Here is a 116505-nt window from a genome sequence, read left to right as displayed (position 1 = left end):
TATCCCTGGGTGACTGAAGGCACACGTGTGACTTCCACTCACTCCAGAGGTTCTGAAGACCTTTTTGCCCCACTGTGTCTGAGCAGGTATTTATGGGTGCACTAAGGCAGCCTAGCCCAGCAAAGCAAACCAGTTGATTCGGGGTGTCCAAAACCTTTTCTCAGAACACCTACACAGCTTGCCCAAACCCTGTCTGTAAGCTGAAAACCTCCTGTACAGAAGCAACACATTGGATTTTATTGTGACATCTGAACACTGAGCGTGCTTCACCTAAAGTTCCCACACCTTTCTGGAGTGAGGGACATGCCTTCAGGGAAAACATCTGATCTGGAGATGACAGTGCCTCACCACTCAGAGCTGTAAGAGCCCCAGGCCTATTATAATAACCATGAAGTGTGGAAAAGTGAGAGAAGTCCTAACTTCCTGCCAGTGACTGTTCTTCGTGCCCATTAAAGTAAGTATTAATAGGCCAACTGAATTCTGGGGCAGAACTTAAATAACCACTGAGTGCTTAATTTTCTTGATATTGTGTCTGCAATTTTCTTTAATCAGTTTATGAGAGGAAAACATGGAAAACAGCAAGCAGCATTTAACTGGTCAGACACAAATGCCTGAATCTAGACCTTCTGTGCCACAAAAAACACATGTAACAACACCATGCCCCTAGGCACAGAACAGCATTTTTAGCACTAACCAAATGAGCACAGTGGTTTCAATTCCTAATTTTTCTCCTGGATAGACTTCCCTAAATTCATTTCCTAATTTTATCTTGTCTATTACCAGAGCTGACCCCATTGAATCTCCTGCTAAACATGTATTTTTACTTGGATTGTCTAGCTGAAAACAAAGTAAAGGGATAGAATATCTAATTCTCTACAGAAAATGTGATTCTGTAACCTAGATATGTATGTTAAAATTTAAGACATTATTAGAAATCATAGGAAACCAGAAACAGCTCTTAAGAAGTTTGTAACTCCAAGAATACTGAGATTTTCCAAAGTACAAGCAAATCGCTTAACTGACATTTAGAGATTTCAAAACCAATCAACTTTACTGTTTGGTATTTTCTTCCAATGATACCCAGTCAGCTGCATGGCCTCAGGACAAAGATAACACTTCACATGATCTTTTGGAAAAGATTGTTCTTGCTTTTGCTAGCCTGTAATTTCTCAAATCTCTTTGTAAATACATTTTTCCTCCTCTCAAAGATGTATGACTATAATTAAAAAGGAGACTGGAGTAAAAATGAGTTGTAAAGTGCCCTCTTCCCTAAGAATTCCAACTTCAGTTTTGCATCCAGTGAAAACAAAATACACAGTTCATCTAATTAAAAAAGAAAAAAGAAGAATGTTCCTTTTATACAGCACTTACCTTTGAGTCTTGAAAAGTGCTTACAAGAACTGCAGCAAAAAATACATGTAAGACTTCATTCTTATAACACAAACCCCACACCGACGTACCCATTATAGCTTTTGTTGTTGATCCTGATGGTAGCAAGACAGGGATGACTGGTATCCAAACTACTATTTCTAGCTGACTGTTTAAAAATAACCTAAACTCTGTCATACCCTTAACGCCTTGCAAATACTGCGCAGAGGCAGGAGTCACATGTCAGTGCTGCAATTTTGCCTGTGCTCCTGCAGCTTAGGGTTGTAGAGAGAAACTGGGAAACTTGCTTGTCTGTACTTACAAAGGGTTAACATTTCCAGCTGCAGTAAGGTTCAGCCTAAAATTATTAACCAGTATTCTTCTGAGTGGCTTCCACTTTGGAATCAGTCATAGATAAGATATTAGAGAAATAATGTCAACTTACTTCCAATACAAACCTACAAACTCTAGGCAGGTAAACAAGGCAGTTCAACCTGTTGGTAAGTGGAGCTACATATGAGTTCCAGAAATATTCAACTCTGAGCCTCTGATACAGCTGTCAGCTTATCACAAGTGATAAGCACACGGAAACATACCTGCCATTCCTTACGCTCTGCGTCCCTTTCAGGTCTTCAGTGTAACCTCTCTAGTATCCCTGATTTCATGTATTTCCTCTTTTATTTGAAAATTCATTACATTAATCTAAATGACAGAGTTATTCAAAATACAAAATTTCTTTACAAAAGCATCATGAATGTGGCAAGTATAAACTAGTCAAAAAAATGTCTTTGACATATAAGAAAAATCCATTTCCATTTATGGCAAATTATTTTATTTTGTAGAAGAAATACTTTCAAATAATACAAAAATGACACAATCATACAGAACTGTGACAAAAACAAGAGAGATGAATACTGAATATGATATCTCATTACCACATCAAGACAGAACTCATTACAGCAGTCAGAATCACAGACCCACAAGATACACTGACAACATCTCACAGCAGTCGTTATTTAAACACACCAGCTGAAACCCCTGCCAGAGAGGCCACCAGATATTGCCCCTTAGTTATACAGGTACAGACTAACTTAGGGAGGAAGAGAGATCCCTATGCTAACTCTGCTCAAAGTGGGCCTAATGCAACCAGGATGCTCCAGGATATGTGTCCAGTGAAGTCCTCAACCCCTCCATGGACACAGAGCTCCACCTCCCTGGGCAATCTCCTCCAGTACCTGACCACCCTCAAGGGACACATGGTGGTGGCTGTTCTTAATATACAGCAAGTACTTCTGCAAGTGTCCTTGCATGGTAACTTTTGATAAACACTACTATGTAAGGGCCTCCACTGAAAATGAGATGTGAAATTCTGACAAACTGTTCAAGTAATGAGCACTGAAAAGCTTGCTGTCCCTAGACTTTCACCCAAACACTATAAATTTCTTACATGATTTGTTTTTTATCTGCATAGTTTGAGTATGTCTAGTTGTGCCCAAGGAACTCAATATACGCCCACTGAAGCTTACTGGCAAAAACAGACTTCAGGATGGTTAGCCTGATAAATGCTAAATATACTCTAATTTTACGTATATTGCTATACGATCTAATCACTTGATGCCTGCAATGATTATAGGCCATACTAGGAAACAGGGAATACCACCTTAAAGGTCTGTGGTAATCATCCTCATTGATTAATGATTTAGGTTTACAATCTTTTCCCCTATTACTTTTTGCCTCAGCTTAAACAAGTAAAAACAACTCAGTTTCACTTTCAGGTTCTCCTGATCTTCAATAGGTAACAGAGTATAAGCTCTTGAATCCCACAAAAAACACTTACTTACAAAATACTTGAAAATATTCTGGTTGGTTCTGGTAAGTACATTTAGGCTTTGGCTGTTGTTGCTTTCATTTCCTGACATACAGAAATCTGGAACCAATTCAACCTTTACTTTAATGAAGAGACAGCGGGATCTTCCTTTTAGGAGATTCCAGTAAGTTGCAAAACCAGTCTTGTGTTGGGCACCTCTCTTTATAGGTAACATATAATTAGAAAAATATGAGGAACTCTATTATAGTAGCTTAGTAAAGAAGTATTTTTACATACTTGCAGGATGCAAGGACACAAAACTGGCATTCTCGGGAATTTAGGGTGACAGTCTTTCATTAAAATGGTCACAAGTAAAAATATTTCCTATTGGATTTTAGCTGGTCCAACTAGCAATCAAGTGAGCTGTACCTTCCAGAATTATACACCTTCCTCCTGGAAAGTGTCACTGTTCAAAAGAACTTGCATGCAGTAATCCCAAAATACATCCTTCAGGATGAACACATGTTTAAGCACCCTTCTTTAAGGCAGCTGCTTTCTGGAATCAGCACATATGTATTTCCTGAATCAGTTCATAATCATTAAATTTGAGAAATTGCAATCATATTCCTTTAGTGGCCTTTCCACACAGCTAGCTCATATTGCTCTTTTACTCCCTTTCCATTAAACAGCAAGACAAAGACTTGTCACCCTTTTCCTTCCTCCGTTTAAACTGAGAATCTAGTTAAGAATATAAAGATACTTTAGACACAACTGAAATGAAAACAATCTATTAGTGCACAGTAAGAACATGCAAATGAATTCTGCAATGTTTAACATCACTTCTAATCAGTGTTAAAGGCATTGCAGGTGATAATATTTTGCTATAACACAGACAGTGCTAAAGGATACAATGTACATAATAAGCTACAGATAATAAAGCTGAAAAAGTGACAATTTTAGAACATAGTATTTTCATTTCAGGTATCAGAAACAAAACCAGCTCAATGGTTCCATTCTACTGTATGACAAATACTGAAGAACAAAATTTCAGTCTTAAAATACATCTTAAAGTAGGTATTTTCCTTCAAGGAAAAAAGGCACTATAAATAAATTACACTACAGTGAATTTGCCTGAACTCACTTTGTTTCTGTCTTCCAGCCTTTAAGTCAAATAAAACAGCATAAAAACTGTACACGCTCTTAACAGGATAGTCGATCTTTTATAAAATAAGTTGTCTTCAGAGATGTCAGTTTCACAACAAGGAAAAACCAAGCCTTGTTGCAGTCGCTATTATAAAATATATATGTATATATATTTATATATATGGTTTTGTTTACTTTTACTTTTTTTACTTTTTTTATTTTTTACAAAACGTGTATATTAGCTTTTGCACAATTTTTTTTTTTTAGGAAACTTGGCTAATCTAATAACTTCATTAAAATAAAAGCGATAAATACTTCATGTTTACAATGCAACATGTCATACATCATCAGCTGGCAGAGGAGGTATGTTAATCCTTGGTCTTGTAAAAAAAGCTATCTTCTCTCTGTGATCAAAACAAGATAAAAAGGAAGCAAGTTAAATATATGCCTACATTTTCCTACCCCCAAGAACACAGTTTCTTTAGTTAATGGTTACTATTTGTTTATTACATAATGAACTAATGGGTTATATGTGTACAAGAGACATGCAAAAACTACTGAACCTCACTGTATACTTCTGGCAACATTCTGTTGAACACTATTGCTACTTTTGAAAATTAGGTGGAAGCTTTATACAACTCATCTAACATCTGTCATAGCTGACTGTAAAAAGGTTTCACAGGACAAGCCCTGAATAAACCCCTTCTGCAATGCAAAGTTCATTTTGCAATAATGCCTACCAAAAAAATAAAGGAAAAGAAAAAAAGAAAATAATGGCATCCAGTCATCTTTTTGCTTCTTTACTGAGCAAACAGTAGATGCTGCAAAGCAAGTGTCATAAGAAACAGATGTGTGAATAAAAAGGGCAAGAATTTAAACAAGAAATACAGCTCTTGCTTCATTATCTACATTTCATTTTATTCAGTTCCACAGCTTTTTATATCTCAGTAGACAAACCACCAAACATACCAGAAACAGAAGATGTAAAAGCAATCCTAAAATTTCTATTCCTCTTACTTCCTTCCCCATCTTTGTGAAAAAGCCTTTCCAATAATTCGGGGGGAAAAAAAAGTACATTAAAGGACAGACAACATTTTCATTTCACTTAAGTATTCCCTAGAAAAAAAAATACTCTAAAAATCTGAACACTGGATGAAATAGTAACATGGTGTAACACAGTAGCTGAGCTGTCCTTCACATCTATGCTGCACTAATATTTTATTACTGTCACTCTTCTAATAAGAACTGTAAAAAATGTAATGCTTAAGTAATAAAGTCTTCCTGTGAAATGGATATTGTTCATCAATGCCACTTCTACACAAAATAAACAGTCATAAAAAACAATCCCAAACATAAAGCTAAGAGAAAACACATACTGTGTGAACACACATGAAATAGGAGAAAAAGCTCAAAGAAAAGGCTTCTTGAGAGAAAGCTGGAATATCACTCATTTTTAGGGAGAGAGTATTACTAGTAATTATAGATATATGCATCATATTGAACAAAATATGGCCACAGGCTTGCATTGAAGAACTGACAAATTATGTGAACTTAATAGTGACTAGGCTAACTTGAAAGAATCACATTTAATATTGGTATCTTCAAGATACAGCTGCACTTGAAGACCTTTCTTTTTTTACTTATATCTCATGTGTTTTAGAATCATAACACTGTAATTTTACCTTACTTTGGCTCTTTGCACTATAAATAATCCAAAGGAAACTCATGTGTCCAAATCAATACGCAGTTAAAAATTACTACCTATATAGAAGACACACAGAATTTAAGCTTAATGTTGCTTTGCTATTTCAGTACACAGTACCACTTACCTAAAAGTCTGCACCTGAATAGGCTCCTTCTGATTTTGCCCACGCAACTGGTATATTTCCTTTGATGCTTTCTTCAGCATCTTTTCAGCTGCTTGCTCCTGGTGATGTTCAAATTTGGTCTGTCTGGTCTGAAAATAAGAGTATAATGGTTAAAACGATCATGTGAATAAATAAAACACAAGAATTAATATCCAGGCTAAAATAATTATTTTTTTTGCCCACTCACCATAGTAAACCTACACAAATGCATTGTCTGAAATAGCTGATCTATAAATTCAAAATGCTGACAGAGTTGTTTCATTTCTTAATGCTCTTCAGACATACATGTATTAAATTTCTGAAATTTACTGCTAATAGATCTGCCAAACAAGACCTCAGAATAAGTTTAGGCTCACTCTTCCTCTCTGATAATCCAATAACAAATTCTGTTTGTTGGGCAGTTTGTGTCACTTCTTGCCTATGACTTCTCTCTCCAGCAGGGAAAAAAGAAAAAAAAACAAATCACATACTTAGGGAACATTCCAAATACCTGTAAAAATTAAATATCTAATCAGCAATCACTTCTTTCAAATATCAGAAGGAAATTATTAAAGTTCCAATAATAAATATGTAAAAAACCCCCAAACAAACAAAAAGTGTCATTGACAAATAGTGTCATTCTCCAGTAACTGTCCTCAAATAAATACAGTTTGGTAATAATTGATGCAATTGTTACTAGTATTGTGCTAAACTTCAAGACCATATAAGCAACATTAATTGTTTGAAGTTCTGTAAAAACAGCTCTTTAGACATCTTGTCACTATTAAGCAATTTTGGAATCAGAAGTTTATGAACACATTGAGTGCTCAATTTATGTTACCATACCTGCCTTTCTGCTTCCTTCAACAAGTTTCGGAATCGCTCATCCCGAAGGACCCAGTGGGGTAGATCTGTCTGCCCTCTGAGTTGGGCATCTTCCAGACGCTGTCTCAACTCTCTTAAAACACATATCTCCTCATTCAGCTGTCTCTGTCTAGTTCTGGATGCCTGGAGATCCAGCTCCAGGTCTAAGGATGTCCTTGCCATAAGCTCAGCCAAAGATGATCTGCAGGACTGCTAAGTTATTAGGATTCAAACAAAATGCACAATATATTACTCTCAACATGGTCTATCTTTAGCTAGATAGAACGTACATTTTCTGTACACTTCACACACAAAGACTTTCTTGACACAAAGTTTTGAAGACATTATTTATATCCCACAGTGAAATTCAGCTTATTAGCTGTAGGGCTTTTCTGTACCATATAAACTTTTTCAACTACTGTTTATTACCTCCTTTTGCAGTCTTCTTTTGGCTTATAACTATGTAACTAATTTATGATTATGAACTAACTTTTCATGTTATGATGACATAAGGGATACAATATGAAAAACTCAAATGGAGTCATGATGTCAGAAAATACTGCATTGAGCAAGATTCCCCTTTTAAAGGGCTTTATTCAATACTGATTTTAAGGTACATTCTGAATCAAAACTGGAGGCATGGTTGCCTACTTGCCTACACCAGCAAGAAATTAACTTCTGCTGACCAGGCTAAACTGTATGCAGTTTTTATACAAGGCATTAACACTTTACCTGCCCTTCTCTGCCCTCTTATTCGGCAGCATGCAGGGTGACATGGAGGCAAGAGAATAAATTAACTTATTCATTCCTGAATAATTAGGCCTCAAATACTACAGCTTGCTAGGCTGCATGGAAGGGGAGCTGGCTGTTTTGCATCACATTCACACACAGTTCTCTCAGCCTGCACTCTGCATCATAAAATTAGATTTTTAAGTAACAGGCTTTACATCTAAATCAATATGAATTCAGTCCCTGTTAAACGAATTTTTGTTTGCCAAACCTCTTTTTCTCCTCCTCAATAATTGTTCACAACTATTTCACTCTCTATGTTTCAACTTAAAAAACCCAAACCAAAACCCAAAAAGGTACCCCTCCCCTTATTACAGTACAGAAGCCTTATACATTGCCGAAAAACTGCAGAATGTACCTGCAGACAACTAAAGCTAAGGTATAAAAGTACCACTGCTCTAGCAACTTTGTGGAAAGCAAAACCAAGTTTCCAAAGTATACCTGCTTATACCGTAGAGTACGCCTCTCCAATGTGTTCCGGACAAAAGGGGATTTCCTTGGCAGAGTTGAACTGTCACTGTCACTGCGATACAGCTGATTAGAAAAGATATTGAAAAGATATTGCTTACAAGATCATCTGCATTAAGAAAACTGTTTTTTTTTTTCCTTTTGCTTTTGAGATTTTTTTTTTAATTCATTGAAGCTGCCTTGTTTTAAGCAACTGATTTTTTTCAGCTTTATTAAAAAAATATATATAATAGTGCTCATGCTGTATAGTTACAATGAATTAAGAAAGTTTAAAAACCATCAATGTTTTACAGCTAAATTTCATCAAACGTTCTGTTACATATTCAGGACAATGTGACCTAAAAAAAAAAAGCCACAACAGGGAAGAGAGTAGTTAAATACACTTGTATTTCTTCCTAAAGCACTTACTATCGTGGGCACAAACAATAGTCTTCCACTTTTGCCCCTCATCTCTAATTTTAAATAAATTCAGATTGAGGATGTTTAGCAATCTTTCCCTTCTTGCACTACCTTTATTCTGGTGAGGGTGCTTTACTCAGATTCCCCATATAACAAACAGATATGGAATCCAGAAATCCAGCTGAAGAATATGAAGGGTGCTGCATGCAATGCAAATAAGAAAGCAAAAAATGGTTTAGGCACATGAATAAAAGCTAAAAATCATTACTGTGCCCTTAAACTCAAGCTCTCAAAAGCTTATGAATGAGTACAAATAAAGCTATGGGCATTCACCAATATTGCAAATTTGTACAGATCTGCAATACTGTGAACCAGCTACTTATAAGCCTTTTGCCATTGAATATAGCAATCAACTAACATAAACTTAGAAACTGTTGTGCTGACCCTCAATTACTTGAACCAATGCACCTCAGAATCCAAGATCCCACTGTAACAGGCACCCTATGACTGACATTCATGTCAGCAACTAGAGTCGTAACAGTATTCATGCAATAACCCGAAGATTATGCATTCAGTCCCCATCCCAAAGTCTTACATACCTGAAAGTTAAACACAGCTTCTAAGTCAAATGTTTATATATTAGACAGCACTGTACCTCTGTAAAATCAATAACTGGCTTAACATCTAATGTTGTCAGGGAAACAGCTTATTACCTAATTTGCCACAGATTCTTAAAGTTTAAATTAAATAAATTCAGGTTTAAATTCTTAAAAAGAACCAGGGAACCTCTTCCCCACTGCAATATTTAAATTCAATGAAAGATTATTCACTAGTATTAAAAGCAGTATATGTTCCTTATAAATGTAAGATAAGAAATAATCAAAAAAGTACAAAATACTTGTGTGGAGGCTCTTTCCCTCTCCTTTTTAAGCCTTACTCACCCTGCAAACATATTGACTTCGTGCTCCAGGCGAGAAGGTCTGGGAACGAACAATAGTGCTGCTGCGAACAAAAGCAGAACCCCGTGGCCTGCGGCTAGTTCTCTCTTTTGGAAGAATAGCAACTTCTTCAGGAAACAGATCTTCAGTGTTAGTTTCCTTATCCACCTAAAATTTCAATGAAGGAAAAATTTTTATTTTTTCCTTATTTTCTCCCTTTCACCAAAACCAATCAGGCATTTCAATGATATCAAAAATAAACAATTTGCCTTGCTAGGTTCAAGCTTTAATGAGCACAGAGAACTGAGGATGAATCACCTTATTTTTAAAAAGAGTTCTAAAACTAGGCCATTCAAAAGTGTAAGAATACCTTTCAGAAGCCTTTGCTGCAACAGTAACAATTATCAGATGCGTTTTTAATGCGAATCATAGATGCAGAGTATAAGGACTACATCTAGAATTAGGAATTGGGCATTAGCCAAGCCACCACTGGATCTCCAGCCTAAACAGAAGAAAACTGAGCCACCTTCCTATAAGCAAGGTGACTTCTGAAGGAAACAACCACCATAAAATGGGAGGAAGTCAAATGACAGAATCACAGAATGGTCTGGGTCAGAAGGCACTTAAAGATCATCCAGTTCCAACCTCCCCTGCCATGGGCAGGGACACTTCTCACTAGGCCAGGCTGCTCAGAGCCACCTCCAGCCTGGCCTTGAACACCTCCGGGGATGGGTCAGCCACAGCTCCTCCTGGGTCACCTGTTCCAGTGCCTCGCCATTCTCATAGTGAAAAATTTCCTCCTAGCAGCTAATCTACCCTTTTTCAGTTTAAAAGCCATTCCCCCTTGTACTATTATTACATGCCCCTGTAAAAAGTCCTTCTCCAGCTTTCCTGTAGGCCCCTTTAGGTAGCGGAAGGATAAGGAAAAGAAACTCAATAAAAAGGAACTGAGAGACTGTTGAAACAAAGATAAAAGAACACAAAAATATTCAGAAATACAGACAACATATGCTACTCTAGCAAAGCTCCCAAACTTTAAGATAATTCACTCCTCGACAGGAGGTGTAATCTTCCCTGAAGGCAATACAAACAGCTTATGTTCCTCTGTTTCAATGGAAATATGCTGATTTCAGCTTGTTTGGGATTATTTTCTATATCTCATATCTTGAATACAAAAGATTTTAAATATATCACTTTCAGCACAAGTGTTCTGAAAATTTCAGCTGTATTTATTGTAACACTGAAATGGCAATACAAGTCATAAAAAAAGCAAGCTTCTTTCTTCACAATTCCTTCAAATTTTCTTATTTTTAAGAGCACTGGAATTCAATCATGTTTTCTGTTACAATTTCATGTCAACACAGATATTGATACAAGTGTGTATTTACAGATTAGAGATCACAGTAAAACTAGCTTGCTTTTGATATAAAAAAACTAATTCTGCCAGAAATAATTAGAAAGCAAATAAAATACCCCCAGTCCTAAAGAGGGCATTTTTAGCAACTTTAAAGGCACACCACTGTGATGAAGGTTGTGCTCATATAATGTTGTTAATGTCATTTCTGATTCTTTTCTGTCTTGATCAATTCAGACTCAAACTCAAGGAGCAGCAGTAACACACTCTGTGTGCACCAGCCAGCATGGCACTGTCTTCTGTCATTACCTTTAGTGGCAGAGGCTGCATTTTTCCAGAACTGTACTGGCCTGCCTGAGCTGCAAACGTGTGTCCAGCTAACGAATCCCCACAAAATGGCTCTGGATAAGGAGGACTAGTCTGCGTACAATTACTGCATCCACTGTCAACAGATTCGGCTTGCCAACTCCTAAAATCAGAACATCACAAGAGTGTTGTAGGTATTAAAAAAACCCATGCAGTTACGCATCATGTTTATATATTTCATTATCCAGGACAGTTTATCATTTAAGAGTATTATTTCTCCAACGAAAACACAGAATTTTCAAAGGGAGAACATACCCCACTTGCATTTCTGTAGATGCAGACAAGCAAGCACATTTCATGGCAAACTCCATACAACTCCCAAAAGAAAATAGTAATAAAAAGAATAACACAACTCATGTAACAAACTAGGAGTACTATTAAATGGTGAAACAGCATGGTAACAAACCCTGAAATAGCAAAGAGCTGTGCTGCATGCTCTCTCCATAAGCACTGCAATGCACATATTTGCTATTTTCCAATGTCCACACAAAATTTTATTTATTTTTTAGTACAGTGCTGCTACAGACCCATTACAGTTGCCTCCTTAGCAAAGTTTGTTTGATACAATGTTTTCCCACTCCCCAGATTCCAAGTCCTCTAAATTCAGACTGCTACTCAGAGATGGTTTTCTCCTGTTTGCATATGATCACATAATAATAGAATTTTATACTCTTAACACTAACCAGAAGCACATCTCAGAATAAGGACCTGCGGTTTCTCCTGCTGTATTTCAGACTATACCCACAGCCTAAATATAATTCAGATGTTTGGTTAGGTATTTAAACTATTTTTACCTTTCTGATATGGCTTCTGCCTGATCTTCCTTTCTTTCCATCTCCAGGATTTCCTCCTCTGTGTACTCCAGTTTCACTCTCTCTTCTGCTAACTCTCTCTCAACTGCTTCCAGCTGGGCAGTGGTCCTGGCTAACAGGGCTGTCACTGCATCCTGAAAAGTGAAAGAGACTTCAAATAAAACTGAGCAAAGTAATGTATTTAATGTATATCATTGAGAGAAAACAAAATAAAACCATGGCCTTTTTTTCAAGAAACATACAAGTGAACAAAATCTGTCCTGAATATTAATAATCAAAAATTATGTGATGTTCCATGCATGCAACTTGTCAGAGAAACCAGGCAGAGTTCATCTCTCTATGCATCATCCAGCAAGCTAGGTCAGAAGACACCTCTGGAGGTCACCTAGTCTGATGTCCCTGCCCAAAGCAGGGACAGCTTCATAGCTACATCCGGTTGCCCTCGGCCCAGCCAAGGGCTGAAAATATCTCCAAGGATGGAAACTGTACAGCCTTTCTTGACAACCTCTTGAAGTGCAGTGCAGAAATTTTTAATACATTTTAGTTAGCTGGCCTGGAAGTGTGCATACAAACATACACAGAATACAGTTTCAGTCACCTGTCCAGACACGATCTAGCTTTTAATTATTAAAATCCAGCTCTTGCCACAAGAGCCAAATTAAGGTATCACCTTCTGTGTACCTCAAAAACAAGCTGCACCTGAGATCAGATCACAACCATGCACTAAGCAGGTCAAAGTAAACAGATCACTTTTTTCAGAGCCATACTGTTTTAACTGTAGTTACATTTCCAGAAGACCGGGGAATACTTTCTTCACATTGGTTTTTGTTCTTTGCTCTCTGAGGGTCTGAACCAGTGAAGATCTGAACAGTATACCAGTGAAGCTGCATCTCACCAGAACTCTCTGCATCAGTCAGGTTTATCTGAGCAATGCCCTGTAAAAGACAAGAATCATTGACCACAATAAGGTAAACATACTCTTGAAATGAGAAGGTGTCTATCTTGCAGTATATTTTAATTATAGTGTAAAACCTCCACTTTATCAAATATTAACAGCATCTCTTAAAAGATAGTTTTTTTCTGTTATGTTATGATATCTAAGACATTGAATTTCTTGTCTCTTGCCAACTCCCAGGAAGGATCAGAGTAGATACTCAATTTTTTTAACTTGAAAAATGAAATTTCCATGATTGATGTAGATATTATTTTTAATATTTTATTAAACAACCTTCTTAATTACATATCTGATTTCAAAATCTGCTTTAATTAATATTACTTTAACAGTATTACTTGAATCTGTGTTCCTCTGAGAGAACTATCTTCTGAGATACCTTCCATTCTCTGGTTCTCAGAGTCATCTCCCAGAGGAGAAAAAAGAAAACATGTATTTCTGCCTATTTATATTGTAAGGTAGTCAAATAGGCCATAAACATTTTTCTACCTTCCAAGCCATCCTTACATCTCCCTTACATCCTTACATTCAGGTGGAAACAGGTTCAATGGAGGGTTCCAACTAAAAGTACTCCTACATTAAAGAATCCCTACATTAAAGAATCCCTACTCCATCCAACAACAGTCATGTAAGAAATTTCTGTGTGGAGACCTAAATGAAAAACAACTGTGAGCAAATCCATGCCCATTTTGGGTTTTTGTTTTGTTTTGTTTTGTTTTAATGCATTCACTAGTTAGACCAAAACAAACAGCTGGATGTAATGATTCTAATTGTAAAGGCAGTAGGAAATGTATGCAGAAAACTCTGCTCAACTTTAAGGGTAAAGAAACAGTTAATTAGAAAAGAACAATAATAACAAAAATCTTTGTATTGTTTTTCCAAGATTTTTGTTCCCTGGGGCTCTGTTTAAACAGGTGTATAAAGGACAATGGAGAAAAGTTTCTGGAAGCAGCAAAATAATGCCATATCAGGATACAACATGTTACTGAGATATTGGAGGTTACAGAGATGCCTTTTATATATATAACAGAGATGTCTTATAGAATCATAGAATAGTTAGGGTTGGAAAGGACCTTAAGATCATCTAGTTCCAACCCCCCTGCCATGGGCAGGGACACCTCACACTAAACCATGCCATGCAAGGCTTTGTCCAGCCTGGCCTTGAACATTGTCAGGGATGGAGCATTCACCACCTCCCTGGGCAACCCATTCCAGTGCCTCACCACCCTAACAGGAAAAAATTTCTTCCTTATATCCAATCTAAACCTTCCCTGTTTAAGTTTTAACCTGTTACCCCTTGTCCTGTCACTACAGTCCCTAATGAATAGTTCCCTAGTAAAAGTCTTCACTTTCTCTTTTTATCTTAAAATTACTCTTCAAGCAACTTTAATTTCCCATACCAAATGTTTTTTAAGAAAAAGGACCACTTACCAATAATTCTTCTTGTTGCTGATGGTCAACTGAACAGATATACAGCTGCAGTGATTTTAATTTCAAAACACTTGAATGCACGGGGATTTGGAAAACTTCATTAAATATTAACGGAGTTTGGAATTCCAAAGCTCTAGAGCAGTAAGTGGTTGGTGTGCCTGACTCAAGTGGTGGTAAATAAACTCTCACATGACTGGGAACAGCAAAATAGACAAATAGCACAATTGAGACAAAGAAAGCTATTTTGCATTTCTCAAAATCAAGCTAAGCAAAAACATCAATGCAACTTCTACTTTTAAGAATCAGCTCTGGGATATCCTCATTATAGGAATTTATATTTTTAACATGGACAATCTGTAAGGCTGGTCGGGAAATGTTATCTTTAAAAAAAAAATAATATTTTTTTTATTTCGTTCTTAAGGAGAGGCACCAAGTGGCACTTGAGATGCCTTGAGGTATCCAAGGCATCTACACTGGGCTAGCAAATACAACACAGGATCTACAGAGCTACAGCCTTCCCCTGAGCAGCAGCAGCTGGAGGCCAGGTGCTATGCTATGCTATTTCAAATGGAAACACATGCCAACATTTAAGCTACTGAATAGCTCCATAAGTGTCACTGACCCATTTCTTCCTTTCACCCACTAAGCATACCTTCCTCTCCCTCCCCTTAAGAAACTCAGCACAAAAGGATGGCAAAAGAAATCTGCAATCACTGCATCCATCTGCCATCCTAAAAAACCCACAAAGTTAAATACATGCTACCATCTCATTTCAGATTCCAAAACACCTAAAAACCAAAATATACAAAATCCACAACCATTTCAATCTGATAGAAGACAGCAGAGCTACTTCAGAAGTGTTCCTATGTTCTCCCTGTCCTGACTGCCTGTCCAGCACCTGCAATAACTGGGTTTTAGCAATAGCTTCCCTTGTGCCAGCAAACAGCTTCCTGCAACTCTGCTGTGAACTAGATTAGAAAACTTGTCTGAGCTACCAAAAACCTCCCCAAAACTCAAGATTAAAAAATAAAAGCCAAACAAACCTAACCCAGCTTAGAGGCTCACTCAAGTTGTCTACATGGCTGCATGAACTCTTACAGCAGCAGAGATGGGTTGACATTGACATTCAAATAAATGGCCAGAGGACAACTGGAAGAGCTCACTATGATGGAACTGCAGCACTGGAGTGTGGAGCATCAGTCAGCTAAACAGTTTCACATGCTGTAAAAAGGGAATGATCCAACTCCTCTGCTGCAGGTAACCTCCCCCCTGCTGCCCCCAACAACTGATTCAATGAATATACAGCTGCATGGAGGAGTTCATTAAACTGGTAAAAGCTTTTTCTTGTTTTGTAAAATAAAGCTTTCTGAATACTCATACCAGCTGATCTATGCTACAGCCATGCAGTTTCTTTTTATTCCAGCCCAGGTAGTTAACTAAGAAGGATGGGTAGTTAACTAAGAAGCATGAACGGCCTTTTTGAGAGTCATTCAGATGCCCAATTGCTTGATGACAAGTTCCAACAAACCCTCTAGAGTGACTTTTTTTCTTTGGTGACTCCACTTTCTTCGGATGATGCTTCTTTTACTAATCACAAGGCAACATGGCTGAGTATAACTCAACACTTTTTTCCCCCTATCCATTTTTTTTCCCTTGCACTCACACTGAAAACAAAGCAAAAGACCAACACTAATGCACTAACCTATAGGAAGAATTTCCACCTGAAGTTTTCAGGGTTAAAAAGATTAAGCATTCTCAAAGATCAACTCATTCAGTGAGATGTATGTCAATCTAACAAATCCCACAGAATTACTTATTTTACAATACAACGTTATCATACTTCCATTTTCCACAGTTTATAAACAACCTCTCCCAGAGATAAAGATCAACAATTTTCATGTGTTGAATTTCTTTAAAATATGTTAAGATACATATCAGTAGATAAAATAGTGGTTTATGGCAACATTAACATTGTTTAAGAAATATTTATTGGAATAAATTAAGCAATGTTCTACATAATGTGACATGGAATTTGAAAAATAAAAAAAGCACAAGCTGCTATAGGCTAAAAAAAATTCAAAAATCACTTGTTTGTACTAATTCTTAGCTAGTATTTGTGCTAAAATTATATTCAGAGGGTGTTTCACTGATAATTCAAGGCCAGCTGTAATGGCCACAGATGTCTGCAAACTTTTCTGTGCATAACAAACATGTAAGAACATGGGTCATTAGAGACTATGCTTGTTATCTGACCATTATGAAAGAGGTTCTATGAAAGGGACACTTTGTGTCCATAAAATTCACCTTTTCCTCATGTAAATTATGACATACCATCTTCTCCAGAAATGGCTTAATTCTGCATAGAAGCAAACAAACCTATGGTATTTACGACCGTAAATACTATAGAAGGCACAAAAGGAGCAATGATCAGACTTCAGGTGAAATTTAAACTTACATTTTGCAGTTTTCTTTAACAACTAGACTAGTAAAGTTCTTCAGCTGCAATACATGGACTAACAGACATTCGCTTCCACTGTCATGCCTGGAAAATAAATTTCCTGTGTTAGTTACCATTCATCAATATTTTGCTTAATAGCTAAAAATGACAGACTAAAAATTTTCAGAATGTAAAAGCACCTTTTGCTGTTAAATCTCTTACACAAATCTGTTTAAATCAAAAGCAATTACACATATTACACTCTGATAACAGAACATTATTAGTAGCTACAGTAAGGAGTTTATCAGAACTAAGAGAATTAAACATTATTCAATTTGAGAAGAACAACATTCCTTACTGTGACTCTTGATAGTGAACAGGTTTCATAAAATACAGTCCGTGGTTTCAACAGTTACACCATACGTATCTATGTGTGTGTACACAAAATGTGTAGTAACATCAATTACACTAGACAAAATCAGTCTGCATTATTTTAATGGGTTAATGAAATTAAATAAAACCCTCTACTCTTTCACACGAATTTTGAAATGGAACTAACAAACCTGGTTGAGATTTGAAAATTGCCAAGCTTGGAAATTTATTTTCCAACACTTAGAGATTCTGGAGGGATGTGGAAGATACAACATCTTGCCACACACTGCTATGATCTGTCTGTCCCCAAGCTGCTCCCAGTACCAACAACAGTATGCCCTAAGCACAGGATTTCAAAGCTTTGTTTGGGAACTGTAATTGTATGTGTCTTCACCTGTGACTTTTGTAAGGTAATCCTCCCTTACCTGGCATAAAGAGATCTTGCTAAGAGAGACATATCCCTATATCCATGTTCACACTAATGGCTCAGAGAATGAAAAGAAATCCTACTGAAAGAAGTAATGAAGGCCTTTTTACCAGCCAACACTGAAAAGAAACTGAATGAACTGTGGTTAAGTCACCAGCATTGAAATGGCCTGTGACTGACAAATCTGTACATCCACTAAACTTGGCTGTCGGTTCAGAAACTTCTTAAAACTATCAACTGCAGTTTAGTTTATTAAGAAGTTAAAAAACAAACCCAAGAATCCTGAGTTGTCAGGGACAAAGAGAAGTAAATACTCACAGAAATCCAACATGTATTTGTGGTTCTTCATTACTGCCAGCATCACCATAAACAGGCTCTTCCAGATCTTCATTCCTGCAGGAACAGAAAGTACCGTTAAACTACATACTGACCTAAGCTGTTGAAACATAATGAAACAATTATTTTGTGATGTGTGGATATAAGTAATTGTTTGGCAATACAGGAGGGACTGGTAATATAGAAGGAACTGAAATATCTATTTACAAACACACACAGAAGTAGTAATTAATTATTTTAAAAAATGAGGATTTAGAATACGTCTTTCAAAACCACTTAGGCTATTTTAATATTTATCCTGTCTTCCATTTCTCTTTAGCATCTCAAAACCTCTTCTTCTCAGTTATTGTTCATTGTGTTAAAACAACTACATAAAGCAACAATCATCAATTCCATCCTTCAATCATGTGGCCAACCTACACATTTTCAGATCTTTAGCAGTCATATATTTCTTCTTTGCATTTATACTTTTATCACATACTACCAGGAACTGTAAGTCACACTGTGTATAATTTTATTTTTTTAGAACTCACTGAAAGAAAATTCATGACTAATAAGGTGAGAAAACTATCTTTCAAGGCAGAAGTGTATGGTGTTAAAATGTTAGAGGCAACAAAGCAAAAGGCACTTGGCACTTGTAAAGATGACAGCAAAACTGCATGTAAAAAGCTACTTTAAACATGCAATCTAGTATTTTTAAGTTATTAAGAATGAGCAATTTTGAAAGCTTATTCAGAAATTCACAACAAATTCTTTTGGACCATATGGTAGAACAGGAATATTTCCACCTTACTACGCATTTATACACCTGACCTTTTGCTTAAAGCTTCAAACACGCCACTGTCACTAGCCAGTGAATGATCTGAGAGACATGCTGAAACTCGCCTGGCTCTCCTCTCCGATCTTCTACCACTGTCTCCTCGCAGAGTTACAGCTGTCATGGAGAAAAGACAACATCAGTTCAGGGCAACCTCTTAAAAATTAAACAAGAAACATTTATTGCATCAAAACTAGTGGCAAGATAGCACAAATGCAGTTCATTGTTTTTCTCATCCAACTTTAAGTCAAAAACCTAGAATACAATTGACCGGAGATGTTATGTGGGAGAATTACGGAAGGAAGTTTGTGGCTAATTCCTCTCTGACAGGATTTAGTCTAAACCAACTGCATTGTTACTAAATGCTTTTCTGGTAGAATAATCCCTCCTGAAGGAAGACTTACATTAATTCAACATATGTACACATGATATCCTAAACTTTTAACATTTACCTACTGAATGTACAATAGACTGAAAACAAACACAGAGACTAATTCTTTCAAGAAGTTATCAGATAACACAATGTGAGGTTTTGTTCTCATTTGTTTCCTAATACAAAGTCTCAAAGCATATTGTTTATACCATCACATAATAGCAGCTTTTATTTACAGTCTGAGAGGCATTATCAAAAAGAAACAGTGCTTTCCAACTCACTCAGACCACTGTTCTTTCAAATTCTTAGTGAATGACTTTGAAAACCAGCTGGGGGAGGAGGACACAATACTCAATCCCCTCTTTCACCCTTCCCTGAATCACCAGCAACACCATAAATAGCTAACTCAGCAATGATTTTCATGTTTTAAGTGTAGTAGGTATAACAGCTACCACTCCCTTAAAGTACATGCACAAATAGTAATGCTCAAGGATTGCACAGGCAGGATTTTGATCCTTCAATGATAGCTCCTAATGTGAAATTGTTTTCCTTCAAATCCCAGCAAGAGCCATTAAAACAGACTTGTGGAAGTGCAGTTTCTTCACTGTGCAGTGAAGAGCTTTCACCAACCTGCTCTTCTTTTGCTTAAGGTTCAATGATTATTCTCAAAGCAGAAAAGCAGTGTCAGAGAGGTCAATATAAAAATGGAGAAAGCATCTTACTTGCTTCTACTCAAGCTCAGAAACTCAAACAGCATGGAAGCATTCACAGTTTCAGCAGACAGCATTTTAAGTGGCAGTAGCACAGTGCACACCACACTGGAGACAAGCACCAGCTAATGTTTATAGCTTACTGCCCCCAACTAAGACTGAGACATGTCTTACTCAAAGTAAAAATTTGTCAAATACCTCTGTTACACACTATCTTAAGGCACCAAAAATCAAATGCTAGTACCTAACAAGTACATTTCCTTCAGCAGAAGGCCAGTCCATGGCCTGAGGTCCACCTGCAGAGCCAAGCTGAGGCACAGACAGTGAGCAAGCCCCCTGCATGGGACCCATCTCACCTAAGCACCACCAGGACAGGACATCAGGGCTTGAAGCCTGATATAAATCTCCCTCAGATTAACACAACCACACCACTGCTGTCAACAGAAGTGTCTGGATAGGTTAGATTTAACCCACCATAGGACTGGCAAACAGGATGCATTGAGGCTGGCAGTCCTATGCCAGCCTGAGGTACATTCCTGTTACCAAGCCACAAATAGCTGAGGATCCCAAAAGGCACAGAGTCCTGTTTGAAGCTAAAACTCCTGTGCATCAGCAGAGCCAGTTCTCTGTACCTATGGATCCTTAATTAGCCCTACAGACCTTCTCTCCAAATTCAGTGAAGGATTTAGTCAGCTTCAGCTATGCAAGGAATTAATCTGCTGACCAGAAAAAGCCCAATCTGCATTTGTTTCTGTGCCTGGAGAAAGGACCATCCTCCCCACCCCTCCAATTACAGCACTGCACCCTTACTGTACACCACACACCACGCGGTACTAACTTGTGTCATCCTCACCACATAGCAGAGACAAGTTCAAGCTAGCTCACAGAAAGCAAAGGAACTGTATTTGGTGAGCCCACCTCTGAGTTCTGTCACCGGTATTTATGCAGAATAAAAAGTAGCACTCTTAGAGGCATACCTTAATGCAGAAGTTTCCCAATAACCTTACATCACTGGAAAGAGGCTGAACTTCACAGAATTGATTTAAGTTTTGTATGAAAGTGCTTCCATAATTTCTGTACTAATTTCAACAAGTTACAGTAGGATAACTTCTTTTTTGTAAATAGGCCTCTGGCTCACCCCTCTTTGTGAACACTTTGTGTAGATTTAAGGGATGAAAGACCTCCAGGGCTCTCTCCTTTGGAGGTTCATGTTCTCAATTTGTCTGGAAGGAAAAATTGATCTGAAGCATCAATATAATCTCATGAAAAACTGACATGTTACAACAATGTTGTAACTTGACAATGATTTGCTCACTGCCTAGAGGCCTTGGAAGCATTTGATAACATCTTGACAATCCCAGTGAATGTGGGAGAGATGCAAATGCCAAAACATGCCCTTGACATAAAAAAAAAGAAAAAAGAAAAAAGAAAAAAAGAAAAAAGTGTCAGCAGGAAAAACTGGTCAAGAAAAAAGAAATACCAGATCTTATTTTAGACAGAACAAGGTACAACACATGTCGCGGACCTTCCAACGCCGGAAGCTGAAGAATTGTTCAAAAATAAAGTTTCTATTATAGACAATTACCTGTCATTTTCTTACTTAAGTAAGAAAATCAGTGAACAATATAGATGAATTTCCAGAACTACTAGGTGCCAAATCTCGATAAGTATCAGACAGCCCCAATTAAAAGACTGTTCTCAGGTATCATTAGATAAAAAGTGAACTTCAAAGGAAACGCTGATGTCCAAGATAGCTAAATAATACATAAGCATGTTTCACAAGCTTAGAAGATTACAAATACCGCACATCAGCTCAAAATGCACTTCTACAAGAGTCAAACACTCAAAAACGGCATCAGAGACACAAACAGACCTTACCTACTGTGATGCTGTCAGGCATTACTATAATATAACAAAGCTGAAGGTCACAGAACACTTTTTCCAGGAATTTAACTACAGCCATGAATATATTGTTTAGTTGTCATAGCAAAAATCTAAGTATGCCATAATGATTAAACAGATACAGCTGTTTAGATACTCAATGTCAAACAAAAACAAATGTAGCAAAATCTCCTGTTTCTTCACATGCAACTCAAAACCCCACCAAGACCCCCAAAACCAACAACACTTCACACAGAAAACCACACTGGAATTACAGGCAAAAACAGCACAGTAAATAGTAATTCAGGTTCACTTACAGCGAATTTTTCTCTTGTGCCGCATGAGAAACAAGACAAAATGAAAAGCACACAATGATAAATCACCTTTTAGGTTTATGGCAATATTTTGCAAACAATAGATTATTTAGGCATTAAAGGAAGCATAGCACTTGAAAGATTATTTTAGGATAGAAAGCAAGAGATAGTGAAGATATTAAGCCCAGTATTTTAATAATATATTTCCTCCCACTCCCAGCTTTACAATTATGATGGATTTAATCTCTCAGGCATATTCATTCCATTCACACTTGTTAACATCTTTCACAGCATGTCCAAGATAGATGTAAAACAGCAGATCAGCAACTGAATATCAAAACTGCAGGTCCTGAAGATCTCCTTGAACTTGCCCAAGTGTTGCTTCAGTGAAACGTATGTGCAGTTTATGCAATGTTAAGCCTCCAGGCACTCAGAATTTGCAACTATTACCTCATTTCGTTTCTAGTGGAGGAACAGGCAAAAGATCTGTCAGAGTTGAGACTTCCTGCGTTCCAGCATCGCATTATACTACCAGGCCATTGGGTGGCAGCAGCAAAGCACACTGCATAGTACTTTAGTGAAAACCAGAACCCCTCAACACCTGGGGGTTCCCAAACTGGGATATACAAGTTTGATGCTCTATCAAATTCTCCAAAAACAAAAGTACAAACTCAAAATTATTTCGAAATTCCGACTGCTACTTGCACACAACTATATTACGATCACAAACCCACCAGCTAATGAGTGTGGAGCTCAACGTAGTCATGACTCCAGCCAAAAAACAGAAATTTTTCTTAAGAAATTGTTTTCAAACTGAAGAAAAACCAACCAAGAAACAAACAAAACAATAAATAAAACCAAACCCAACCAACCAAAACAATGCAGTGCAGCCTGGCTCCCTTTTAACCATAAGTTCTTCCTCAAAAAGGAACACAAAGCTCTCTGTTGTACACAGAGAAAAGTCTAACCCCCGATTAGGAGCTGGACACCACAGCAGTGACAGCAGGTAGCACAGGCATGTTCTGCCAAAAGCTGTCGAAGAAATGTGAAATGTATAAAATGTGACAGAGAAGGGAGAAAAGGGAAAACCAAAGCAGGAACTTGACTCTCACCCTGTTGCTCCCTAGGCCTTCACACCAGGCCTTCACTTCTAGGAAACACGTATGAGCTATAAATGAACTACTACATATTTTCACTTACCACAGTGGGTGAAGACATGCTGTGGTCTGATCTGAGGTTTAAAGAAAGCCTCAGGAAGCTTCTTCATGGCACTAATTTAAGCACAAGCTGACATGCTGGTCTCTGGAATCCTGTTTATTTTGGTCTGAAAGCTACAATATGGGCACTAGAACTGTTTACATCTAGACAATACAAATTCTGCAGCAGTATGTTCTGGCAATGCCAGCTGCATTAAGGAAAGCAGGTGAGCCTAGACTCAAATGCTGTTTGAGCAATAAAAGATTTTTAGTACCTCGGTGAAGTTTTCAAAAATACAAAGCTGAAAGCTGTCAGTGTTCCTTCTCATTATCACTAGACAAATATGATTTTGGCAGGATAATATGATACCTTTGTGGTTATATTTCACATTACTCCCGCCGTCCTAAGTCCTGAATGCAACATTATATGCAATTAAGAACACAGAATTCTGGGTATAGAAATGGGATGGAAATTATAATCTTCAATATTAAAAATATACTCATAAAAGCCCTTCTCTACTAGTATGGTCTTATTAGAAATATGAGTAAGCCAACACACAAAAACATCATCATGGAGGAATACTCTTTTTCACTTTAGCAGCAGTTTTTAATTTGATTGACTAAAACAGGAAAATAAATGTGCCTGTATGATCAGGATTTTAAATGTTTGTTTTGTTTTCTAAAAAGGAAACTTTTGAAAAAAGTTTTCTAATTTACATTTCTCAACTGTAGTGCCTCAGAAGCTTCCACCAATACAAACTAAAGCAAATCTATCAACTTCACAGCCAAGCAGAAGAAGAGAACTCAACAGCATGCATGCTGTGGTAACTGTACACCTTGCTCCTCTACAATCATACAGCACAGGTTCTCTGAGAGAACCACTCAAGCAGATGTTGATTTTCTCACACACCCCTGTAAAGGATGCTCCCTGGCTGACAAAAAACTCTACTCAGAAGTACAGTGCACCATGCACTCATGACCACCATGCCGCCACGTTCTGCTCCATTGCAGAACTCACACACATGAACCTGGTCTGGAGTGTGTACAAACTCAGCATGGAGTCAGCCAGCCTTCAGGCACTGTCAGCAGCATCACCTCATGCCTGGTCTTGTGTTTGGTTTTTCTGGGGGGTGTGTGTGGTAGTTGGTAAGCAACAAGCTGTTGGTTTTGAGTGATTAGTGGTTCATAGTATAACAGGCCAAACTGAGAAACAATCTCTACTATGCCAATATGCTTAGGTCTGTATAACATTTCCTATGATGATGACAAATTAGTACGTCCAGAAACTCACCTCCACCAGTTTGGACAGCAGTCAGCTGTGGTCCCATTTCTCGCAACACTTCATTGTCCACAGGGTAAGTGGACGTCTGAGATGAGCTCGTTCCTTGTGTTTCATCATCACCCAGTGCTGTGGTCTGAGCCCTGAGCATTTCCAGGGCTCCTATGCTCGCCATCTCCTCAAAACCTTCTGACATCTGAGCCAAGGGAGAATCTCGAGATGCAGAGAGAAATGGGGTATCCAGAGGCGAGCTTGGAGGGGACAACGATGACAAGGAGGACCTTGATGACAGGGATGCCAAGGACTGCGGGGTATCCAGAGACCTCCGCTGCTTATTGAAATTCGAGTGTCCAATGGGATCAGCATATGGCACATCCTTTGTGAGAGACTCAAAGGGAATTATGTCAAAGCGTAGATGCTGCCCATAGTCTGTAACGCTGTCTGATTTGTCATACTGCGGAAGACCATAGATGTCCGTGAAGCTGACCGAGCTGAGGGAGCCTCTGCTGGAGGCCAGGGATCCTCGACTGGAGGCCAGGGATCCCCTGCTGCTGCCAGAGGACATTGTGAGGGTGCTAGCTGACAGACTACAGCAGGCAAAGAAAGAGAAAACAGAAAAGGCCCTTTCAAACACAATCACATACACCAGCTCAGACATAAAAATGTCAATCCAGATTACACAAAGAATTTTACATGTATTCAGTATAGCAACACAGAGACATGATTTGGTATTTTGAAGTCTAGCTCATTTCTCTTGCCCTGGTCTCAAGCACAACCACGACTGGAACACTGCAAGTGACAAGCACATTAGGACCAAGTGCCTGAAGACAAATGGTTTGACAAGACAAGCGTACTCTTTCTTCCAGCACGTAAGCAGCCATAATTTGGCAGAAGAGAGGCCAGAGCAGTATCTGCATCAGTGTAAATCAATTCCCCTCAGTGTAAAGAAGGGTAGGGTAGATTACCATGATCCAGCTTGAATTTGTATTAATGATGGGTAATAAACATATCAGGCAGAAGCGTGAAGGGATTTGGAAGGTCCTAACAAACTGCTGTGTAAATCTCAACCTCACAGGTTTTTCTACTGCAAAATAAAAAAGATTTTATGATGAATCCTATTCCGGTTCCTCTTTCCACGCAGGCAGTTAGCGAGAGAATAAAAGTGACAGTGAGAAATGAAGTGAGACACAGCAGGGACTGAACTTTTGATGTTGGCATGGTGTTGAGCTGGGGAATCCCCAAGAGCTGAATCTAAAAAGGCAGCTGCAAGCCTGAATATGCAAAATTCTGGGCTTCTGTGTGGGTCTTAGCACATTCTTGTATTTAAATGGCAAGACTTTGTCAACTCATAAGGGATCAAAGACCCCTTCCTTTGGACAATATTAAGATCTCACGGAACTTAAAAGAATGTTATCTTCATATTAGGAAAACTGTGGCAATATTATGAAGGGATTTAAGTATGTATCTTTTCAGAAAAATAAGGTAACATAAAATTCCCCCACAATAATGTAGCCCAAATGGTCATCCCTATTACTAGTTATAAAACTCCATCACATTCCATAAACTAAACTGCATAAATTTAGTAAAAAAATTAATTTACTTGGCATACATATGTAAAAGTATTAAAAGATAAACTTTATAAATTATTAGTATTCTTCTCTGCTGCAGTTACTCACCTTTTTAACTGGGAGTGTAAATATGAGGTTAAACGTGTAGCTTCTTCTAGCTGCATAAGCAAACAATTTCTCTTTTCCTGTAACAGTATCCTGCAATTCAACAGATATATATTACCATTTTTCTTCAATACAGCAGTGCTGAAGAAGTGCTAGGAGCTTTCCAAATATAGAAAAATATCATTGCATTGCAGTTTGGAATATAAAATTAAGTCTTGCTACTTAATAAAAAGTTTTAATACATCCAGCTCGTATGTAGCTATGATAAGTTCAGCAAGAACACACGAACCAAGATTCCAGCAGAATTTCCAGACAAGAAAAGTAACTGAAGCACAGTGTAGGAGTCATGATGTTGAAAATACATCACAGCAATTAGCAAAATTATAAAGTCCTAGGTAAAAAAAAAAAACCATCAGCCTACAGCGATTTTTTTTTCCGTTGCATCAACCTGACTGTGCCAGTAAAATACAGAGAACTACTATGCCTTTCGTTGCCTTGGCAGGAAAGAAATATTCCAAACAGCCCTAATATCCAAGCTAATTAGTGTCAAATTTCAAAGATAAAATGGAAAATTTTTGAAGGACTTCTGTTAAGCAGCCGCCATAAAACTCAACTTTAAGCTCTAATTCTAGGTGTTTCAAGTGCATTTTCATATAATTAAGTTGATGACACATTTTGAATGCTATGCTATGGCAAAAATCTCTCTCTGAGACGTATTTTTTCCCATTCTAATAGCATGCATCTGAATTACTCAGTACCACTGCCACAACACAGATGGAATGTACCTTCAATGCTGTCAGTCTCAGACAGCTATATGATACCTTAAATTTTGTATTTTGAGAATCTTAAAACTTCAAAGAATAGATTTTATGTGTTGCTATCACATTTATTAATTTCTTGAATCCAGAATTACAGGTATTCGTGGTGTTTTGTTTTTCCAAGCCAAATCACTGAACTTCAAAATAAAATCAGGGTGCTAACATGTTCTGTATTGCATATCATTTGTATATTCAGGAAAGTTACTCCTGCAGCCCTGCTGTCATAAGCTGGCTGGAAATTAGGATTCTTATAGAAAGTTTGGAGAAAACAGATCAAACTTATCTCAATGCTTCAGACCTTCCTCAACTGCAAAGACAGCTGTTAGGATTAAACACCTTAATGGGCAGGATTTAAAAAATAAAAATAAGTCAACAAAAAAGAAGAAAAAGAGTCCTTCTGGATAAAACCCAGCAGCATTAGTGTCAATAAACTTTGGATGGTTAAGACGTGAAAAAAACACGTCCCTGTTAGCAGTAAAAACATAAAACTCTCAACTTCTTTGGCCTCCAACTTCAACAATTCATATGCTGGCAAGGGGCTGCAGTGCTACACTCTAACAATCTCACCACCCTCCAGGGAGCTCCATTCATTACAACCACACAGCAGAAGCTGCACACCCGATGGCATTCAAGTGTGAAACTTTTCTCCTGCTTCTGTGGACCCCAGACCAGGTTAATCAACTGGTGCAAGAAAGGCTGCAGCTCAACTATGTAAACTTACATGATAAAGGCACTGCATGCAGGAACCAAAAAGAAAAAGACAAATGGATGCAATAAACTTAACTGATTCAAAACTTAGGAACCACAGTCATCAGTGTTGTAGGTACCTGTGCTGAGGGGAAAGAGATGCCTCCAACTAAGGCTGCCAACATCTTAAACAAGAAAAAAAAAAAAAAACAACAGAAAAACAAAACCCAAAACCAAAACAAAACCCAACCTCTGTCATACAGATTTTAAGTTAGCTCTGATCTGCACGTAACTCAGTTTCTGTAAAACTCAGAAACAGAGCACACCCAACAATTATTTAAAGAGGAAGCTTCTTTTTATTCCACAATTTGGAGAAAGTAGAAAAAGAAAAGCAGAACTAAGAATGGTTTTGGTTATTCCTGAATCTAAGACAAACAAATAAATGGGCTACTAATAGTTAAGCTTTCCTCTAATTCGTTATGCAAAAATAGATTGCCTTCAATATTATTCTAACTTCTGCTCAACTTTTTGCTAGCATTTGAAATATCAAGTATCACACTGGAACGCTGGTTTCCACAGCATGAACTACATGGAAAAATAGCCTGGCTTTCTTGCCAACATAGCATGCGCTACCTAACATGAGAACCCAAAACCAACAAATAAAACTTACTACACTGCAGTGTAAAGTGAACTCCCTTCTCTGTCATTTTAAGCTGGAAAGCCAATGTAACAATATTGCAAAAACTGCAAAATATAGAACATTGAACTGTAGGTTGGCTGTGAATTTTCTATTTATTGCCTGAATTTACCGTCTGAAGTAAGCCTTTTCAAAGAAACTGAAGGTCTCAAAATTTGTGTATGCAAGGCACTTCCAAATACTGTAAAAGTGTCTTAATTATGTAAATATTAACCTTTACAGAAATCACATTAAAGCTTATTCATGTAGTTTTCCTCAAGTGTCAAACTGGGGTTTTATCACTGTTTAAGAGAAGCAAGACTGGGAAACAAGAACAAGTTTTCAGTGCTTTCATTAGAAGTGGTTTATAGTAACAAGAAGAGGTTAAGAGGCTTTGTCCATTTCTCTGACTACAGGAAAAACTGGGCAACTTTGAAACAAACACAGTGTTTCCATTAATAAGTTTGGGGGGTTGTTTTTACATGTAACTTGACATTTAATTTAAGTTTTCAAGAATTACTCTGTTCACTGTGCTCTCTGAATGTCAGAGTTCGGATGTACTCCCACTGCTGAGATTGAAAATTAAAAGGAAAAATTGTATACAAAAGGTAGTAAAATCATCATTTAACTTTCCTGTTATAAGGCACAAATCAAATATAGGAAAAGGATCTTTGTTCTGATGTTTTTGGAGATGAATATTACTCCACTGCAAAGCAAAAAGAAAATGTTGCACTCTACAGTTACTGTTATTCATGTCTCTATTATCAGACATCACTCAAGACTTTTTCCAAGCATCTTTTGTGACTGTATTCTGATCTCTTCTTTCTATTCAGAAGACAAATGAAAGGAATGAAAGGAAAACTGACTACCCATTACCACTTTAGCTCTCCTTTAGAAACCTTCAAGACAGTCAGAATTAAATTGCAGTCAGAATCAGCCTCTTCCTTTCTTGAAAGCAATTTACTCCAGAAACATTCTGTTTTTTCTTCGACACAGTGAAATTCCCTACTCTTTCTTTTGAAACTACTTACATGGATCTTAAAATAGATAAGAAAACAATTTAAGTTCCCAAACCTTTCTGTGGCCCCATGAGCAGACGTTGCTCGAGCCCGCTGAATTTCATCCTCCAAGCGTCTTTTTTCTTCCTCCAAACGTGCAATGTCTTCTGGGGATCGTCTCTGCTGACTGATGAGCTGCAACTCCTGAAGAAGAGCCTCCTTCTCTTTGATGAGCTGAAGACGGTCCCTGTCCGCTTCAGCCATTCCTGGCCAAGATTCATTATCTAGCAAGGCTAGTTGCTGTTGTATATTCGAAACTCTAAAAGAAGATAAATATATTTCAAAAAGCAGAAGAAACAAAGATGAAGACAATGAAAAGGAAAAATACCAAAAGGTGAAGCCTGTTGACTTCCATGACTTTTCTTCTTCTAAATTTCAAACCAAGAAAATTTAGAGGAGTTTGGAAGAGTTATTTCTTTCTGCATTTTTTGGGTGGGTTTTGTTTTGGGTATTTTTAAAATATTAAAAGAACTGAAAGTTTGCTGCCTATATAGCAGAAGAAGTTGACCATCCTTTCCTTTCTCATTCTTCCACTATCAGATCTTAACTTGGGATTTCAAAAGTGCAGGGGATGAAGGGGAGATGTTTTTCTAGTGACAACAGGTCTGTCTATTCATGTCCTACCTAGCAGAGGAATGATTCAAGGGGCTAAAAATATTAGGCAGTCCTGACAGAAGAATGTTAAGAGTAAATAAAATGTTAGTAAACAAAATTAGTCTGGAAGAAAGGATCTACTGGCTGCAAAATACAAGTGGCTTTAGACATCAAATCAAGCAAAAAATAAGCTAACTTGATTTTGTAGTAGGCTTTATAGTTGAAAGTAGTCTCCTATATCCTGTATCTGAGGAAAGTGAACACACACACACAAAACAATGGTTGTAAAAAGAAGACATTTTAAGAAAATGTTCTGCTACAAACAAATTTTGAACTCTGATAAATACTACAAAGAAGATTGAAGCTAGAAATTTCACAGATATTTCTTTTGGCAAATTCTAAAGGTACATAAGCATTAAGAGGGAGAACACTACTGCTAGGTATTTATGCTTGCTTTGCAATGGGCAATTCAGATACTTTAGAATGTTACAGTTAAAATGAACGGTAAATAAGAGAACGTCTAGCCGTCTGATTCTTGAGTATTTGAAACTAAAGAACTGTGCAGTTATGCAGTTGTACACCTCAGTTTCATCTTCACTTTAAAATGGTAGCATTCAAATCACCATAAGAGATTATCACCTGATAGACAGAGCACATTTCAAGCCAGATAGATAGATAGATAGATAGATAGATAGATAGATAGAAGCACATTTAAAGCCAGCCATAAAAGTGGAATATCATTAATTCCTTTGGTAAATTAATCTTTTTTGTTTTCCAAAATATCTGGTAAGAAAGAAAATAACAAAGTAAGGTAAAAGCATACAACAAGCAAAATACATCCGCAGAAAATCCTCAGTGTGATAATGTGTTTAAGGATAAAAGAAGCAGCATAAACATGACAAAGAAGTTTTCACCATCTAAAAACAACATTTCATGCAATGTTTATTTCATACTGACATCTGGAAAGTATTTGGCCATCTTATTATCAGGGAAGGGAAATAATGTATCAGTATAAATCATTTTGCAATGAGTGCATTCATATACAAATAGGAATACAAATAGGCATTTCATTGTGAATTTTGTCCAAGTGGTTTTCCCCCCTTAGATTTCATTTACAGCAACTAAAGAACTTGGGTATTATGTTACATTTTGGTCTAAAGCAGAATACTTTGTCAAGCCCTTCAATACCATTTCCTCCTCCTTGCATTAATACCCAACTTCCTGCCAATAGCTGCTGAAAGCACTATTGTGAATCGATACACATAGTCTACGTATTTCATGCCTCAGCTGTTGTGCACGAATTCCAGATGCAGCTTCCTGAAGAACACCTCACCCCATTAACAAGATGTCAGGGCCAGGAAAAGTGAGCATTCAGGACCCCTCCTCTCCCTTACCCAGGCTGCTATGCTGTTAAAGATCCAGTAAACACTCCTGAAGGCACATACAACCTGATTTTCAAGTGTTCAGTGTCAAATGAAACAAATGGGGATTCGAGATTCTTTCAACACAATCACAGAATTCAGGTACAACTAAGTTATCATAGCTTGGCAGGCAAGTGTGAATCAGATCACCTCTGGCAATGTATATGAATGACCATGTTCATAAGCTCTTACATGGCTTGTGGATGAAAGAAATTGAGATGTATCTGTTTAAGTAACTGGGTTGTAAGACAACTGGAAGGGGTAACCCTCTTCTTCATTTTAACACTCACAATTATTTTGCTAGCTATCTTTCTAATGCAGGGTGAGCTGGTTAGGAAGCTGACCACAGCAGCAAATAAATGCTAACACAGGCAACAGGGAAGACAGAAGTACCAGCAGGAAAGAGAAGAAGATGGGATCCCGTCTGTCAGTGCTATTTAACCACTGAATCCGCTCTTGTATAGAGAGTGGTAAAACACCACTCTCGATAAAAGAGGTTTTAATCTAGACTCCTGAACTTGCTGAAAACACGTTACTCCCTTTCAGTATGACATTCCAGTGTAAGGTTTTTTTTTTCCTCTCAATTTCCGTTACAATGATTCTTTGAAAATAAGAAGTCATCGTACAGTAACTTAGTTATACTTCATTAAAGGGAAAAATACTGCTGTGGATTCCCCTGACACTCAGCATTTCAGCTAGTTATTCTTGTCTCTATGTTTTTCCTGTAAGAAAAGAAAAAGACATTGCTAACCACCACATAATACAGGAATCTGCTGGGAAGGGAACCTCAGCACCAATAAGCCAAGTTTTCTGCAACCTGTATGTCCTGCAAATGAAACTAAGTTTTGAGGGAATTTTGTTGCTTGCTTTCCACTGAAGACTCCCTCTGGATGGTAAACTGTTCCCAAAAGCTACCAGCGATAAACATTTTAAAATTTATCTTCATAGCTAGAACATGCCTAAGACTTTTATGGTCTCACTCAAACATATGAAAAGTATCTGAGGAGATACATTCAGTTCTGCTAAAAACATCATAAATCTTCTTAAGCATATTCCATAATTGCATTTTTCTTCTAACACAAGCTTTTCTTCCCAATCATAATAAATAGATAAAAAAAAGGGGACAATTTCACTATGCTTAGCGATGCCAGATTTTATACCTAAACCACACCAGACATTCTCACTGCTAGTATATTATAAAGAAGTATTTCTTTTGTGTTTTCAGACTCAGTGCATATATTCACCTACCTTAAAAATTCAGATAAATCAATGACTTGGCACTGACTGCAATTTTAACAAAAAAAAAAAAAGATGCTTTAGCAAGCCTCTGATTTTAAAATACATTTTTCCTTCCTTTTGGACATTTTTTAAGATAGTACTTTTTAAGTGTAGTCAATGTAAAAGGGTAATTCTATCTGGCCTAATGCCAGATCCTGAGGTGCCTAGTCCCTAGTGGGGAAAAAACAGTTAATTTTGAGCCATCAACATTCCAGGCATTTTGCCCATTCCCATCCTTGCATAACAAGTGCTGAGGAGCTTGCATTCCATGCTCGAGTAGGTGGTATCAAATGACTGGTTTCCTAGGTAGGCAGACCAACTTGCTGCTTATTTCAGTATTTAAAAATTTAAAATGGAGATTAATGTAACAGGCCCTGTTAAGCAGAAAAGCAGGAGGGGCACAGATGGTATGACAAAGGCTTAACCTGGGGATCTTAAGTAAACTTGGATTCAAAATGGCAAACATGTTCTGAAATGCACATACTAATGTAGCTAGAATGATGCCCAGGGTAATGTAGACATAGTATGAGGGTAGAGATCAGTACAGCCAGTAGTTTACTACACAAACTACACCATGGGGGTAAAAAAAAGGCATGTATTTGCAGAAATTACAGCATATCTGAATTGTTATGTATCTACACAGACAAAAAATTATACTGCTATGCTTGAAAACACTTCTGTTTTAAAGATATTATTTATTAAAACAGCATGATAAGCGAGATTAAAATAAAAATCACTTTTTGTGAGATGGAAGATGTTTAATTTGCAATTACAATTAACCCCATGTTTAGACCATTACTCAGATTATGAACTAGACAGGTGTCCTGAGGACAAAAATACTCCAAAGCAATACTAAGTCCTAACTCATGCTCATAAAAGGGACAAATTTCGAGTATCCTACAGCTGGCACTTCGTAACCTACAAACTCTGGTCTTTCTAGCTTTAACAAGCTCTTCCAACTTACTTTGAGCTTTCTAAGGAAAAAAGCCCAACATAGTAACCCGCTGCATGTAAATGCCTAGATTTTGGGGTGACATATCGGACTACTCTATAGCTCAGGCTTTGTTACCTGAAACAAATGGGAAGACTGGTGAAGATACAATGAAAATTCAATTATAATCTGGAGGAGAACAGTGGCCAAATCACACAAATATGCAGATATGATCAACAAAAGTCAGCCCAGCTTACTCCTTTCTTTAGCCTTATAATGGGCTTATAATCGGAGCAAGTTCTCTGCCACTTCAGGTACCAGGGAACTTACTCCACATGCAATACCCAGAGAAGGTGGCTGTGGCACTGAAGACACATAATGAAGGGTGTAAGAACTCAGTAACTGCTGGTATTTGTAGATCTTTTTGAAAGTGAATTATGATTTATATACAAAGAGGGGAAGGCTAAAGAAAGGGGAACAAAGAAATGGAAAGAACAAGAAACTGGGGAACTCAGCCAAAGGCTCACAAAATTTCTCCACTGTGTCTACTTTGGCTGTGCCTGCACGTATGTGCCACTGTGGCTTTGGCAGGCAACGCGAGTACGCTCTGTAGAATATCCAGCTTTCTTGGCAGCCCAATTCAGTAACAAGGAGGTCTTAAATTGGCTTAAGAAACTCATGAAACCCTTAGAGCCCACTGGCATTCTGCAGATAAAATTCGGTATTCACCTTCAGGAAAATTGCAAAGCCTGCTAAAACCAATGGAGGACAGAAATTAGCATTTGCCCCAATTCCCAGGTAAACTGGTATAATAAAAACTTTAAAGATAGTTCAAGAGCATGGCTCAGCTCTGTTTAAAGCCCAAAGAAAAAGTTTTTTTATGCTTAAAACTGACACTGGGAGATTAAGGTTTAGCTGACATGCCTGAGCCAGATAGCTATGTCATAGCAGACAAATTACTTCAGCCCTAAATCAGAGTTTCAGATTAGTTGAGTAGAATAAAGCACCAGAAATTAGGCAATTACACCTTGAAATCTGCCTACACCAGATGAACTTTAACAGGAAAATACCTGATTATATTGCTATCAATAGCTAACCAAGATGTATTTTGTCAGTACAAGCACAAATTGCACTCTCACTCTTCTGCTTGTCCTACTGCTTTTAAAGTCCAAATGAAAATGAATTTTGACAATCAGACAGCAAATTTGCAACAAATATTCAGCAACTATACAAAAAAGAAAGAAGTAACAGTCTTAACGGGGATGTAGAAGTATTAAGCATAGCTGAGGAGGAACCTTTTCCAAGGCTAGAATAGATTTGATGATGGCCACTGTATAATTTCAGCAATTGAACTGAAAAATAGTATGTCTGAATTAAGATTTACAGAAGACATATACGAATTACCGCTTCAGCATCCAAATTAGATAAGCTGGTTGAAGATGCATGGATATATTAGTTCACTGAAGACAGCTACCATCAGACTGGCAAATAACATAATCACAGTAAAAAACTTAGGTGCTTTTTTGGAGGGATCATTTTTCATCTATTGATTAATATACTTCACAGGATATGAGGCACCACAGCAATGACATTTCAGGATCATTTGCTAATATACTTCATTTAGTCATTATACTGAACTGCACAACTTAAGCGTTATCAAAGAAAAACAATTTTCTTTTGACTTCTCTTTCTATGAAACTGTCTATTCAGAGAAGTGCTTGAGGGGTACGCTTTCCAGTGTGCAAATGCTTTCATGAGAGGTGGTCTTGCTAAAATAGCAACTGAAACTAAAACCGCTATTTATCCAGCCAGCTTCGGGCTGCTCAAAAAGACCGTCCTCCCTCCCTCTTGTTTCTCCGGAGGGCCACACTGACAGATCTGAGAGGAGAAATTTCATGGAAATAAGGTACAGTTTATTTAAAAATAATGGGGGCAGGGAGGGGAAGAGAAGAGTAAAGAACAGAAGAAAAGCGATTGAGCCTCTCAGCAGCATGATTGGTAAGTTAAATAGCAGAATCAATGTGCCTCCTCTCAGAGCCTGGATCAGACACAGGAGAAAGGACAATATTCTCCAGCATGCTGAAGATGTCAGAACCTACAACTCACAATATCTGAAATACCCATGGGAAAAATTAAATTGCAAATTATCTAACTTCCTTCCAGTGGGAAACTGAAGGGGGGGAAAAAATAGCTATGTGAACATCTCGATTTATGCAAAGGCCAAACCACTCAGCAGTTAAGAGATTTTTGAAGGAGGATTGAAATCAAATTATCTCTTATGAGAGAGGAGAGAGATTTTGGGATCATAAGCCAACTTTCCAGCTATCCCTGGGTTTCATCTCCTGAATTCCTCAAGATCATTCAAAAATCCCAACACTGCATTTTCTTGCTCGCACTCCATATACAGAGAACATACTTTCAAGAACTTCTTTACTACATACATAAAATATTCTGCTCGTATCTAGAGCTGTATGATCTTTTGGTTAGATGCACAAGAGTGACTAAAACACAATGTACTCCCTTTATTTTGAGGGGCCTTTTTCCTTCTTTCCTTTAAAGTAAAATGACATACTTTTCTCCTACAGTGTATTTTAGAAGTCTCCCAAAATTCAGAAATAAGTACAACAGACAAATTGTCTTATTTGCTATATGTTTCCATACCCCATTTGATGAGCAAGTAGTCCTAATATACTGCTTTACAGTTATGACTTACTGTAGCATTTTAATTTTCTACTGTGTAGATTTTAATCCATCACAGCACATTCTGTCACCCACACTGTGCAGTAACAGTAGATATTTCACCAGCCAAGGGAGAATGAACACAAAGATATTTAGTAGAGACAAAAGCTCTACAGAAATGCCAGCAAGCTAAGGGGAAGGAATGCATGATAAATGAAGAATGCAACCACAGAGATAACTGGTAGGGGCAATGAGCTTTGTGCAGTTCCACTCAGAAGCTGAAAGCTGATTACTTCCGTACAACATTCTGGGCAGAATAAGGCTACTATTTTAAAGCAACCTAACATGCTTTTACTAAATAACAGATCATTGTCAGAGCTGTTATCCTGGGACAGCAAAACTATCCTTACTGCAATTACTGTTCTCTAGTTGGAAGGTTAGTTACCCAGATTTTCTACATTTAATTAACATCAAACCCCAGCTCACTTCTGATGTTCAAAAATACTGCATTCCATGCAGAAACAAATGTTCAGTATTTCCAGCTAAGAAATGCTGCTACTAGAAACCCACCTCTCAAAAAACCAAATACACCCCCCAAAAAAGCCCTACCACTCCATCTTTTCCCTGCAATAACACACAAGAGGAGAACTGCTTTGAAAAACACAGAAGTTATGCCAGAAACCCAAACTAAAACCACTCAATACAATCTTTACAGCACCAGTGGCTCTGTTAAACTAAAAAGTACAAAACTAAATTCTATTCTTCTTCCTTCAGCAACTATCATGATCTCCTAAATTATCACTGGGCTATGAAGTGCTAAGCGCTACACCTGTGTCCAAACAGGACTATGACAGATTTTTGGTTTGCCCCTTTTTTGCTCAATTATTTAACCTTTACCAGGTAACAGCCACTGGTATTCACATGTAGTATTTAACAACACAGACTTTCAGTCCAGTTACAAATCCTGACAATGTAGCTGAATATCTCTAACATGCTTGCACCAATTTAATTTCCTTTCTTTTTTTTCCTTTTTTTTTTTTTTGTTAAGCCTGTATTCCATGCAAATGTGAGTACATTTTCCAGGAACAACAAAATAGTGAATTGCTTATAAAGCTTTTGTTCCCTGCCAAGCCATAAGACAGCATTATGATTTCCCCCAAAGAAAAAACCATAACATGAAAAGAGGGAGGCAAGAGTTTAGCAATTTTTTTAACCCTTGTTATGTGATGGAAAAAGTTGGCAAAACAGACAAAGTTGAAAAGGAAAAAAAAAAATTAAAACCAAAGGTTTTCGAAGTTGACCATACGTAATGTTTAAAGTGTCGGACAATTTTAGTAAGAGAATGTTCTATCAGCACAAATTAAAATAATCCTAAATGCACAGAATTACTGCGTTCAAGTCATCAGCTATACCTACACTACTAAATAAGAACAGATTGCTTTTACAAAGCCATTAAAAAACACTGCAACACATCAACAAAAGAAACACTTAGCATAAGCAATTAGATTCAAGTGAGGAACTAATCTAATTCAAGTAATTTTTTTTTCTATCAGATTCTTTTTTATTCTCTTATTTTTTTTGTGTACCCTTCTGTTCAGCCCTGAATATCTTCATTTATCTCACAAGAGGGTCTGCATTCTTTCTTTACACTGAGTTCACAGCTTCAGTACACTGAACTTAGAACACAGGTATGCAAAGCTTCAAATGTACTGACAGACCAGGCTGATATATGTAAATTTAAAAACTGTTTACACTGAGGTTTAAGAAGAGGAGGAAAATGTAAAACAGTTCAATTAAACTACTGCAAGTTTGTTTATACAAGTGTAGAATGGGGTTGACATTTAGCTTTATCTCTGCAAACAAATTTAATAATCTTATGATAAAGACTTATGTTTATCTAAGCTTTTATTATCTGTGAACCACTCCATAGTAAGCAAATTAGTCTTCTTAAAGACATTTCAGCTAGGAGGCTGATTCCTGTTCTACTTTGAAAATTTTAAATCACAAGAGTAAAAATGAAAAACAACAAATTTATCTTTACCTTTTCTTGGCCTCTTCATACTGCCAGTTCAGTCTTACTCTGTCTACAAGTCTTGTTTTGTCATCAAACCCAAACTTTTGCAGATTTGAAGAGTAAGGAGAGGGGGAAAAAGAAAGGAAGAAATAAGAATTTAAAAACACTCTCACAATAAAGAAAGGTACAAAGTCTAATTCATTGGACTCACTAAAAAAAACCTCAATGCTTCAGGTAATAATGTAATAAAAATCAATTTTCTGCTTTAGAAATACAAAACTAGTCTATTGTTAACCATACATAAGATAAATGAGCCCTTTCAATAAATTACGATCCCAGAAATCAAAGGTTAGCAAACTGAATCATTAATGAATGGTCCAAGCTTTTTAACTTTATCCGAGCCTAAAATAAAAAGAGTATTTGAAATATTTTACTACTTGATACAACTATTTTATGGACTTTAATTAGATGTAATTCAGATTAACTTTCCCTGTACTGTGATGTGTTATCCAGCACTTAGATCATTAGTGTGTTTTGAACACTATTACAAAAACATCACCTGAACCAGTTGTAGAACATGCATTTATACTAAAACTCCTACTGTATTCAGTCTAGTTTGTACAACTTCTTTCCTTCTTAGAGCATCAGCAGTTCCCCTCTTCAGAAGTCTGTATATGGTCCAATAGGTTAATCCCAAGTCCCTACTTAACTGCACTGCTGTATCTCTGTATTTCTCATCTAACTGCTGCTTTTGTCGTCTTCATCATCACATTTTAAAAAATCCACTTTTTTTTCCATATTCCACTACTGATAATCCAGAGAAACCATTAACATAATTGCTTCATGTCATCTTCCTGACAAGAAAACCTATGCCTGATAAACACAATTTTCAGACTACGCTTGACTTGTCTTCGATGGCATTCATTATGTACTGTGAGTGGGAAAATGCTGGTATGCTCCTTTGGTTTTGGAATTCAATAATCACATCCACCACCAGTTGAAAAATGACATCCCAAAGGTATCATCTACCTAATACACTGAAAGATGGCCTAGTGTTAGCTAAATTTTCATAGGTGCTTTAGGAGTGTATATTTTTAAAACACAGATTTCCTTTTTGCAGAGGCCCTCTGGAGATACCCAACTCGGCAGCTAGTAAACAAGTAAAAGAAGAGGAGAAATGGGATGATAAAAAGCATCAAATTAAGAAGTTACATAGTTCAACAGAAATTTCTAACCAAATGTGGAGTAATATCCAAACCATAGTACCAACAAACTACAAACAGGTTGTCTGTCTTCTTGCTTTTTTTAATATCATCTACAGAAGCAAGACTTTTACTGATGAAGAACAGCTAGGTTGCCATAGTACTAGTGCAAGCCAAATTTTTATTATCTAAAACATTTAATTTCATTCACACAGAACTGTTTCCAGGGAATGTTAATATGCTCCCCTCAAATACTATATTTAATGGCATATTTGAGCATAAAGGTATGACAGATGAGAATTTTTGGTAGGTTTTTAAGAAAAATACTGTGAGACTCTAACCAATACGTCTCTTGTCTCAGAGAAAAGGAGCATAGGTCTACCTTACGTCTTTGATGTACATGAACAATTATGACAAGCATGATAAAACCAAGATTTTAAAAATCAAATGAAGAGCACCAAAGAACATCTATCACTACTACCAGAATACTAACATCTCACACTGTTGCATTAGCCATCTTGAAGTTGAGATGTGGTTAAGTGCTTTCTTCCTTCCTGCATCATTACACGTATCAGTAGGTCAGAGCTACTGACATGAAAGGAAGAGGTCTGTGGACACCTCAGCAAGAGCTGTTACTTAAGAGATGAACCTGCGGTCACCAAAGTGATGACATGAGAAGTGCTCTGCTGGGCTAGCTGAGTCCAGAAGCTGATTCTACCTGTCACTACCTGCAAGCACATCACTACGCCTTGGTGCCATGCTCAAGCAGCAGAACCACAAAGCCCACCACCACCCAGGGGTGCCACTCACGTGCTCTGTAAACTACCAAACACAACTCCCTCACAGCTAATACTGCTTTGGATTTTTTTGTTCTGGTACAGCCAACACCTCTTAAAACAGGAAGTAACGACGTATCACTATAGTACAAAAGCAGCTTCTTTTCTACAGCAAAGGTCTCACATAGGAATGCATACCTCTCCAGTAATGTCAGTCTGAGAACAAGCGTCGCAGTGTTGCTGAGGTAAACAGGAGTCACTGAGAGAACTAGAATTGTGCTGGAGATCCTGCAGGGAATCTGTAATACAACAGCTATTTCTGAATCCATCTGTTAACTTGGCTAGGCTCTACAGGAGAAGAGATTTAAAAAGAAAAAAATAAAAGATTAGATTAACTGATTTTTATAATTCTTTTATTAACAGAGGAAAAAAAAACAACCAAACTATTTTAGAAATATGACAGGTAGCTCGTTTATCAGAGCTATTTACAGGAAGTAAAACTTACTGTACTGTTACTTACATGTAAAAGCTTTGCTTTGAAATAAGCCTCTCATTTTAAAAGATGCATCTAACAGTAACCACATTTTAAGTTATTTGTTTCAGATCTATGACCATTTCAGCTTTTGTATGCCTTACAGTTCTTTAAATCTCGCAGCTGTCAACTTTCAGGTTAGCTGATAAGGAAGATAAATGTGATTCATCTGCCCTTTTGCCATCTTGTGCACAGGTTATATTCCTTAGCCACTACTGCTATCGTACCCAACTTGATAAATACCTTGTATTGACTGTATTTTTATGGCACCTGATTTCACCCTTGTATTCTCTCATCCAAGGTTCACATAATTAAAAGATATTTTACACTTTGGGTTATGCAAGGGACATCTCCAAGATGCCTTATGACACAAACTGTAGAAACCTCAAGCAGTCTTTAAGTTGGAAGGGGAGTAAGACATAATCACACAAAGGAACAACAGTTTAACAACACAAGCTTAGCTGACAGGCTGGTAATACTCCTTTAAAAAAAGAATAAAATTGTTAATATAACTTTTATTTTATGTTTGTGCATTCTTCTCTTTTTCAAAACTTACAGAGTAACAATAACAAAACCCCCATGCAGGCTGCTGTTCATAACCATTATGCTTCAAAACAACTGTTTTGTTTTTGTTTTCTTTTTTAATTTATAAGATTAAATTCTGGCCCCTCACCAGCAGGTAAAGGACAATCAAATTATGTGAACTTGTATTTCAATTTATAAATTGTAACGTAAACCATGCTTCTAAAAATACATGTAAAAATTCTCAAAACTGCTTACTCCAGTAAGCAACAGAATCTGAGACAAACTTGATGAACTGCACTGGAAAAAGGCTGGCCTTCAAGAACCAGTGGCTCTGACAACTGGTGATTTGCAATAAGCCCCAGTTATTGCCCATATCCAATTACCAGGAGATTTCTCAGTGTTCGAAGTGCAGTTCAAAAAAGATAAGACATCAATGCTTTTCTTACAACAAATCAAACTATGGAGCCAAGAAGACAAATTTGCGTAACAGCAATTGTTTGTGGCTCAGAGGAACAGCATGGCCACCTTGAAGATAGAAGCATCTGGTTTTGAAGCCTAAGAAACATCCCTAGGAACTGCAGCAGGCCTGAAACTAGTCAGAAAAAGAAACTTTTTCTGGTAGCATCCATTTCTGTCCTACACAGTCCATCCCTTTGTTCTCATTATATACCAGTTGCTCCTTCAGGCCTGCCTCCGTTAATGATGAAAAAGAAGAAGAATATCCAGCCTGGTGCTGGATTAACAAAGGAGAAAGGCAGAGAGAGACATAGGTACAATGCCACGTTCCAAACAGCACATGTGGCTCCCTCCTTAATACTCTATGTGATGGTACTAGAAGGTCTGTGTGGGGCTGGGATTTTGTGCTCAGCACTAGCAGTGACAGAGGACATGTCAGACACGCCAGCAGTGGGACAAGGCTTCCACTACATGCCTCCAGAACCTCAATTTATCTTGAGTCCCCCCAAAAAGCCAATTCTTCTGCCACCTCCCAACTGAACTGTACCATCTTAGTATGAAGGACGAACAAAATAGTTCCCTCTCAGTCCTGAGACAGCAAAGTTCTATTTCAAATTATACTGTCAAGAAGTCTCTAGCTAGTGTCACTTTATCCTCCAAGACTTGCTGCAAAAAGAACTGCTCCATGACATGGCAAAAAGAAAACCAGAGGGTCTTCCACATTATGAAAATTAAAAATTGCAGACTCCTGCTTAACTCCCTTCTTCAAAACTCACTGAAGAAATGTTTATGAAGGTGGTGAGACACTGGCACAGGCTGCCCAGGGAAGCTGTGAATGCCCCATATCTGGCCGTGTCAAAACTAGATGATCTTTAAGGTCCCCTCCAACCCAAGCTATTCTATGATTCTGTGATACGATTTTATGAATCACTAACAGGTTTATAACATGGAAATAATAGTTTCAAATCATAGCTACACAAACATCAAACATCTCCTCTTTTACCCAGTAAAGCAGAGCCAGTCACAAGAACAAAAACTGAGAATTCAGAAAGCAAAGTTTCTCCCAAATAGGTTATGGCCCATCTGTCACCTTTGGCTAACACATACTATGTTACAGGCATATGAAACACCAAAGGTCCTGATGCCAGAACTTCAGTCTAAACTTCTGCCTATATTTCAGCTACTTCACACACTCCTGGTGTACTCCTGACGCCTTCAGCATCTTGGCAGATAACGAAGGGCTGTCTGGCTGCTGGCCAGGCTTCCTATCTGGGCACAGTTGCTGAACCCTGGATTTAACTACTTTAAAATTACACAGCATTTGACAGGTGGCAATCACCAAGTAGCATCACCTTAACTTGCAACTACGTGCAAAGGTGACTATGCTCTAGGGTAAGCACATACATTTTGAGTCCTATTTGGATGAGTGGAAGCACAGCCTCCAGCAATCCTAACACGGAAAATTACAACCTTAGTTCACATACTTTTTAGACAGAAACAATTTACATTACTGCTAAGAGTAATATCCTCCCCAGGTTTTTGGAGGAATCCATCTTTCATCTGGGGTTTATGGATTATTTATGGCAGTCCCACAGAAACTGCCAAACCAGCCTATTGTATGGATGTAAAGTTCTAGGCACACCAGCCCAGACCTACTCAGAAAGAGGGAAATGAGCACTGCCATTTCATCATTGCCTGTTACTATCTGATTTGGGAGCTCTCTGCCACATACAGTTTCAGTGCAGTTCCCACATAACCTATTTAGCCTGTTTAACTAATAGTTTTTAAAAAAACAAACAAACAAAACCACAAAAAAACCCTCCAGTGCTTACTAAGGATAAAGGATAACATTTTAAAAGCATATGTACATACTGAAACAGAAGTGTGAAAGGGATTTGGGGGAGCACAGGGGGAAGGAGGGGAAGAGACACACACATGCTGCTTTTAGGAACCGGACCATGCAACTTGATTATTCAACTTTGTATGAAAAGTTTGCCCACTTTTTTTGAGCAGTGATACTGCCAGTTGGCTTTATTTGCAGCTACAGCACCCAGTTTGAATCTGACCACTCTCTCTTTCCCTCTTCAGTCTTCTCTCCCACACAACTCAATCCAATTATCATAGTTCTCCGACAGCTACAATTTTCCAAGCACCTACACAAGACTGAGTCACTTTCACTATGTTTAGTTCTGTTGCTCACACTGGCCAGATTTAAATTAAGAAATAGTAAGAAATTGTCTATTTCCTTTCTCAGAAATAAATCCCCCTCTGTTTACACAATACTTCTAACTCCTCTATAAACAGCTTTCAAAATGGTTTTCCTAAGAAAGCTTGTCTTGCCAACAATAGCTTTAAAGTGCTGCATTTATGAGGGTAAAACAATTTCAAAATTGATAGGAGATTAAAAATCAAATTCTGATCTTACTAAGAAGATACTTAAAATAATCTTGCACTCATTTGACAAAGCTAAATAAACCTGTAACACTAATCTTCAACTAATTATAAAAAGGAAAAGCCCAGAAAAGTTTGGTGACAACAAAAAGAGTATATTTTTTGGTCAAAAATTTAAAAACTGTCAGGCAAAAAGCTGACTATTTTTCCAGAACACACTAAGTTGGCAGAAATACACAATTTTTACAACTGCAAATCTTGTGAACTACTAAATATGGATGGCATTTAATCCCTTATTGCAATTGCAACAAAACATGCAGAACTGTTTTGCATGCTAGGCCTGTGTGGAACAACTATTTCCTAGATTCTCCTGGACTGTACATTTATTACTGGATGCTATCACAACTCAGCGTCACCAGTTACAAAAAGGACACATCCTAGATTGATATTTCCTGTATGCCACACAGATCCATGAGGAACAATGGCAACACCTTTTATTTTTGCTTCTGTCTCTTGCAATCTCTACATTCTGGTGCTGCCAGCATTGCCCAGGTCTCGGTGCTAAGTTTGGTTCTAGACTTCTACGTTCTTCAATACTGTATTTAAAGAAACTGCAAGTGCATTTAGTGTTGGTTTAACACACAACCTCAAGGTATCTCAAAGTTTACAGCTGTATTTAGTGCTACAGAGGAATTTAAATGGAATTTAAAGGAAAAGGGGAAGAGGGGGGTAAATCTACAAGGGGTGTCAAAACAAGGTGAGTAGTTAAGCTGCTCCAAGTCACACGCTCATTTTCAAATTACCAGTTACTTTGCTAAAATGGGTGTGTTACTGCATCCATGAAGAACAGCCTTTCTAAATCATTTCTTGCAAGCCAGGCACATAGAAGATTGAAAACCGCTTTAAAACTTGGCCAACACAAAATATCAAATATGTTAAAAGATGCCAATGCAGAAACTTTTCAAAGTGAATTAAGTATTCTTTCTACTTGAACAAGGATTTGTGGTCCATCAGCTGACCTTTGGGTAATGCTTTGGAGACTGCGTAACTGTATAACTATGGAAAATCATTATATATAAATTACATAGTACCCATATCATTTAACAATAATAAAATAATAAAAAACCAACAACAGAACACTACTGTGGAGAAAAATGAAATAAAATACTTTAACGGCAATATTAATTTAGTATGCTCCCTAAAATTTAGGTAACAAAGATGCCTTTTACCATATAGTAGTTTGAAGAGTGGATGAAGAGAATTGGTCTTGTCACACCTCTCTATCTGTAGTATATTTGGGTAAGTCTACACTGAAGTCTCTGAAGTGGCAGAGGCTCGTGGCTCTTTGATCAAGCTCCTGTCACACTAATAACACAGACCCAAGAACTGAAAGCTTGAAGCAGGATGCAGAATCCATTCAGAAGTTACATCACTTCCCGGGCATGTGTCTTCCCTTACTCCCTGTGCTCCAACTCTTGAAAAAATTCAAAGCTTGCAATTATGGTTTCTGTAGATGTTGTGTTTGATCATACCCTTTGAGGGTTTTGTGAGGACATTTAAAATCAACATATGTCTTGAATGGGTACTTAAGAGGAGTGATCAGGGCAAAAGCAGGAAAACTAAACTGTGGCATAGTGACAGAGATCGAATTTCGTGAAATGCTCATAAAACTCAAAATGTGGTAGACAAACTGGTAAACATTTTAGCACATGAGTTATTAGTCCTACTTAATTATAGGTAAATGCAAAGAGACACTAAACAGAATGAAAAACAAATACTGTAAAACTGTAAGGTATTTTTTCTAATGCAGCATAATTAATCCATAGCAATCTTTCATGTGATCAGCAGCAACAGAAAGCTGTATTTAACAAAAGACATTGATCTAAATATAAGGATATTATGGTACCTGAGACAAGAAAATAAAACTGCTTTTGAAGTCCTGTGTTCACAGTATAGGCAATGACTACTAACCTCTTTAGAGCTGCCTGCTATTGGTTATTATCAAACAGAAAAATCAGTTTAGGCCACCTCACTTGCTTATTTAAACTTGGTAACCCTAACACAATCATGAACAAGAAAATAGAGGTCACTTATTATTTTTAGCAGCTATTTATTCAGTTATGTAGTTCTTACCTGCATAAGGTCCTGCCTTTCTTTTTCACCTGTGCATATAGCTTTCTTTATGGTTCGAAGCTCACTCATTATAGCTTGTGCTTCATCCAGTCTATAATTTGTATGAGCACTCGACATCTTACGATCAATTCTGTTGAAAATATCAAGACAAAATCAGGAATTTTTACATATGTAGGAAGCATGTAGATGTTTTACAATATCTTGTTTATTCATGTACCACTTTATTTCCAGGAATAAATGACAACTCTGCTTGGAATTAACACAGCACTCTGTGCCAAGTACACTCTAAAGAAAAAGCAATGCATTTATCTACCCAGGTTCTGCAATACCAACACATCTTCTGGTTTTAATGTCCTAATACACAACTTACAGGCAATGTCTGTGGACCATTTCATACAACAGAAGTAAAATCAACCTAAAACTAACCTACATGGTAGTAACTTGAAAGATATTAGCAGTCTAGCTGTCATATTTTCCATGCACCACTACATGCTCCAACATCTTTTCCACGATTTCTACCTGATCTTGCCTTAAAGTTTCTAAAAAAGACATTTCATTTTCTTGGGAAAAAAAATTTAAATTCCTAAACTTTTATTGCAAATGCTTTCCTGCCATTATGGGCGTCTTTGAGTATATCTTTTCTAAAGACACCTTTGTCCCACACTAAGGAACATCATATGGTACCATTCCGGAAGATTCCAAAAGTAAATTCTGCAAGAATGCTACACTACTACCTCAGGCTGAAGTAGTGCTTATGTTTCCATCTTGACACAAGAATCTCTCATCATAAGTGGCATATGCACTGAATTTTCAACTTTGTTTCCAACCGTTTGCAATAATAAAGGACAACAGATTGGGATGCAGAAGCCCCATCCAATGCATCATCTCAATAATTTGCTTTGATTTTTAGATAAAGAACAAGACCAGAGACTACAGAACTTACTACAACCACCATCTGGTCATGGATTTATAACAGCTATGGGATTTTAACTGGCTACCAAGAGCAATTAGAGAAAATTCTGTTGAATTCCTGTTAAAATGATAAAACCTCCATTTTCCTGGAAAGCGCACATATAGGAAAAAAGATGGTATGTATATAATGGTCCCTAAGCCAACTCTAAGTACTAACAACTCCAGGAAAAAGGGTCTCTGCTTTACAAAATAAGACATAAAACACATAGCAGTCCTTACACAGTGCATCAGTTTATGAAAAGATGTAGTAGAAGAGAGTATGCTATACATAAATGACAAGAATACCCAAACTCTAAAATATTGAGAATAACTAAAAGTTTCAAGGTAGGTATTATGTTAAGCTACAAGTGTCAATAGCACTCACCAGCATGCTCTGCCAGTGAAATTCCACTTGCAGAAAATTATTTGCTTCAAAATTAAAATATTAAGGTGAAAACTCAAAAGGGTTGGATAAAAACCTGTGGCTTAATGATACAGCTCATAATATTTAGGAAAAAAGTAGGTTTGTTTTTTTTCTGACAGTTCCTGCTTTTGGAGACAACACGAAATAAGTCTGAACAGCAAGCTTTTCATTTACATGCAATTTTCCCCATGTTGCATCAGAAAAGATATAAGCATTTACAGTTTTTTATTCAAAAAACAAGACAGGACTTAAGTGTCACACAGATGAAAGTGGGATTTTTGTTTGGTTGGGTTTGGTTTTAAGATGTTTACTTAAGTCTTCACTAATTTTTAATTAAAATCCTGAAAATATTAGATAAAACCATGATAAAACAACTAATCCAATACAGTAAAAGTTACATGAAAAGGATAATGTGGTTTTCTCTGAAATGCTAACAACATAGATTCCACCCAAACATTAGACCCAAAAATGCCTCCTACACAACTGCTCATTACACTGCTTGCCAAATCCAAGGTGGCATTTTAGGAAATTATTTAATTTCAACCATATCTTTGTCCAGTTACCCAAAGATTCATGTACCTGGGCATCATAAACTGGTTATTTGTTTAAGAAAAGAATCAGAAAAATTTCTACTGCCAGACGTATTTGAGCTTAAATCAGTATCACTGTCAACCCAAAGTGAATTAAATATCTTAGAAAAAAAAACTTTGCTATGTATTGTTTGTTAATTTTATTTCCTCCTTTCATAAAGCTCTAGCTTTGAAAGCCACAAAGTTAACAGGAACCTTCCATTTTATTACTAGAAAAGAACAGGATACAAATACAGATTAGAGGTTTGTATGAACAGAAAGAACACTCAGATAATACACAAAACTATGAATAAAGTATACATTTTCTGAAGAAAAACTATCAATACACTTGCAATAGTTTTAGTCATGTAGGGCAGTTTCCATGTTCCTCTGTTTTCCTCCACATGCTTTCAACAATGCAAGACTCTCCCTGTCCTCATCAAAGCACAGATCTGTAGCTGAGTTAATATTTAATTGTAAAGCTTTTGTAGGGTCTCGTATCTTCTAAACTACTCTGCAGCTACAAATTGTTTAGTCAGTCCTAACTCCCTGTCTCTCCCAACTTCCCAGTGTTCACTCCGCTTCCGTGGCCAACTGGCCGAGTTTTCATTTCCTTTGTTGCTAAATGCCTTCTTCCTCCAAAATTCCTGCCGGCACACAGAAGGGTCACTGAAAACACAGGGGAGGAGGAACTGCTCCTCGTTCTCAGTCCCTGGCGCCAGGTCAGAGGAAGGAGTTTGTTCCAGGAAAGGCTCATCTTTAACCCTGCAACTGGACTGCAACAGGATCAGCTGCACCTCGGGAAAAAAGGCGCCTGTGGAGGCCGAGAAACACCATCACACAGAGTGGAATCTTTGCAGGCTTTAAACGATGAGCTCTAGAAAGTCTCCATTGGGCAACGGCAGACAGCGATGTCCGAAGGCTTATCACAACATTGCCAAATTTGGATGAAACTGTAGAAAACACAGTCCTAATAAAAAGCTGCAGCACTACAAAGTCTGAAATTCTGACTGTACGGGAGTTGTAGAGGTATTTAAAAAAACCTCAGTCCTCTCAAGCCCCCCCCCCCCCCCCCCTTTCCCTAGTTATTTTGTGGTTTTGTTTTGGTTTGTTTTTTAATTCTCATCAAAGATGGCTTCAGCCATTTGACTAAAATTAAAAAGAACAGAAAACAAACTACAGTCCAAGGCAGACACTGTATGCAGAAAATGTCAATGCAAGTGATTTGCATTTAACGAAGCCATCTGAATCAGTGACATAAAATGATGAAAATACTGAGCAACCTAACTATCCTTCATGTAAAATCTGTCTCTTCGTCGAGAGCTGGAGCCAGCAGAGGTTGCACACAGAGTCATACAGCAGCAGGTTCTGATACTTGCTCATAACCCATTCTAGTCAGACTTTCAAAGCAAGCATTCAACCAAATGGAAAGCCCAAAGTGTGACAGCTCCTAATACTGTTCTTGGCTTATACCTGAAATAAAAGTTAAGAACATGGCTTTAAAAAAAAAAAAAGCTGAACAGGATGCATACGACTCTCACTCTGGCAGTAACTGAAGATTTGACCTAGCACAAGAAGGAAGAAAAGCTATGCTGACCAAAAATTTAGAAAAGGTAAAAAAAGGGGGAAATGTCTGAGGTGCAAGAAACTTGGAAAAGAAAAACAAAAGTGAGTTGAGGGGATATCAGCATTTTTGTTTTAAAGCAGAAGCTGTTTCTTTTCAGATTATATACTTACCTTGTAGATATGTAAAAGACAAAATACTTTAGCTTTGGTACTTGACTTGAGTGACCCTTCTCTCCTCACAAATACAAGGGGTAGGGGAGAGACCACTCGGGAACAACCTAGAGCACACTTAGGCCTTCAGTCCAATTTGTATCCCAAGTACACAAAGAGAAAAACTTCGCTCTTCATTTGTTAGTGTGAGTACTCTTCAAAGTGGCAAACTGCTCCAAAGAAATCATGGATCTCACCAGAAAATTACTTGAAAACACAAAACCCAAACAAATCCACCAGCGTCTGGTTCAAGCAAAGTCACTGCACTTGACTTTGAAGGCAGAAACACAGAAATTCACTGCAATGCCAGGTAACACACTAGCAAAATGTTCTCCCCAACTTCAGCCAGCAACAACAAATGGCCTAGTACACCAATGGGACAGAGTGACCATAGTAACAGCAGCAATGATCAGCACCAAAGCTCGGAGTTGTCATGCTGGAACTTTTAAGCTAAATTATTAGAGTGACCACTGGCTAATCAGACATGCTTTAAACTAATTCTGCTCTTGAATGTCCCTCCTATACACCCATCCTGGAGTACAAGCAACTTCACTTGGGCTGAAAGCCAAGACTAACATTTGTACTCCTAATCATTTCCAGACTCACTTTTCAAAAAGTTACACTACTTTGTTGGACTATCTTAAATGAATTAGATTAATTAAAACAATCTTGAGTTTCAAATGGCCTTCAAATACTTTAATAATCCTGTTCAAGTGGTTAGTCCTTCTATAAAATAACTGAGCCTGTACCCTTAAAATAACCCAATAAACCAGAAGGAAATCAAATACAGAAATTAGAAAAGGGAAGACAATTCTTACTCACTTAAGGAAAATATGATTAAGAATCTTAAGATTAAAATGCTTTTGTTCTGTTACTGCTTACATATGTAGGCCTCCATCCTAAAACATTGACTACAGTTAGATTACTTAAAAGAGTTAGTGAAGAAATACACTGCGTGCTTTGTTTTACTAATTTTCAGTTAATATCATATATTAACAACTCCACCAACTAGCTGTAAAGGCTTCAGGAAGTCAACAAAAACATATTTATGCCTGAAAATGATTACATTATATCTGCCAATGTATGAAGGATTTTAGCTGAACAAGTATACTTCACTGAATCTTTTAAAATGCATTATAAATCAGAAGAGCCTTGTAAGCTTAAAAAAAAAATCAACCAAACAAAACCACCAAAGAATATGGAGTGTATGCACTAGTCACCCTCCTTTAAAAGCAAAATCTGAGTGTCTCCCTTTATATCATCTTGTTAACGTGATACCAAACAAAATCAAAGTTGGAAAATAAGTAACCTAATTTCTCCAGGATCCCTGGAACTTTGCCAGAATTACTGAATCAAAAGTGTGCACCCATGCTTTGTATCACCAACACAATAAATCCAAAGCTTCAGAATTTTTCCACAGATACTGTACTTACGCTGCAAAATACATTAGACATGCAACAGTTCCAATGTTTTCAGGAAGCGCCTGCATTAAGCAGTTCATTCACATACATGCTGGAAAAAAGGCCAAGATTTCTAAATGCACGGCCACATGTCCAAGGCAAATCCACGAGCTGTTCAACACACGGTCTAGCCCCTAGTTCTGCTGGAAGTCACAACAAACTGTGTCTACCTCCCATCTTTTCCATGGCCTGGCAACCTCTCTCCCTATCCCACTGGGCATCCTGCGTACTTGCTACACGTGTAGGTGACTAAGCAGTGCACAGACAGAAGTCACCCAGTTCCCACCTGATGGTCTGCATGAAGAGTGGCAAGGAGAGGGTCACCACAACAGTTCACAACTTTTGCCACCACTGAACACAGAGGAAACAGAGCACAGGCTGCCTAAAAGCCCTTGGAACAATGGCCAATTGCCCAGAGCTGCCTTTCCTCACAGGGAGGAGACAAGGACTCACATTCACATGCACTCATGCACCAAAAAAATAAATGTCTCACAGACCATCAGATTTACAGTACACACAAATCAGCTCCACTGTGCAGAAATGAGACGACATGACCATCATATAAAAGGAAGAAGCAGCGCTGTGGTGCACAGCCTACCCGGAGGAATATTTGTGCCCAACCAGAAAGCCTTGGTACTGTTCACAGGAAAACTACGCTACTGTATGGTACTTCAGGCTGTACATATCTCAAAAAAACATTTGGAAAATATTTTTTAAAGCTAATTCCACCTCAGCATCTTCAGGAACAGTCACAGAACAGGGGCTAAAAAACCTGTTTTTGCATGTGGATCTATAAGGTCTCCAACTACTTCCATCCAACACTCCTTCCATCATTTCACACAGTTCTCCCCCTCCATCACTTATCACAGCAAAAACTCTGATCCAAAGTAATTAAGAGGTTTCAACCATTTTGGACTTGGTTTTTTTTTGGCAATACTTTTCCAAGAAATTATTCCAAGGTGAATTAAGAAAAAAAGGTCCTCCCACAAACTCTTAACTTACTCTTGCAGAGTTTCCACTCCTTTTTCTTTATATTGCAGCTCCTGCTTCATCTGTGCCAATTCTCGTTTTAGCCTAGAAAGCTAAAGATAACAAAATAAAGTAATAAAATGTAACAGAAACTTTCATAATTAAAAAAAATCATTTTTAAAATACAAAATATTAGCTTACTTTAAAAAATGGAAGTGATAACCTAAGTTCTCTTTTTGTTTTTTGCTTTAAAATTTGCATTAACATAACAGAAGACTTTTTGTTCATAAGTCTTAAGCCTTCTGTTCATAATATAAGACCCAATCAAACAGCGGTCACAACATTCAGTCTGCAAAGTATCAATTTCCTCATCTATTTTCTTTATTTCCTTTCTCCAGTAGCCTACACCAACATCCAGCAAGTTTCAATCTGTATAGTTTCTCTTCTCCCCTTATAGCTGACAGGCACCTCTCAACTGTCTTCAAGTCTTTAGCCTAACCCTAACCCTTTACCCTGAACATACAATGCTGTTAATTTTTTCTATCTGGGAAAACAAAAATCACTGGCAACAAAACTGGCCTCTCTCCCAGAAATGGCAGCCTGATTTTCTACATTATTTTCATATTGTCCTCCCCACTCAATCTCCCTGCCAATTACCTTAATCCAAGCAGTGAGCATAAATCAAAAGTGACAAAGCAGAGATGCCTCCAACACATAATTTTATGGGTTTATGAAAACAAGTGCCTAAGTAGTTTGGGCAGACTTGGAAGACTGCTATCAGCACTAGGAACGATCTGCAAAGGAATAGCTTCTTGCCCTCCAAAACTTATAGATAACTGAGAACAATGCGGGGAGGAAGATGAAAGGGACTACAAACAAACGAGAGGAATGAAGGTGCTTTCAGTGCGTGCCAGTGAGGCATGAGACTGAACTGAGAGCCCAAAGAAAGGCAGGCGTCAAAGGAAAAAAGCTCTCTCTTCTCAAACTATCAAACTTGGTACCTTTTCTAAAATTAATCCAGAGTGCTCTTGATTTTTACATGTATGTCAATAAATCATAGAATCATAGAACAGTTAGGACTGGAAAGGACCTTAAGATCATCTAGTTCCAACCCCACTGCCATGGGCAGGGACACCTCACACTAAACCGTATCACCCAAGGCTTCATCCAACCTGGTCTTGAACACTGCCAGGGATGGAGCATTCACTACCTCCCTGGGCAACCCATTCCAGTGCCTCACCACCCTAACAGTAAAGAATTTCTTCCTTATATCCAGTCTAAACCTCCCCTGTTTAAGTTTCAACCCATTACTCCTTGTCCTATCACTGCAGTCCCTAATGAAGAGTCCCTCCCCAACATCTCTGTAGGCCCCCTTCAGATACTGGAAGGCTGCTATGAGGTCTGACAAAACCATTACTAAAAAAAAAAAGGAGTAAATAAAAAATAAAAACCCATCCATATCCAGGCATAAATTTATTTTGTCAGCTCTATTCCAAGAGTGAGGGGCCTGGCATCAGACCTCAAAATGCTCCTAAACCCTCACCAGCTTTTTCAACACTCACGAAAAGTAAAATGAAAAAACACATCACTAACTCACACACACACTTTTCAGTGCATATTTTATTCTATTACCTGAAGCAACTCAATGCCTATGCACACATTCAATTGAACGAGTTATCCTATGCATTTAGAAGATTGTTTTGTTTTAAAATTCAGGAAAAGAGAAATAACCATTTAAGTGAAGACTTTGTTTATTTCTTTAAATACTATTTAAATAAATAAGGTTTGTTTTCTCATTTGGAGTATGCTGGCATTTAGAGTATGTAAAACAAGCAAACACTAGTCAGCATGTAGTAAACATACGCAGATAGAATAAATGCCTTTGAAGGGTGGTGAACAGGATTTACTTTCAGAGGCACTCATGTGAAAAGTGGTCACTACAACAAAAATGGAACACTATCCTGCAAAGATAAGTGGTTTTTATTTATTTTGTGAGCCAAGTGCCTGGCATGCTAAATCCCATTTTATCCTTTAATAAAAAGAAACATACCATTTGGAAACAGGTTCTAGAGTTTGATATTATAAACTGCTTTTTAAACTGTTCTATCAATTTGCTTGAAACTAACGCACAGACTTCTTTGCTAAAGCAACATGGGAGAAATTCAAGAAAACTATTCAACCAAGACAGTACCAAAAGCATGATTCTAGCTTTTTTTTTTTTTTTAAAGGAGCATTTTTATTACAGACCTGCCTATCACTACTGCCTGTCATAGTGAGAATGCTTGCACACCCCTCATAGAGGAGCCCTAGGCAAATCACCTAAAAAGTTCTATCTGGACAACATGTCTACCAAATTGTGAGCAGCTTTCCGAATGGCTAAATCTAGAATTCAGTGACATCCACAGAACCCCACTGAAAAAGGGTAAATGGGAAACTATGAAGCCAGTGGGCTTGAACTACTCTTAATCAGGGAAGAATGTGGCTACAGAGCATTTACTAGCTGTGTCAGTTCTGAAAGCCTAGCTGAGTTTGCCTCTGACATCTGTGACAGAAATCTTTATGCTTTTAACATGGAAAAAGCATTACTTTGCAAGTTACTGAAATGTAGTAAATATAGATTTGTTAGAACAGCAGGGCAGAGTAGAAAAGCAGTTATACAGTATTCTAGTCTAAAAATGTACACCCAGTGTAAATGATAGGGTAAGGAAAAACACACAGACCCCTTCCTTCCCCATGCCCAATTCATATTTCTACAAAATGAAAAAAATTACTCACTCTGTCACGACGGCTGGCTATTTCTGCTTTGATCTGATATGGGTCATACTTGGTATTAGTTGAAAATCCAGAGAATGCTAAACAGATGGAAAACATCATTTTACATTAATTTTTTTTTACTTCTTTAATACAACTGTTAAGATGTGTCACTATTTAATAGACCACTGCATTCATTCTTTGTGTCACAAGTCACTAGGTTTTAAAATAATTCTCTGCGCTTAAAGTACAACTGAAGAATCACATTCGGTGTGCCTGGATTATATTTTTTTGTTGTTCTGAAAACAAAAAATCTAATACAGCAGCACTGTATATTGCCTAAAAGCAACTAGCTTCCATGACAGAATTTACTGATGCAAGCAATTTGTGTAACATTAACAATTGCAAATTGTTTCCTAGGTATATTGAATTAACAGTATGATAGGGACTGAAGTAAAAAAAAGAAAACACAAAACCTATTGTCAGAACAAAATTTAATCAGCTACAGAGAGAAGCTGCCTCCTAAAGCAACGACACAGGGAACCAATAATACAGATCAGCTTCTAGCAACTGAGCTCTTAACACCACACATCTAGAGTCAGGCAATGATTTCAAGCTGTGCCATTACAAGCTAAAGCCTAGACAGATGAAGTAAAGGTCCTACAGGACAGACTGGGCAAGACCAACCATGATTTATTGAGCCATCCACAGCAGCACTGGCCCAATGAAATATGCCTGGTATGTGAAGGGACAGTGTTGTGCTGTTAGACCTACCACCCCTTTGCAGAGCTGAAGGCTGCTTCTTTGAAACCCGTATTTGCGTTGCACTGAACCTTCTGACTCTCCAAAGAATACTGCAATGCCAAGGTCATATCAAGCATGCAGGAATTTGCCAAAATGTGTAGTCATGCCTGGACTAATTCTCTAAATCCAGGATTTTCTCTGGATTTTTTAAACAGTGCTGATCACAACTGAGTCACAAAACTGCTGCATTGGCACCTCTCTGCCAATCCATGACTGCTGAGCTCACGCCACCTCCCACTTATGAGCAGACAACACTGACTCAATGGTAGCACCCACAAGCAAAGATGAAAATTATGAAGTTTCAGTTCTTTTCACACAACAAACTGAATCAACCAGTGGTGGAGGCAGGAGAATCGGCAATATGAGCACCTAATTTTGGCCATCTAATTGCATTTGAATTAGGAGCCTAAGATTTCTGTACAGTAAATTGAGAAGCAAGCATTCCAGAGTGAAGTTGAATTAAGAAAATAAGCGGAGAAGCCTTGGAGAATCTTGAGTTGACAGCATGATTAATCTCCAAAGAGATTTTATTTCTTTTTTTAATAGCGCATCTGACTAATCAGCCCATACCATTTTCTCACAACAGATGCATATGACCTTAAACCAATATAAAATATATTAATACATCTGTAGAAAATTGGAGTATTTTTGTCACCTCAAAACAAGTAAAAGGTTTTAAGTCATTTTACAGCATCTCATTATCAATTCCACAGAAATACCTAAAAAAATCAGAGGACTGGGAAACCTAAAAGTCAACTGACATAGCATTTGCATACATGCTACAGAGAACTTCAATTTTTTCATTCTTTTTGCTGTTGTTTCAAGCAACTTGTTTTTCCAAGAGTTTAAAAAGATGAGAAACAGGTTATGGTTTTTTAGTGTATTACCATCAATAGTTTCTCTCTGTATAACTCACCTGAAGTAATTTAACAAAATATCCCACAGAATGATTGCAAATTTTCAAAATACCAAAAGCCCAAGCTCCTAGAAAAGTATTCTAATACATGTGTATTCAGATCTTATAATCCAGGGGAAAAAAATGATCACATTACCTTTTATCTTATTCCAACTCCTTAACCAGTAGTTAAACACTCTGTTTAAACAAGACTTTCTTTTTGAAAATTACTTTCTTAGTAAGGAAAAAAAAATTTCTTAATAATTCTTAAGAAACTTGAACATAATAGGGAGAAATAAGACTAGTCACAACTGTTCAGTTATGTCACAAAATAGATCACACAATTCTCGTATTTAAAACTAAACAAAAAGGTGAAATAATCCTAGTGCAAGAGTAAAGGAACACTCGGTCAAGACCATCTGGGACACCTCAGCCCTAGAAAACATCTTTTATTCAGAATTCTTGCATACCTATGAATTACCTTGGATTCATAAATACCACTGGATCAGTAGCTAAACACTTCTACAAAGATGCCTGCTTTAATCTCCCTCTCCACAGTCAGGTTTCTTGAACATTTTCAGAAAGGGCTGAGCAGAGCTTCCCATACTTATGAAGTACTTGGCATTTATCAGCAAAGCCTTTAGTTAAACAACTGCTGTACACACGATGACCACTGAAAAGCCGCCAGAGCAGTGAAACTACACTTCCACATGGCTGATGGGTATATCCATTTGATACACTTTGAACTAGATTGGTTTTGACTTTTCAGCAAAGACACCTTTTTCCTCTTGCACCAGCCAACAGCCATGACAGCAGTGCAACAACTTCAGATTTTAGTAAAATTCCATTATCTACCTTCAAGCTACCAGAGATACCTGAAGAATGAAAAGGGCAGGAAATCAAGGCTCTACAACCTACACCACCAGCGCTAGAATCACAGGCTGAGAGTCAAGAATGAGGTGCATTGATGAAACACTGCTTCATACTTCATGGTCAGAGGTACTCTTGACCACAACACCTTGTCCCTAACTCTTTATAGTCAATAAAGCAACCAAGGATCCACAGAGGGCTTCCCCTAAGATGATGGTGCCCCTCCTTGTCAGAGTGGAAAAATCTATAAATTTAGGAGGGCAAGTACATGACTGACCAGCAACAACCAGTCCTGTCTTTGTTGCCTTATGTGAATCATTATTACACCTGGCTCTGTGATGGCTAGAGATGGTAGCTAGGATATAACCCTGTTTAATGTTGATAAAAAGGCATATTCTAATAGATCTAACAGGAAACAGAATACTCTGAATAACAGTCAAAGGATAGCACCTCACTTCTGTAGTCAGGATCTTCATTCAGAAGAGAACCAAGTGACAGAAACACTTCACATACTTTCTTACACCACATGGTGTACAAGGCAGGTGGGCAAATCAAGAAAAGGCTAGGAAACTCACAGCTGGCATAAGAACGGCTGTCATCCTCACACATTTTGTGCAATTGTTGATATTCTTCTTGGGCCAGCTCAAAACGCTGCTGCTTTATTTGGTAAATCTCCTTCTTGGCATTGAGTGCCTCCTGGGCAACAATTAAGTATTCCTTAAGCATGCGTTCCTGCTCCCTCCTCCATTGCTCCCTTGGGTCCTCAATTTGCGTGAGCTCTAAGGAGAAACACATTAAAAAAAAAATAAAATAAATGTAAGATGCTGCATACCACAAAGTATAAATTATTTGGTTAAAGCCTGTTCACAACTAGCATACCTAACACTACAGTGCTCAAAATCACTCCAGCCTGAACAAGAAAAAGGAAGGATGCAGAGTGGAAGAACAGGAAAATCCCTTTCAAATATAAGACATTTAAATTTTATTATTTTCCTTACAAACTAGTGCAAACCCAACAAAAACAGTGTTCTGACTCTTACTGTCCCTCGTAGCCAACTGGAAAATTCTAAAAAAACCCAAAAACCCAGAACCATGTAGGAGTCTGAAAGGTATCTCAACGCTTAAGTTGTAACTCTACAACTTAAGTTGTAACAACCTTAAGATACTACATACAACTTCACAAGTATAACATCCTGAAAGGTCAGTTATGACACCTGTGTAATTAAGAATAATGTAATTCAACAGAAATTAGTGTTTTAATCTCAAATCCACAAAAACATTACAATTGCTTCTTTTTTAAGAAATAGCACTCTCATGCTCTCTCTTTCCAGGGTTTAGAACAGCCTGCATTCAAACACAAATCAAAAACAGGTTTCCAGTACAAAATCTTTCCCATATATACAGATTTTCAAAGTCATAACCATACAGCAATCTCCTTGCAGCTGCAAAGACATTTAAGGAGGACACATACATTAATATACTAAAAAAAGTATCAATTCATTTTTGTGGTGCTGCTCAAGCTAGCAAATATTTTATGTAAGGATGTCCATGTAAAGTTTCATGTTTAAGTGAATGCTGATTTCTGCTGATTGAGGCTCTATTGGTAAGAAGTTGCTACAGATGTAATGTCAATGTTCAAAGTAGTGGCAGAACCTGCAGCACAGTCTGGAGGTAAGTAACCTTCCCAAACTTTGCTTCTCACAAGAGATGAAAGCTAGTTATAGTTTGGATTAATCTTGTGAACATAATTCAGTATACTGGCATCAGTGATGATACAGGAAACTGTAAAAGACTGAGCGCAACACATTAGTGTCACTCTATTGTCAAGGTCATGCTAACAGCTCTACCATTTGAGAGCCATCTGAAATGTACATAAACAAAAACAAAGTTCATCCGTGAACTGTACTTTAGGTTCATAATAACCTTGTCTCTCAACAGCTGTAACTTTTATCTCTCCACAACTTCTCACATTTTAAAGGTATAAAAATCATGCCTACAGTTCTGCAATTTCTCCCCATATCTCCCCAATATATCCCCGTAACCCTTGATTCCCAGCAGTACTTTTTAGTTCCAATGCCCCCAAACTACCTCTGTAGCCCAGGACAGGATGTGCTGTGTCTTGTTCCAATCTCTTAAATCCCTCTCTGCTTGCAGAGCAAGCAGAAGAAAGTAAGAATTCACACTGCAGCCCCTCCTTTACTGAGAGCATGATAATTTGCAATGCTATCTCAATCATTCATAAGCATTCCTGAAATTTGTATAAATTTAATATTCCTAAAACTGCTAATCCCCTATGGAAACTATGCAGAGATTAATAAATATTTACTAGTCAGAAGAGTTGGAACCCAGGGAGTGTCTCTTTTTGAACAGGAAATTAACAGTTCTAATCTCAACAGACACCAATGCTGAAATGTTATGTTGCATCGCACATTAAGCTTCTAAGGACCTATACTACAGGGCACGGTGTGTCTTACGAACTTATTTTAGAAGCTTCTCAAGTGCTAGAAGCATTCTTCTGAGGCACAAAACTTCTTCAGTACAGTAGTGACGCTCTTTTCTGATTTATAAAGTACAGAGGCTTCACTTTGCCCTGGATTTCCACACAAGTTTGCCATGTAACAACAAAACTAAAGAAGTGTTGTATGACAAAATTCAGTTCCTCAATTTCTTTATAACTAATTAAAAAATAAAAAATAAATTTAATAATTCAAGAACAGCCCCAGACAAATGCAGGGAATATATTATTTCCTCACTGGGGAATGCCCAACTGGTTAAGGGAGACTTCAAAGGCTCCCAAGACTCTGAGGAGGAGGGAAAGGAATTCTGTGGTCGGCAGCCGCCAAGGTTTTTAAGCAATGGCTGGACAAGAGCCAAGAGCAGCTTAGTACGGGTGTCAACAAAGTACTGAATTTACAGAACAAGATGGAGATCAAGGTTGGAAGCACCACTGAGATTTACAGGAGATTCCTCTGTTCCTGGGGGTTTTCAATATAAATGGAAAGTTATTGCCTAGAAATCTTTTTATTACTTTCTGGGTAAACAAACATAGCAAGAGGCTTGGAAAAATCAGATGTATTACTGTTTTCTTTTAAAAGGTGCAAGGGCAAAAAGCTTGAGATGGTGCACAAAGCATGAGAGGTTCCTAGTAAGCCTAACTTTAGAAAGACTCACTTTGAATTATCCCTTGCATTTTTTCTCAGTGTTTCTTGAAAGAAAGCACTTCTGTTTTGTCAGTTAACACAGAACTCCAAGGCTGTATGAAGCATTTAATCCGGTCAGCCACAAAAGGCAGTCTGAATGCTTTCACATGAAAATTGCCATTCCAAGTATTGTAGAAATAGTTCAGAATACAAAGGATTCATTTCAGAAAAACATTTTTTTTTTCAGTCCCTAACCCATACCTGCCACTTGCCTAACACCATCTCATGATACACCTGGCTATCTACTCATTAGTTCTTACTTCTACAAAGGAGGTTAATGCTGTCTTGATTGGCACCCTTTGTTGTCCATGGTTTAAAATTGGACCTATTACCCTACTAATTTTTGAGTAATGATTACCCAGCTATAATACCAACTGTGTCTTCCCTCTGAATATAAAACTTGCTTGTATATGCAAGCACTGTATTAGCCTAAAGGTGACAAACCCATTTTGCTGTGACGGTTGAATTACCATTTAGGATAATATCTGTGGGCTGTGAGTAATTAGTTATCATGAAAGAGACAAATTTTGTAACCTTTTAATTGCAGAATGATTCCTTTCATTCAGTTCAGCACTGGCCCTATGAAGTTTCTATACCTCTGTTCAAATATTACCTCTATTTAATTCCTAATACAATTACTTTTGCTTTCCCAGACCCATTTATATTAATCTTCTCTTTTTGTACCTTCCTACTGAGCATTTGGGAATTCAGCTCTCCCTGCAAAAGACAATCTTCTATGGTTTTTACTCTCAACTGCATAGAAAAAAAAATGCCAGCCAGATCTGACGTGCCTAAAATGATTAATATCCTTTCTGTAAGTTCTAACTTGATGTCTGTGGTAAAGCAGCTAATAACAAAGTCTGAAAAGCAAAAGTGAGTGATTTAATTTGCACACGATGCTGATTGCCACTCCTATCAAAGATACCTATCAGGTAGGATGTTTCAGTAGCTTCTTCAGTTACAGCATGGCATGGGAGTTCATGTTCTGTTCTGTATGTATAGGGACTCCTAATGCCTTTTTCAAAGTTCAAGAGAGTTGCCAATATCCTCATTTAGGCTTTTTTATTTGGAGAGTTGTTGGGTTTTGGGTTTTCTTACTATGTACATTCACGCACGTGTACATATATTGGTACAACTGCACTCTGTTACTGTACTCTGATGTAAACTTCACTTTTTATTAAGCTTCAACATTAACTAAAGTTACCATGACAGTTTAAACAGCAATCATTAAACTACTACTTCTTTTAAAGAGTTACTGTAAGAATTAGCTGTCTGTATTTATTGCCTTTCAACTGTCTCAGCTGTCTATCCTTGTGATCAGCACATTAATAGTTATTTAAAGTTTATTATTTTATTTGTGATCTTTATTAATTTCACAACAAATGAAGTACCTATCTGGGTCAAACTATATTATGGGTACATTTGTTATTCTGTCAGGGGGTTTTTAAAATAAGTAATTGTGAAACCACAATACACAAGGAATTCCAATGATGGCAGGAAGCCAAAAGCTATTTCTTCACTTTTACTTTTTAATTAACCAGATTTCAAGTAGATAGTATTGAGGTTGTTTCTGTAGATTATACTATTTACCACTGCTGTGATAGCCCATATAGTTACTTTTTTCTTTTCTCCTTCCCTACCGTCTGCAAATCCCTACAATACTGAAAGCATTCACTTACTGATGATAAGAATGATAGCAGAACAACAGTAACAGCAGCATTAGTACAAAGCTGTAAAGATAAGGCATTTTTTTTCAAAGTGGAACTGGCAAATGTGCCAGACAATGGTGATACAAAGCTCAGCAATAGTCCAAAAGAGAAAATGTTGGAAATTTCTCCCTCTTAAGTTTCCATTAAGGACTTCTATTATTGCTTCAAGAGCACTTTGTACTGTATCAAAACATAAAACATACATTGCTTAAGAAACTATGAGATTACTGTATTTCATGGTACTCCTAATTAAAAATCATCACTTTTCTCTCAGGATGTATTTTGGTTTTCAACACTGAAGAGTGAAACATGGATGAGTGGAAAAATAGGAAATATAAGAGTATAGCATGAACATCTTCTTGACAGAGGACAAAAAGCAACAAGATTACTGATACTCCACAGTATGATAAAGCAAAACAAAGAAGTTATATACACTGTAACTCAATCATAGGTTGTAAAATTGATTACAAATGGAAGGATTATGCCCCCATTTCAAAGATGAGAAAACAGATACTGCAAGAAATTACTTGCATACATTTTCTTGCTGTAGCATGAGGTGTATAAACGGTATTGGAAACATAGTGCCATCAGTAAAGATCAGCTTGCTAGGATTCCTCAAAATAATCATACAACTACTTACGATTTATGTGGTCCATATAATAAACTCCAATCTGTTGATCGTAAACAGTTTCCCATCCTAAAGGAAGCTCATCACCGACACAGTCAGCAAATGTCAATGGCTTTGTAATCCTGTAAAAATGAAAATAACACAAATAAATACAAAAGGTACAGAGTTTATAGTGTAACAAATATTATTACACGTTTTGAAGATACCTCCATCATTTGATCATAAACTAGTTATGCTGCTAAGGAATGTGGTAATAATTACAAGCATACGGTTTCAAAATAAAGTTTCATTTAAATATGCTGACAGATACTCCTCAAACAGGTAAGACAAGCTTCTCCCTTTAAGTTTCTATGTTTAACAGTTTAATTACAATGGCATGCAGTCCTGCCAGTTTTTCTCACATATTGCAAAGAACACAAACATGAAGCTGGAGTTCACCACTGCTAAAAATCACTAGAAACTTTAAGGTGTCAAAGCAGTATAGTGGTTTGTCCTTAAAAAAAAATATATATATAGAGATATAATTTAAGAAAACACTATAGAATAGATTTTTCCTCCTTTTCAAATATACATTTCTCACTATTAATGATATTCTCTTGGTCCAGACACATTCGAATTACTTCCTCTAAACAAACATCTCTAAAGAATTCTGAAGCCGTTAGAGCAGAAACAGTAACTAGTAAGTAACAGCATTATTATCTAGCAGCTTAAAATATCACACGGTTTGCCAGGCAAACACTTGAAAGACCAGTGAGTACCAGAAAACCAAAACAGTGATTTCAATATTAACAGGAATATTGAAAGCACTGGTTTATAAATCCTACAGAAAAAGACTCTAAACTAACACTATTCTAGAACACCAAGTTATATGGAAAACTATGAGGAACAAAAGATACAAATAAAAAAAAAATAACATTCAGTTAAATCACATTTATTTCCCAAAAGACTATTTTAGTCATTACTTAACCCTCAAGACAATCTCTTCCTCTAAAAGCTGCCATAAAATTCCTTTCCTGAAAAGCTATTAATATAGTAATTTCACAAGAGATACAGCTAAAACACTTTCAATATTTATTTTGTGAAGCATTTCTAATACCTAGAATGACAACTTTGCAAAGATTAAATACATGCATTAATTTAGAAACTGACAAGTTCTGCATAACCTATGGCATAATACTGTTCACCATAAAGTTGAAATTCTGTTCATATGTTATAATACCCAATAAAGGTTTCCTGATACCAGACTTGGACTATGCTTAAAAATACACTGCGAAACAGAGAGATAACTGGTAACTGAACTTCACCTGATATATAACAAATTGGTCTGACCTGAAACAGGTCTGTCTTTGAACCAGAAGTTCTTCCCCACCCCAAACGCAAAACCAGCCAAAAGAATCCAAGAGTAAAGACCTCAAACAATGGAAATACTACTATGACTACATTCTAGCTATTTCAATGGGCCAGTAAGGACATCATTCAACCACTAACAAAGAGCACATGACTTCACACACAGCAAAGAGAAAAACTGCATTTAACCTGCCTCCTAAAACTATTTTCATATTCTCAAGATTAGTGTTTGACTCTAACTGTAGTAGAATAAAAACATTTATCCTTACTCACAAAATGTAATGTTTTAACAGCTCTGTACAGCAGCACAAAGATCAAGTTGTTTAGGTCAAATAACAGAGCTTGATCATATGTTACGGATTCTCAAATATGAATAAACAGTTTAGTAAGATGAAGATACACATTATTTAAGGAAAAATTTTCTATTACTGCCAAATATTTAGTTTACATCATGTAATCATGCAAATCCAAAGCTGCTGTATATTCAAGAAAGAAAATGTTGCCGTGGACTGCATTCACCTAGCGGTCAGGGAGACCGAAATAGTGCCAAAATACTTCTGATTTCCCTGGAATTCAGTCAGATATTAAAAATATAATGTGTATCACTTTTTCTTAAACTCTTAAGGTTTTGTTCTGAAGACATCAAGTTTACAATTTCTCAAAGAAGTCTAAACATTGGTTCCTAAATTACTACACCATAGACAAGATTTTCTTTGGAATGAGTTATAAGACATGCCTGCCTCTTATCAAACACACCCTCATCATTTATTCATAAATAAAACCTGCACGATACTCTAACCTTTCGCACTACAAGAACTTTAATTCAACGCTCTCCATGATCCCACCAGGGCTCAGTCTTCCAGGACAAGGACAATGCTTGCTTTCTGGAAAAGGAAGACTGAAGAAAGCAAACGAATCTGGTCTAACCGGTTTCATTCCAATGTTATAAAGCATGCATGAAGAGTTTTTAGTGTTACTGAAGAAAGCTTGTACAAAAAAGAACACATAAAAAGCTGTCTTCCAGATATTCAGACCGTTATGAACATGATGTTGCTCATTTGAAACTATATTCAAAGTTGCTCCAAACTGGATTGTCTCCAGACAAAGCATTATGTTACACTGATTCTCAAGTCACTCACATTTGTATCTATGTATCTTGAACCTTCTTCATTCAGTTCACCTAGGTCAAAACATGCAAAGCTTAAACTAAGATGTGGAAGTTTCTCAGTGTTTTGCACTGGTTTAACTAAGTCAACTGAAAAAAAATGCATTTCTTGTTTAACCAGCACAACTCAAAGAAGTTTATTTTTCATTTCTATTTTCCAGTTAAGGAAAACTAAGGGTTTCCAGAATACAAAGTCAAAATGGAACAAATGCAGATACAGATATTGGAGGTCAGCCACAAATTACAGCAGCAGAATGCTGAAATTAAGTATCTCCTGGAAATACTGCTTTACCCTCTGTTTTATTCTGTTGGGGGGTTTAATCAGCTTACACACTGCAAAACAGAGCAGGTCTTTTCTGCTTCTGTATAAAGAACTGTACAAAGTACAGGCACATCTGTTAAAACATTTCAAAGTATTAAATAGAGAAAAAAACCCAAACCTTTTTGAAGCATTATAAACACAAAGAATAAAAATGCTTCCATCTTTAACTAAATAAAAAAGAGGACTGCCCAAAACTATGCTATTTACAGTATGAAGAGTAACTAAAGCACTTTATCTGTCACCAGTGATCAGCTCTTGTCCCCGCAACTGGTGGACTCTAATAAGAAGGTTCTGAACTTCCAGCTGAAGACAGAATTCCTCTGGGACCAGTTTATAACTTTAACTGCCTGTGGCCACTGGATCTACAGGTCAGGCAAAAGTCCTCGGGGGCCAATTTTGCACGTATCTGAAAAGAACCCTAACTTCACATTAACTGATTTGCTGATTCTTCATTATCTTCAAGTCTTTATCCTCTCCAAAATTAATGATGTTGTTCAATCATTAGGCACACAACCTTTTGTGACTCTGAAAACCTTCAAAAGCAAATAAAAGAGCACATAAGAAAGCTTCTATAACTAAAAGCCTGCACACCAAACAGAAAAAATACCTTTGATCACAGTCATGCACCTTGGATTTATCACCCCTAGCTCTGCCCAAATTAAATGTTTTTGTTAAGAACAGATGGAAATGTGATATTTGCATGCAGTAAAAGACATATCTGAAAATCTAAGTTTTATTAATATTTTCTCCTCATCAATTATCAAGCTAAACAGAATACAGAAATCAAACTACAAATTAAAACTGAATATCTGAATAAACTAAGAGGCGCTTTTCCTCCTTATTTCATATATTTATCCACTACCCATACACAGAAGGATGCCAGAATACATTACTGAAGCTTTCTGAATATGCAGCACCAACAGATGTTTCTTGAAGGCATCAGTTCATGGCCGAGACTAGGTGGGAAGGAAAGACAGCAAACAGCTATGGCTAGGTTTTAGATAGATAACTGCACAACTGCTCTCAGCTTTAGTGTACTTTGTCAAGAGAATCCAATTTCACACATCCCATCCCACCCCCCAAAATGCTCAGCTGTAAAGTAGTGAAGGATTGCTGCTGGATTCAAACAAAAGGCATTCTTCAACTCTCCAAAACACAGTTTGACCGATAGCATGGAGCAGCAATTTTATTATCATGGATTTTCAAGAACAGAATCAGATCACTAAAAACACAAAGCATAGAAAATATTAGATAAGATACTCAGTCTTCCCACGTGCCTGATGCCACATCGGAACGCCTTGACTGCTTGAAACCTCTAGGTCTAATTGAGCAAAACTTCCCCTGGGAGGAAATAAATTAAGACAAAGAGAGTCTGTTTTCATGAAATCTTGACCAGAAAATCAAAAAGATGTTTCCAAAGTAGAAACACTGCTGCAAACTCCAACAATGTCTGGATGTCGTCTCTCAGACAATGCCTGGATGCCTAAATTACATCCAGGGTCACCTTATCTTCCAAAATGGGCCTGGATTAAGAGGAAAGCACTAACCATGAAGGCTACTGGGGGTGCAAGAACAGGAACTGCTAATTGCAGTTCCACCTGAACACAAGAAAGAACTTGAACTTCTTTACTTTTTACTGTGAGGGTGACTGAGCACTGAAATAGGCTGCCCAGAGAGGTTGTTGAGTCTCCTCCCCCAAGACATTCAAGAGCTGCTGGGACACAGCCCTGAGCAATGTGCTCTAGGTGACCCTGCTTGCTCAGGGAGGTCGGATTAGGCAAACTCCAGTGGTCTATTCCAGCCTCAACTGATCTGTGATTCTAACCTCTGTGAGACTTCAAGAGGGTCTGTGGTCACCCAGCTGTGCTGCGACTCCCCAGAAGCCCCAATCCCTTCAGCTATTCCAAGCAGGCTGCCCCGAAGACAGTACTCTCATCCTTGGCAGCCACTGCCTTCCACCCCACCGATTATGGCAGGGACACAGCAGCTACATGCTGCCCATCTGTCAAAGCAAGCATCTTCCTCCATGGCTCAGAAATAGTCACACATCAAGTAGACCCATAGAGCCTCATGCCATGGCAGCACACACCAGCCAGGCATGGGCTGACTGCAGCTAATGCCACCTGGAACTCCTGATCCCCTAAAACAGCACTGTGGAGTACACCACTGTTTTCTTCACCACCCATCCTCTACCATGGACTCAGCTCTCCTCAAGTAGCCAAGTCATAAAAACAAGTTAGATTTTGAAATAAGGTTTGGCAAGTTACATACTGACTGCTCAGTGAAAAGTACAAAGTTCACCAAACTATATATATCTTTTCAAGATAAAAATATATTATAACTTTTTCTTAATTTAAACAATATATCTTTGTTTTATTGCATACTCTAACATCAAGTTCTGAATAAAATAACTTACTGAACCTCTACTCAATCCTTCATTAAAATAAATCCACAATACAGATGGCTGGAGAGAAACTTGCACAAATGAGATTCTGTGCTCAGGACAAAGCCTTAAAGAAGGTAACTTGTATTCAGAGTTATTGCTGGGATACATTTCCCTTAGAAATAAAATGCTACCCTAAAGCAAGGAAATAACAGTACCAGCTCTTCTAAAGGTCACTTGCAATATAGCCTCTTTAAGACTTCACTGTATTTTGCAGAAATTTTCATTCACTTTTTTTTAACAGCTGCAAATAAGCGCATGAAAGACTGCTAATAGAGTCAAATCACTGCAATTTCTTTTACAGTAATATAAGCCAACAGAACATAAACTAATGTGCAAAACAGAAAGCACAGGATGGCATTAGCTAATTACAGTAATCAACATCTTTACTGTGAGGGTGACAGAGCACCGTCAAAAATGTGTCTTCATTATTAGATTTATTTTTTATTAACAGAAACTGCCTTTAACACATAGCATTACAAACCTGAACAAGCTACACTGAGACAGCCGACAAGCATGTCACTCCCACAAATACTTATTTGTTGATCACCACCTCCTGAGCCACGGTTTGCCACTGTTTACAGTAGGGCAAACAAAGTGGTGGCAGTTCCTTTTAAGACCACTCTGTAAGCTACAGTGCTTCAGGAGTTGGTTAAAAAGCAGCTCTAATATCTGTGCAACAGGGCAGCATAGGCAGCAACCTCATCATCCATCCTATTCCTCAGTCCGTAACTGCCCTTGTTTTATAGCCACCTGAGCTTATGCAGATCAAGAAATGTAAGTGGTTATCAGCTACCTACCTCTATTGTGATCTTGTGCTCAGGAAAAACATTCTGGAAAAGGGGAAATAAGATTGATCAGAATGCACAAGTGCTCTATTTGGGCACCCAAAACCTGACTGGAATCATTTTGCTTCCTACAAAATATTTCAGATCATCACCATCCTGTGTTGTGCACTACACTTAATTAACTGACCCCAAAACAAGAGGAATTCACTTTCTCATGCTAGGTAGTCCCTTTATATTTTTTAAAATCTCATTAACACTTTTCTGATGGACAGGGCATCATACACGTATTATATGAAAACTGTTTATCACACACAGCATATGTGCTGCTACATGTAATGCTAATAGGACAGGTAGCCATGAAAAAACCCTGGCAATTAGATTTTGTGATACAGAATGTATGTGAAGCTATATGTATGAGTAAGGCATAACCTTATATGATCTCTTGACTTAGAAGAAATAACAGAAGTTTATATTGCCTACAAACACTACCACGCAATGGACCTGAGGACACCATCTAGCTCCTTTCACTAGTCTAGAAACAATAATCATTTTCTAACAAGCAACAACAGAGAAATAACATACTTCTGTTTTTATCTTTTACCATACTCCCAAACCAAAAAGGCCAAGAAATACTGGCTTAGTATGTTGAAACGTAAAATGGTATGTCCAATTGCAGCCCTCGCATAACTTGTCTGGCTGCTCAAAAACTGCTGAAACAATTCCACACAAGCAGCCAAGTCTTCCAAGCAGCTATCCATTTCTTAACAGTGGCTATGATCCACATCCAAATTCAGAACACAAATATTATGGGAAATTCTTGCTGAAAATATATCCACATTTCATCAAGATGACTGTAATTTCTCCTTCAAAAAAAAATTATAGCTGGGTTAAAAGTCAGAGCTTTTAAGAAAACTGCTTTATCCCTTGTTAAAAAAAAAAAAAAGAGAAAACAAACAAACAAAAAAAACCAGGGCAGCAGAGTTAAATAAGACTGTCCATGACCTCTTTAAAACATATTTTGTTTTTTTTGTGTATGCACAGACAGCCCAAAGTTACAGACAACTGTATAACGGCATGAGCCAGAGCCTATGATCAGTGGCAGGGCAGAGGCAATGGCTGGAGGGGCTGGCTGAAGGAAAGCAGTCTGGACAGCAGGTGACATGACATCTAGACCAGATAATAGATAGCTACATATGGCAGCTGAGAGTAAGCCATAAAAAGAGGACAGCAGAAATACGTGGCAGATAAGACACATAAAGGGGGGAAACTAGGAGACCACATTTCTAGTAAACTGATGTCAAATTGGACCTTTGTACTGAGTATGTTCTTAGCTAGAAACAGTAACAAGCAAGATATTTATGACTTTTCTTTTGCCAATCCTAATAAAGCTCTTTCTGTTACTCAAAATGTCTAAATATTTACAAGATCTTCTCAAGGACTTGCATATTGGGAAGAAACTTAAAAAAAAAAAAGCCTAAACTAAAAGATAAGGAAAATGTAATAGAGAACTTCAGAATCTGAGAAGCAGGCTGAATTCTTACACCTGTGAAAGAAGCCTGATTACACCTGTCCAGACACAGCACGGCTTTGGCTGGACAAGTAAAGCAGCATTCTAACTTCAGTGTTTCTAACTGCTTCAGTAATTTCTGTCATAACAGTGTTTTCCAACTACATGTTATCGGTCATTAAGGTCCCAGTTAGTAAAGACCAGTCCTGCAGCTGCTTATTGCTTCCATCCTGCAAACCACAATTCTGCAACCTTCTGCAGAAAAGCAAGTCACACAGCTGTCAGATTTCTACAATCTCAGTACATATTAAAGCCTATTTATGTGTTCTATTCAGTCTAACAAACTGCTTGGCAGTTTTATCCTTAGTTTTGCAATGACTCTTCTGGTTTGAGAACTCAAATTTCTGACTAGCTTGGCCACAACTATTCCTACCAGTTAACTAAACCATTGTGGATGGGTCACCAGAAAAGGGATGAATTGCTACACCCTTACACAGAGGACTATGTATCTGCTTGTGTGCAAGCACATGCATACACATAAAGTCATTCTCTTCTGACTGCTGGTCACAACATCTGTATGCAAATACCAGTTAAGGAGGAAACACCTCTACTTTCCTAATGAAAGTCATCTGAACAAGGGTGAAAAGGTACATCTGCAAGACCTTAAAAGCAAGCTCTTAGTCACAAGCATATGAACAAGAATAGCGGGAGAAATTCAAAGCAGGAAGAAAATTAAGCAGACAGGAAAAGGGAGGTCCCCAACAGAGAATGAGGAATAAAAATGGGGCGTAAAACTCCAAAATCCATGAAGACTTACATGATAGAAGGAGGCATCAAAAGAAGCTTTACATCTCAATCACAAGTAACTAAAATGGTCTTAAACACTGCAGAACACTACCATGCCTTGGAATATTTCTTGCAGATTTTTGCAAGATGACTTCAGGCTTATATAAAAAAGGTAAGTCGTCATCCACCCCCCCCCCCCAATTTATTATTCTTCTTTACCAACTAGCCATATTGGAAATAACTACAAATATATATGTGTGTATGCATGTGTGTGTGTGTATATATACATATGTACATACACACATGCGCAAATTATTTGTCCAAATACCATTTAAGGTCTCAAATGACAGAGGCTAAACTTAAACATTCTTCAGTTAAGAGAACACTATAAGATGCTTTTGTGAACACTTAAAATCACTTCAGATGAGTCTTTGTCCATAAAACTGAGTATCTTATGTTAAATGGTAATCTTTGGGCTGACTAGAAGACAAGTTGTTGAAGATGAACACAAGTTAACAGCAGAATCTTCAGTTATATACACAATTATATCCTGATGTGGTCTACAACTGCTTATTAACCAAAGAAAACTCATACACTGAAAAGGCCCATCATGCCAGAATGCATGACAACTGACATAATGCTAACAGGATTTTATACTTCTGTAGTCTGGGAGATGCAGTGTTTTAGAATACTCTGTAGCCAAACTATACTTAAATACTAGTGTTCCCCTAGAGGTAAAGTTAAGTTTAAGGAGACTAAAAACAAACACATCTGTCATGTCCATGTGCACAAGCAAGTTCAGCACTGTTATCAGTGAAAATCTAAGTAATTTGATGCTTTAAAATATTTTAAGCCCAAATCCTCCAAAAGCTTACTATACTTGGAGAACATTCAATTAAATTTTACTGAAATTTATTCATTAAACTATTTCCACCAATAAGGATTAATCAATAAAACTAATATAAGAGAAAACTCATTAAAAGCTATCAGACACCATTTCTAGAAAAAAAAAGCAGAAAGTGACAAACAATGGGAGGAAAAAGCAAATGCAATGGGACTGAGTATAAAACAATGGTTGGAAAAAATATATATTCAAGAGACCATTCTTTTCAAGTCTTGGAACAAAGCGATGTGTAGATAAGTGCCAGAAGAAAATGCATACCACGACTTCACATACATCCTATTAAATACAAACTGTGAGGTAAAAAGTAAACAAATGCCTCACACTCAGAAAAATCTACACTGCCAGTTAATATTAGGAATTCAAGAGTCTCTCACTTAACCTCTCAGAACAGCTTCTTTTCTCCTTTTCTTCCAGTCCACTTAAAAAGTGTTACACTTGTCCTGTTTTTTTTCTAAAAGTACCACAAGTGACATTTCTGAAAAATGTTCAATTATGACATTCCTGGAAGTTTTATGAACTTTTGTGCCCTTTTCTATGTAATGTCTTCTAGCATGCCACTGCTTTGCTTGTACAGCAGAAAAATTTTGCCTTGGATAAGGTCACAGCCCTGAGCCCAAACCCCCTTCAGTTAAGTGGGTGCCCACAGGTACAGAGGGAAATCTGCAGCCAGTGAGAACAGCAGACCCCTGCCCAAACTTAAACCACAGTTCCATAAGGCCGGCTTTTCAGACTGCTTCTCAAATTTCTGAACTCCATTAATAAAGCAATATTTGATATGGGAATGAAGGAGTGCAACTAATGTGACACACACAATCCAAGGGCACTGTTTCAATCACTTGCCTGAAGAGTTACTAAGCTCAACTTAGCTCTAAGCAACTGAAGTGGAAATATGTTGACAGGATCTTTGATGCTTTTGGTTTCAGAGTCCATTTCTTGCAAGTGGTGATCTATGGCAGTCACCTCATTATTTAAGATTTTTCCGCTCTTCCAGGTCTTATGAGACCCTTAGACAAACACATAAGGGTACATGTTTCAGCTGCCTAGAAGTGGTGATGGACAAGTCACTAGTGCCTACTGTACACATTAGTGTTCACATACAGATATCCTCAATCTACCCACTTATTTAAAAGCTCTCTATTTTAACTCGTATTAAAAAAACACTTAATGCTTACCTTCATGGTATTAAAAATGGTCTAAAAATAAAGCCATTAAAGAAAACTGTGCTTTAAATGTGTCCTTTATTTTCCAAACATTTTCAGGAGATCTAACAAAAGGAACTGTATCTCCCTAAAATCTTTGCTTCTTTTATAACACTAAAGCAACAACCCCCTGCTAAGTAATTTCTTCAAAGGCCAGTAACTACCTAAGGAAAAAAAAGCAGTGGTTCTAAAATGATTTACAGTGTTGCTACATGTTCTTCTCCATAGCTCACTCTTTGCCTTTACTGTAAAATTACAGATATAGCTGACAAATTATTTACACTGTTTTTACATGCTAGTTTATGTAATTTCTACGCTTTCAGTATTTCAATATTTGCAACCTATCATACACAAACATAAATTCACGTAAGCTACAAATACACAGTGTTAATAAAGGTATTGGGGAGAAGATTCTTTAAAATACATACCCTTACAATTACTTGCACACCCCAGGCTGGCACTGTTGCCAGCCAGTAATTTTCGTTTTGGAAAAACTTAGCCCCTCTTTTCCCAATACCTAATTATCCCAGTATTATTACTGTTTCCCAAATACACCTGACCACAGCAGCCTTCCTTAATGCTGACCTTGCAAACTAATACACTGTATCACCCAATGAATATTAGTAATTTAGTAATATATCCTAAAGAAAAAAAAAACAGTTGTACAGATTTATGTTCATCTGAAATCCTTTAAGAAGTTGAAGGTACGAAGTTTGATGCTATTACTTCTATGGTTGCCAGCAGTTGTGCAATATATTATATTTAAGCTTCAAACCAGACAAATAAAGTACTTCCAAGTAAGTAATACAAGGAATTATTCATGATTTCACTGCCATGGTTTTGCCAAAATACAGAATAGAAAATACTTTGTGAAAAATCCACAGGAATCCAGCCAGATAATGTACTTTTTATGAACAGTATTAGTGTAATAAGAAAAACAAATACATCTTAAGAGAACCTACTCAAACCCAATATTAAAAAATACTTACAGCTAACACAAAACTTCATTTTCTGTAGAATACACTGAATTAAGGAGTAAGGCAACACAAGTAATGGGTTTTCAGTACAAAAATTACAGATCTACAAAAAAAGGGGGAAAGTAAGCAACAATTAATAGATGAAACACAATTACAGCAGACACACTATGCCACAAAACCTACACTGATCTTAACTTGAACATAACCAAACACCCACAAGTAACAAGTACCTATTCACTAGAACAAGAGTGGAAATCAGATTAAATTTACAATAACATACTAAAGAGACTTCAGCAGTAGATGGCCTCCTCTTCTTCCTCCCCATCTCCCATGACAGAGAAGGTTAAAAATAGAGGCTTCCGTTTCCTTAGATTATTTCGCTTTTAACTTTTCTAGACCACTGAAATTAGCTACTTTGCTGGCTTCCTACATTTGTGCTGGAAAAGGAGTGTTAAAAACACACTTCCATTTACAGCAACTCAGGAAACAGACATCTGTGGCTTGCATTATTATTATCATTTGCACATGACAAATCCCTCTGAAAGTTGTAGGTATCACTCCCAAAGATTCCCTTTGGACATTGATTACCCAAAGGCTCTTCGCACCACACAGTAACATATTTTGCAGGTAATCTTGCATACTTTCCTGTATTTATACATTCCTTACAGTTAGCAAACACAGATATTTTCAGCGCACAGTCCCCCATTTCCAAGAGCAGATTCAGCACTAGGAAAGAGCACTTAAGAGCTGCACTTCAGCTGCCTCTCCCTCTGCCCTGAGCCTTCAAGGAAGTCTGAGCTGCAGAAAGCCTCTAACTTCCACCATGGCAGCACAGACGGGACCTAGCTGTCCAGGTCCGTATTTTGAGGTCAGAAGGAACCACTATAATCATCTAATTAACCTCCTGTACAATACAGGCCACAAAACTTTGGCTGGTAATTCTCGCATCTAGCCTAACATCTCGTGGTTGAGCTAGAGCATATTTTCCATAGTGCTCAGAGCAGTGTTTGTTTATACTGACACAGATGTACCTTGTAGAGTAAGTATCTGAACTCTTTATCTGGAAGCATTGCGTATCAACAAACAAAAGTAGCAGGTATCCAAATACTGCTGTTATACGAAGTTGCATTATCTACACGTTACTATAATGCATTGCCACCCGTTCATTAGGAAGCCTGGAATGCTTTGTTAGGCATTGCCTCACTAGCAATTTTTTGATTGCTTCTAATTCTGATAGTCTTAAGTCCTTCTGGCTGAAGTTCTCCCTCCTGAGGGTGTGCCCCATTCTCATCTCTTGTGAGAACTTGCAATTAAAACAGCTCCGACATTTGAAACAATGAAACAGAGGAAAAAATGCTGTCCCTCCCCACCCCTGTGCTGGAATTCCTACAGCAAGCTCACAGATAATCTCAGCGTTACTAACACAGGGCCCTGATTTTATTTTACTTTTATTTTAGTTTTCCCACTATCCCCATGGAAGAACTTTCAAGTTTGGTGAAGGTACAGGGGAAGAGGAGGAATACTGTTGCACATGCTCAACATAACTGTGAAGTACAGAAGCCCTGTTCTATGCAGATTCAATCTCCATTGAACATGAAACAGTTTCTCAGGACCTCTCCTTGGCTACACACCCACCCAACCCCAGTGTGCCAGGACATCCTGAGGCTGGATCCAGCTACACGCAGCAGCTCCAGAAAAACAAGTGCAGCACAACCCTGCTCCCTGTATTCCAGGAAAAGAGACTAGGAAGCCAGTTTCTCCTTTCAGTTACAATGCAACCCGTGGTAGCACCTGAACAACGCAAAGGAAAAAGAAGGAAGCAGGCACACCATGATGCAGAAGGATGAGCATCATGGGAACCAAGTACTGGGCAAAGAGAAGGCAGCAATCAGAAAATTGTAAATTTTGATGATTTATGATGTAGGAAGGCAGGCAGAGGAGGAGGACAAGCACTAACAGCAGAGCTGAAGCAGAAGGGACTCACTGGGGGCAGTGTGAAGAGCCCATAGCCTAATCAGCAGGCTGGGGAAAGATGGGATGGGACTAGCCAATGATGTTGCCCTCAGCTCTGACACTCTGAACATGGCTCTGTTCTCCCTGTAAACTCCACTCCACCCATACGATAAACTCCACGTGCAGTTTTGTATTAAAGTCTGTACGAGAGTAACAAGCATTACCAGCTTGGTACTCCCAAAACAGAGAGATCCCTGTTGTCCTCAAATGTGTCCCCTTCCACTGCCCTAAAGTGCACAATCCCATCATTTCACAGCTCTGCTACTTCTGACACTCATCTGATCATACAGTAAGCTAGTAGTACGCATGCTTCAACTCACCAGGACTGCAGACAAAAAAAAAAGTAATGGGGAAAGGGGGAAGTAGTATTTTGAGGGGTTTCCCCTGGTTACTGAATGGAATTTACTGAAGTTTACTTTGGTAGCAGGTGAGCAAAAAAGGCAACATGAAAGAGGCTGGAAGTGAGCAGCATATCCGACTATTTCTAAAAACCTATTAATCCATTTGCAGTGTACTACAGGTACACTAAGCCTCACTCGTGGTGGCAGGGGGGCACTGAAAAAACCCACCCAAACAAAACCAGAATGCAGCCACATAAATATGATTTTGCAATCATAACATTGCAGACCTTCATTCTGGTGGTTTAGAATGAGTCTGTATTTGGCTACACAACTTTAGTAAACATGAAAAAACCTTGCATATGCATCACAAAAGTATCTCAGTCAGGAAGAGTACATTTAGGCACCAGGATCCACATTTTAAAGTGCCTTCTAAATTCTGGGGGGAAGAAGCCTAGTTAAAAAGTCTGATACTTTTCTGAGACAGTCGAGTATACAGCAAATGAAAACCCAAAACCTCAAAAGCACCTTCGAATATTCACTGCTAGACAATGGCACTGTTGCTTCTACAGTAATCCCTACATGAACACTTCCTTCATTGCTCATGAAAAGACCTAACAACACAGAAACCTCAGATGGATAAGATATTTAGAAACCACCTAATTAACCCATCTATGTGTTAAGATTGGTTAAAAATAAACAGCACACATGAGAAGCTACTCAGGAAATAATTAGACAGTCACAAAGGAAATGAACTACTGAAAAACATGTAATGACTGACTGATCAAACAACCGTTAAAAGAAAGGTGTGCAAAGGGGAGACACCTACTCTGTTTTCATAGAATCACAGAATAGTTAGGATTGGAAAGGACCTTAAGATCATCTAGTTCCAACCCCCCAGAGCACACCTGGCCTTGAATACCACCAGGAATGGAGCATTCACAACTTCCCTGGGCAACCCATTCCAGCACCTCACCACCCATACAGGAAAGAACTTCCTCCTTATATTCAGTCGAAACCTCTGCTGTTTCAACCCATTACCCCTTGTCCTGTCACTATAGTCCCTAATGAATAGTCCCTCACCAGCATCCCTGTAGGCCCCCTTCAGATACTGGAAGGCTGCTCTGAGGTCTCCATGCAGCCTTCTCTTCTACAGGCTCAACAGCCCCAACTTTCTCAGCCTGTCTTCATACGGGAGGTGCTCCAGTCCCCTGATTATCCTCATGGGCCTCCTCTGGACTTGTTCCAACAATTCCATGTCCTTTTTATGTTGAGGACACCAGAACTGCACACAATACTCCAAGTGAGGTCTCACGAGAGCAGAGTAGAGGGGCAGGATCACCTCCTTCGACCTGCTGGTCACACTCCTTTTGATGCAGCCCAGGATACGGTTGGCTTTCTGGGCTGCAAGTGCACACTGAAGCCGGCTCATGTTCATTTTCTCTGTGACCAACACCCCCAAGTCCTTCTGCACAGGGCTGCTCTGAATCTCTTCTCTGCCCAACCTGTAGCTGTGCCTGGGATTGCTCCCACCCAGGTGTAGGACCTTGCACTTGGCATGGTTAAACTTCATGAGGTTGGCATCAGCCCACCTCACAAGTGAGTCAAGGTCCCTCTGGATGGCATTCCTTCCCTCCAGCGTATCAACCAAACCACACAGCTTGGTGTCATCGGCAAACTTGCCGAGGGTGTACTCAATCCCACTGTCCATGTCAGCAACAAATATGTTGAACAAGACCAGTCCCAACACCGATCCCTGAGGGACACCACTCGTTACTGGTCTCCAGATGGAATCTGAGCCATTGACCACAACTCTTTGCATGCGCCCATCCAGACAGTTCTTTATCCACCGAGTGGTCCAATTACCAAATTCATGTCTCTCGAATTTAGAGACAAGGATGTCATGTGGGACAGTGTCAAATGCTTTGCACAAGTCCAGGTAGATGACGTCAACTGCTCCACCCCTGTCCATCAGTTCCGTAGCCCCATCATAGAAGGCCACCAAATTGGTCAGGCAGGATTTCCCCATAATGAAGCCATGCTGGCTGTCACCAAGCACCTTGGTTTTTTTTCATGCCTTAACATGCTTTCCCAGGAGAATCTGCCCCAAGATTTGCCAGGCACAGAGGTGAGACTGCCTGGTCTGTAATTCCCTGGGTCATCCATTTTCCCCTTCTTGAAAATGGGGATTATATTTCCCTTTTTCCAGTCATCGGGAACTTCACCTGACTGCCATGATGGCCAGTGGCTTTGCAACTTCATTTGCCAGCTCCTTCAGGAGCCGTGGATGGATTTAATCAGGGCCCATGGACTTGTGCACGTTCAGGTTCTTAAGATAGTCTCAAACCACATCCTCTCCTACAGTGCGCCTAAGGTCTTCATTCTCACAGTCACTGCGTCTGCCTTCCAAGCCTTGGGTGGTGCAGTCAGAGCCTCTTCCAGTGAAGACTGAGGCTAAGAAGTCATTCAGAACCTTAGCCTTCTCCAAATCCAGGGTAGCCAGTTCTCCTGAGAGCTTCTGAAGAGGGTCCACATTGTCCCTAGTGTGTCTTTCATTTGCAATGTAACTGTAGAATCCCTTCCTGTTATCCTTAACATCCCTAGGCAAGTTTAATTCTAACTGGGCCTTAACTTTTGTAACTTGGTCCCTAGCTTCCCAGACAGCATCCCTGTATTCTTCCGAGGCCACCTGTCCTTGCTTCCACCTTTTATAAGCCTCTTTTTTCCCCTCTAAGTTTACTCAGCAGCTCCTTATCCATCCAAGGAGGACTCCTGGCCCTCCTGCTGCACTTCCTTCTGGTTGGGACACAAACTCCTGAGCTTGTAGCAGGTGATCCTTGAATATTAATCAAGAGTCTTGGGTCCCCCTGCCCTCTAGGGCTACATCCTATGGAACTTTACTGAGCAGGTTCCTGAAGAGGCCGAAGTCTGCTCTCCTGAAGTCCAGGGCAGTGAGCTTGCTGCACACTCTTCTCACTGTCTTGAGGACCTCAAATTCGACCATCTCATGATCACTGCATCCAAGACTTCCCTGGAGAGTCACATTTCCAACGAGCCCTTCCCTGTTGGTGAGCATGAGGTCAAGCAGGGCACCTCTCCTTGTTGGCTCCTCTATTACTTGCAGAAGGAAGTTGTCTTCCACGCAATTGAGGAACCTCCTGGATTGCTTGTGCTGGGCTGTACTGCCCCTCCAACAGATGTCAGGGTGGTTGAAGTCCCCCATGAGAACAAGGGCCTGCAAGTGTGAGGCTGCTCCTATTTGTCTGTAGGGTGCTTCATCCACAGGTTCCTCTTGATCAGGTGGTCTGTAACAGATCCCCACAGTAATGTCTCCCATCGCTGTTCTCCCTTCAACCCTGACACACAAGCTCTCTATTGACTGCTCCCTGTCCCCAAAGTTACATACTCTCCAGCCTATCCCTAACACAAACAGCAGCTCCCCCTCCCTGTCTGCCAGGCCTGTCTTTTCTAAAGAGCCTGTAACCTTCCATTCCAACACTCCAGTCATAGGAGCCATCCCACCATGTTTCTGTGATGCCTATTATATCATACCCCCATAGGCATGCACACATCTCTAATGCCTCTTGTTTTTTCCCCATACTACAGGCATTTGTATAGAGGCATCTGAGCTGAGCTCCAAATGAAGCCTGCTCATTAGCTGGAGCAGCTGGAATATCTCTACATTGCTCCAACCATTTATTTTTGAGAGAGTTACTGAGAGTTACTGAGAGTTTTGAGACATACCCTCAAAAATATGCTCACAAAACCCTACTTTTTTATGGTAACTGCAATTAAAATCCCACCCAGCTTCTGTTCTCCAAATAAGATCAAGTTGATCTTTAATGCAGACAGCACTCACATGCAACAACAGAGAAACCACAAAGACATCAGAAATGCAGATTAAATGAGCTGCAGGAGAAGTAGAGGAGGAAGGAGAACATCCGCATTTCCAAGAGGCCTGTCTGGTGCTAAGTAACAAGCAGGTTGGACAGATGCATTCAGAACAGAACTGGGGCTTTAAGTCTGACACGTTAGAAATCTAAACTCTTCTCAGTTCTAGCTGAAGGGACATAATGTTTCCTTTACTTAAACCACAGAAAATTACCTGCCCACAGAAATGATATGAAGCCCTGTTCGAGTAACTATTCCCTGTAATTCACAGCCCACTGTGTTACTAGCAGAGGAAGCATCTAAACTTTTTGTTGAACTCCAATTTACCCACTTTAATCAAAATTATTTTTGGGTGAGATGTAAACACCAATGGGACCCTCTCAGTCTTTGAAGTGAGGATGTCAGGTAGAACTGTCTCCTTATCTTAGGAGTTGATCAGCAAAATTTGAGACAGGCAACAACCTTTTCTCAGCTACTTCCAGTTACTGAAAGATCTAACAATTCAATCTCTGAGTACCTGAAAGGGGAAAAAAAATCCACAGTTCTCAGAAGTGTTGTAAGCCTGCTTGCTTAGTTGGGTTGATGAGCAATGCTTCAGGAGGTCCAGTAAAAGGAGGACATGAAGGAGACTGAACCACGACTACTATTCCAGACAGCAGATGCCTAATGCGTGCTGGATACTCTGTGACTAAACTCTGTTTAAGAGACCAGGACTTTAAAATCTTACCACCAGCTTCTCAAAGACCATTAGGAAACCTGAGTGACCTGAAAGGGAAACTATGCCATACAGAAAGGCAGGACAGCATGCAAGCATGACAGGAAATTCCCAGAAAAATGTTGTAATGACTCTTACGCACTTACTCTGCTCCACACATTTTCACGTTGTATCATTTTCTAAAGATATTTTACTATTACCCATTAAGCAAGAAGACAGCCCCTCATAAGACAGCTGTGGAAAAAGAAACAGGAGTACTCCCTTTTTTCTCCCCCATCTTGTTTTAGGCCACAACTGAATTACTGATCTGAAGAAGAGATTTCCTCATCATTTCCTAGACTGCCACTGCTGCCAGGAAAGCCCGTTTTCTGCCATCACCCTTCATCTAGCTTCCTTTTGCAGGTCTTACTTCCCCGTAAGTGAACCCAGATGTTTACATGTATCACCACTCTCAGCTCTTCCCAGTGTTAAATCCACAGGATTCTTATTCACAGGATTTGGATTTTCTTATTTCATCTTGCTGCAGCACCACAAGGAATTACTGAAGATGGAAGCTATCAGAAAAGCAAAGGTCTTCAGTCCATCCCTTCCCTACTTATCATCACAGTCGCAAGCCTGATTCTAAATTTTTAACATCCTCACGAACTTGCTTGACAATTCTGCCCTCAAATTCTAATTAGAATACAGTAAAGATACCACAGGTTAAATGGTTATCATATTGCATAAAATCTATTCCCACCAAATTATAAAGATCAAAATCACCATTTAGCAGAACTGCTTTTCAGCCTATTTGATCATCCTCAATCTCTTTTCAGAACTGCTTTTTGATGTAAGGAGCCTCAACACACACCCAGTTAAACACTGCTGCTGTGCTACACTTTAACAGAAGCCTAAGGTTTACAGATATGACTGGTCTAGACCCCCTCCTTCCCTTTAGCTATCTGTTGAGCAATACATCTTACTCAGAATGACTTAATGCTTCTTATTCCTGCAAAAGTTAGTTTCATGGAGATGATTAACTTTTCCTAACTCCTCCTAGCAAAGAAGCAGTAATAAACACCAGTCAAGTCTCAAGCAGAACACTGATTTGGGGAAAAACACCAATCCCACCCAGCTTCCACCCCCACCCCAAGAAAAAAACCAAACCCATAAAAAACAAACCCCAAACTCTCTAAACCAGAAGGAAACATGCTAGATGGCCTATCAACAACCCAAAACATCTCTTAAACCACACTGCTTTCTGAGGCAGCACTACAGCAGTGCTAAGGGCATACGTCCCTGGACACAAGCACATTTCTGATTGAATAATCTGTACTTCTCAAAATTCCAGCAAATGCATAAAAGGGGCACTATTCAGCATTTACTTTTTCCCAGAAAATGAATGCTGACAGAGGCAAAGAACAGGATGGCATCATCGTTGCCATAATATAAATCCAGAACACTTGAAAAGTATAACACACAATTTATTGACAATTGAGCCAAAATGATTTCACAATGTAACATTTTATGCTATCCAAGAAGTATAAAAGTAAATAACAAAAAAATGTTTAAAGAGCTCTTGTATATGGACTGTAATTGCTTTAGAAGGAAAACAAATTACACAAATGCTATTTTCAGTAGGCACTTGTATAACACATGGTTTAATTTAACAGGTATTAAAGACACTGAAAGCATGGACAAGTTCTTCTGGCAGTTTTTACCATCCAACAAACTTTAATGTTGAGGGGAAAAAAACAAAATCATTGTCTTCAGAGATTCAGGATCATTTTTATTTCTTGCTTCCTTCAAAAGCAGCCATGAAAATGAACTCACCTTGTCCTCAGTAAACAGCCCATCCTCATGTATTTTGTACAAGCCCAGCACATTCTTCCATTGTTTTGAACCTACACCACTTTGATCTCCAATTTCCAAAACAAGTGAACTACAAAAGCATTCTCAAACACACCTTCCAGACCAGACACTTGCTTTCCCATACACACACACATATTAATGGCAAAAATTACTCTGATCCCTTTACATTGCTGTTTATCACAAGCTTCTGTAAGTGTGAATCTGGACTGCACAAAATATATAGCTATCTGGGCAATGACAAAAATACTTGCTTAGTACTGTCTCCATCTTTCTTTCCTTGAAGCACAGAGATGCCTTCTTGCAGCCCCCCAGAGCTGGTGGCAGCCAGTTCCTATGCATGGAGGGCCAGCTTAAGCAGCACCTGTATGAGCACCACATCACCATCATCACACTGCCTCACAGCACCTGATTCTTGCGTATGTTTTAGCACTCAGGAGTGGGATGCAGCTCCCACCTCAGGAGTTGGCACAGGAGCGGCACATGCTGACAGCTTCATGACTGTCGCAGAGGAGAAACTGGAGGTATACTTGACACTCATTTATAAATACAGCTTTTCCTATCACAGGCTCTTCACACGAACAACAGCCACACACATCTTATTAATTTCCAAAATACGCTGATGAACTCATGGCTACTACTTTCCCCAAACAATGCCACTGCCACCTAAGCCATAATGTGGCAGACACCTGTTACTCACTCCCATCAACCTAATACAAAGATTTTTAACTCCAGCCACATAGCTAAAAGACACCACTGAACACATGAAAGTACACTTGCAGAAAATCAGAAACACCTACATTTGTCGCATTGTGCCTGGCAAGCACAATGGCAATATGAATATGAAAATAATAAACTCCAACAATTTTAATGCTAAAGAACGTCATACCTACTGCCTTTGACAGCAAGGTACAAAGGGGAAGAAAAGTGTGAGAAAGACCACACCATTCCACCTTCAAATCTAGCTTTCTCACTGCTACATTTCTGCCTCATATCACCAGCAAATCTTTATTTCAGATATCTATGCAAAGGAATACAATATACATTAACTAAGGTCTTCTGCCTTTGGAAGGCTATACCTGGAAGTGTCAAAGTATTACCAGTTTTAGGAAGGGCTTTACAAAGGAAAAGCATAAACATTAGCAAAGAAAGCCAAAAATAAGAGAATTGAATCTTTACATTATTTTTGGTTTATTTGTAGTTATACAATCACATTATTCATTCAGAATCAGAACACCACCATAAAGCTAAGAAATACCATAATTAGTACCCACCTGAACACCAGATACAAGGCATGTAAAAGTAACAGCACAAAAAAAAAAGCCCATGTAGCAGAGCAGAGCACTGAATCCCCATCTCCCAAATTTCCACTGAACAACACTTTCTTCTTCTGGAAAGGCATAATTAAAATAGCGAAACAACATTTTAGTACTGGCATTTCACAACAACTAAAAGAAGAGGTCAGAAAAGTCATGGCAGTAATACAGCTGGGATACAGGGCAAGAAATGTAAAGCAGGATTTCAGAAAAATGGGAAGGAAAACTTAAAAGGTGCTTTTCTGTTTCTTTCAAGTATTTGAAAAGAGTAATTTAATTGTCTACTTTGAAGACTGAGCTTATCCTTCCAAGCAGCTATTGTGTTTGGATTATATTAGAAATCTTCCTGAAGTCATGGCTTTATTTCAGAGATCTGTGCTTAAGATAACTTTATTATATACAAAATGCTATACTACTGCAAATCAACAGGTAGAAATGTTAACAATCCATTTAACTAACACTGCTGATACACCTTATGATAATACACATTTTATGTGTTTATAAATACAACTGTATGAGAAATAACTAGTGCCTACAACTTGCACAAAATTAACTGATCTCCAAATAGAGCAACATTGCAGTAAAAGGTACTGTAAATTTATACAGTAAATTAATTACTTCACACAAGTATTTCTTGAGTTTGTCTATACAAGATGTTTCCTGCAGAACCACAGCAGCTCTGCACTGCCTCTCATGCATACAGCTTCTAGCTACTCTAGTGCAGCAGGGCGCTCCATCTAATATAACCTAGCCTGCACAGGGCTTGTTAGCTCAGGTTCAGTGATTAATTAACCACAGCCACCTGGCTCCCAACCAGCTCAAAGCACAAGCCGAATTTGCAACATAGCATTTAGACACAACTGAGAGCGTCTCATAATGAAATTGCTTACTCACCTTATTCACCTCACTTACTTCATCCAGTGGAATAAACTACTCACCCAGATTGCTACATGAAAAGCATTCACATGGAAGATCAAGGGTCTTGTTTATTCACACCCAAGCTTACTGAACTCCGGCTTTTCCAGGTAGAAAAATTTATGCTTAATAAGGTCAAAAGCAAAGTGAACAATCTTTGCTGACAGCAAAGCCAATGGCACCCACTACCCTTGACAGTGTTTCATGCAATGAATCTCTGATCCTTACAAACAAAAGACGCTTGCTAACAGCTCCAGAAGGTACATTAATAGCAAGTATCTCACTGATAAATCTTCTGGAACCCTACTTAGGATTGCACTGTTTGCTCATGCATGCTGGAAACAAAACCTAAAAGCCAGGTGGCGTACCAAAGGCAACGCAGCCCAACAGCTACACTGGAAGCTCTAGATCGGTCTAATGCTTTGCTTCACGCATAGGGCAATAGCACATCCATTGCACATACACCACAGAACAATCATAGTCCTAGCCTGTACCATAAAATCTGGCACAGTCATCTCAAAATATATTTTTATTATTTAATAGGTAAAAAACCCCACCTTTTAGGAATTGGCTAATAGAAAGTAAGAAGTAACAGTGGCAATAAAAAAAAAAATACCAAAGGCTTGTAGTGCCACCTCCTATAAAAATATGGAGATGTGCTTTTATTAATAACAATATTAACTAACAGACCTAAGTCTACTTGGTTTTTGTGCTATTGATGAGTTGCAAATTTTTGGGAAACCCCTGAGATAATTCAAACACCTTTAAAAGTAGGAGCAAGACATCCATGTTTACACCTAATCAGGTATCAGAAAACCTGCTCAGGAGCAAGTGGATGCAAATACCCCAAATGCAAGGCAAAAAGTGTCTGTCAGAACTTTCACCTTCCCAGACACCAAGGTCAATCAGCTGTAAGATATAAACCCACAGTAAATCAGACTTTACCTGTGCCAGTACTCATGGAAGTACCTGATTTCTATAAATGGTAACATTTTCCACGTAACATCTCCTGCAGCACACCAGGCTCGGTACCCTGCAAGGCATCTCCCTGCCCTGCCCTGCCCTAGACATTCACATTCAAACTGCTCAAGTGTTTTCCCTTCCAAATGTTATTTTCTTTAAAAATACATTAAATATTTCCTCTAAAAATCCACAGCTAGTCCTATTTATGTGACTACTTGCTGGGTGGAACACAGTTAGATGCTAAGCTGGAAATACCATAACAGCTGAGTATTTTAACTGGCAACACCCTTGTAATGACATGCCTTTGCGTCATATCAACTCCACAACCTTACAAATCTGACATTTCTCAGCTTGAAAAATTAATTTAGCAGGTTTCTCAGAATTTCACATGCACATGCTCTCACATTCTTGCATTAAAAATACCCAAGAGCATTTTATGAAGTGTATACGCACAAGCTTGATGCTTGTCAGTAACAATCTCAGCAGCCAACTGAAGCAGCTTAATACACCATCCCTCCAAAACTAGATAAAACTTTTGTGCCACACCATAATACAATTTCTATTACAGTAATTTTTCTGTAAAATATATATATATATATGTGACTTCCACTTTGGGTTTAACACTGGAATTTTATCTCTTTCTAGATAAAAATCAGTATCTTTTATTACCTGTGCTGTTCATTGATACAGGTGTGCATTATTTATAGATTAATAATGTTATACAAGGAACTTACCTTAAATCAATATAAACTGTGTAATAAAGATGCTGCAATTCCTTGTGCACCTAACACTGCTAGGCTTGGGAGACTTTTTTTCCTCAAATTTGAAAGCAAACATATAGCAATACATATAAAGGCTATGCTACTTTTTCCTTACCACAGGCACTAGATGCAGTGACAAAAGATAGGTTGGCTCCCAACTTGAGTATTTCCTGGTAGTTTGTTTCTGCATTTTTGATCTTGAATTTTGCTGAGATTTGTTTCATTTTATAAGTGCAACAAGGGGGTGGGAAAAGGCGAGAACTGAGGTAATGCTGAATTCAATAAACCAGTAGATATCAGCATCTTGATTAAAAATATTTCCCCTGATTAAAAGCAACCCATCCATGAGAATCAAAGAAAAAGAAGTCTGGAGATGTGCCAGTTCATACAATAACTATGTTTATTTGTCTTAATAAATATTTAAGAAACATGGCTTGTGGTATTTGATATAACTGAGCCCATAGTTAAAAGACCTCTCTCCATGACATAAGCAAATACAGTCTATCCTCTTTATTTGTCTGACTTCTCTTCGGCATTCAAGGCTAATCTACTTTTAGGTCAGGAAAAAGACTGTGGTCTATCATTTTAAACAAACCATTGTAGTAAAACGTGAACAGGAAATTCCTAACTGCACTGTTCAAAGAACAATGATTAGAAAAACAACACTAGCTCACGAAGTGCAAGGAGCCCATGATCTGCCACAGCACAGTCTGCATGGAAAACTGGGAAACATAAAAATAAAACACACACAGTCACCATGCTCATTTTTATTTCCCCACTCCAGCTACCCCATCCCCAACTCAGTCCTCCCCACCAGGGCCAGGGTCCTTTAGACTTTGCCAAGGGAGAAACCTTCTGATCTGAAGGGGGAAGGGTGCAGTATATACAGCTCCGTCTGATACCTTGGAAATATCCGGCCTGCGGGAGTTAGTGCAGGCATGCCATTCATTCCACAACGTATAAATGCCCTCTTTAGAGCCTCATCTAAGCAGCAGTTTCATTTGGAATTTTGAGGCACAGGTCTGCCTTGTTTTTCAATAAGCTGCAAGCTATTTTTACTATTAAGAAAAAAAAATCCAACCAACCCAACATTTTAAAAGCATGCCTGCTACCATACAGAGAATATATAAAATGAGTAAAATGTGGACTCGAGGAAAATCTCCTACACTAGCATTCTACTCATAGCAGATTTCCCACTCCTAAAAAACAAACAAACCACCAAAAAGTCAATCCCCAGAACCCCACTAGAACTCATTTATTTTAAATTCTATCAGATGTAGTACCTTAAAATAAAAGGTTCAGAAATTCCTTAACCAAAGTGTTCTGACAACTACTTGGAAAATATTCTTTTAATAGTCCAGATATCTGACCCTGTTCGCTAAAGGGGAGGAACAACCCTGATGTATTCCTAATTTGAGACAGAAATCACAGTAAAGGGGAACTATTTCACTTTAAATGCAATGTACTAACATTACACTTTTTTTCTTTACAGAAGACATATCCTTAGAGTATCTGGATAAAGGGATTAGTATTAAAATCTTCATTCACTTTGGAAAATAAGCTTCAGAGTACATACACAAAAATCTAAAAGGCCACAGACAGAAAAATGAACACATAATCTTGAAACACTTGTATTTTAAAGAACACTATTCATGGACTGGAGGGTGGGGGAAAAAATTCCACAGCCAGAACATTAGTTTTGGGGTGTTCCTAATGGAACCAGAGTTCTGAACACTGGTTAACTTATTTTTTAGAGAGGACAGAAAAGTCCTTTATAAATGTCCCACAGACACTAAATGTAAGGAAAATATAAGAAACTTACAGTTATGAATAATGTAAAAAATAAACACGATTTTCTTTATCAACTGACTTCAGAAAGAATAAAACAAGCATGCGAAGAACCGTAGGCAAATGGTCGGTCATATGTGAAAAACTTCAAAACCCCAGATGTTCACATACCATACATAATTACACAATTTATTACAGTAAATTTTAATGATAAAATAACGCAGCTGCATTTTAAAGCAACAAAGCATTTTAAAAGTTCTTAACCCCTGACATGTAAGGTGTTAGAAGGGAAAAAAAAAAGACCCAACAACAAAACAAAACAAACCAAACAAACAAAACCAGCATTATCCATATCCTTTTTCAGATACTGCATCCAAAAGAATCAAGTAATGGTCAAAAAGTTTCATACAAGTGAGAAATGAGGAAAAGAGAAATAAGCTTGAACTAAAGGATCCAAATCAAGTCCTGGTCAGTAGCAATGAAAATGTATTACCACTTCAGAGTTGTTTGGCAGACACTGTGAAACAGAACAGAGGACACAGCTCACCCTTAGCAGGCAGATACCCAGAGAACAAGATCAGCTACATCATCACTGTTACTGAACAAAAGCCTTGAACAAGCACGGACAGATCTACAAGATTACTCCCAGAAGTAATTTACCTAACATGATATTACAGCAGACTGGTACAAAAGAGTTCACTCTGTACCTGAAACAAGCTCTACATACAAGGAATTTGATATTACTTCAGTGGATGGGAGTTTACAAAAATGGACTGTTTTCCATAGCCACTGTAGCTTTACCTAGTCTGTCAGATTTCCAGAATATTGTGACAAAATTGATGAATACTTGTTTGAAAAACAAACAAAAAGCCACCAAAGAAACAAGAAACAAACAAAAAAACCCCGTATCTTTTTCAATACGAACTATGTAGTGTTTTGCTTTTATTAGGTCATGGAAGGACATTCTAGAACCTGGCTGAGCATGAAAACCAGTTTACATCTAAGTTTAATGAAATGTTCAAGTTGCTTTTTAAATGCCCTTCTGTGAAAACTTAAGACTTCTTTTTCTAAGCACATGACACACTCCTAGAAAAGCAAAAGTTGGAATATCAAACTTTGTGCCAGAATTCCCACAAGCCATTTCTGAAAATGTATTAAAAATTAAAGTAGTGGATAATTGTCTAAGATGCCCTTGAATCCTAGACACCCTAAGTACAGATTCAGGACAAAGAATTCTGAGTAACATTTAGAACTAATGATATGAAATGCTACAGTGCTACTACACAAAAAACTAATCATGGATCAGCACACCTTCCACAGATCATTTCCCACAAGCATTTCTCACCTCCAACTTTCCAGACTGTAAAGCTGGAATAATGTTTACCTACAGAAGCACTAAGGCTATAGCTGTAAGAAATACTGCAGATAGTAAGTTACTTGAAATTTCAGATGCCTAAATGACATTTTACAAAACATTAATGTGTTCTTTACTACATGTTTGTGTTTGTGTTTCATGGTCTAAAAGGGCTTTTGCTCTGAAAGCCACCTATCACATTTAACTGAGGAAATTTATAATACTTCCCCAAAACTTCATATAAGCACATACAAAAACTACTGGAAAAAAAACAAACAGGAATTTGCAAATCAGCTTATTTTACAATAAAAAAATAACTTCTGGAATAGGAAATATAGTGTCTTCATCCCACACGCAATCAGAATACAATAGTCAGGATGATGATACATATCTTGACATTTTATGCTGAAAAGCAGGCTAAAGGGAAAGATTTGTTTGAAAGCAAGAATTAAAGGGTTTATTTCACAATTTCTTGGAAAAAAAATATTGTAACTATACCCTATTAAAATCCAAAAACAATCCATACAAAACAACGACAAAAAAATCCCAATTTACCATTTTAACACTGCTAAAGGCAAGTATGCAGAGTTTAGCAGTTAATTTTTTTCCCTCAACACTGTCATCTTCTTCCTGAATAGAAAGCACTTAACTAACACACTTAAAGAACTGTAATGATGCTTCACAATGCACAACAATTCAAAGGGACTTAGCTGAAATGGCGGTTCATTAAGATCAAAGAAAATCCTTCTTAAATTCACTGCATTACATGGTGTTATGAGAAATCAAGTTTAGATGCATGAGTACACAAGACTCTCAAAGTGCAGAGAACTATTAAAACACAAGGCAAAAGAAGGATCAGGCCAAGCCCTCTGACCTCTCGCTGTCTCTGTGCATGTTGCTCTCTGACTAAGGCAAAAACTTAAGAAAGCAGTTATTTCTTGGACTTCTAAAAAGTATATTGTAGCTACTTTTGATTGATACAGGTAACTAAAGAGTCACTTCTTTCTGAAGTCCTAGATGTAAATTAGTATATTAAGTTCCTGGACCATGTGTGTATGAAGCTGCAGTTTCAAGGGCTGAGAACTGTGTGAAATCAGAAAGTTTTCACAACAGATCTTCCTCTTGAGATTTCCTCCCAAAGTTCCTCTAGAGCCAACACAAATTTATGGCTAACCAGTCCAGATGCAAAATACAGCTGATGCAAAAATACCTGACCATTTTTAATTAAAAAGCTTTTACTTCTCTTTTGGGGAAAGCAATTTTTAAGCTTCTGTGAAACATGAAGAATTAGTTAGAACAATGTCTTTTGCCATGCAGACAAGATAGAAGCTCAAACCAAACTGTGATTAAGGAGGCTACAATGGATTATCAAAGTACTTCTAAAAGAAGAATCTATTGTATGAAGCATTATCAAATGAAGAAACTGGAAGTTCACACGTGTAGGTATGATTATGGAAGGACTGGATTTGATTACTCGAGAGGAATCTCAAGACATGGGAGAAATTAAATCATCATTTCAAAGGAGAGCATTTTTAACCATCTTTCTACAAGCTGGTACTAGCAAATGTTTTTATATTCTATAATTCAATTGGCTCAGCTGAGCGGCTACATTAAACACAGAAGTAGAATTCAAATACCTGTGCAGAGTCTTAAGTACACAGTGCCTATTTATCACAAATCTCAATACACCCATAACCACAAGAGCACTGGTAGCTTTTCTCTTGAATAAACTATGAGCTGGCAAAAAAAAGCAAAGATAAGACATCTCTAACCAACACAAAGTAACATACACTTTTTCTTCTTAAACACCACCACTCAGGACACAAATACAGCTGGAAATAAGCATGTGAATATGCAATATGAATATACATGTTCTGTAACTGAATTTTGACAAATTATTGCATTTCCAGCCTTTACATGCATTTCCAATTATTTTATTATTACTGTATAAATGAGAGGTCAGTTATACCTTCTCTAGCTCATAATGGATAATCATCAGGTTAATGAGTTAGTCTCTAACACTGTAATTGCTGACTATTTAGATACTACTAAAATTGATCTATGATACAACAGCCATGATGGTCATTAAACTAATTTTAACTGAATTCTACAATTCACTTTTTATGGAGTTTAAGTTTCAGGGATTTTTATCTATGTGCCATATCACATCTTTAATACTATGAGTCTCAGTCTTACCCAAAAGATGTCATCTGGAACAAGCAGAAGACACTCAAGTGTTTAAGCACTTCCAAACACATGCAATACTTTCTCCATCTACTAATTATCCCTATACTGAAAAAAAAATCCCAATCACCACAATGATAGTTTACTTTTTATTCTGAAATTCTTTCAAGCATGTATGGAATTGCTGTTCAAACCAAGTAACTTTGGACTGGATCCTCCTCTGAGAAGCGTGTCACTATTTGTTTATGTTATAGAATTAGATAATTATACAGTACATCAGCTGCCTTTCCAAACGTGGATAAGCCACTTTCTAAGAACACACTGTGCATTAAGGTTTTTTAAAAGTCTTATTTTTAGCTGTTTAAACTGTAATCCAAGATTAAATAAATTAATTTTGAAATATTATGCATTTTCAGCTTTGATACCAAGCTTTGCATTTTGCCATAAAGAATTCTAATCACTGTGTGTGTAAAAAGAGCTTCAGCCTAAGTACAATATAAATCAAAAGTTTCAACAAGATTCTCCATAGACATTTCATCTTGAAAATAACTCTTTCAGAAGGCTATGAAAGATAGCCTTTGATTCTTCGTTGCTGATTCAAGGATGTTAATATTACCGTACTTCATTTTTGTCCCACTGCCAGTTAGATACACTGAAATAGAAAAGTCTTTGAAAACAAAAATAAAAAACCTAGCTGCTTCAGTTTCAATATTCGCTAATTCAGCCCTTGACAGCAATCAGCTCCTTCCGCTAAAAGAGCTAAGAGTACAGCACAGAACTGCCTCCATTCTGCAAACCACAGGAAGACCACCAGGTTCATCACTGGATGCAAGAGCCTTTGCTACTCCAGCAAATGCCCAAAAAGGCAGAGAAACAAACAGAAATACTTCAGCTTGTTTGATCATGCAACCATATACCCAGAGCAAGCCTCACCAGGAGGCTGGCTGTATTAAATGGCTGACTCAAATGACTGAATGGGCCACTAGAAGTGACAGATCAAGTCTCGCCATGCTTTTAGCACACCCTAATTGTACCAAGTCCAAATTAATTTCCCTAACTGAAACAGAAACAAGAGATGATCAAGACCCTTCTAGCATGACAGAACAAAGCTTACATCTCCATGCCCTCACCATTAGTTAAGAACCAAGGGATTTATCTCCATGAAATAGGTTTGGGATTGGTAGCAAGGAAAAAAAATACAGAGTTCCTGCTCCTCTCCATAAGCAGAGACAAAAATCTTGATCATCCAATTCAAATATTACAGCCTTCTCCTCTACCGCCTGGCAGTTTCAACCTTGACCAATTCATATCTCTAGAAGACTTCACAGTCCCACTGCCACACTCTTTTAATGAGTTGTAGCTCCAAACACGGGTGACAAAGACACTTTCAAAGTCCCCCCAGTAGCTGCTTTGTGATTTTTGTTATTACCTTCACATGTCTTTTCATGCTCCACCCTTCCCCAGTTATGTGCTACTGCTTCTACACCCAACTGAGATCCTGCTTAGAAGTGCTCCACTGTCAAGATCTCCCCCACATCTGGCTTATACTTAGTTCCCTCTCACACATACCTCCAAGGTACCACACTGCTGATACTTTCCCCAGTCTGGTCCCACATCCAGTTTCCTCATGCACCAACTTCGTTCCCTGCTAACGAAGGCAATTCTCACTACTGACTTCACCAAATATTTCATGAGTGTTTCCAAGCTGCTGCTGATGCCCCAAACTCAGTAGTCAGATTGGTTCCTGCTGCTTGTAACCCTCTCACTTCTTAACAGCAACTTCAGCGCTGCTACTCAGCTGAAAAACTGACACCTATTTAATTGACTTCTGTTGACTTTCATACATCCATCTGGTGTCTGAAAAGTGAATCCTTCCTTTTTAAACATAACTTGAAGATTGTTCAGAGATGTGTTTTACTATAGGGGTATTTTAAAAATCAGTAGTCAAGACTGCCATTCACAAAGAGGATTTACTCAAAGAAGTTTCTAAACCAACTCATCGCTTTTGCCTAATCCAGTTCCTTACTGAATTAAACTTAATTGACATAAGCCACTTAAATACCCATCTGCTCTAAAGGTTAAGTCAGCTTAGGGAACTAAACCAGCTGACAACTACCCTCCCCTTAAAGAGAGAAATAAAATCTTTCATAGGAGTTATTTTGCCAATTTGTCTTACTGTAAGGTTGAGTAAACACTGGTACCAGTGCAAAAGAGGGATGAGACCATGCAGTTGGTGAGGAGGACACTTCTACTTTTGGCAGCAACTAACCAGTAGCTCAAGGGTGCTATATTGTGAAACCTAGCTGAGTGTGCAAGCTGCTCTGCCAGAGGAGGCAGAGAGGTAGGAAAAGCACCTAGAGCATGTTCTCTTTAGCTAGCTTCTTTCAACTAGAAACAAGTTGAAGATTACTTAAAAGCTGCAATATTGGCTGGCTTTCCTGGTGAATGTGAACTGTCACATTTGCTGCAGATAAGATATTCAGCAAGTTCTATTTTTAAGTGTAGGCAGAAAAAGTATTAGTTTTACTTTGTTACACCAAAAGATCAACTAAATATTTCTGTCTGGCCTCACATACAACTTTACAAAGCTCTACCTTCCAGTAAAAAACACAAAATTATAAATGAACATTACATTTAAGAGGCACTTCTGCGAAACTTGTTAACAGGACCTTGCTATAAATAAATTTCTAATTTTTTTACTGCCTACAAGTCATTTGTTCTTATGTTTGAACAGTGCTGTCACTGTATTTACATTCACTAAAAGCACTAAGTTGTTATCTCTCAAACTAAACTTATCACTAGAATCCAAGCCTAAATAGGAGTTTTTTTCTCCAGATAGAACTTAAAACCCAGCCCTAGTCTTGTGATATTTCAAATCATGCATTCTCACATGTGCAGATTATAGATCCTGAAAAGTAGACACTTCCCACGCACACACCCTTTAGAAAATAGATTAATACAAACACTCAGTTTTCTTTTAGCAATACTTGGTGCTGCTTAATGACAATAAATGCAACCATTATGTCTATACTGACTCAGATATTAAGTTGATTTATACATGTAAGAAACAGGAAAGTGCCTTCTCTGACAGTTTTGAGCACTGTGGATACAGATCACAGTTTCTCAGTTTGTAAGACCCAACTCATACATCAGGCAGTCAAGAGAACCCTTCAAGCAAAAGTCCTCAGAACATCTGCCACTGCATTGCTGTAATACACTGAAGACACAAGTGCTAATTTAAACCTTTCTAGCATGCACACAAATACAATAAGGCAGGTGTCTGCATTTCTTATCTAATTCCTGAAAATACTTCCATTTAGAGACAAAAACTGCACACACAAAAACCTCCTTCACCCTTAACAAAACAGTAAGCAGCTTAACAGCGGTTTTTGGTAATGAAGTTACCGTGCCTCAATAGCTGTTTTGATCTTTAGCATACATGCATTGGGTCCTGCAGCTTTTTTTAATCTAAGCTAGATTTTCAAAGTATGTGTTATTTAACCAGTAAAGATCAATTAAATAAATCATAATTCACTACTATTGTACTATAAGGAAAATCTTTCACCTTTAGGAAGAAAGAGCGGATGTCTCCCACCTCTGCCTTCTGAGAGCTGAAAAAATACTAGAAACATTTTTAATCTTCAATGATTAGATATGTAGCACTCATTTTTAACAATGTTTAATAGCAAGAAAACATGAATGCTCACTTCATACAGGCATTGCTTTTCCCCCAGCAACGTGTATCTGACACTGAACTAAAAGCTACTTTCAAAAAAACATTTAAATCAGAGAGCTAGTGTCAAGGGGAGAAGGAGGGCAATAATTTAGAATTATTTACCATTCACTTGTAATCAGAATCTATCGACCAAATGAAAGACTAAGCTTGAAAAACATGCCCAATTCCAGCTACCATTAATTCTAGGAAGCTGGCACCTACATTCTTTTTTAATTGCAAATATTTTCATGGGATTTGCTCACAATACAAAGTTAAATATCTGCCTGTTTGAAGATACTAGCTAGGATGAAAAAAACAAACAAACAAGAAAAACAAACCAGGAATGCACCTCCCTCCTGAAAGGCAGAGAAGTAGATTTATCATGACATACATACGTACATGTGAAACTCTGAAAACAAATGTCAGCTACAGCATGCCTTTAAAAATATGACTGAATTATTCTGATCAAGAACTAAAGCACATATATGTGCAGACTGCCCAAGGAGGCTCAGGGCACCACAGCCCTTTCTCAATACCATGTGCTGCAGCAAGTATTCCCAGTCACATGCCAGGAAAGCAGTTGCACAGCTGCATAGCTTTCCCATCCACACTGTGTCTTGCAGCCAGGCTTGACATTTGCACTGAAAATTCAAAACATCTGGATTTCAAGTACTATTTTATGTGTAATACTTTTAACATAAAGTTTATCAAGTCCACTGTATTCACTGCTAACTTGAGGTAATCAAATGATGCAACTGCAGTGATCCAGATGCCTCAAGTGACGGAGATAATGTGGATCTTCCTCCTTGCTGTTTAAGAGAAACAACCAGAGAGAAAGGCCCTCCACTTTCTAATGAAAGAATGGCTGCTTTGCTGATCCTTAGGAGATATATTTAGCTATATATATTATATATAGGTCAAGTAATATATCATGCTATGCAGGCAGTAAAAATAGATGGTCATAGACAATGGGACTCCAAGCAATAGCTGACTTGTATCAGGCAAAAATATTTGAACTACATAATTTCATCTAGAGAACTAAAGGAGTGGAAGAACTACTCTGACATTTAATATCTCTTACTATTAAAAACATATCGTATTTCTGCTTTGAACTTCTGACTATCAGATATTATTACATATCTACTAAACAAAAAGCTCTAAGTCTCCGGTATCATCTCTTCTTAGGATCAAACCATTTCCAAAACACTTCTTCAATCGAATAAATTCAGCTCTTTTGCTCTCATGGGAGCGCATACTTTCCAGATCCATACTCATTCAATTATTCTTTTTCTTTACATTCATCTCTATTTCTTGTAAGCTTGGCACTGACAGCCTAGAGACCCAATCTATAAAATTATGACCAAATTAGTGGAGTTCTGCTTCCCTTTAAACATTTTCAAAGCATCACTTCCAAGAATAGATTTGTGACCTATAGCTTACATTTTCTGCTTTACATTAACAGTCTGCACCACAGTCAAAAAAAAAGCACACGATGTAAATCTGTCCAGTCACTGTAATGTTTTCAGAGGGAATATTAAAAGAACAATCAACAATCACTTTATTTTCTTCCCATTCCACAAATAGCATTAGTTCAAAACAAAATTATCAGTTGATAATCAAAATACAGCAAAAAGGAAATAGACGTGAAAAGTCTGAAAACACATACGAGCTTGATGCAAACTTTCAAAAATGGCAAGGGTACTAACTACCCTGTTGCCTTCACCTTTTTCATGCTTTGCGATAGAAGTATTTAAATTCTAATACCAAATGACGCTAACTGCAACTGTCAGAGCAGAGGTTTAAGCCAGGTCCAAAAAATGCTGCTTGTGAAAAATCTTCCGATTTTCTGTGGGTTGCCGAGTAACGTCAACCTGACAGATACATTCCAATATGCTACAGAGATATTTTCTTGCGTGGATAAAGCGGTCACTGCGTTTCTAACCATATCATGCACTGGTATGCCAAAAGATCTTTTGCCTCACTAGAAAGGCACATACTCCAATTTGGACAGAAAAAAATAGAACTGATTCTTATCAATTCATAGCCCTCTGATCTGGCCTCAGAGTTGCTCCTCTCCATGTATCAAATAAGGCAAGAAAATACAAGAAAAAGTAGTTTGTGACTTAAAAAGTAGTTAATCAATTAAGTCTGGAATTTTCTAGCTTTGAATATCTGACGTGAATATTCTCTCAATTTAAGTTTCTTACTTGCAAGCTTCTATTCCTTTATAAAACCAAATTGAGAAAACAGAAATCACATTGTACAGCATTACACACACTGACACCTGGGTTGGAACACCTCGCTTTGCCCCTTGCCATAACAGAGGAAACAACAGTAGTAACAGCCTTTATCCTACCCAACAGAGAGAAGAGGCAAACTGGGTAATGGAGACATTCGCCAGCGCAAATAAATGATGAGAGTAAAGTGTTCTGAAATTGTTCAGCAAGAAGCAGAGAGCACTTTTCGACCTTTTTCGCCATTGCTCCCTTGAGCATTTCTGTTCTGCACCCTAATAACAGATACCTGCCTCATGACTTTCCCAAGCGGACTCTGTTTCAAGCCCATTAGCCTTTCCTGCTTATTTTCATTCTCTACAATTCTGATTTTTTTTTCATCAATCTCATAATTCTTTTTTCATCAATCCAGCACATCTCACACTTCCTGACCCCCATCCTTACATTTCACATGTACTTCTTGTATTTCACCTTCCACTCATCTTCCCTTCTTCACCTAGACTTTGTATGCTGCCTTACATGCATATTTTCCAACTCTGAAGATTCCTCATCCAAACTCAGTGCTCCTTCTTTTCCCTCAGGGTTCCATGTATAGCCAAGAAAAGAGCTGACACCCTCACACCCTGAACCCTCACCAGACCAGTTTCTTCTTACCTGTTTTTCCCTGCCCTACTGGTTTTCAGTCCAGTTCCCCTACTTTTTTCTTCCCAGGCTTTAGGTACCATCCTCCTTCTCCCTACCCCCAACTCCTGACTGCTTTGCTTTCCATAACCTAACAAAGCTTTCCACACAGCCCTTTATGCCCCATCCAACTCCAAGGCCAGTCCCGCTTGTTCCCATTCTGCTTGTTCCAATCCACCTCCTCTACAAGGCCAGAGTTTTTTTCCTGTGTGCAAAGCACCTTTTAGGTCTTGGAATTAAGATGCTGATGAGGACACAGGACAGAAAACCTCTCAGATTACAATTAATGTACCGGCAGTCCAGTTTGCAGGAAGTTCCTGTAAAAGCAGATGCTAAAATTTAAGTCTTTACCCAGCTCATACCAATTTTTCGTAGCCTCCCAAACTGACCCAAACGGATGATTTCTCCATGCAGAAACACTCCCTACACTTCACAAGTTTAAAATCCTTATTAAAAAGCCCAATGATTCAAATTTTCAAAGAAGGCAACCCACATTAGGAAGCTGAATGAAACACTACCTCTCCCCTAGAGTTGTTACAAAAAAAAACAACACTGTATTTTACCTGAAGTTTCCACATACAACAAATCTAACAAGACTCACCAGTTTAGAAAGCTTTTGCCAAATACCAGCAGTTTCGGCTAGGCTCTAATCACTTGAAAACACAGTCTTGTAACAAACAGCCACAGTAATAAAACCCTTGGTGCCACAAAGATCATCAATATCAACCACAAACATCATCAGTCTTTTATAAGACCATTTACAGCACCCAGTCATTGACCAGAATCTCAATATATCAAGTATTCTGCAAAAACAAGATAAAAACCTCAGTTTGCTGCCTTAAGATCTTACAATCTATTAAGATAAAAGACAGCTTCTAAGAGATGAAAACATGCAATGAATGGCTCCATTTTGAGATTTACAGGATCTGCTAGACAACCATCCACAATCTATTAATTACACACAATCCACGCAGATCAACACAGTATCTTCCCCAACCTAACCACTGATTTGATACCAAAGATGCTTCTCAAATCTGCCAATTTTATCACACATCTGCTATTCTCCCTCTTTTTTCTTCATTTATTCCACTTTTTTATACCAAAATTCATAAAATATATACTTCTGAGTCCTTTAGCCCCTCTCACTCTGCATTACTTTGACTTACCTTCCCTGCCCTCATTACCTTCTTTCCCAAACTCCAAAATCTTCTACAGAGCAGATTTCTCCTTTCTCAACTTCTCAAATTAGTATTACCTTTCTCTTCTTGGCTTCAACTGGAAAAACGCTGGGGGGGGGGGGGAATTTTTGTTTTGCTTTTTAATCAAATAACTGCTTCAAATTAAATTCACTAACCAAACTATACAAAAGGCTGAGAATTCTCAAGGGGGAATGCTGAAAAGAAAAACGAACTACTAAATGCCAGCCACAGGGAAAGATGAGCCTGTGAGGATGCCTATGAGACTACTGCCCATAGGAAAGCTTTGAGGTACTGATTCTCAGGGCCTTGATGAGCTGCAGCATGGCCTAAGGTCCCATAGTTCTGTCCAGTTCCTCCTGGATAGAAACAAGGCCACACAAACGGGGGGAGAGGGGTGGGGCTGAACTCTGTCACCCTACACCAAACTCAAAATGCTGAGCTACCTGTCATACAAGTAGATTATTCTGCCCTCCACTTTTTCCACTTCTTTTTTGGGGGGAAAATTAAAAAAAAAAACACTTCAGTATCATTTCCTGCTGCTCTGACCTTCCTTTCCCAAACTTCATCAGAACACAACTAACTTGATCCTTTCCTACTTTGCTGCTGCCCATGGGAATGCAAATAGTTGGAATGAAAGCCAAAAAGGTTGGTCACTTTCTACTATGCAGAAGAACACAGGCATCCTTGACCTCTTCCAAGGCCAGGCTAGACAGGGATTTGAACAACCTGGTCTAGTGGCAGACAGGTTGGGTTCCTTTCAATCCTAACCATTCTATGATTTTATCTCACTGAAGTAACACCATCGGCCTGTTCTCAACCTGAGATTAACTGCAATCATGTAACTGGCTCCTGCTACTTTAATTCTGCAGAAACTACTGAGAGTTCTCATGAAAACACAGTTTTCTATCTGCCCCAATGTAAACATCTCAGTCACTGCTCTGCAGCCTGCTCTTACCCAATGTGAAAAATAAATTTAAGTTTAAACATTGGTGTGAAATATTTAAACAAATGTTCAAGCATTGTGGGGCATGTCAATTATTTCTTCAAAGCATGAAGTCATAATTTTATCAATACTATTGAAGTTGAATGGAAACGAGCTTTAAACACTGTAGTAAATGGCTGTCTTTTTCATTATTGTTTGTATACAAGATATTCCAGAAGGCAAAACCACGTAACCTCTGAAATTTAATGGAAAGGATGAAATGTAGAGAAGCCACAGACAAGTTGTTATGTCATTGGTTAACTTTAGAACAGCACATCACAAGTAAACTAACAACACTGCGAGGCATTTTAATGTAGAAAAATGTGCTATCTAAAACACAACAAATATTTAATGCATCAGCAAAATAATATGTGCATACATAAGTCGAAATAATGAGACAAAGAATCTTGATCTGGTAGTAAATATTTAGACCGTTTAAACAGTTATGTATCATTGTGCAAGGTGACAGGAATCTCTCAAATTACTAGTCTTTAACCCAGACTGCGCTTAAATGCTTCTGTGGCCTTCTTAACATTCCAGGCATACTTCTGGCAAGGTAGCTCTGGCTGAGGTTCAAACTGTCCTTGTCCAACTTTCACTTACTATAAAAACATTGTTTAATATAGAAAAGCATACACAGAGACATATGTTTCTTATTTCGCAGACACCTAGAATACTGACACTTGTGTTCACTAACTCTGCGTGGAAATTTTTATGTGAACGCTTCCAAGCGAGGTTGCATTTACGGGGCAGCAGCCGCTACAGACAGCCTATGCTTCCACCACTTTTAAGCTACAACACTTGAATATTGGTTATAACTCAATTCCACTGAAAAGTATGAAACCTGCCCAAATTTATTCGCACTAATTAAAATGAAAAGGCCTAACTCAAGCTCACCATACACCGCCAGGCCTGAGAGATGTGAAAATGCTATCCCAAAACAGCACAGCAGACGGCTAATTTGCAACAGACCACGTATTTGTCAAATTAACTGCAGGAATTTACCGGCTTGCTTACCTCCACGCAGCGTTATCTTTTATGAGGAGGTAATCTACCAAATTACTTCAGCATGCCTCCAGCCTGCTGCTGCCAATTAGTTCAGCACGGCTAATAAATCAGGATGCCCAAGACACTGGATTACAGTGGAGCTAGTCCAATATTTGAAGACTATAAGCAGGAGCAGTATGGTCCAGCCTCCCTGTCTCCCCCCGCAGAGAGACACAGCTTGGTCTGCGCACCCACCATGGGCAAAAAGTGCCGTAATTCCCTTATTTTCTTGCTGTGATCTAACATTAACGCTACCGGCAAACCCGACCGCCACTGGAGCAGGGGTTCTGCACCTCAGGTCTCCACACGCACCGACCAAGGAGGGCCAGTGTGACAGGGTTCCGTACCTCCCCCTCCCCGCCATCCCGGCCCGGCTTCCCGCTCCGGACGCGGGGAGGTGAGGAGGAGCGCCCCGCCGCCCACACCCTCCCTTGCGGCCACGGACGGGGGAAGGAAAATGTCGCCGACGGGCCCGGCCCCGCCGCACAAGAGGAGAGGGCGCTCAGAGAAAGGGACGGGGAGGCCTCGGAAAGGCCTCTCCTCGCGCCTTCTCCAGCAGCGGGGCAGGCGGCCGGCGGCATGAACCGGACTCGGGCCCTCCTTCCCCTCGATCTCCCTCGTCCACCGGCGGCTCCCGCCCCTTACCTGTCGCGGGGATCGATCCACGAGGTCTGCCGGGTGTTATGGTCAATGTAAAAGACTCGCCCGTCGAAGTCCCTCGCCTCCTCCCAGCCGGCAGGCAGCGGTAGCTCCGAGCTTTCCCGGCCCCGCTGCCCGCCCGCCGGCGGCCCGCCGCCCTGTCCCGCCGCCACTTGCTGCTGCTGCCGCCGCCGCCGCCCGCCGCTCAACCACGGCATGGCCGCTCCGCCGCCGGGCCGCCACCGCCACCGCCCAGCTCTGGCCGAAACCCGTTCTCCGCCCGCAGCCGCCGGGGCAGCTCCCGTCCCGCCCGGGCCGCGGCCGCCCGCCGCCTCCTCCTCCTCCTCTTCTTCCTCCAGCACTAACAGGCGGCCCCGCAGGGAGCGGGACTCGGGCGGCTCCTGCTGCTCCGCACCGGGCTCATCCTCCCTCACTCCAGCCCCGCTCCGCGCCGGGACCAGCCCCGCCGCGCTCCCTAACCCCGCCCGAGACCTGCCTCGCTCTGCCGCGGCTCCCAGCCCACGAGCTCGGCCCACCGGCCCGAGCACCCCCGCCCCGCCGTCGCCTCCCCCCCTCCCGCCCGGCGCCGGCCACGGCTATCTTCACTCCCTCCCTCCCTCTCTTCGCCAGGGCCCGGCCCCCGCCTCCGCCCCGCCCGGCTGTTCCCACGCCGCGGAGGGCCGGGCTGGGCTGGACCGAGGAAAGGGGCTGGGGAGGGAGGACCCTCTCGGCCTGGCTTGGCCTGGCCTGGCCCGCGGGGCAGGAGGGAAGCGGCGGGGCCCGGCGAGGCGGCCGCACCCCGCGCCGCGGAAGCCGGGCCCGGACCCAGACACGTCAGCTACGGAGAGAGGGCGGCAGTCCTCCGCCCTGGGCCCGGGCCGGGGGAAGGAGGCTGAGGCCCCGCCGGGGTCCGTCCTGTCCCGCCCTGAGGCCTGTGCTCTGCCACGGCCCGCTGGGAACTGGAGAAGTGAGCCATCCCTAGACCTCGGTGGGTCGGGCATCCCGCAGTGCCCACCCGAAAAGCCTCGGGAGTGCTGGGCAATCTGGACGTGTACAGGGATGTGGGGAGGGGACAGAGGTCTGCTGGAGAGCCATTGATGATGATGAAGGAGAAGTGTTGGGTACCACGAGTCACAGAAATCATGGTGTATTGATGTTTGGGTAGTGGATGCTGGAAAATCACACACCCGACTCACTGGACATCTCGACCTTATCCTGCAGAGCAGAAAGCAGCTGTGTCTGGTTTGACCTGCATCTGCTGGAGACCCCAAAGCAGAGCTCCAAGTACCATCTACAATTAAATTCCCCAAAACTTCATTAGAACAGCACTAAAGTTGGCCTGTGGTACACTGTGGCTTTCCAGGACACTGACTTCAGCTAAACCTCCTTAAAATCAGGAAATAAAGAGTTAAGGTAATGCTGGCTAAACTTCTGAAATCTAGGAAAGGAATTAACAATATATTTTCAACCTTAATTCAGCCCCCTGAAATTGGCAATACCCTGCCAGGGATTATACTGCAACTTCAGTTATGTTCCACTTGCATTCAACATTTTAAATTACAGCTCTATGATCATTAATTGCTGCAGTGAGGTTATAAATGCAGGAAATTAGAGGACTTCTGCTCCTGGCTTCTTAGGCCTTTCCCTCTCTTCCTTCCACCCCTAAACCACTAGTTATCATAGAGCAGTGCATGGGAGAAGCAGTATAGATAATAGGACAGATCAGGTGTTTTACCTATGTTTCGTAGGTTATTTCAGTAATAGTAAACTGGAATCTTCCTACCAACTCTATAGTGAGTAATGAGGTGTGATAGGAGAATAGTATATGGGTTTAGTGATGAAAAAGGAACACAGTGGATAAAACTGAAGGCAATGGTGAAGTAGATTAGGAGTACAGTAAAGGTGTACAATTTATCAAATGTGAGGTTTTAGATCTGGTCTTCAAAATCACAACAACTTATGTTTAGATCAGCTCATCTCAACAGAGAGTTTGCTTCAGCACACACTAGGTTGTCTCATAGATGCCCAAGACTTCAGTGGCATATGCAGGAGCAAGGTGTTGCTTGTGTATTATGGATGGTTTTGAGGCATATTTCGAAGGAGTCAGAGTTAAGGCACTGTACAAACTCTCTGGTTTTCAGTGGTTGCAGTTCCTATTATTTTATGTCTCCCAGGTTTTCAGGGGTTTTATTTAGCAGAGGCAGGCATCCTCAGATGGCCCAGATCTATATTAACAACGTCTCAGGACATTGGATTTTCTTGTTGAAACGAAACAAATAAAACCCCACCTTCGTTGCTTTTAATGTCCTTGCAGCAGTTACCTTTGCACAAGGTCTGCCCAGCACAGCACCATGCCAAGACACTGGACTGGCTCATAGTACTTGGAAGTGGTAGAGCCAAGTTGCTATAATAATCCACCAAAACTAATTAGCCCTGCTGAGGATACATGCAGCACCACCCTCTGACATGGGCTGGTTTTTCCTCATCAGTCCCCAGAGTCCCAAGAGAGGGTCAAGCTTAGTGAAGAACCTGTAAATGGAGGCTGCAGAAACTGTAGAACTCACCATGGAGGCAGCAAAAATATTTCAAATGGGGATGGAGAGCTCAACACAGCAGTGGGCAAGAGGGGAAATGGTGGGATTGAGTGTGGAACATTTTGTTCAGCTCATAGCCCTTCAACTAAATTCTTACCCTAACTTTGACAAATTGCTCCAGGTTAGAGCCAGAAAAGGACTTGGCTGGGCTGTGGTTTCTCAGGCAGAATTATAATGCACATGTTCCATATAAAATATAAGCTATATGTCCAGTGTGGCCTGGATCTCCTGGACTCATTATAAATGCGCTTGAGGATGCATATGCTACTATGTAAAAGATAGGTCGAAGATTTTCAAGTGCCTGCTTCTGCAGCAGACGGGTTACATCTCCCCAAATCTTGAACAAACATGGAAAAAAAAAACCCGAACAAAAAAAAAAAAACCCTAGATTCTGCCTGGGCAGAGTTTGCAGGCTAAACATGAGAAAATATCCTAAACCTCTCACTTTTAAAATTGTCCTAAACTTCAGATTTAACTTTTAGTCTGTCTGTATCTAGAAAAATTATTTTCTTCAGTTAGGAGTTTAAAACACTGGTGAATAAAGGTGTTGAAAACCTTGATTCCAAAAGTCCAGCCAAATGTGCATAGAGCTGCCTATCGTAACCAGCAGGGAATGGTAGGGCTAGCAGTTGCCTCACGAGAATAGAAACTCCATCTGCAGCTCATGCCAAGATGCCAGGCAGGAACTCTCAATTATTTTTCAGGCCAGAATGGTACCCTTCTTCGGATGTTACCTCATCCCCTGCCTGTTCCTTAGGAGGAAATGAACAAAGTATTCAGCAGCCAAGGATTATTTCTGAGTAACATGAAAAGGCAAGAAGAGAAGAACATGAAAAAGTCACTGTATTTTTCATGCTGGGGCACTAATTTCCAAAGCATTTTGTGCCATCCTTTACCCTACTGTGAAACCCCCTAAAGTCTGTGTCGCTACTCCCTCACTTTTATTTTTCTGCCTCTTCTATGTGTGTCATGCTTAAAGAAGGTAAAGAGTGAGATGGAGAACCTGGTACAACACAGCGTATCTCCATTTGGGTTGCAGAAAGAAACCTCTCTGCCAAACAAAGACGACCTGCATGGAAAGGAATATGTAATAACATGGAAGACTTTAATTTAGGAGAGACAGAAGTCAACCTTAGGAAATTCCATGCTTGTAGTGCACATTTTAATCAATCTGCACAAATGGCAATATATCGTATTTCATATAAAGGTATATCAATATAAATTTAGTCTCTTGTTTCACTTATATCTTCTTATATCTATCACTTATATAGGGCTTGCTACTTTTCCGATATCCAACAGAACAAAATTGTAAGAGACTGGGACACATTTTCTCATTAGTTCTGTTCCTTCAGGTCTCTTCTGTTCACCACACATCCACATCTGTGCAAAAATATAAATATAAACAAAGATAAATTAGAGCCAGAGAGGGGGCATAGAGATATGTACACACATACACATACACACATATAGAAAGATCTCTGGTGAGGGCCATTTCTCCAAACCAAATAAATCCAGACACTGCATTTGACAACTCATTAGCTAGCTGAACCTCTTTACTGCTGAGAAATCTATCACAGGGGAAGGTTTTTCTTGGGTTGCCACACAGAGATTTAAGCATCTTTCAGCATGGTGGGAACCCCATTTTGCAGCTGAAAGCTGAAGCTCTTTCGGAGTGTTACCGGACAAAGGAGAGATCTGGCACTTGGTTTTAAGTATGTGGAACAAGGTGGGACAGTGTCCCTTCCATAAGTGTAGCAATTGAGATGACATGAAAGGGGAACTGGGCAGGCACCAGTCCCTGTGGATTACATAGGGGTTCAGGGATGGCGTAATAGATGACACAGAGAGATGACAGTATGTGGTAGGAAAGGTGATCAACAGTCAACCACTTCAGAAGAACTGAAGAGCAGCAAACCCTCAACCCTTGCTTACTGTCAGCAGCCAAGAGCAGGGCTCCAGCTCTGCCAATGATCATTCTCTGGCTCAGCTACAGGTATGACAGGTGCCAGGAAGCAAAGCAGAATGTGAGCTGTGTCTGGGTACATTTGAAGGAAGAAGTCTTTCCCTCTATGCACTGAGAAGGTCTGGTAAGATACTCGTCTTGAGGCACGGTATTTCTGTTTAGAAAATAGACTGGAAATCCCAAATCAGGCAGGGGGAATTTATATAGAAGAAGATGTACTTATTCTGCAGCAACAAGTCTATCTGAGAAAAAAAGTAATCCTACAAGTCTTTTGTAATTATTGTTTTTCCCCCGCTTCTTTTCTTCATAGTAATTCCAATTAAATAGATCATGGAAGGTCTGTAGTTACGGTCTTTGGATCAGTAGCCCACATCCAGCCAAGGAAATAAATAATAACAAGCTATTGTTTGGTGCTTCACTTCCTGGTAGGGAAATAACATCAGGAGTTTTATTGTCATAGTGCATAGTATACATTGATGACACGTGAAGTAAATGAGAGTACATCTGAGCACATGAAGAGCATGGTCCCTTACGGTATTTTTAGTTCAAGTGTTAAGGCTGTGGTTAGCCTTTGAATGAATGTGATTTAAGTGCTTTTAGATACTCACTGCAATGAAATGTATACACAGCTATTTGGTTTCATATCATTATGCCCATAATACACTGATATATGTATATAATGTGCTTTTACAGTGCACATTCGATATTTCATGGCATGCCAAAATTCTTTATTTATGACACTGATATAATACACAGTATGTAGGTGGAATTATTAAACAGGAAATTTTAAATAAACTCAGTTATGTAGAGACAATAAGATATGATACTGCTTTAGGCTTCACAGCTTAATAAGACTATATTAGCTACACACAGTAATAATACAAAATAAACAGAATGTAGACATTAAATAACTATAGCAATAGATTTAAATAGATATCAGCTCCCTTGAGTGTACAGGCTTGCTTACAATCAGTTTGCATGTCTTTCTCTAATCCTCCATTTCATGACACCTACTCATATGTCTCTAAAAGGCCTGGGATAAAGTAATGTGAATTTCTCTTTATCATTCCTAATACAACATTTCACTCAACTTACTTATTGACTGTCAGTAGTAGTTGCTTCAAACAGTGTAAGTGCATGTTTTCAGGAAATCCTGCTGACTGTGCTCCTTGGACAAATCCCATTCTTCATGCTACCCCAGATGCCAACCATTTAGATGCCCAGATTCAGCATTTTATCTATCAAATCATTTAGGATTTTTACAATTACAGAAGGTTTTGGGGTTTGGTTTGGTTTTTTTGGTTGTTTTTTTTTTCTTTTGTTTTTTTTTATTTTTTTTTCTCATAGAGACACAAGAAATCTTTTCATGTGCCTTCCCGTGGTACGTTCCGTCCCAGTCAATTTTCAGGTCTGAAGCTCATCATCATTTCTGTGCCTCAATTGCACAACATTTAGAATTTTAGATTTTTTAGCTCTCTGTAGGGACCTAATGAGTCATCAAGCTGGTTCAGTCAATAGAAAACTCCTGCTCTAACATCCCACTGCAGGGCTTGAGAGGGTAGGGGGTAGTTGCTCCACAGCCTGTTCTCTCTCATCTGTGTCTTCACTGTGAATACTCATCCACTTACTCTGTTTGCAAACTTAACCCTATTTCACTTAAGTGCTTTCCCAGACAACTATAAATAGGCTCTTGGAAGTGGTAATTAAGTCAGGACCACATTCACTCACAGGAATTTAGCAGCTTCTCCTGGCAGAATACAATTGGCTTTTCCCTTCTCAATCCAGGTCTTTGCAATTGGCCACAGAGGACCTGGAGGGCTTTAATGGTTCAAACCATTTGCAGTATGATTGCATACTAGCACGTTATTAGTACTTTCGCCTCATTATTCATGCTGCTATTAATTTTTATTAAAAAAAAAAATAAAAATGTTGAGAAACAGATCCAGCCTGAGCTCAGACTTGTCATGTGCCCAAAATTAAACAGGATGGTGGAAAAGAAGGTGGAGCTGACCTAGAGGACCAGAAGGCTGGAGGACGAGAATCTAGGGAGAACCTGTGGAGATGTGAGCAGAGGCAATTGTGAACTCTGCTGTACAAGAATATATTTCAACTGTCTGAGATTATAATTTAAGGCTTATTGTCTATATTTACCCCGTACTATATTAATTTCAGTGACTGCAACGACAATATTTTGTTATTTCTGTCATCATAACAAGCTGCTGTAAGGCAACTTCTCTAAAAAAAATAATAAATTTAATTTTTCTTGATTTTTTTCTCAAATGTTAAACATAGAGGAAAAAAGTTACATTCTCAAATTTTGTTTCCCTTTATACTTAAAGTAAGGGAGATCTGTTTGTCCTGTTAGGTTTTACAAAGCTAGCATGCCTTTATGCACCCGGTGACCACAGTCCACACCATTTCAGCCCCAAAAGAACCTGTTTTTTTTTTTACCCCTGGCCTTAGAGGTAGCACTGTGCTGTGCCACCCCATCCCCACAGCATGGAGACCTCCTCCCTGTTGTGCACCCCTTGGGCAGGGCTCTTAGGGAAGGCCTGAGGACTTATATGTGTCTTGTGTCAATTTGAAAGACGTAAGTATATTCATTCTCCTGCATAAATCTTTTAAAAACAGAAATAGAGAACTTTCTAGATATCTTACCATATATAGGCTTTCTGCAGGATTCCCCTGCACATTTGTGCAGTGACTCCCAATTACTCCAACAACACTGTAGTGCTTGTTCTCACATTGACATCATCAGAGAGATATTTATTCCAACACAAGATGTTTGCTGTGCAGAATATGCCCAATTTTGTTTTACAAAAGCACATTATTACCATTCATATTTCATTTTCATCCAAAGATATATTGTCTGTGGTACTGCACACTCTTAGGGAAAGAAAAAACACAAAACAAACCTCCACAACCCCCCCTCTTTTTTTTCATCTAAAGAAACATGCAAGTTAACATGTGTTCCAGCAAGTATACATTTCATTTCAGTAAAACAATAATAACACTGGCAATGCATGTTGTGATTGGGATACTGGAAACATGCTATAAAACCTCTGTAATATGAGAATGTTCAGCCAAATATCAAGTCTAACCAAAGTCAGCCCAGCACTGTCTTTCTAATGGTGGCCACTACCAGTTGCAAGGAGGACTGTAAGGACAGAACAGACACCTCACATAGTGACAGTCTTCCCATCTCCAGCTAATCACAACTTTGGATATTTTGGCCCAGAGCTGTTATACTTGTATTCAACAGCTCCTGAGGGATATTCTTTATGGAATTAATCCATTTGACCTAGCATTCGCAATATATATGGCAAAGGTCTCTATCTATACAGTCTGAAAAGTATTACTTTTTGTTTTGAACCTTCGTGTTGTTACCAGTTGATGCCTCCTATCTGTTGCGCTAAAAGCAGCTGATTATTCTCTGTCTCCACCACTCCCCATCGTGATGTATTTTTTGTGATATCCCCAGCCTTACAGAAGAAGAAATCTCCTCTTTATTTCACTCAGCTTGGGCTGAAGTGGTCTTTGCCAGCATTCACCATGCTGACCAATATATTAGAAAACAGGGTTGGATAATATTCCCCACTAGTCTGTCCTTTCTGAAATAAAGGCAAAAATAAAATTCAATGGTTTATTTTGGCCTTTGGTACATGTGATATGCATGGAAGTGCTGAATCTCAGAATCCCCAAAGGCAATACCAGTTCAGAAAAACAGAATTCCTTACAGAATTCTCCAGTACACCCAGACCAGAAAAAACACAGCCATAGTACTATTACAGTAATGCTATAGGAGTATTACATTCATAACCAGAATAATTCCTCTTACAGAGCAGTCATGGATATTTGCTCAGGGATTTTTTCTTTTTTGTTGGGTTTTGGTTTTTTATTTTCTTTTTAATTTATTCTGGATAGCACTGCCAACCCAGCTGGATGGGTATTGAGTCTTGGAGCCAGAAACACCCTCAGAAATCAAGTCAATATTTTATAGTGGTGTAATGGATCATATACGCAAAGAATGTCTAATTTCTTTAACTTCTAATGCCCAAACCAGCAAAATAAATATATACAAAAATAGTCTGATGGTTGTTCTTCGTAATTTCTGTCCCGTCATCCCTTTGTGAACGCTGTCTTGCCAAAACTACCTAGACAAATTACCTAGGCATAAGACTTCTATGTACTCTGAGAGCTTTTAAAGTTCAGATATCCTCGAGTTCTCGTTAAGTTTACATTAACATTTACATTTAAACTGACCCCAGAGATTATTTTTTAAACATAGCTGGATTAATGTTCTCAGTGGATCACATATAATGTTAAGGAAAGTTTAAATGATCGTTTTGGCTGCTTAGAATTTTTTTCCAGTGTTATAATTGGCTTTAAAAATTTAATTCTAAGATCTCTCATCCCTTTAAAATCAAGGCTGTTTTCCTTTATTTTACCATTACCATAGGAAAATCTGCAAGTTTCTGTAATGCCTAGTATTGTAAAAACTATATTGCTATAATTGGTATAGCAATAATACAGCCTAAAGAAAAGCATCTGCTGAGCTCACTATACTGAATTAAGAGTAGTATCCAGCAGTCAGCTTCTGTCACTAAACAGAGGAATCTGATACAAAGTTAAAAATCTAGGTTTTTGTTCATTACTTGATCTAATGCCTCACCAGGAACAGAAAAATCTTTATGTGAAGGTCAATATCCCCAGAACGGCTTGATCCTGGGGAGACGTGCTGAGATACTCCTTGTGTCATGCCAGTGTAATGCTGAAGATTTGGTCTGGCTCCAAGCAGAGCAAGTTTCTCTTCTATGTCCCTCTAGAAAAGTGAATATATTTTGCTCTCTACTGACTGTACCAGCAATGTAGGCATCTTGTTTTCGAAGCTCTCGATTTTTATATCCAAGTTACACACTTTGCATTGCCTGAAGCAATTCAAGGATAATGAAGATATTAACCTTTGGTAGTATCTGTTACAAATGGCTCCCCATCATCACAAAGAATTAAGAATTATGCGGCAAATGCAGCCCTGCAACCCGGTTCTCTGGGGTGGGAGGCAGCTAATTTAATCACTAGACTTTCTCTTTGCACGGTTTCTTGCCTCATTCACTAAACAATTCCAGGTTTTGGGACACAAAAAGTGAAAAATACAAAGTTCTGTCAAAACCAAAGCTGAAAGGTTTAAAGTGACACTGAGTATGCAGCGAAGATTCCTTTCTGGATAACCAGCATCCCACTGATGAGGGCCACTGACATTAGACTGCAGGTCCAAAGGCCACATGTTTTCTTCACAAGCTCTGACACTAGGATCGCCAGAGGGAAATTTCCATGGGGGAAAGTTGAGGCACTGCTGCTTTCTCCTTTTAGCAGTTGCCAGTATCCTGCAGACATCCAACTAAAAGATGGAAAGGGGGCTGCCATGCCCAACTTCCAGGCCTGGCTGTCTTAAAAAGGTGAGCTGCCTGCTAAATTATTCCTTGGTTTGTAGGTCTCAGACATCACTTCTGCCAATCACTGACATGACCGAGAGAAAACAAATCTGCAAGCCATTACGTGTGTCATAGAGCTGAATCAAAACAAAAACCAAACCAAGCAAAAAAAAACCTAACAGAAATCCCCAAACCACACAGCATGTGCCATTTGCTTTAAATGTGGTGAGACATAATTTTAATCTAGGCCTGAATTGAAGATTATGAATTATACTGATTTAATTTCATTATCAGAGCTGACAGAACTATAGGGAGGTCACACAAAAGGAAAAAAATGCTAAAAGAAAAAAATAAAGCATTAATTTACCATGCTATTCATAATGTGATAACTGTGTACATGAAAGCTACAGTAGTCCATTAGATCTTCCTGTTGTCATCCAGCTGGCATAGATTACTAGTATAAGATTTTCTATAACCACTAGCTCTGCTGAAGTTTTGGTCAGCATATTTACGATGTTCTATATTCTGCTGTGAAAATAAAGTCTAGAAAATGAACCATGACCATTTCAGGTGGGTTCTCTTTTCTGTTGTGAGATTCCTGACTGTGGTTTCTTTCTTTGCTCTTCCTGTCAATATTCTGATGAAGATTTAGGACAGCACTGTACAAAATATGCCCACTGAAGCATATGTCAGTGGTATGCTTTGAGGCTGAAATAGCAGAATTTTTCTTTGGCTGGAAAAACTTATAAATGACATTTTTCCTTCCACAAAGGTGATTCCAATGCAGTCTTTTTTTTTTTTTTTCTATGAAACAGACTGTATATGAACTAGGTTAATAGCAGCTAATTTTCCCAATATCATTACCCTTTGGGAATATTATTTTACTAGAAGTAAAATGACATATAATCCTCCCTGTCCCCCAATAACACCATTACTTATTACTACTCTATTAATAGATCCTGTAACTTTATTTTATTAACAAAAGATACTACTGCATATTTGGTAGTAACTCGCTTGATATGAAGGCAAAAAGCCACAAGATTAGAATCATATTTTCTCAAAACCACTTGCTAACAATAGACAGAATTCACACCAAAGAACATCTTGCTAAGAATAGATGGAATTATTGTGCAAAAATGCTTCATGCACAATGGAAAAAATTCCAATAATTTTGGCTGGGAGACTGTGACGATTTGTGACAAAATGAAAACGACGCTGTCACAAGTGCAGAAAAATGTTTTAGCTCTGCTAGAGCACTGCTTGATTGCTCACTCCAGCTGAGCATTGCACACACTGCTGGGAGAACTTTATCTCTTTTAAAGATTTGCCACTTTTATGTAGTTGTCTATCCCCTACTTTAAAAATGCAGTTGTGACTATCATACTTGAATGAAAACTGGTATTACTTTTTGTTTGCATCACGGTTTTCTGAAAGTGTATCATATCAGTGTAACAAGAGGAGGAGTGCTTCAGTAAAGGAGTGACTCAGTAAGTATCTTCAAAGCTATCCCACTCATCCTCTAAGTACAATTTGGTGATACCTGCACAAAGTCTGACTACAGTTAGACTGCACTAATACTGTATCACACTTGCCTTATAAGTGTCTTTCTTGACTTTTCAAGCTCCTTCTTCAGCAGAGCAGGATCCTCCCATTCTTAAAGGCTACTCCGTAATTAGCATAATTAGCAACAGCAGTTTCTTCATTCTCATTTTTAGTATCCCCCTGTATCTTGGAGAAAATAAGTCCAATGTCTTTAGTTTAGAGCTATGCTGTGTTTTTCAATGGCAACATAAATCACGTCATCCATTGCAATTACCATGAGAATAGACAATCTGGTGTTAGGGCATAGTCAACATACGTGCAACGTGCATGTTTCACATTATATGAACATGTGACTTGAACAAATCACTCCTCGACACAGCTGTTATAACCTAACCAAAGCAAACAGGCTCACCTCCAGCTCCAACGATGCCACACTGAATGAAGCACCCACACAGTACAGACGTGATGCTCCCTACTGCTGAAAGCCCCCCTTCCCTTTGTCTTGTGTCCCACAAGCGAGGCAAGGAGCTGAAAGCCAGGCAGCTCTGCTGCAGTGGTGAGAGCAAGACGGTGAATCTCATTTTCAGTGGGTACTTGGTGGATCTATGCACTGAAAGCAGGGAGGCCTGACTCTCATTTAGTTAAGTCTTTGCTTTGCCAAAGCAACTAAATGTAAATGTCCCTGTGTATCCCATCTAGAGAAATCTGAAGTCTAGTGTAGAAGAATTGATACTTTTTATTAATACATCCTTATTTAGATGTATTTTATTTAAATGCTTTCTTAATTTAATTTTGGACTTGTCTACCCATAAATTTTAAATGATCTAATGAAAGCTCTTCCTGGCAGTTCAAACTAAATGTGCAGATTTGAGTGTAGCAGGACCACGGTATGAGAAGTCCTTCTATGTTATACAGCTGATAGGAAAATTAAGTTTAAAGCTCTTCCAGAGGGCACACCTTCAGGAGACAGCTTAATTCCCTTTTTCCACAAGTCACTGTGGCTTTTTCCATGCAAATTTCTTGGTCTTCAGTATCTTCTCTCATCTTGAGTGAAAAGCACTGCCGCATTTCAGAATCTTTTCAGAATTATGTTTGGAAGCTGCATTTCACTCTGACAGCAGCTTCAACCTTTACCTCCCATATTAGCCACACAATGCAGAACTGCCTCTTTAAGAAGAAAAAAACCCAAAGAAGTTAGCTAGCATAGCTTGCACTGATTTTTATGTTCTTTCACATTTTCCTGCCACACTTCCTTTATTTTTGACTGTCATTAGGTTAATTGTAATTTCATCTGGCTTAGGCATCTGTCATTTTGTTTATCTTTTCTGTACCATGCATACCAATGGCACTGCATAAGTAACAGTACAAGTGTGTTTATGTTAATAACAACAAGCATACAAGGAATTGTTCTATGTCAGGTGCT

The 116505-nt window shown here is 38.6% G+C and overlaps 1 protein-coding gene across 4 annotated transcripts; it reads right to left on the bottom strand.

Moving 5' to 3' along the window:
- Positions 1 to 2177: 2177 nt before the first annotated feature.
- On the bottom strand, positions 2178 to 103708 carry WWC3 (WWC family member 3). Of its 4 annotated transcripts, none has more exons than XM_031051055.2 (23): positions 103558 to 103708; positions 63543 to 63652; positions 58569 to 58772; positions 55449 to 55525; positions 52707 to 52786; positions 46525 to 46654; positions 40686 to 40835; positions 38537 to 38610; positions 29609 to 29851; positions 26357 to 26446; positions 24693 to 25267; positions 18924 to 19044; positions 18093 to 18167; positions 16994 to 17080; positions 14539 to 14731; positions 12923 to 13090; positions 12138 to 12289; positions 11287 to 11446; positions 9627 to 9791; positions 8260 to 8352; positions 7012 to 7242; positions 6148 to 6275; positions 2178 to 4722 (listed from the first exon to the last, which is right to left on the bottom strand). In XM_031051055.2, exons 2-23 carry the CDS (start codon positions 63556 to 63558, stop codon positions 4656 to 4658), a joined length of 3279 nt encoding a protein of 1092 aa, XP_030906915.1. In that variant the 5' UTR covers positions 63559 to 63652; positions 103558 to 103708; the 3' UTR covers positions 2178 to 4655. The 4 variants fall into 4 exon arrangements, with proteins under 4 accessions (XP_030906915.1, XP_005151484.1, XP_030906912.1 ...); XM_005151427.4 differs by having other exon boundaries at positions 7012 to 7239; XM_031051052.2 differs by having other exon boundaries at positions 12941 to 13090.
- Positions 103709 to 116505: the final 12797 nt, after the last annotated feature.

This window comes from Melopsittacus undulatus, chromosome 2, assembly GCF_012275295.1.
Source record: "Melopsittacus undulatus isolate bMelUnd1 chromosome 2, bMelUnd1.mat.Z, whole genome shotgun sequence".
NCBI classification, from domain to species: domain Eukaryota; kingdom Metazoa; phylum Chordata; class Aves; order Psittaciformes; family Psittaculidae; genus Melopsittacus; species Melopsittacus undulatus.
This window is presented reverse-complemented; position numbering and strand designations above follow the sequence as displayed.

Bases quoted from the DNA above. Each gene is read 5' to 3' on its own strand.
- WWC3 (XM_031051055.2), bottom strand. The intron at 29,852-38,536 runs GTAAAGATAAAT...ATCTTCTTTTAG, and splicing joins TATGAAGAGGCCAAGAAAAG to AGTTTCGAATATACAACAGC. The intron at 17,081-18,092 runs GTGAGTATTTAC...TTTATTTTCCAG, and splicing joins CAAATACATGTTGGATTTCT to GCATGACAGTGGAAGCGAAT.